This window comes from Xenopus laevis, chromosome 1S (assembly GCF_017654675.1).
Source record: "Xenopus laevis strain J_2021 chromosome 1S, Xenopus_laevis_v10.1, whole genome shotgun sequence".
Classification (NCBI taxonomy): Eukaryota; Metazoa; Chordata; class Amphibia; order Anura; family Pipidae; genus Xenopus; species Xenopus laevis.
In genome coordinates, this window is record NC_054372.1 from 127,950,203 (window position 1) to 128,094,381 (window position 144,179).

Sequence of the window (144,179 nt, forward strand, 5' to 3'; positions counted from 1 at the left end):
ATTGGTCAAGAGCGGAACTTGCCGTAACCAATCGTCTGTAAGCGCAGCACAATTCAAAGCGGCGGTTAGAGGGCAGCAACCGATTCAGTAAATAGTCATTTTTACCCGCCTGTAGTGGGGATAGCAGAGAGAACTGAATCGCGGCGTAGCCGCTACGAACGGGAACATGTCATACAAGAACATTTACTACTCGGACAAGTACACGGATGAACACTTCGAGTACAGGTAAAACTTTTGTGGGGGGACGGGAAGTTGCCTCACGCGGTCTGCTCTAGGTCGTCGTTGGCAAGCCAGCTCAGCTGTTTCCGGACTCCTAAATCCCTGCGCCATTTCTGCCGGGAATAGTTGCACCACAGTCGGAGGAGTTTGGCTGTTTTTCCTTTGCGGACAACTGGAGTGTCTCACTGGGATTCAGATTTTGTCGCTGCGCCATATTTGTGAATATTTGAAGATCGCCAAACGTGGTTCATGACAAGTTTTGGGGTAAATGGAAAACCTTTCAAATTAGAGCAGCTTTTATAACTTTACACTGTTCAACAATGTTGTGGGATTATATGGACGGTAGCAAATGCATGTTTATCCCCCCCCCCCCCCCAACATGTGACTAAATAGAATTCATTTTTCAAACAGGCATGTTATGTTACCCAAAGAGTTGGCCAAGCAAGTACCCAAAACTCATCTTATGTCAGAAGAAGAATGGCGAAGGCTTGGTGTGCAGCAAAGTCTGGGATGGGTCCATTATATGATTCATGAACCAGGTAAGTGCTTTTAGTCATTCCTGTTCCACTCTTAAAGGAGAAGTCAACCCCCTTATTTGCACCCCCCCTACCCTAAATAGTCCCCCTGGGAAAATGTCCCTAACTTTCTACCTACCCCTCCTTGCAGGTCCTGTCCAGCGGAGTTCACAGCAGCCATCTTGTCTCCTTCCTGTAGTGATCATCATTTTCGTGCACATGCGCAGTTGGAGGAATCTTCTGTTGCGAAGCTACTGCGCATGTGAAAGTCGCAAAATGTTTAATAAAAAATCACAAATATCGTGACTTTCGGCGCAGTAGCTCTGCAATGGAAGATTCCTCCAACTGCGCATGTGCCCAAAAATGCCGATCACTACAGGAAGGCTTGGTGTGGGAGACAAGATGGCTGCTGTGCACTCCGCTGGACAGGACCTGCAAGGAGCGGTAATTAGAAAGTTAGGGGCATTTGCCCAGGGTGCCAACTTAGGGGGTTGAATTCTCCTTTAAAGGAAAACTAAACCCCCTTGCTAATAAAAACCCCTACCCTCCATAATCCCCCCCCACACACACACACACAGGTGTTAACACCGGTAAATGCCTCATAACCGCTAATTGCCCCTTGTTGCAGAGTCAGCGCAGTGGAGCCCACGGGGCCATCTTCAGAGATTCTGTAACCTTCAGTAAGTATACGGCGCATCCGTAGTTGGAGCAGTTTCCCAGTTTGTTATAAAATTATAGGACCGCCGTAAGATGGCACCCATGAACTCCGCTGCGCTGACTGCGGCAAGGGGTAATTACCAGCTTAGAGGCATTTACTTATGTTTATTCCTGTGTGGGGGGGGGGTCGTGTATTTTATCAGCGAGAGGGGTTTATTTCTCCTTTTTTTTTCTCCTTGTTCAGCTAGGGGTGCAATTTATCAATAATTATTTCTCCTTACATAATTTTGACTCAGACTTCTTAGAAATCAGGAACTGGTTGATACATTCTATTAAGAGAAGCTATCCCTTTAAAATTATTTACTTCAGGAGGTGGGGCTGACAGACCCCCCCCCCCCAGAAGAAGCTTCTTGAGGAAGTGAAAGTCACAAACGCTACAAGCCATGATCCCCCTGCCTGCAGCATCCATGTGTATCTATGCCATGATTTTTACTTTATATTTCAATAAATTTGGATTACTTAGTCATCACACTCGTCCTACGTATCCAGCTAAAATGACAGGCTGAACGTGTGCATTGGATAACTTTTTAGTTTAACCATGTGACCAGTGTGGGTCGCCCTTTACGGAATAGAATGGGATTATCTACTCCCTGTCTCCATGATTTATGTTCCCCTTTGATGTTACTCTCTCAGACCCCCACACTTTGGATGGGGGGCAGTTTGACTTTTTTAGGAAAATGCCATGGTGAGGGACATGTCACCTGCACGGACAGGCGGTGTGGGTGCATATTTTGGGCCATGTGCATAATGATCATTGCTGTGTTGAAATCTCTGAAGCCATATTTTAATTCCAATGATGCATGTAAAATCTGAAGTTCTATGGCAAAGATTTCAGCATATCAAGTGCATTTGCTTTTTAAAAATAATAGTATTTGGGATCAGAGGTATTGGTTGGTTCAAGCTGGAAACTCTGCTTGATCTTTATGCATTATTCTTTTGTAGGGATTTGAGTTTGCCCAAATTCGTGGTGTTTTGGTCGTTTTACTGGTTAAGAATGTGGAAAGTGACTGCAAAGCAGCAGGTGCCCATGGGTCTGGTATCCGTAGTCGGGTGTAATGGATCCTCTATGGAAGCATTAAAAGAATAAGATGTAAAAAGTGATCATAGCTGTTGAGAATTTACTGTATAAAGCAGGCTCATTTAAAGCTTGGTTTGCAGTGGATTTTATGGCCAGTCTGAATAAGGACTCCTGCACCTATTGTGTTTTTTTTTTTTTTTTTTTTTTTTTTTTTTTTTTTGTTCTTTAAGTTGTTAAAACTACTCTCAAAATTCTGTGCAAGTTCTCAAATACTTCAGGGATACACTTGTGCTTGGTGTTTTTTAAAATGTTCACATTTAATCTATTTAAGCTAAAAGCATCAAATCCGCATAATTCATATAAGGAGCTTGCAGCATTTCATGTCCTTTGAACTGCAGCTATGACATGACTGCTATGGCTATGCTTATATTATATAGTTTTAGCACAAAGGGATACTTTACCAATGTTGTACCATAATAGAGACTGAAAACCTCTGAGGACTGTGCTTTGCTGCAAGAGAAACTATACTACCTGCATTAGATGCAAATACTGTGTTTGAGGCAATAAGCGTCTACATGCAGTACTTCCAACTTCTGTATATTTTGCTCTTTCTTTGTAGAGAAGAAACAAAAGAACTCGTTTGTTGTACCATTAAGACCTTCTGTTAATAAGTTTTTCTAAGTTAATTGTTTTTTTTTTTTTTTTTTCTTTACAGAGCCGCACATTCTGCTTTTTAGAAGACCCCTTCCAAAAGATCAACAGAAATGAACTGCTTTGTGTTTATTCTTTTGGGACAATATGTACATACTGTAGTATTCAGTGAATACAAAGACTCTCAGCCATACAAACACAACTGTGCACGAGCTGTATAAACGGCAAAGCGCTCAGTTAGTGAACCTTTAAATGGAGCTGCTATTTTACGTTCTTTATGTGTATTTCCCCTCTTCTGTCATGGCTGTTGTGAATCACCACTTTTCCCCGTCTGTTTAATAAAGTTTACATGTTGCATGTCTGATCTTAAATGCTGTGTTCTTGTATTTTATCTGGCCATATAAATGTTTAACCGGTGTAGCCATAGTCTTCTTTTTACCTGTAGACAAAGTCAGCAACTTTTTTTTTTTTTTTTTTGTTCGTAAGTTGGTCTTACTTTTGCCTTTTGGTTTGTCTGTTACAGGATTAAAGAGTTGTAGTGCAACACAGCCCCACAAGTTTGTCCATAATTGTTAATCTAAACCAAAATTTTTGTGTTGTCCTCAAAACAGACACCATGCCAATGGTTCATTTTACGTATAAAAAATTTGTCATACCAAGACAAATGTGCAAAAAAACTTCATGAGTAAAAGAACCAATATTGCTGTACTTATGAAGCTGCTAAAAAACACCCCAAGCTTGGTACAAAGCTCAAGGACTATTATAGCTGAATATTGTAAGGCTGTCTGTAAGTACTTGCTGTCAATCTGAACACCCCTTACCTGTGTCTGGTCTGTTAAAAGGATTATTCAAGTGCAAGTGCAATACACACAACCTTTGCAAAGGGCAGGATATATATATATAAATATATATATATATATTCTCATATATAGTACTGGTGAAAAGAGTGATATTGTAAAAATCCCATGCTTTCAGACGGACAAAGAAATAGTTCAGACTATTACGGGTAATTCCTTGACACATGCAGAAGCTTCCTTTTGATTGCTTTTGGCAAAGTGGGCAGGTCCTTAATTATTTCATACTGCTCAGAAGCTAAACCATACATCAAGCATGCTCTGACCTCTTTTCCCATAAAAATAAATACACACTGTACATATGTTTTGCTAGATTGTAGAGAATTATCCTAGCTGCCTTATTACAGTACAGTTGTTGGCATTTCAAGGTGAAGATAGGGGGTCACACAGGTAGGATTGAGCAACATGTCAAGCAGAAAAAAGTTTGTAAGGCCACACCCAACTTTTCACCAATCCCCATTTAAACCACGCCCACGCAAGGTCATGGCCACATTTTTTGTGTATTTTCAGAGAAGTTGAATTGTTCTCAACTTCTTTTCCAGTCTTTGTCCATTATATTAACTAATGGTATCTTGTAGTTCGCTTCCTGCAGAACACATTACATAGGAACTTTTTATGATAAAATTCATTGGGGGGGGGGGTAAGTTTCCCTGAGGGTTTTCCTCGGAGACTAAGGTCCTGAACAATAACTTGGATTTGGTGGAATCCCAAACCCAGTCCGAGATTTGGTACATCCCTGAAAAAGCAGGTAAGAAACATGGCGGAATGGGCCAGAAATTGCATTTTCCACACAGAGTTTTGCTTGTAAGTAAGCCCTTTTGTGTTTTTATTACATTTAACATTACCTCAGAACATGCTTCTGCATTAGTCAGTCGCGCTGTTTATATTTCATTTAAACACATTTCATTTAAACACTAGCTGGTAATCTTCAAGTTACTCTGCTTTCCACAGTGAATTTCCTTCTGCTTCCTGTTTTGTTTCCGGATAGGGCACGCTGGCGTGGAGCAATTGTATCATACATCAGCCTTAAATTAAGCTCCCTTTTGCATAAGGTTTATTTTAAAAATGGCTGCGTCCTCTAATATTGCTAAACCTTGCATTTTTTTTCATGTAGGGTCGACGAGCCTGCCTGCCAAGTGGCGCTAGGCCTAAAGCATTCCTTTTCCCCTCCTACTTACTAATGAATGTGCACCTTTAGCTCTAAGGTTTCAGCCTATCGGCTCAGTATTGACCAGTCGCCTTCCACCACAACAATTACGTCCCCGCCGTGGCCAAAGTGTTTCTTGAGCAAAGGGCTCTGCTCCCTCAATATAAAATATATTAAATAGTAAGATAAAACTTTAAATTTAGGAATGCTACGTTACGTGAAGCAAGTTAGAAGAAATAAGGCAAGCGCTGCACAACAGGAGTGTAAAGCTGGAATTCCACTTTTTGCAATGAATCATATACGCCATAGCTTCCGGAACATGCTTAAGTGTGTTTGGTGGAAAGATATTGCATATTTAACCTTCTAGTGGCTGCCATTTATTAGCCCGCCCTCTGGATAAAGATTATAGGCTGTTATGCTTTGGTTATGTTTTAAATACCCACCCCTATCAGTGAATTTTGGCGCCCATATGACATCATGTGTCCATATACAGGTTGTTGTTTCAAAAAAAGTCTTTTCCTTCTGTGCTCATATGTGTCATTCCATCTTTAAACCACAAGGTTTCAGTGTTGTATCTCTGTGAAAGTCCTTATCAAGATACTTGTGTCCATTGTTAAAAACAATAACATAGTTATCACTATGAAACATTGAAACATATTACTTACAGATTGCAGGAAATATTCACGTCAATCACAGTATTGATATTTTGCATTTGTTCTGTGAATTGAAAAGATACAATTATAGTACTGTTTGTTGTATTCATAGAGCACAAATCCTCAAGCCAGAAAACAGTTTAATTGCAACTGCCCAAAAATTCACTGGTGGGGGTGGGTATTTAAACCATTACATGAATGTACACACCATCCTTGATAAAGGTCCCCAGGTGGGACTGAAATGTCAGATCTTATGTTATGCATTGAATAAAGAAACACTTCATTCACTATTTTGATGAGAGTGCAACAAATCTAGCAACAAACAAACTTGGTTGGGATTGAGCTTTGTTCTGCTGCTGAGGGCGTTATCATGTTGCAGTCGATTTCTTACAGTCTCAATTGCCTCTGTAGTAGGTATACATGTGAACAATGAAGTGACATCATATGACACCGTTGTTTCTTCTGCCTGTAGTGTAACACCGTGAATCTTGGTTACAAACTCTTTGGCATTCTGGATATGATGCACTGTATTGCCTACCAACGGGGCTAAGATGTTAGCCAAGAATTTTGCAATGCTGTATGTCACTGAATTTATGCTGCTGACAATCATTCATCATTCATCCATTCATGCAACTCTCACAAGTAACACCTGTATCTAGGAGTTGCATGACACATCGGATAATCCTATTACAGTAACTACACAGAATCAACAACTCTGTGAATTTCTTCAGATGACACCTCTTCGAAGAGTTACAATGAGCCATTGTAAATGGATTAATGGAAGAGTTTATATGACGTAAACTTCCCACACCAGTCAGTTGAACTGAAGAAGCTGCTCGGATGAGTAGTGAAACGTCTTCATTGATTACTCAGCAAGTCCAGGTGTTTGTAGCTTGACCTATGCTAGATATACCATGACCTGGATGAATGAAAATCTTCATAGTCTTTAAGAGAAGGGGCGTGACATGAAGAATGCAAAGACCAGAGGGATATGTTTCCAGCAGAGAAGGATTGGGGGGGGGGGGTCGGCGCACCAAGGGAAACAGGCGCATCTGGTTCAGCTGTGCAGAGAAAACACGCGCACACTCAGGCCCTTCAACAAATACCGCTAGTGCCCAAAGCCTAAGGGAGACGGCACTCCCAATGGACCAATGTAAAGAAACAAGAGGCTGCACACGGAGCGAATTAAACCGGAGTCCTACCCCTGGTGTGTTTATTGCGTCAAACAACGTTTTGGAGGACGTTCCCCCTTCGTCAGGGGGAACGCCCTCCGAAACATTTGACACAATAAACACACCAGGGGTAGGACCCCGGTTTAATTTGCTCCGTGTGCAGCCTCTTGTTTCTTTACATCTGGTTCAGCACCACCAGGGACCCAGGAAAGCTGCCCGTAGAGGAAGGAAAAAGCACTGCAACATGCACAAGATCACAGAAGCAGGACAAGCGTCAGTACAAGAAGAAATGATCTTCAATCTGTCATCATATCGGCTTACCCCATCAGAGAGCTCCTTGCTACGCAAAGGATTGAGCTTTGTCCCCACGGTGAATAATCACCCATTTGAGCATGTATAAATAATTATAAGTTTATCAGACAATTAAAACTGAGAGACAGATTTTGTGGGGAGGGGGGTTGAAAGGGTCTGATGAGGCCATGGGAGCAAGCACTCAGGCAAATGAAGACCACGAAGACCGGTGCGAACGGGTCTTCAAACCCAAAAGCACATATGACCCCCCAAGCACCAATTAAACTTTTCCATTGGCTTTTAAATAATAACTGTTTGTCCGTAAGCAAAAACATGCGCAAATGGAGGGGTAATTTAACCCCCACAGAAAAGGATGCAATTAAAAGCCTCAAAGGGAACAATGACATTATCATTAAGAATGCGGATAGGAGGGGCTTTGGTGATAATGGATTATTCCTATTAAAAAATGGAAATTATGTCACAGCTTTCTAATACTGGCAATTATGGCAAGTCTCAAATGACGAGGGTAATTAGAATAGACAGTGATCCTGAGCAACGCATAGAGGATCTAAAAAAGATGGGAAACAGATTCCTGGAGAGCGGGTACCCCAGCCAATTGATTAAGGACACAATGGATGTAGTTAAGTCACTCAAACGTGAACAATTGTTACAAAATAAATCACAAGAGCCAAAGGAGTGTAATAATAATATTTATTATGTAAGTAAATACAGCCCCCAGAGTAACGCTACCAAGGAAACCATACTGAAATATTGGGAAATTGTGGCCAAGGATGACAGTTTGAACTCTAAAATCCCCAAAAGGCTGAGGTTCAGTTACTCTAGGAACACAAATCTTGAAGAGCATCTAAGTAGGGATTGGCGAATTTTTTTGCCTTGTTTCGCCGCAAAAATTACGCCCATAGACTTGTATAGCTTGTGCGTCAAAAAAAAAGACAAAAAATTACAACAAACAGTACTATAATTGTATCTTTTCAATTCACAGGAGAACAAATGCAAAATATCAATACTGTGATTGATGTGAATATTTCCTGCAATCTGTAAGTAATGTGTTTTAATGTTTCCTAGTGACTATGTTATTGTTTTTAACAATGGACACAAGTATCTTGATAAGGACTTTCACAGAGATACAACACTGACACCTTGTGGTTTAAAGATGGAATGACACATATGAGCACAGAAGGAAAAGACTTTTTTTGAAACAGCACCCTGTATATGGACACATGATGTCATATGGGCTCCAAAATTCACTGATGGGGGTGGGTATTTAAACCATTACATGTATGTACACACCATCCTTGAGAAAGGTCCCCAGGCGGAACCGAAACGTCGGATCTTATGTTGTGTATTGAATAAAGGGACACTTCATTCACTATATTGATAAAAGAGTGCTTATCCTTCATGCTTTTTTATATATATATATATATATATATATATATATATATATATATATATATATATATATATATATATATATATATATATACACATGTATAAATATATAAATTTACATACCAAACACAGTAGAAGACATCCACACAGGTACTGATCTGCTCACTGCTCCCCAGCAGCACAATTGCACGCTTAATTTGCATTAAATAATTGGACGGGTTTTAAAAGTGCAAACCCACAGCAACTTTATAAACTAGCCCAAAACCGTACATTGGCGGGTTTGGGCTTTTAAAACCCGCCACTAATTGTTAAAACTAGCCCAATTTGGCTAAAAACCCGCCAACCTGGCAACCCTGCCTAAGTGGGGCACCATAGTCATGGCAGTGTTTCCGGTTTTAGGAATGGCAGGTGATGTGTTTAGTGTTTGTAGAAAACTTTGAGTTTAGACTGCCAGCTGGGCTGCGGTTATTGAGGCGAAAGTCAGGCGATGGGTATTCCCTTAATGATGGACAATGATAGGGAATAATAGGCCTATGATTAAGGGAATGCTTTCCGAAATGCGTAAGGCAATGCTGTTACCTCAAATGTTGCAATAAAACCTCCTCAAACCTTTCTGCCGCCTGATTTGCTCATTTGGACTTGTATTACAGCTGCGACGCTGGTGGCTGAGCACATGGCATTACGAGCCCTTAGAACAGTGATCCCAAACTAGTGGCTCGCGAGTAACATGTTGCTGTCAAACATCTTGGATGTTGCTCCCAGTGAAAGTCCAAAAAATGTCTCTATAGTCATGCTGTATTAAAAATATATTTATTAAATGCATTTCATGCTTACCCAGCACAGTCATAGGCCATCTCAAAGCCACCTCTGAGATGGCTATGACTAAGTGCTGGGTAAGCATGAAACGCATTAGGCTCCATGTGGGGTAATGTTATATTTTAGATGCTTCAATAAATATATTTTTTTATACAGCATAACTATAGAGAAATTTTGGACTTTAACTATATTACCTATGTTTGGTCACTAGAGGTCATGCTTTTTGCAATGAAGACTTTCGTTCAGACCCTATAGCCAATATACCTTCTTTTGACTGTTGCTCCCAGTGGCCTCAAAATAGGTGCTTATTTTTGAAATCCAGGCTTGGGGGCAAGTTTTAATTGCATAAAAACCAGGTGTATTACCAAGTAGAGCTTTTTGTAGCTGCCAGTCCACACTGGGGCTACTAAAGAACCAATCATGGCCCTTATTTGGAACCTCACTGACTTTTTTTAATGCTTCTGTTCCTCACCAACTCTTTTTACATTTGAATGTGGCTCAGAGGTAAAAAAGTTTATGGACCCTTGTCTTCGAAGACGGAGAAATGGATAAATATTTTGGTCTCATCTAAGTGTTGCTATTATCTGCCAGAGCTTGTTCCAGTGAAGGCTGAGCATGTGATGTTCCTAGCAGTAACACTTTAGAGCAGGGATCCCCAACCAGTAGCTCGCGAGCAACATGTTGCTCACCAACCCCTTGGATGTTGCTCCAAGTAGCCTCAAAGCAGGTGCTTATTTTTGAATTTCAGGCTTAGAGGCAAGTTTTGGTTTCATCAAAACCAGGTGTTCTGCCAAATAGAGCCTCCTGTAGGCTACTAGTCCTCATAGGGGCTACCAAACAGCCAATCACAGCACTTATTTGACATTCCCATGGACTTTCTCATGCTTGTGTTGCTCTCCAACTCTTTTTACACTTAAATGTGGCTCATGAGTAAAAAAGGTTGGGGACCCTGCTTTAGATACTCAACCCCAAAACCTTTTTGTTTTCCCAATCCTTTAGTTTATTAAGGTTTCTGATATTTTATATGATACAGACAATAGAAATAGGGTAGAGTAAAGGAAAGGTAAAGAAAAAATACAAAAAATAAGTCAAAAGCCAATAAGTTAAATAAAACTAATTCATACATTTGAGTAAACCCTGGAACAATTTGTACAAACATTTTCCGTCCACATACTGTAAACCTGCTCTTATATATAACATCCCCTCGTTCATATATGTGTGGCACTAGCAACAAAACCTAGAGGGTCGTCCTCGCTGAATGTTCAGTGTCAGTGACAATGACCACACGATGCTTGAACATTTGTTTCATCTCATCCTTATTAATACATAGGGCCAATTAAAGGTCTTAAATGTTGTAAAGCATTTTATTTTGGAGTGGGCAACTTGGAATTCCTTGGTCTCCGCTCCAGTGTGATTATAACGGCTGAACAACATTCCCAGCAGCCTCTAGAGATGAAAGCAATGGCTGCTCCATCCTTTGAGCTAACAGCGAGCAGTGTTAGAGACACATTAATATAAATGTTGCTGCTTAATTTCCCGTCGGATGGAGGTTCATCGTTTGTAAGACTAACAAGTCTGGTTTCATGTTGTCCCATTCACAGCTTTTTGTTGCAGCTCTCCTAAATAAAACAGTTCAAAACAATTAAAATGAATGAAATAAATATCATTTGACTACCTGGGTAAGGACACAGTGGGCAACAAAATGTCCTCCCAAGGGAATCACCTGCACTAGCAATCATGGCTCATGCAATTATTGCTCAAAAATGCATTCACTGGCTTTGCTAGTAATAAAGTGAATTATATAAGAGATAATAAGCCTCCTGCCCTCTACACAATCACTTCCCTTGCTTTAATGCATTCCGAGCCTGGAGTAGAAGTGGGTCACTGGCAAAAAGATTTGTTTTCCTTTATCAAAACAACCTTTCTCAGTTCCTTCAATTGTAAAATGATCGTAGGGGGGTGGGGGTGTTAGACAATGGGCTTTTTCTATGTCTATGCATCCACTGGCTTAGTTAATGTTAGTTAGTTCTTGTTAGTTTCTATTTTATTTTATATATTACTTCATTGTATTAATCTTCTTATTCTGCATACTAATTGTTATCATATTGAGAAAAGCAAATAAAATATTTCAAACATAAAAACAACCCTTTCTCTATCATTTAGCTACCATATAGGTGGAGGTTCCCCATGAGTGTAAAGAGTGAACAAGCAGAGAATCCCCATACCCATGTTTTCTTCCAGCCCTCCATTATACTGCTGTGTTCACTAACCGCAGCCTTCCATTGTGTAAGCTCAGGGCTCCATCCTTGGCCTGATCCACCTATGAAATTGGATGTTAGAATTGCGTATAGATGCACATGTAGATGAAGCAGGGTTTTACATATTTGCTGTTTTATGCAATATAGGGTATAGTTTCCCTTTTAGATTTGAACTACTTTCCGCAAACGAAACATATCATGTTAATATACATGATACACATGGCTAAATTTTAAATTATGTAGTGAATAAAGTAACCTCTCTTGTAAAATATAAGGATATTATAAGTTACAGAGGAGTTTCATGACCATATAAAAGTACGAGGCAGAAGGCCGAGTGTTTTTATACAGGTCATGGAACTCCGAGGTAACTTCTAATATCCTTTTATTTTGCAACTGGGGGTACTTTATTTATTATAATACACGAATGTCAGTGAGTCATGTGACAGAAATGACATCAGAACTCACCGTTTGTAACTGATGACATCAGAGCTCACCGTTTATAAGGATATAATTTACAAGATATTCATAGCTTTTGTGTATTATATATAGTTGCATGGATATGTTTTTTTGTTTGTTTTTAGAGTAAATGACATACAGTATAGGCAGAATCTGCTTGTATATATGCTTATCTGCATTAAATAACATTTTATTAACAAGGGAAAGTTTTTTATTTACAGCAAACCGTCCTCAAGGTATGTGCTCTTTATTTTCCTGTCTTACCTGCCACTTTAATAAAACCCTTTGATGCTTTGGACCCCTGCTTTGATTTGGCAGTACAAAGATACTCTGCATCGTGGGCAGCAATGTCTCGCACCCAGCTGAGGATATGCACAGTACCATCTGCCAGTCCATGCTGCTCCTCCTTCCAACAACCTTCCATTAGAACTCCATCCTTTTCCCAGGTAAAGTGCATGTCCTCTGGACCTGAAGGCAATATAAGTTGAAAAGCCTATAAGGCTGTGACAAATAATATAATAACCCACCACTTACACACAAACACATTGCCTTACAAAAGTATTTTCCACTTGTTCTCAAATTTTAAAGGGGTGGTTCACCTTCGCATTAAAGGGATACTGTCATGGGAAAAAATGTTTTTTTTTCAAAATGAACCAGTTAATAGTGCTGCTCCAGCAGAATTCTGCACTGAAATCCATTTCTCAAAAGAGCAAACAGATTTTTTTATATTCAATTTTGAAATCTGACATGGGGCTAGACATATTGTCAATTTCCCAGCTGCCCCAAGTCATGTGACTTGTGCTCTGATAAACTTCAATCACTCTTTACTGCAAGTTGGAGTGATATCACCCCCTCCCTTTTTCCCCCCAGCAGCCAAACAAAAGAACAATGGGAAGGTAACCAGCTCTCGAACACAAGATAACAACTGCCTGGTAGATCTAAGAACAGCACTCAATAGTAAAAACCCATGTCCCACTGAGACACATTCAGTTACATTGAGAAGGAAAAACAGCAGCCTGCCAGAAAGCATTTCTCTCCTAAAGTGCAGGCACAAGTCACATGACCAGGGGCAGCTGGGAAATTGACAATATGTCTAGCCCCATGTCAGATTTCAAAATTGAATATAAAAAAAATCTGTTTGCTCTTTTGAGAAATGAATTTCAGTGCAGAATTCTGCTGGAGCAGCACTATGAACTGATTCATTTTGAAAAAAAATTTTTTTCCCATGACAGTATCCCTTTAACTTTTAGTATATTCTAAAATGTCCAATTATTAGCAACTTTTTAACTATCAACTTTTTTAATTCTGCATAGTTTTTGAATTCTTCTGACTCTTTCCAGCTTTTAAAAGGGGGTCACTGACCCCAGCAGCCAGAAAGGACTGCTCCATGAAGCTGCAATTGCGTTGTTATAGCTACTTTAGATTCCTTGTTTCTATTTTGTCCCTCGCCTATTCATATTCCAGTCTCTTATTCAAACCACTGCCTGGTTGCTGGAGTAATGTGGACACTACCGACCAGACAGCTAAAAGTCCTACTAAAAGTTAATTGTACAACACTTTAATGAAATAAAATGTTTGCACTGAAATTGTATTTTATTGATTGAGACTCAGATTCAGTTTGTTAATGTGGTACAGATTTATTTTAGAAAATATATAAGCAGAAATATGTGGTTTGCTAAACAATTCAGCCACCCCATTTTAAGATTTGTAAAGCCAGCTTTGCAACAATTACTGCTGTAAGTATTTAGGGGGCAAGTACATACCAACCCCTACGTTACTGCAGTTAGTATGCTTTTAAAGGTGTGGACAGATTTGATCCACGCGTATTGCTCTAAATTTTGGCCATAAAGTTCCAAGTTTCCACATTGCATATAAGTCACTCTCAAGGTTTTTGACAAGCTCAGATAGACTGTCACGTTTTTTGAGTTACAGCTTTTTTATGCAGTTGTACCACAGACCAGTGTTATACGGAGCTTTTGACTAGTATGGTTGGTGGCAGAGTCCTGCAGCGAGTCAGTTTCTTGCAGAATATCCACAAAGCACTCAGAACTGGGACAGAATATATTTTATGTCCCAACTGTGTGCGTAGCCTGTGGGTGTCTGCTGGCTGCAATGTGGGGCTACAGTCAACTGATTAAGGGGTGAAACAAAGTAAAAATCTACTTTTTACAATATAAAAGCATACAGTGTGTGACATGACCAGTTTGCATGACTTCTTCACGGCAGGTCCGGACTGAGAATTAAAATAGGCCCTGGCATTTCAGGTACACAGAGGCCCAATCAGCCCACGCAGAGGCCCAAACAGCCCCCACCAGCCCACTAAATACTGACTATCTATGGCAGCTTATAGCAGCCCCTCTGGCATTTGCCAGAACCCACAGATTGCCAGCCCAGGCCTGCTTCACGTCCAGTTAGGGCAGCACTTACTTTGGGAGTGGGTTGGGTACAGGTACATGTCCATAAGAAAGTGGTGAGTGGGTACGAGTCAGGCTTAGGGCAAGCAGGTACAGTTTAGGCATGGGTCTTTAAACAGGTTGGTGTAGGTCTCTAGTTAGTGATAACATGATGCTTTTCATTAGCAAAAACTGGGCATCTTGTTAACATAAAAGGAAACATGGATTTTGCAAAATAGAGGCCAAAGAACCTGTTCCAGTCTAACAAACTACGGGAAAGTTCATCTTCCAGCAGGACCAAGGCTAAAGTAACACCAGAATGGCTGACATACAAATGAGGTAAAAGTGCAACAATGGGCCAATCATAGCCCCAACCTCAATCCAGAATATCAGTGGGACTGTTTGAAAATTGATGTTTAGAAGCATCATCCATCTAACCTGATAACATGGAGACAATCTTCCAGGAAACAGGAGCCAAAATGACTAGCAAAGCTGCTACGTATCCCCCCCCTTAATACCCTTGTAAGGAGCAGGTTTAAGCACTGGTGCCTTTATTAATTGCAATTTACACTTGTATCCATAAATGAGCCCTCCTGTTACATACTGCAATCAGTTGCTTTTCTGAAAGGGAAAATAGTTGAAACCTGCCCTTACTACATATTGTGGTGGTGTTGGGTGATTTAACTGTATGGGCTGTTTGCCACATACTCATCTTTTTTTAAATAGGGTAGGTGGGTCTGTTGGAGTGCTCTTAGTGCTCATTTAACAGGACTTGATCCCCTGGAGTTGTTGCTCTCTACACGGAGCACCAGAATAAAAATCCAGTACTGCAGAGAGCAACATCAGGAGATACAGCCCAGTCCTTACTGCCTGCTTTTGGACAGGGCCACGATAGTGGCAGCACCTCCTTCCGCTCCCTAACTTACATGCACAAATGATGTGCAAGTTAGGGGCAGGACCCCTACATGACCCCCCCCCCCCATCTACCCAATTTGATTGTAGCTTGGCCTAATGCACTTGGTTCTAGGCACAGTTTATAGGTTTCTGCACTCTGAGAACACAGTCCTGTAGCTATTTGCACCATGTCCCATGCAGTGGGCAAAGTGCAAATAAAATGGCCAATTGCAGCTCTTTTCTTTTTGCACACTGTGTGGGGCATTGTAAATGACCTCTATGGTCTTGCCCTGTGTGAGAGTATCCTCATGGACAATCATCAAATATATACAAGGAACGGGGTGTCAATTTTACATAGTTTGAAAGCCCCATCATCTTCACTCACATTATGGAATAAGGAGCACTCCATATTACAGTCACACTTTCCCTTGTTTTCAGTCATGTGCTACTTACCTGGGACAGTACACTATCGAAAGCTTGGATTATAAAAAAAAAAAAAGCAAATTCATTATCAGTAAGGAATATGTTAATCAAACATCATATCTATCTAACAGACTGGAGCCACAAGCTAACTGATATACAAGTAATGCAGGATCCTTTTAAAAGGGCAACATGTACCACAACCCAGTTACTTGGCCAAGTCTAAACCTAGGCAAAAGATGACCCCCCCCCCCCATTGGTTTGATAGCTTGAGGAGGAAGATGCCAAGTCTAAGAACTGCTTCTGCTACTGGACAGACTACAGTTACCCTCATTTTTTGGAGACTGCCTCCTGCTGAAACAGCATCACTAAAAATCTGGTAATTTGGCATCTCTGCACTGTTGATTCTAGTGACACAAATCATGTGGTTACCAATTATTCAATGGCTACATATGGGCTGTTCAATCTGCATAATTCACACCAAACATTTGGATAATGCATCATTTGGCCAGAAATGGAAAGCCGTAACACAGTTGCAGGGTGTGATGTCACTTTGGGGTTGGTTGATGCCATTAGAATACATCAACAGACCAGATTGTGTGTCCAATAAATACTTAATGTGGCCATACTCAGCTGGTCCTCAGAATCAACCCACAGACTGAACAGAGATTAATTATGTAAAATACTTTTGGAAGAAGTCTCATGATAAGCAAAACATTTTTTTTAAAATTACATACTGTTTAGCTGAATAACCACTGCATATAATTCAGCATATATTTTGCCAGAAACGCGAATGATCATCTGCAAAAGATGGGGCAGTGCTGACAATTCTTTTTCCTTTGAAAAGTGTGTATTAAATCATAGGCATTAGATGCAGAGAGCATATATTACTACACTTGGGGGCAGATTCCCTTGAGGGTGAAGTGGCTAGCGCTAGCATTACCATCCGCAAGGACATCGCCAATTTACTGATGGGTGCAGGCGTCACATCTCTAGCGAAAGAGATAGACGCTAGCGGTTATTTGGGCTCTATCGCCAGGCGACAATTCGCTCTGGCGAATGGATGTTACTCCGCAACATCCAACTCAATGAAATGAATATACTGAACATTACCTTTTTCACCAGAGCTGACTTCGCCACATCAGACCAAATAAAGTGCATTGGAGTGCATAGATCTTCCTCACTCTTCTGTTACTTACATCATATTTTTTAGTGGAAAAAGTCCAAAAAACCCTGGCACCTTTTCCTTTTTCATAGTGATAGCCTGCAAAAGTCCTTACATTTTTTGGGTAACCAGGTTCCCCCATACATTTTCTAACACATGTAACATTAACTATAAAGTGGGCTCATGTGTAGGGCATTATAACATCTCTGTTTTCTTTATTAAGGTTTCCCTGTAATGTATTGGCTGCAACATATACCTCCATTCAACTTTTAATTTCCCACCGTATGCAAATTAACCTGAGCACAAGACCTCTAGTGAATTTGTGCTAGGCAGAAATGAACACATTCCAGTGAATTAGTGTTGTGTGAGCGAATTTTCGCCTGGCGAAGTGTAGCGATGGCTATGAGAATGTACAGGAGCCTCCCTCTCATCTATGAAGGCACAATTTAGATGTCTCCCCTATTCCACTTTCATCTGGTTTTCTCCAGTGCCTCCCCCCTCCTGATATTTTCTCTTTCTCTATCCTTGATGCTCTCCATTCTGCCCAGTTTCTCTTCGTTTCCCATTTGATTGTTAAGCAATACAGAGGATTTGCTTTCTCTTCCAGATGACCTGGATTGAACTTCTAACACCCGAGCAGTAACATTGTGATACATGAGAGACAGAAGGAAACCAAGTAACAACTTTCTATCAGCAGACTAATGTCAGGAAGCCTTTTAAAGGGGTGGTTCACCTTTCAGTTTTGGTATGTTAAAGAATGGCCAGTTGGTCTTCATTATTTATTTTTTATAGTTTATGAATTATTTTTTTTTTTGTTCAGACTCTTTCCCACTTTCAAAAACAAATGCTCTGTAACACTACAAATGTATTGTTAATGCTACTTTTTATTACTTGTCTTTCTATCCAGGCCTCTCCTATTCATATTGCAGTTTTATTCAAATCAATGCATGGTTGCAAGGATAATTATGACCCTAGCAACCAGATTGCTGAAATAGGAAACTAGAGAGCTGCTGAATAAAAAGCTAAATAACTCAAAAGCCACAAGTGATATACATACCTTATAACAATTCTTACTCTGCAGAGAATCCAATAACAATAATTTTGTGTGATGTAAGTGCCAATACAATTCGTTCATTGTCACTTACAAGTCCATTTAAAATACAGATTTCCAGGATTCCCAATCATTTATTTGTTGTCTATTCCCAGCACAGTATTCTATGAGCAACATTAAAAAAGAAGAAAGCAGCAGCTCTGACAGCTTATTGCTCCATCAGTTGTGTGCATTGAGCAAATAGAAAATAGTTTAACAGCCAGAGAGGTCAGAGCATCCCTGAGGACATTTAGGCAAATAACAGCGTTCACAAAAATCTGGCCTTGAGGTTATCCATGATGACACATAGTGATACAGATGGGCACAAGAATTCAGCAGACACCCAGACCTTGTCACCACCTGTTATTATATTTTCTGCCAGTCACTTGCCCTTTAATTCCTTAAAGGAATAGTAACATCAAAAAACAAAGTGTTTTAAAGTAATAAAACTATACTGCAGCGTTGCCCTGCACTGGTAAAACTGCTGTGTTTGCTTCAGAAACACTACTATTGTTTATAATAAATAATTTTTGGGTGTTACCAGACTCCTATACCCTACACTACTAAAGCCTGTATGTGTAGAAGTAGCACCACTAACTGCGTGAATGAAGGGAAATCAGTCCCCTTATATATATAAGGAAGCCTTGGTTTCAGAAACTCTGCTCTAGACATCAGCAGAATGGCTTAAAGGGCAACTGTACCCTTAGATTTTACAGCACAACTGTGATTGGAACACAGGAGGATACCTATGCTGGTGTGGATTTATATTTCTCTCATTTAAGTTTAGGAGAAATCATAGAAAGTTGCCCTTGTTCTAGATAGTGACGTCTGCAATCCTGTGCCCCCATCATACACCATGTCATGCCCCTTGGGCTGCTAGATCATGATCTTGTAATGAGAATATGAACACAATAGGAACCCAATTTAAGAACGACAAAGTGCCTTCATTTTAGCAGCATCTTTGCAGCATATAAAGTGGGATATTTTATTAGGGTTAAACACAAAAGAGAAAAGGAATGCCTTTAAAATGCTATTGAACAAATATAAATCTCATGAAAAATTCCTTTGGATGACAAATAAAGGCTGTAATTGGTTATTTGGTAGCTCCTATGTGGACTTGCAGCCTACAAGAGGCTCTACTATACTTAGTTTTTCTGCAATTAAAACTTGCTTGCAAGCCTAGAATTCAAAAATAAGCTCCTGCTTTGAGGACACGGAGAGCAAAATTCAAGGGGTTGGAGAGCAACATGTTGCTCATGAGCTATTGGTTGAGGATCACTGATCTAGACACTGCTAACTATTGGATGAGTGTTGTGTAAATAAAAGAACACATGCATGCAGTAAAATAAACATGTATGGAACCTGTAAGGTAAAAAAAAATGGATACATGAAACACAGAGTTATTGATCAGCCTTGGCCATTAGAAGGAATCCAGAGAAACAGAATATGCAGTGGAAAACCAATACTCACCAAGAGCATGGCAGAAGAGGTGGAAGGTTCCCTGTGCACTGACAATATGACCCTGGTCACTTAGGGAAGGAGGCAGTAGTCTGACTACATCGCTTTGTGCACTAGATAAAACTTCAGGCTGCATGCTGGGTAGTGAAGGATGGAAATCAGGTCTCACAGAGGATAAAGAGGAGGTAGCAGAAGGAGGAAAAGGTATGGGAGATGAGGCTGTATGACAGAAACAGACAGAAAGAAAAAGAGAAAGAACTAAGGAAAATAAAAGTCACAAGGGCAAAATCATACTTAAAAAGACACAGCAATGTGAGAAATGTGCCAGTACTGTATACACTCTTCTATAAAGCCTGCATCATTTCTAGGAAGCAATAATGATATCTCTATTTAAAAATACTCATAAATACAGGTATGGCATCTGTTATCCAGAAGCCAGTTATCCAGAAAGTTTTGAATTATGGAAAGACCGTGTTTCATAGACTCCACTATAATAAAAAAAAATCTAATTGTTACAAATTATTATCCGTTATAATAAAACAGTACCTTGTACTTGATCCGATCTAAGGTATAATTAATCCTTGTTGGAAGTAATACCAGTATGATTATTTGGTTTATTTGATGTTTACATGATTTTCTAGAAGACTTAAGGTATGAAGATCAAAATTACAGAAAGATCAGTTATCTGGAAAACCCCAGGTCCATAGCATTCTGCATAACAGGTCCCATTCCTGTACTCCCAACCATTGCAGACTATCAGTAGTCGTGTGATACTGGAGCTTTTCTCAATCGTCAAACTTTGAGCAGCAGTTGCTGCCATCGAAAAATGCTCCGACAAACCAGGGGTCCTGTATCCTTCAACTTGTTTCATAAACCAACAAAATAATACTTTTATTAAGACATTTGATTTTTACATCTATACAGAATTGACAATAGAAAAATAAAAATTCGATTTTTTTCAGCATCCGCAGTTAACATTACATTGTTGGGTTTTTTTTTTTTCTTCTTCCTCTTCTTAAAAACAAATAAGGTGATCACTTGCATAAATATATGATGGGCTAAGGAGTCTGTAATACAGTGAAGTGCGCCTTTAAACTAGACTTTCACAGGCTGTTTGCACTCTGCGGCTCCTGTCCCTGCAGGTTTCTTCCAGTGGTAAGACAAGTAGAAATGAAGTCCGTACTAGATCAAGTCTATTTTCACAGGGATAGTATTGTTGCCTTGGCTCAGGTGATCATTCCCGTAACATGTTTCATGTGGCTCTATGTACATAAATCAGTGGTTGGATAGAGAGAAATGCAGGGAATGTGTTCAGCATATTATCGTATCCCGTTGTGCAAATATTCCATAGTGACAGTTTGGATATATCCATGCTTTCCCCATAAAGCCTATTCTCAATAAACATTGAACATTTCTGTGCAACATAGAACGTACCGTAAAAGGTTTTAATAAGCCACTGTCCTTTCAACTCCAGTCTTTTTCAAGAAAAAGGTTCAGTGGCATAGAACGGCCTCTTTTTAATTAATACATTTAAAAGTTGCCGAAGAAATTGCCTTTCCCTGAGAAATGAACAGAAAGTAGCCAGACCTGCTCCCAAGCACAAGTAAAAGAATCAGTCACAGTCTGTACTGTATAATCAGGCCAATCTCGATGCTCCGGTCTCGATGATGTTAATTTGTACGAATAAAAGGGAGGGAAACGAGGAGATGAACGTCCGCAGGCCTAGGGGCGCCCGCTTTGTAAATCCGGCCCTGTGTATAATACCTTATAGGCCCTTTTATCTACCAGACAGTGCAGTGTTGCCCGCTGGATAAAAGCGCACAGTGAAGCACTAAAAGTAAAAGATCAGACCCTATTAGGGTTTGGTCTACAAGCTCATTACCAATCTGATAAACTAAGAATTTGTTTCCAATTTGGAATTCATTTTAAAATAATTCGCAGCAAGTGGCGGAATAGCGTTAACGCTGGATCAGCCCTTTGCATTATTTATCAGCAGCATAAAAACAAAAACAGACTAAAACACGGATATTAAAAAAAAAAAAACTAAACCGGAGTAACTTGTCTGCCTGCAACCTATGCTACATTTTTAAACCGATGGAAAATGCTGATCAATATCGGATACTTAAAATGAAAAAGATAATTTCTTTCACAGACTGGATTGAAGCTTGACTGCATGGCCCCATTTTATAGGCAGTTCAGCAGGTCTACAGCATATAAATGGTCTTCCTTATAATGACCAAAAAAAAATAAATAAAACGATCAGTCCCCGTCAGAATCGGCATATTTGAGATCACATTTTACATCAAATGGTTGAACGCTTTCGTTCTCATCCGTTTTCACTGCATGTGGGATGGTGCCATTTCCATAGTCCATTTCGGTCTCATAACCTGTGTCCTGTGGAATCTTTTGAGTATCCTCATACTGACTGGGGCTACACTTTGGCTCCACCAAGTTTTCCTTTACCCCTTGCTCACAGTCTGGATAATCGGGTGGGTTTTTTTGCTTTCCAGAGAACAGGACAGTGCGCATGCGTAAGCACCAATTAGGCAGGAATCCCTTGTAACAATTGTAAGCCAACAGAATCATAAACAATAAGCCAAACAAAAGGACCAGGACGATGAGAAGGGAACAGTCGCTGGGCTTTGTTAAGTACATCGCTTTCTCCATCTGAACCTCTGGAACTTTACTGTCCGTTAATGAGTTTGTGCTGTCTATTATCCTAGTGCTCCCACTTGTACCTACAACAGGAGTTGTTAGAATCCGAGCAGTTGTTTTCTTACGTGTAGATAATTCAAGACCCTTATTGAGCACGGTGGTTGTTTGAGATTTAGCTGCAGACTGTGTGTATGGATGGCTGGTACTCTCCAAAATAGTGGGCACCTTTTCTACTTCTACCACATGTTTTACCAGCACTTGGGAAACCTTTGTATTCCCCACCTCCTCTTGGGATAGACACTCGTAAATACCAGCGTCGTTCTGTGTTACGGTGAAGATGATTATGGCGTGTTCTAGGGGATGATGTTTGTGCAATTCAGTCTTCAGGGGTTCTTTGTTAAATTGCCACACCAGAGAGGCTAGCTTTGATTTCTGAGTGCACTCCAGTTCCACCGTGCTTCCCGACTTCACAGTGTGCTTCATACTTTTCTGGATTTCAGCAGAATCTACAAAAGCGGGGTTAAACATCAGCACCCTTGTTTGTCATTAATTTAGAAATGAGTGACTTAAAAGGTACAGTATAAACAGCTCTTGCGTGCCCTTAGGGACATTTGGTTCACTAGGGAATATAGACACAAAGAGAGCAGTGACACAAGGGTTTAAACTGCAGTGTGTTATTAGGAAGCAGATTTTATTAAAGGGATTTTTATGATGTTTTTATTTCTAAATTGTGATTACAAGTAAATCACTCTACCATGTAAAATTTCATTCCTGAACCAAGTGTATTTTTTTAGTTGTAATATTGGTGTGTAGGCAGCCATCTCAGGTCATTTTGCCTGGTCATGTGCTTTCAAAAAGAGCCAGCACTTTAGGATGGAACTGCTTTCTGGCAGGCTGTTGTTTCTCCTACTCAATGTAACTGAATGTGTCTCAGTGGGACCTGGATTTAGTGCTGTTCTTAGATCTACCGGCAGCTGTTATCTTATGTTAGGGAGCTGCTATCTGGTTACCTTCACATTGTTCTGTTGTTTGGCTGCTGGGGGGGGGGAAAAGGGAGGGGGTGATATCACTCCAACTTGCAGTTCAGCAGTAAAGAGTGACTGAAGTTTATCAGAGCATAAGTTACATGGCTGCAAGCAACTGGGAAACTGACAATATGTCTAGCCCCATGTCAGATTTCAAAATGAAATATAAACACGGATTTCAGTGCAGAATTCTGCTGGAGCAGCACTATTAACTGATGCGTTTAAAAAAAAACAAAAAAAAAAACAGTATCCCTTTAAGGCAGGGATCCCCAACCTTTTTCACCCGTGAGCAACATGCAGATGTAAAAAGAGTTGGGGAGCAACACAAGCATGAAAAATGTTCCTGGATTGAGCCAAATAAGGGCTGTGATTGGCTATTGGTAGCCCCTATGTGGACTGGCAGCCTACAGGAGACTCTGTTTGGCAGTACATCTGGTTTTTATCCAACCAAAACTTGCCTCCAAACCAGGAACTAAAAAATTAGCACCTACTTTAAGGCCACGGAGAGCAACATCCAAGGGTTTGGGGAGCAACATGTTGCTCACGAGCTACTGGTTGGGGATCACTGCTTTAAAGTGTACTTAGTGCTCTGTTCTACATCCCAAATAGGAAAAGCTATTCAGCCTTTTGTAACTAACTGTGACTAATAAGAAACTCATCTAACAGAAAGTGCAAGTGAATCAATCCTTGCAGAGTAGCAACTGTATTGATTTCTTGGATCTCATAGAAACAATTATTCACTGCAATGAATTCGGAACAAGGAAGTGTGCAAGCTAGGGAGCTAGGGGGTGAGAAAGTGACAGCAGATATAATGAAGGTACAATATCATGTACCAGGGGCTGTGAGACAGAGGAGGCAGGCCTGTGTCTCCTTGATGAAGGTCAAAAAGGAAAAAATGAGGCCGACCAAAATATTTTGCTATGTGTGTGCCAAGTGCAGTGAGCAACGTGTCATGTGCATGTACATTACAGTGAAACAATGGTGGGAGATATTATGAGGGTTGTACCTGGACACTGAGTGGCATCTCCATTTAACTTTTGCATCAAGCTCCTAAAAATTAAACACAACAGAATTTTAGAATCCAGCAAGAAAAAAAAAAACCAACAAAAATGCCATTAAAGCTTTTGGGTGTGTTCGCGACACTAAATAATGATGTTTTATATAAACAAGAGTTATATTTTGCTTTCCGGGTAGTTATATAATGCCATTCTTTTTGTCACAGAACAATCCAATGATGTTCTGTGTGTGTGGCACTGACCAAAGATCTGGCTAGAAATATCGACTCTACAGCATTTGGCACATTATTCCTTTTATACTGGCACAGTAGATTCTACAATCCATGGTACTAATAGGGTGAAGCTGAAATAATCCAGGTGTCTTACAATGGGTTCATATGAAAAACCACATGATCGATCCCATAAGGAGCAATAAAACTGAAATCTATGTCGTAAATGGAACACTACCCAACACACATTTTTCAATACACACCTTTTTAAGGGCCTTGTGTAGAAGTTGTCTACTGCCCATAAATACATGGGTGGCTAAAGGACTTACCCATCAGCATTACTCTCGTGAAGAATGTCAACACAAGAACGCTTCACTGGGTGCCAAGCACAATATGGATCCCTGGTCAGAATGCAGTCTTTACAGGATGTGAACTTTTCACAGAAAGCAAGAGGAGACTGGACCACTCCAGTATTGGAGCCTGCGTAGATAAACCTTTTTCCCTAAAAGCAAAACACACACAGACTCGTCAGTAAACCACCAGGGGGCGGTAAATGACAATGCAAATTCTATGGAAACATTTGAAATAATAATAAAAAAAAAGAAAACATTGACCTACAAGATGTCCACATAATAAAATTGTGGGTGACCAATAATTTGCAATCTGTTTTGTGTAGTACATTTAGCAGTAGTGATGGGCGAATTTGTTCAGTTTTGTTGAAAAGTTTGTGAATTTCCAGCGAAAAATTCCCAAAACGCAAATTTTGACCCCCATGTCACTGCGTCAATTTTGACGCCGACGTTAAATTCAATGAGTTCTGAATAATGTTGACGTGCATTAATGTTTTGACGCAAGCAACTTTTCAGACGTACCTCCAAAATTATTTTTAAACCAGCTAATTTTCAATGGCACGTATTTGCACCTGACGAATTTATTCGCCCATTACTATTTAGCAGTATTAACATCTGCATTGATTAGCATTGGAAAAGTTCAAGCAAGTTTTAGTACACATGGAATGGCCAATGCATTTTCATCTCCTTTAGTACCATCTAATTAAGGGCAGAGATGTATGCTCAGATCCGGGGAGATTAGTCGCCCAGCGTCAAATCTCCTCTTCTTCGGGGCATCTAATCTCCCCAAACTGCCTCCCCTGCCTTCCCGCTGGCTAGAATGTAAATTGCCGGTGGGATGGCACTGGGAGAGCTTTGTTTTCCAAAGTCACCCAAAGTTTCCTCCTGAGGCAACTTTGGAAAACGAAGCGATCCTAGTGCCACCCCGCCGACAATTTACATTCTAGCCGGCAGAAAGGCAGGGGAAGGCAGTTTGGGGAGATAAATTGCCCGAAGAAGAGAAGATTTGTCACTGGGCGACTAATCTCCCCAAATTTGAGCGTGTGTCTCTGCCCTAAAGGTGGTGAATGGCTGTAGATAGTACTGGTATGGGACCTGTTACCCAGAATTCTTGGGGCCTGGGGCTTTCCAGATAACAAATCTTTCAATAATTTGGAAAAATCATTTTCACTAGAAAATCATGTAAAAATTAATCAACCCAATAGGCTGGTTTTGCTTCCAATAAAGATTAATTATATCTTAGTTTGCATCAAGTACAGGGTACTGTTTAATTATTACAGAGAAAAAAAAATTGGATTATATGGATAAAATGAAGTCTATGGGAGAGGGCCTTTCCATAATCTGCAGCTTTCTTGATAACGGGTTTTCGAATAATGGATCCCACACCTATCTTTAGCAAACAGGGGTTTTACAATAATTTAATAAACAAAAGTCACAGAGTAAAAATAAGACCAGAGGTCCCTACTCACAAGAGCTAACAATCTAACTGGACATAGTCTAGTCCCGAATGGGTGCTTTAAGGATTTACAAAACTCTGTGATCATTGTGTCCAAGAGCTAAACGTCAATGACTTGGGACTTGAAAAGACAAATAAATCATATTCACCTCCTTGTTAGAAAGCAGCAATGTCTGCACTGGTTGTTGATGAGGGAACAGCACAATTTCCTCAATAATTCGCATTTCTGTGTCTTGACTGACAGCCTTGTGCAGCATGCCTTTATCTGGGTTAAACAAAAGGCATTCAGATTAAATTCCATATTACACAACAGAAGGCTATCGCTTTGCTGAAGTTTCCGGTTAAATTCAATACAATTGGATGGCCAGTGAATCTCTCTAAATTCAGCATAATTATAAATGACTTGGTAGTACTGAACTACAACCCTCTTAGCCTGACCCAGCAGTTATACCCAGCAACATCTAGTATAGGAGATTTTGTTGTACCTGTACTGAGAAACATGATGTCGTAGCTAATGCCGTCAAGCGCTTTTACCCTGTCCACCACGATCTGGGTATAAATGACATTTTGAAGCACAAGCTTTGGTTTATTGCCGACCGGGGTCACAAAGTCGTCCATCAGGGGGTGATCCTTGATAAACTGAAGAGTCATGTCCGGCAGATTAAGGGAGCTTGTGTAATTCATTGCTCTGGCTTCATTGTTAATGCACTAAAAAGAACAAAGAGAGAGGCCTGTAACCTGTATTTAAGCAGGGATACGCTCACAATGTTCCTTTCATAACACACAGAGTACACATTGTCCTGCCATCAAAACAAACCCAAACTCACCATTAAGGTCACAATATACTAGCACGGAATAGCGACATTCATACAGTAGGTTTATTATACAGCTGCATTATGTTTCAGAACTGCTTAATAAATGCATTATATAAATATATAGGCAGTTGGTAAAACTAATTAAAGCTATCATTACGTTATTTTTTTTGGAACAAAAATGTTTTCGTATACGTTCAGAGTGAAAGGAACAGTAACACCAAAAAATGAAAATGTTTTAAAGTAATGACAATATAATGTACTGTTGCCCTGCCCAGTTTGCTGCTATAGTACATATAAATAAGGTGCTGTGCAGCAATGTTGAAAATTAAAAAAAGGCTATATGGCACAGGTTCAATAGTGGATAATAGATAACACCATTATGTTCTACAGAGATTACTTTAAAACCTTAATTTTATTCATGTTACTGTTCCTTTAACCGACAGTTCATTTCTATTCTAATAAGTGACCTCTAAAAAAAAAAACCTTATTAAATTGGGATACACATATAAGTAAATAATGTGACTCTATTGGGACTAGCAATTCTAATTGCTAGTGTGAACAGCACATATAGAGACGGGCCAGGCCAGACGGGCGCCCTAGGCGACCCGGCCAGCCAGCCAGCGCGCCCCGACTTTCCCCGTCGCAGTGACATGAAGCACTTACGTGGCACGGTGAAGCGAGTGCGAGCTGACGCATGCGTGACGCGGATGGTCACGTATGCGCAAGTTAAGTCTGGTGAGCGGTAGAGTCTGGTCTAGGGGTAGGCAGAAAAGGTAGCTGCCAAGCGCCCCCCAATTGTTGAGCCCTAGGCAGCTACCTCTTCTGCCTACCCCTAGTTCTGGCCCTGAGAACATAGAATAATATGACAATATAATATAATAGGCTGGTGCACATTTAGAAAAGAGGATCCCTGGCCTGACTCATTATCATATTATTCTATCTTTCCAGTAATGCCCATATACTCATTTTTAACTATTAGGGCAATTGACCTATGGCATTTCTCTTTTCTGTGCGAATTTGCTCAGATAGCTTTTCACAAGGGCAGAGACACACGCTGCGATTCGGAGATATTAGTCGCCTGGTGACAAAGCTCCTCTTCTTTGGGGCGACTAATCTCCCAGAACTGCCTCCCCTCCGAATAGAATGTAAATTTCCAGCGGGATGGCACTTGGAAGGCTTTGTTTTCCGATGTCGTCCAAAGTTTCCTCGTGAGGCAATTTCGGAAAACAAATCTTGCCGAGTGCCATCCCTTCGGCGATTTACATTCTAGGTGGCGCAAAGGCAGGGGAGGCAGTTCGGGGAGATTAGTTGCCGCGAAGAAGAGGAGATTTGTCGTCGGGCAACTAATCTCCCCGATTAGTGTGTGCCTCTGCCCTATGAAACCCACCATTATCCTCTTACTGATATCTCTTTGTTTACGCGTTAGTGGTAGGCAACTTACAGCTCCGGGTCGAGGCTTAGGGACCTCTCCATTATAGCGCACCCACTTAGTGTTAGACTGCTCCACAGTGGCGCTGTGCATATATTTCCCTTTGGCAAACACCTCTTCCACAGCAGACACACTGTAAGCGCACACAGCAGATAAACCAACATTGTTTCTGTGGAAAAACAACACAAAAGGAAAATGTCTGTTAACAGCAGCTAAACAGTGAGACCGGACATGTTACTTGTAGTTATTTCAACAGCAAACTAGGTCTTGTGACCTTGCCATTTTATCCACTGATCCTGCAATGACAATAACTATTCAATGCCCTAAAGTCCTAGAAATGGACAGCCCTGGTGTTAGAGCTGTATTTTTGCTTCCGATAATATTGAAGGGGGCGGTTCACCTTGACGTTAACTTTTACTATGTCATAGATTGGCCAATTCTAAGCAACTTTTCAATTTGTCTTCATTATTTATTTATTATTTATTTTGTATAGTTTATTCATTATTTCCCTGAGTCTTTCTAACTTTCTAAAAACAAATGCTCTGTATGGCTACAAATGTATTATTATTGCTACTTTTTATTACTCATATTTTATTCAGACCCTCTCTTATTTATATTCTAGTCTCTTATTCATATCAATGCATGGTTGCTAGGGTAATTTGTCTGTAATATAAACTGATGCTACAGGGCTGATTATTAAATTATGAAGCTAGTTGCACTGTTTTCTGTGCTGCCATGTAGTAATTATCTGTATTAACTACTAATCAGCCTTATATTGTGACACTTATATTCTATGTGTACTATATACTGTGAGTGGGTCCCTAAGCTCAGTAAGTGACAGCAGCACAGAGCATGTGCAGTGAATCAGCAGAAAACAAGATGGGGAGCTACCGGTGCATATTCATAGACACAGATATTTACTGCTAAAGGGTTGTGGTTGCCTCGGGCTGCTGCAGAAACCCAAAACATAATGAACAACATTTCTACCCTACTTCTTTAGTTAGGATTTAGTTCTCCTTTAAGCTATGTTTAGTTTAACCAGCACCATGAATATAATAACTGCAGCAAAACAATGCCCATGTCACTCTATCACTTGCACACAAACACTATAATTTGAGCTGAACATGCTTGTTTCATTTCTGGCAGTAAATATACCAGTATGTGTTAGAAATGTCTGGCAAATAACTTCTCAGTCATGTCATTTACTGCACGCAAAGAAAGTGCGAGATTGTTTAGGGATCTTTCGAAAAATAACTTACAAGTGAGAGGTGAAGACACCATAGATCGTTGGTTCTGTTGAGTCTGGATGTTTCCGGATAAATACATCATTGACAACATTAAAAATCAAATTATTTTCTGCTGAATGACATAGGAGCTTGGCTTTAAGGAATGAAGTCCATTTCTTTTGCAAAGTCCTTTGCCCCCCTTGGTCCCCCTGGATAAAAAAAATACACATCATTAAAGATCACATGCAGAACACATTATTATGTTATGCTTTATACATTTTACAGAGATAACCCATAGAGAATTGTTATTGGTGCTCAAAGCTAAAATCAATCCCTTTACTAATTCAAATAATTACAGAACTGGCACAGAGTGACTTATTTCCAGTCTGCAGGCAGTCGATGTTCAATGAGTGCATATATGCATTTATCACGATCACTAATGCTTTTGAACTGACAAAAGGGTAGCATATTACACGATAATAAATGTATACGGTTCTGTTCTGTGGTGGGTCAATAAGTTTATAGGCTGTTTCAGCTGCGAAAATAACTTTTGCTATATACCCAGCACAAGATTCCAAATTCCGAATATCTCCTAGTGCTTCTTCTGTACATAAAAGGTGATTACAGCTTAATCAGTGGGCAGATAAAAAAGCACCATTCTGTGTCAGTTGCAAGCATTAGCTTTCTTTTCAGGTATGAATTTGGCAGTGTTACCCTGTCTACAAAAAACCCAAGGTCCCAATTATTGCAGATAAGAAATCCTTTAAAAATTAAGGAAAAAATGCCTGGCAGATTTAGTTTCTTTGTAATACCCAGCATACATGCGTGGATAAAAGCTCATTAGAAGCCTTTGGATAGCTGATCTAGTATATAAAATAGCTACAGATATGGGATCCGTTATACTTTCTAGTAGACTCAAGTTATGAAGAACCAGACTATGGAAAGATCCATTATCCGGAAAATCCCAGGTCCCCGAGCATTCTAGATAACAGGTCCCAATACCTGTACTGCTTTCAGATAAATTAATTTGCTTGTTTTTAAATTGTTCAGATAAACTAAAATTTAGGTTGGCTACTGACAAACTTACAAACAGTTTAAACTCCTTCTAAACCAAAAAGGATAATAAAAAAAAACCCTTTATCTGAACGCACAGACATTTTATCTCACATGTGGGAAGGTTAGAAAACACTCATAAATTTCCCTCCACAGGCCAAACTTGTATTCACTCTCACCCTGTTACAATCATTTTAAATAGTGTAGCAAATAACAATTGGTATTATTATTATTAAAGGAGGTAATTGTATGATGATGGCATTCCTTTAGTTAAGCATTTTCCTCTTCATTTTCTGACTCTCAAGGCTGTAGGAAGTCACCCATTGAAGCAAAACATTGCATCACACAGGGCACCAGTCAGCGAGTTTACAGAATAAAGGCTGCATGCATTGCAGACAGCTTCCCACAAATCTACAGCTTAAAACATTCGCTTTGGAAATGCTAAAGAAGTTAGAATGTGCAACATAAGAATCCACTGTGTGAACTACATCACCAGACATGTCTCCGGTGGAATTCAGCCATACGTCAGTTCCATGAAAACTTATGCAGGGAAAACCAAAGTTCCTTATCAGAGCAGATCTACTACAAACGCACAAGGCTAAAGGTGGCCATAGACGTGCAGATTTACCTTCATATCGCACGAACAATCGTTCAGTGCCATCTCCCGACCTGCCATTAACCTTTCAGATCAAATAAAGTAGTTAAAGAACAGATCAGCTGATGTTCTGCCACTGACAGCAATCGTACGAAAGTTATGTCTGACAAAAGCTGGCGACAGTCTCCCACTGATATCGTCAGATCGGCAATACATGCAGAGATATTATCGGTAGCGACAGAAATTTTCTAACCTGTCTGATTGTCTGAACAACCAATCAACATGGCACGAAAAATGTCTGGACACTCCACAAACCGTACGTATGAAGCGAAGATTCGTATGATCAAATCTTTGTGTCTATGGCCAACTTTATTCAGTACTGCATACCTCCCACCAGTACCTATTATGAATGTTCCAATTCATATAATTTTAATACCTTAAGGCTGGAGCTATGCCATGGCGTTGCAGTACCTCTGTGATGCTACAATAATCACGATTTATAAAACATAACATTTTTACCTTAACCTTTTTCAGACTACTTGCCCCACACTAAGGGGCCGATTCACTAAATTCGAGTGAAGGATTCGAAGTAAAAAAACTTTGAATTTCGAAGTGTTTTTTGGGCTACTTCGACCATCGAATGGGCTAGTTCGACCATCGACTACGACTTCGAATTGAAGGATTCGAAGTAAAAATCGTTCAACTATTCGACCATTCGATAGTCGAAGTACTGTCTCTTTAAAAAAAACTTCGACCCCCTAGTTCGGCAGATAAAAGCTACCGAAGTCAATGTTAGCCTATGGGGAAGGTCCCCATAGGCTTGCCTAAGTTTTTTTGATCGAAGGATATTCCTTCGATCGTTGGATTAAAATCCTTTGAATCGTTCGATTCGAAGGATTTAATCGTTCGATCGAAGGAATAATCCTTCGATCGTACGATCGCAAAATTTGCGCTAAATCCTTCGACTTCGATATTCGAAGTCGAAGGATTTCAATTCCTAGTCGAATATCGAGGGTTAATTAACCCTCGATATTCGACCCTTGATGAATCGGCCCCTAAGTGTATTCCAGTTTCATATTACAAAGAAAAGTTAAAGAAGGTATATGTGTCCATTAAGTTTCCATTTATTTACCTTCAACTCCATCTAAAAAGTATAGAACAAATAAGCCAGAAACTGTACAATTATAGCTCACGGTGCATTACCAAACCCAATTCAACATACAGGCCACCATAGCCTATAGGACATTGAGTTGTGAAGTATTGTAGATAGCCCATTGTGGTAAAGTAATTCATAAGTTCACCTCAAATGTACATTATACAGCCCCAAAAAGGCTAATACTGTCGTCTACCAAAAATCAAGAGTTAACGTAATAGCTTGCAAGAATTAATACTGCACAGAGAATACATCTGGCCTATTTGCATTTATCCATATAAATGGGAGCTGCAAGGCGTATACTTCTGCAGAACACAATAATACAATAGTGGTAACAAGGATGTCTATTCTGCTGCAGTGTTTGGAGAATATAACAAGAATTTAGTTATAGCAAATATTCTTTTTTTCCTTTCCCCATTTTTTCTTTTGAGTTAAAAGACGTTGAATTTATGTTCAGAAAACATACTGTACTTTAAGCATGGGAAGTGATGGTGACCTATTGCTATATTGTGGCAACAATGAAGGAAGCAAAACTACTTGAGTCAGCCCAGTTTTAGTAACAGACATCCTGTTTTATAAAGCTTAAAATGAAAGCTTAACATGGGTCAGTCAAATGCTACACTATAAATGGAAGTGTTGGTGGGGGGGGGGTTTACTATGCAACGATCATGGGCACATAAATCCACCCCTTAAAGGCTTGGTAAGATCAGATCTCATGTAAGATGTAAACATTCATTTTGATGTAAGACAACATATTTCATATGTAAGGCACCATATTTCAGAGGCTTCAAAAGGTATCTTACTTCTAAACGGAAGAAGACCCCACAACTGAGGGGGGCATGGAGTGGGGGCCACAGGAGACCCATAATTTGCTATTGTAGCGGTGACCTGCAATTTGTGGGGCTGGAGTCACTGGGGCTCATTTATCAACACTGGGCAAATTTGCCCATGGGCTGTTACCTATAGCAACCAATCAGTGATTAGCTTTATAAAGCCAGATGAAAGAAGAACAATGAATGCATCAATCTGATTGGTTGCAATAGGTAACAGCCCATGGGCAAATTTGCCCAGTGTTGATAAATGAGCCCCACTCTGGGTTACACTACTGCTTTTAAATCACTAGATCTAAGACATTTTGCCTACCAATGTGCCATGAGACATCTGAAACCCATGAGCACTATCTAACCTCACTAAGGGGAAGTGGCACTTTAAGTCCCAGACACTGGGATGGTACATACTGCTATTTCCTATTTCTTATCTATAATGAACATAGTTCCAAATAGCAGTCATTAAAGGGGACCTAAACTGTTGCTCAATCACTGGACCAAAAGTCCCAGTACGGTTTCATATATCAGGCTGGAAACTACAGTCCTTCAACATCAGGCTTGCTTCGGTCAATAAAAATACATTTCCCTGGCTCTCCAGAGCCAGTTATAAAATGCATTATAATCCTCTAATGAGAATCCTATCTGATCTCTTTATATTTGGCTCCATGTTGTTTGTTCCTGCAACTAGAGTTGGAAACCTTTAAGTTTTCCCAAGCACTAAATAATTATGTTCTCCCTCATCGGTTATTATAAAGTGATATCATGAAGACAAAAGTATATAATTTAACAGCACTCCCATCAATGATATTGCTTGTATTTATAATTACGTTTTTGGCAAACCTCTTGAACTAGAGGGTTCAGTGGGATTGAGTTGGTTTAGATTCCCTTAAACCATTGGTGAATGAATGTTGAATGTGGCTCTGGGTTTATGCCCCTTGTCTCTCCTTCCCCTGCTACCCCACTCCTATTCCACCCAAACCTGCCCCAACTCAGCCAAACACCACCCTTTTCCAAACTGGGCCCTCTTTGGAACTATGTCTTTTAGGAGCCTGCCACTGCCATAAAAACATCCCATAGTTGACAGTTTGAAGTTCTGAAACTTATAAATAGGCTGATGATTAAAGGAGAAGGAAAGGTTAAAACTAAGTAAGTCTTATCAGAAAGGTCCACCTAAATATACCAGTAAACCCTCAAAGTAGTGCTGCTCTGAGTCCTCTGTCAAAAGAAACACTGCATTTATTTCCTTCTATTGTGTACTCATGGGCTTCTGTATCAGACTTCCTGCCTTCCGCTTAAACCTCCTTGCCCCGGGCGTCAGCATGCTCAGTTTGCTCCTCTTCCCCCCCCCTTCTCTGCTGAAATCTGAGCCCAGAGCATTAAGTGAAGAGGGAGAGACTCAGGCAGGAAGTGATGTCACACCAAGCTAAAACTGCAGCTGCTATCCTAAACAGAGAGTTTACAGAGATTTTTACCCAGTTATGACAACACATTCTACATTCTAACTTGCACTATAGCAGCTAATCTATTTGCAATAAAATGCCTCCGTAGCTTTCCTTCTCCTTTGATGGAAGCTTTCATCTTTGACTACCTCAAATAGGTATAGTAAGAAGGATACTTCAGATATATCTCTGTTTTACTGAAACAATTATTTGTCAGTAAAACAAAGACCTGAAAATACCAAGCATCTTGTTTCTACGGATGCTGGCCATGGTTCTGTGGGCCAGGTGCTTTTACCCTAAACTGTCAATTCTGGCTTACTTGAATAACAAACGCTTCACAATACTGGCCATATCAATTAGAACATACTCTGGCTGATAGGCCCCAGTACTGGCCAGTCAGCTGTCTCATATTCAAGTTTATAGGATGCGGTAAAGGCATTTTTAATTTGCCTTAAAATACAATTAATATTAGAATAAAAGTTCTCAATTTCAATGAAACACACTTTTTCTTTCCCCCTCCAAGAATCACTGCAGAAATGAGAAAAATGGGGCCACAGCTTTACATTAACAAAGAGTGACAGAAGGAGGCAGCTGAGCTAATTTTTTTCTGCTAAGTGATGACAGCCGACTATGAATTTCCACCTGTCAACACCAGTTAAGACAAAAAGCAGACTGTCAAAAGAATCCCATAACACTTACAATAAATATGTGGCTGAGAAGCATGAGAGGCTGTTTCCTAATGTTACAGAATATGAATGTTATTTCACAGGTACAGTCAGACTGATATGGTAAGTAATTTGTCATTAATCAAAAATAATTTTCAATAACTGAACATGCAAATATTTCTCGATATATGAACTGCTCTTTAGTTTCTTTTATACTGTGGTCACGATCTCTTTCTGTTGTACTTTCACAGACCATATCATCGCTCCCATTCTGGCAGTAATAAGTGATTATTAAATGACTATATTTGCTCAGGTGCTACAAATATTTTTGGGAGGAAGATCCAAAGACTAACCCCGAAATTCCTAACAAACACTTCATAAAAACTCACCCCCATCCTACCACCATACTCATTTTCAGTAATTAACAATGAATCGCATCCAACTGCAATTATGGGACATGACCAGTAAGATCAAAGCTTAAACCAATTTAGCCATATTTTTAAATGAGGTATTTTGGGAGAAACTGCATTCTCAATCAATCTTTTGCTATGCCAAATGTTGCAATTTCAAAACAACAATAATTAAACATAGATTTTTTTCCCCCTTGACACACAGATTTTCCTTTAAAAAAAAAAAAAGTCCAAGTTATTGCTTTGTAAAACCTGGCGTTTTTTTGTGTTTAATAAACCAGTAGTGTTTCGTGTTTCATTCTAACCCTCTGATGAAATGTTTACAGAAAGCAACATATCAGCAAATTTACATATCTGCAAATAAATGAAACTCTTTTGATCAGTAAAGATCCATTGTTAAATAGTGGATACATTTTTTTCAAAACATTTTATTGTTTTGCAGGATTACAATAGTCTTTCAGCGTTTGCAAACATCTAAGGCTCAAAAACAAAAGCTCGCTGCATGACAAAATGTATACCTGTCCAGTACTTCCAGTTCCAATACACAGCAAGTAAAATATCTCCAGAGACCTGCAAGCTAATTGCTATCAATTTTTTTCGAAGGAACACGAATGACGGAAAAATAAATAAATAAATAAATAAATAAATAAATAAAGCACGCACTTGAGAAAAAATTCATGGAACTAGAAAAATTTGTATTTCCCTTTTACTGGAGATCCAGGAAAGCAAAAATTGCCAGGTCATAAGGGGATATCTAAATATTTTTTTTTATAAAGGGGAACTATCACAAAAATGAAAATTTAATATAAGCTTCAGCATACTGAAATAAAAAGTTATCTAAATATAATCAATTAAAAATTCTGTACGGTTTCTGAAATAATCAAGATTATCTTCACTCTCCCTCTCTGAGCATCTGTTTCTCTTCATTCTCTCTTCATGCAGGAGTTGGGTGTCAGCTAATCAATGACCGTTAGATTCAATATATCTTATTGGGGGGGGGCTCCTTTTGCCTAGAAGATATATTATAGAGCTCACTCTATTCAAATCCCAAGACATCATGTCTCTCTACATGCAGAATTTGTGCAAAAGACAGTTATTTTGTTTCTACTGAAATCAGATATTTTAATGAGCACTAATACAGCTGCTAGGAAAGGGAGCCCCCCCCCCTATAAGATATATTAGATCTGTCAATGAATATCTGACACCCAACTGCTGCATGAAGAGAGAAACAGATGCTGAGAGAGGATTAGTGAAAATAAACTTGATTATTTCAGAAATGATGCAAAGTTTTACATTTATTGTATTTAGAAAGTTTCTTATTCAGTACGATGAAGCTTATATTAAATTTTCATTTTCGTGAAAGTTCCCTTTTAAAGAGGATTAAGGAAAAACCCCAAATGTATACATGAATTTAAAAGAGCTATATTATCTGCAAACTGTCCTTGGAGTGGATATCTGTCTTAATCCTCTCTAAACACTTTGCTTTGCCTTTGCCAAGGGGTATAAATAACTGCAACACCCAGGAATGCCTGCCTGACGACAAGTGAACTTGTCAGGGCTCCTTAGAAACCACATCTTACAAAGTCAGAGAAAAATGCAGAGTGTCCACATGAATGTACAGCAGTTGGATCTCATTCATTAGCCCTGACACTCAAAACTAGCAAAATGTATGCATTCACCAGACAATTAAATATCTGCTATAACACTGTGGACAACACTGTGAATTGCATATACTGACTCAAAGTAAAAAGGAAGTTATTGTATATATAAATGCCCCACCACACCTTAGTAACAGCATAACATAAGCATTGTCACAAACAGTCTCTTACCTTGCACACTCGGGCCACTCTGGGAATTAGAAGTTTACTAAAAAATTCATATTCAACGGACACTTCAGTGAAGAAAAAATACACCTTATCATCATCTCCTTCTGGATTGCTTGCAGGAGCTCTGATGACATCAGCATACACAAAGCTTGGCTCTGCATGAAGCAAAATAGAGATGCCATGAGAAATACTACTTAGTACACCCTCCCCTTAGTGCATCACATTGGTATATAAATACAAGCACAAAGAGCAATAAACCTCAATCTAAGTCTGACAATTGACCTACGGTAGGATCCCATTGAAGGCAAATGTACAAATAAAGGAATATTTCTGTAAGGACTATTAGTGTTGTCTCGCCAGTTTATAGTGTGTTGTTTTATAAAAATGTATTTTTCTGCACCTACCATTTCACAGTTGGTTGTTCACCTTCCAAACACTTTATTCGGTTTATTTAGTTGCTACATTTCTCAGCGGTATCTCTGGAATATTAGCAACTATTTATATAACAGCTGCCTTTAATGAAACGCAGGGATTTTGCTCAGCAGGGACAAAGATAACAAATGTATCAACATAATGTATGAATTTAGAACAGTTAAGGGTCAGGGCACACAGGCAGATTCAGGGAGATTAGTTGCCCAGCGACAAATTTCCTGTTCTTCAGGGTTAATCTCCGCAAACTGCCTCCTCTGCCTTCCTGTCGGCTAAAATGTAAATCGCGGGCAGGGTGGCACTCGAGCGAAGTCGTCTGAAGTTTCCTCGTCAGGCAACTTTGGAAAACGAATCACGTCGAGTGCCATCCTGCAGGCGATGTACATTTTAGCCGGCGGAAAGGCAGTTTGGGGAGATTAGTCGCCCCGAAGAAAAGATTTGTCACCGGGCGACTAATCTCCCTGAATCTGCCTGTGTGCCCTGACCCTAAAGAGTCGGTGAACTCTGAGGGGCAGAGCTTCTACAGTCTACTAGAAAATCGTGTAAACATTGAATAGGCTGGTTTTGCTTCCAGCAAGGATTAATTATATCTTAGTTTAGAACAAGTACAAGGTACTGTTTTATTACTACAGAGAAAAAGGAAATCATTTTAAAAAATTTGGATTATTTGATTATAATGGAGTCTATGGGAAGAAGCCTTTCCGAAATTCGGAGCTTACTGGATATCAGGTTTCCGGAAAACACATTCCATACCTGTACTTGGTTTTTCCCGTGGCATGGATCTGGCTTCTTTCCATACATGTTACACCCAAGCTATACAAATAGTTAAGATCCAAGATCTTCTCTACTGTATTTAATGTTATGAAGGATAGCCTGATGGCTCACATACAAGCTTATTCAATGGCTGCTTCTCCCCACAAATTCCCAGCAGCAGAGCTGTAACTTAGTGTCCCTGTCCCGTGACACTAGTCTAAGGTAGTGCACATGCATTCTATAATTTTAATTAGATCACTCTGAAATGGAATCATCCAGTTGCATTCATTTTTTCTAACTTACCATTAAGCCAAGGCACAGCATATTCTGTTCTTAATTGACTTTGAGGGGAGTGTCGAAATATAATAGGCTCGCTTCCCAGGAAATTAAAGGAGGTCCCAGAATAAAGTTCTCCATCTTAAAAAAAGAGATATGCAGGTTTTATTTTGGAACAGAAATAAATAGCTATCACCTGAACAATCCAGATAGTATCAACAGTCATAACAGTATATAATGCACCCGACTACAGTTATGAACTACAAATAAAAAACAAGGTAAACATTATTCAAAAGAAAGTGAAGTTTCAGACAGAAATTTCTGCTGCAAAGTTTCCATACCCTGTCCTTGAACCCTTAATATGGCACAGAGTTTATATTTGGAAAGTCAACACTTTGCAAATCGATCACTGTCAGAAAGGCTTTTATCTGTATCCATCTGATGGGGTTATCCTGGAAACATTCGCTGGTACAGGTTTTACTTACCAACCATGACTGAAGTGTAGCTTTGTGCAGGATCAAAGGGGCATCTGCCTTTACCATCTTCACTTTTACCCAACAATCGAAAGTCGGTTAAGTCCTAAAAATAAATGAAGCAAAACACAAGAGGGTAATTAATAATAATTTATTATAAACCTGTCTGTGACAGACTAAAACAATGTAGTTACACTGGTCCATGAACTCACAGCTCAACCCGCTGACCACATTATAACAAGGAGATTTCTAGTCCACTATAAATCACCACCCATTCAAAGTGAATAGTAATTATTGGAGGAATGCAACCATTTCTTTCATGTGACCTTACTCTCAAGCCTATGGCCATTTTGATCAGTTAACTTCTGGTTAAGAGCAAATGTAAATCTGCATGAGACCTTAAAAAGTTTTGGAAGGAATTATAAAACCAAGCATGCCTGGGAGCTTGTAATTTATATGGTTAGATGTGGTGCGAAGGAGGAGTGATATTTTCCCATTGTAATATTCAATTACAGGTATAGGATCTGTTATTCGGAAACCCATTATCGAGAAAGCTACGAATTATGGAAAGGCCGTCTCCCATAGATTCCACTTTCTCCAAATTTTTAAAAAATTTCCTTTTTCTCCGTAATAAAAAAACAGTACCTTATACTTGATTCAAACTAAGATATAATGCATTCTTATTGGAGGAAGAACCAGTCTATTGTAATATTCAATTACAGGTATAGGATCTGAAGAACCAGTCTATTGGGTTTATTTAATGTTTACATGATTTTCTAGTAGACATGAAGATCCAAATTACTGAATGGTTTGTTATCCGTAAAACCCCAGGTCCCAAGCATTCTGGATAATAGGTCCCATACCTGTACTTTACACACTTTACAAATATTCTAGTGGGTGCCCAGCAAATGGATCCCACTTTGCTGTGTACAGAGACCCACATTCACATGGATGTCTAATATTAGCCTTTCCCCTAAGGGTGGCATTGTATTACAAATGGATGTAGCACAAGCAGCACTCACATTCTCTGATGTCAGAATGGTAACAGCCAATGTTTTCTGCTGTCCGAATCAATCCTAGTGGACTTTTTATATGGTATATATGTTCTGTTCATGAAGCATGCAATATTAAAGTGTAGGGCTACAAATCTCTTGAGAACACTGGAAGCTGTAAGGAAATCCCCAGCAAACAATACAGAACTGACTGCATTTGTGAAACAACTTGTGTGTGTCACTGGGAAGTTACAAGCAGCTCATTTCTTCAGGAGGAACTCGCTCGCTTGACTCGCTTGTGTGCCTTGATATTTGGGACAAACTTAATAATGAATACATAGAAAGGTGAATATGTGACTGGTTTGCATAATTGGCATCATATGAATCTACGTATTAAAGATTTCATTCTAACCAATGCATTTCCTTTCAAGCAATCACAATCTAACCAAAGGAGCACATAACATTTTGGTAGCATAATGACCCCAAGTTCAGAAATTATATATATATTTTTTTTAGCCTGAGGTTCTTATTTTCATTAGCATGAAATTGAATTTTAAATAATCTAAAGTCATAGATTTGTGCTTTGTTTACCCCCACTGCCAATCTGGTAATGAAGCACTTCAATGTTAGGGAAGGCCTTTGCTGAAGGAAAGGAAGCTGAAAGGGGCCCATTGTATACCCACAGAGAAGATAAATGGCCTCTGGAGGGATGTACACAATTAACACAGCTATCATGACAGCAAAGATATTTGTGGATCCCTTTGCTCTTCCTACTGCCTTATGCTACCCATGAGAATCCCAAGTATGTGACTTCCACTCTCCCACTGAGAGCAACTGTTTAATTAGCCCATAAAGAACGAGAAGTTGTGCAGGGTAAACATTTGTGCCACCAACCAGATAGTCGCAGGTAGGCTGGAAGGCATTGGTTCCACAGACATACAGAGTCTTGTCATTCAGAGGCTGGATCACTCTAATGTAGTTGAGGCACTCTGTCTGCAACACAACATAAAACATATTTCAGCAATGCACTGCCCAAAACCTTAACATGGTATATTTCTAATTAATTGTACAAACCTGTGCTTTATTCTATTAATAGGCTAAGCTAATACGGACATAACCATAAGAAATAAAAATAATAAAGAGATAGAAGTGGCTAAGAATCCGTGGGAACAAATTTTGGAATGTATTGCATGAGAAACAGTATCAAAAGCAACCCCATGTACATAAAATTTTTATTAAAAAAAAAAAAAAAAAAGTGGGGGGAAATAACGTTTCCATATTTTCAAATACAAATGGAGCAGCACTCTTTATAAACAAGGTGGTAGCTGGTTGTAAATGCACCCAAAACCACCTCCCACTGATCACACTGTCAACTTTATTCAGTCTGGGGACTGCCAGTGGCCAATGGGAAGTATCGGGGAGAGTTCCAGGACTACTTTGCCAAATACACCAGCACCATCTCTTAGAGCCCTACGGGCTCACAAACACATCAATGGACTAAAAAGTGTCTGTACAGCAGGAGACAATAGTCTCTTATTCCTGTGTAGACTGAAATCAAGAGGGTTGTTTGGGATACCAGGATTAGGTAACAATTTTGGTAAAAGCCCTGGTTACAGATACTCCCTTAGTTAACAACAGAACACTACAGGTACTAAAACAGTTTTTTCATCACTAGTCTGCATTCTTCAGATGAATGCAAACAATGTCAAGTATACATTATGAGATATACTTTATCATCTAAAAAACCTTGTATTCACAAAAACTCAACATGTGGCAATTCCATTCAACATATGATTATTTAAAGGGATTCTGTCATGAATTTTATGATGCCATTTTTATTTCTAAATTACACATTTCAAATAATTCACTGTTCTTATATGTACCAGGGAGCTGTTATCTTGTGTTAGGGAGCTGTTATCTGGTTACCTTCCCATTGTTCTGCTGATGAGCTGCTGGGGGAGGGGGGGGGTTTGGGGAAGGGAGGGAGGTGATATCACTCCAACTTGCAGTACAGCAGTAAAGAGTGACTGAAGTTTATCAGAGTACAAGTCACATGACTGGGGGCAGCTGAGAAACTGACAATATGTCTAGCCCCACGTCAGACTTCAAAATTAAATATATGCTCTTTTGAGAAACAGATTTCAGTTCAGAAGTTTGCTGGAGCAGTACTATTAATTAGGCATTTTGAAAAAAAAAATTTTTTTTTTCCATGACAGTATCCCTTTAAACAAACAATTCTTTATTTATGAGAGTACCTTTTACTTAACTAAATTGGCATAAATCTATGCTGAAATTAAAACAATCCTATTTGGTTGCTTTAATGTTTTTAGTAGAATTAAAAGGCATCTATACCCCCAATGAGTCTTTTGCAATAATTATCTGATCCCGATTTCAACTTGAGTTTTGGGATAAAGGACCCATTTAAGGCAAATTGTTTCCACTTTACTCAAAAGATCCCATACCCTAAAACTAAGTCCCCTTAGTAGTTGTGATAATAGATCTCATATTTATCTTTTTACCAAACCAGCTCCCAAAACAAACTGTATTACATTTGGACAGAAAGAACAAAAACGTGTTACCATAGCAATTTCCAGATCAAAGTACCTGCTTTGACTTGCCTTTCCAGGCACACTCGTAATTTTTTTCGTCACTGACTTTCCAGTAAGCCTGGGGGGATAGAGGAAGTTACACAGAGACACTAATGCAATGATTCTGTAAATGGAAACAGAAAGGGCAGGGTACTAATGCATAGGTGCCAGCACCCTGGTAAAAAGGCTTAGTAATCACACGATTGCTTACACTGTATAGATAACAACAAAGGTAAAATATATTACATAAAAAATCAAAGTAAACCCAATAAAAAAAAAACTTGCAATATGCTTTATTTGGCAATCAAGCTATACTTGGCTCAAGTTACGGCTCCCTTAGGGTAGGGACACACTGGGCGATTTGGGGAGATTTAGTCGCCTGGCGACTAATCGCTGCGACTTTCCACGACCAATCTTCCCCGAATGCCTCCCCTCGCTCTGCGCCTGGCTAAAATGAAAAATCGCCTGCGCTAATCACACACGGCGATTCGTTTTCCGAAGTCGCCCGAAGTTTCCTCGTGAGGCAACTTCAGGCGACTTCGGAAAACGAATTGCCGTGTGTGATTAGCGCAGGCGATTTTTCATTTTAGCCAGGCGCAGAGCGAGGGGAGGCATTCGGGGAGAAAAGTCGCGGCGATTAGTCGCCAGGCGACTAAATCTCCCCAAATCGCCCAGTGTGTACCAGCCCTAAGAAGTGTATAGCTTATGTACGACTGGCTGCATTTTTCCATGTAATTATCACAGCACACATTTACCTACAGCAGGGGTGCCCAAAAGGTAGATCGGGATCTACCAGTAGACCTTTAGCTGGGGATTAGTAAATCTCAAGATACTGTCAACAAAAAGCTTGTCTAAATCACCCTGCTATTTCATTCACATATCTATTATGTTAAGGTTACATAAAAATACTTCTTTGTTAAACATAGCAATATAAATTCTCCCATAAAGCAATATAATATTTAAGTAATATTTTCCATGGAACAGAATGCTACCAATCCTATTATGGATATAGATCATAATGGGTTAACATCACTAAAAATAGACCATGCATTAGTAAAGTATGGGCACTCCTGACCTACAGGGATCAAAAAAAACAGATAATAAAGATTGCATATCCATATACAGCACAATTGTACATGCTATTTGCTCACTTTACAACAGAAATGTATAACCATTGTTCCATGAGAATTTAATTAGAGTGTTTTGGGGTATAAGCTAGCTTTATAATTAGAACTGTGTACAAGCCCACTTCCGAATACTACATATGAATTAGAAACATGCACAGCTTCTCACCTAAAATATTTATTTGTGCATTTTATTCACAGCAAAAATTCATGTTAATGCATTCAAAAACACAACAGGAGGAAACTTCGGAAAACGAAGCACTCCAAGAGCCATCCCACCGGCGATTAGATTCTAAATCTCCCCGAATCTGAGAGTGTCTCTGCCTTAACACCACAATATAAACATCTTCATGTTATCTTCTAGACAAAGTAGGAGCTATAGTTGCACCATGCATGCCACCTTTCACTGCTGATAATAAACTAGTTATGTAAATGGCATCTACCTTCCTGAGACAGACTTTTTACTTTTTTTAATTGCTCGGTAACAATTCATTATATTTGAAATCCCTTTCTGTTTTGGTGTCATTGACTCCCCACCACCCACAACTGACCTCGTGGAGCTTCTCTGCAACATTCACTGAACTGACAGCAAAGATAGCTTCTCGGGCACCAACATAAAGAACATCTTTTTCTTCACTGAGCAATAAAGTGGAATAATTGGAAATGCCCGACACATGGAAATGCATCAAATTGATTTCTGGGGGGGGAAAAAAAACATAGATTTGTTAAAATTATTCAATAATGCCATTTCAATAGGTGTGTTAAAGTAGTACAATTAACCAAAAATACAGCAAAAAAGATATAGCCCATCTTTTTGCTTTGATGCTTGATACTGCTTATATAGCGTAATATACAGTATATTAGTGGTACAGAAGGAACAGAAGTGGAGGTACACTAGGCACTAAAGGTTAACTTTAATTTCCGTTTGTGTCTCATTATATGCTAGTATCAGCCAGAGTATTATCGATATTCTACAGAATGCAGAGGGGGAAACTCATCATAATAAGCAAAAATGGGTGTAAAGCAACTGGAAAACAGAGAAACAAATTTATAGGTGTACCAACTATAAAAAGGTTTACTTACAACAAACCTGCAAGCTAAGTTATATTGCAAGGATGTGCTTGAGTATACAAACACACATTATGGGATGGCAGTGGTTGTGACTTTGATAAAGCATTTGACATAAGAGCCACACAGAAGGTTACTGGTTAAATTAAATCTCACTCCAACTTGCAGTGCAGCAGTAAAGAGTGGCTAAAGGAAGTTTATCAGAGCACAAGTCACATGACGGGGGCACTTGGGAAACTGACAATATGTTTAGCCCCATGTCAGATTTCAAAATTAAATGTAAAAAAATCTGTTTGCTCTTTTGAAAAACGGATTTCAGTGCAAAAGTCTGCTGGAGCAGCACTAATAACTGATGCGTTTTGGAAGAAAAAACTTTTTCCATGACAGTATCGCTTTAAGGAATGTTGGCCTGGAACATAGAATTTGCACCTTGATAAAAGAACTGGAACTGGCTAAAAGATAGATTACAGAGAGTGGTGGTAAATGGAACATTTTCTCATTGGACCAGTGTTGTTAGTGGAGTACCGCAGGGCTCTGTACTTGGTCCTTTGCTTTTCAACTTGTTTATTAATGACCTGGAGGTGGGCATTGAAAGTACTGTTTCTATTTTTGCAGATGATACTAAATTGTGCAGAACTATAGGTTCCATGCAGGATGCTGCCACTTTGCAGAGTGATTTGTCTAAATTGGAAAACTGGGCAGCAAACTGGAAAATGAGGTTCAATGTTGATAAATGCAGGTTATGCACTTTGGCAAAAATAATATAAATGCAAGTTATACACTAAATGGCAGTGTGCTGGGAGTTTCCTTAACTGAGAAGGATCTAGAGGTTTTTGTAGATAACAAGTTGTCTAATTCCGGGCAGTGTCTTTATAGGTCCCTGGTAAGGCCTCATCTGGAGTATACAGTGCAGTTTTGGACTCCAGTCCTTAAGAGGGATATAAATGAGCTGGAGAGAGTGCAGAGACGTGTAACTAAACTGTTTATAGGGATGGAAGACTTAAATTATGAGGGTAGACTGTCAAGGTTGGGGTTTTTTCTCTGGAAAACAGACGCTTGCAAAGGGACATGATTCCACTTTACAAGTACATTAGAGGACATTATAGACAAATAGCAGGGGACCTTTTTACCCATAAAGAGGATCACCGAACCAAAGGCCACCCATTCAGACTAGCAGAAAAGAAAAAGCTTTCATTTGAAGCAGTGTAGGTTGTTATTCACGGTGAGGGCAGTGAAGTTGTGGAATGCATGGCCGGATATTGATACTTTTAATGCCTTTAAGAGTGGCTTGAATGATTTCTTTGACAAGCATAATATCCAAGGCTATTGTGAAACTAAAATCTACAGTTAGTATATATATATATGGGTATATATAGTTTATGGGAGTGTATGGAGGGGTAAGTGTGAGTGTGTGTATGTATGGATGCTGGGTTTTTGCTGGACTTTTGGATTATTTCAACCAGATTTAACTATGAAACTATTTAATTATGTAACTTTCAGTAGTAGACATGTATTATTTATTTCCTTGCATGTGATTTTAACACATCCTAATTAAAGGAATATTTAAGGAAAAGACTTTCCTTTTGTTAAATAAATAACAATGCACACTAGATTAATGGTAATCAGGTCCAAGGCCAATGGGCAGGCTGCTGGCAGTAAAGACCCAAGGACATGCCAGGAGACTCACAGATATGGATGAAGGGCTCATTGTCCTATTTGCGATACCTTTAGTCAATAACTAATTGTTGCTAGCAAGCTGCCCAGCAGCAAAACAAAGAAATGTTGCTTGCCTTAAGATAACACAACACGAAAAACTCAAAACACTGTCATGTAATTATTATGCACTAACACAACACTAAAAGTCAACTCAAAGCACTGGCTGTCGTATAATTATTGCACAAAGGTGCTACTTACTCAGCAACACTTACGTTTGTTAGTCTTTAATTAGCACAGATGTGGGTGTCCCTAAATAGTATAAGCTAAGGGTGCAGCTGTAAAATTACTATAGAGAAAAAACCACGCTCATGAGGAAAATTCACAAATTGCCTAAAAACAGATAGAGTCAACTGAAAAGCAAAGGGAAAATAAACCCTTGGCATGATGTTTAACAATAATGCAGACACAGATGTGCATCTGCTTTACTAATTATATGTATTATTTCCAGTGTGAGGGGATATATTCCTGATCAGTTACGAGTTTTGCAAGCAATTATATTTTTTATAGTTTTTCTTGCCAAACATAAGTAGGCATGATATATCATGATATATCTGAGAGGTACTGCCAGAAAGAGTGATGATTAAATAAAGGAAGAATTCTGTCATTTGTACCACAATTACAGTTTGCAGGAGCAAAGTGAAACTCCGAGTGAACTTAAACAGGTGGTTCACCTTTAGGGTTTGGCCAAGTGAGCAGATTCGGGGTGACAATCTCCGCATACTGCCTTCCCCCTGCCGGTTAATATGAAAATCGCCTGGGCAAGGCACACGCTGTGCTTCAATTTCCGAATTTGCCTCACGAGGTAACTTCAGGCGACTTTGGAAAACGGTGTGCCGCGTGTGCCTTCCCCAGGCTCGTGTGGCCAGACCCTTAAGGTAACTTTTATTATGTTATAGAACAGCCAATTCTAAGCAACTTTTCAATTGGTTTTCATTATTTATTTTTTATATTATATTATTTTACATTATTTATATATCACTGACTCCCTTCTAAAAAACAAAGTCTCTGTAAGGCTACATGTATTGTTATTGTTACTTTTTATTACTGATCATTCTATTCAGGCCCTCTCCTACTCATATTCCAGTCTCTTATTCAAATCAACGCATGGTTACTAGGGTAATTTGGACCCTAGTTACCAGATTGGCTAAGATGCAAATTAAAGAGCTGCTGAATAAAAAAAAACAACTCAAAAAACACAAATAATAAAAAATGAAAACAAATAGCAAATTGTCTCAGAATATCACTCTCTACATCATACTAAAAGTTATCTCAAAGGTGAACAACCCCTTTCATAGTGTGGCAACATTTTATCAAGAAGGCTTACAGGAGAATGTCACACATCTTTGTGTAAAATTGAAGGTCGATAGGGCTGATTTTGTACAGGTACAGGATCCATTATCCAGAATCCTTCAGAGAGAAAATGGATATTTACCCAGAAGAGGGAAGGGTTTAGGGTAGATTAAGGACACTGGGTGGTATACATGCAACTGGAAACATAAGGAGGGACACATACAAGTCTTCCAATACATACATTAAATATTAAATACAATAACATGTTATACAATGGCATATTCTTAGCAACTTTTCAATTGGTCTTTTTTTTTAAATATTTTTTGAATAATTTGCCTTCCTCATTACTAATAGCCTTTGAGCCAATTGTCCAATTGCTTTTGAGCCCCTGAAATTAAGTGATTGTGTTTAAAAAAGGCTAGTTCCTCACATTTTTATGCAATCTTTCTGTTCAACCCACTGAATTAAAGTGGAAAGTCTGCAGTTCAGCTGCATCTAAGTTGTTTCATTTAAAATTCATTGTGGTAATGTACAGAACCAAAATTAGAAAAAAGTTGGCTCTGTCCAAAGATTTATGGACCTAACTGTATATCCCACAACTTAACTAATCATACGAAACAGCATATATAGCAGTATTCATGTTTTCCACCATGTGATGCAATGGAAACAGTGAGCACATGGCTTCTTTACCTCATGCTGCTCAGAGCATTTACTTGTACACTGCTCTGTGCTTGTGGGGCAGAAGGTACAAATGCAAAATGCAACAGCTTCTCTTTGTATATTTTATGGGTTCAATGAGTTTTGTTAAATGACAAAAAACCCTCGGATTTGTAAGGCCAATGGTTACATTCAGCTCTAGTGCTGTCTGTACCTATGAGCATTTAGTGCATCGCCATGGGAATTTTAAATATCAACAACAGAATTTTGAACACAACTGCCATATGTATAGATCTAAAAATGATGGGAGACTACAATAATGCAGGCAGTGCTCTACTGACCCACTAGTACATCTTAAATTATGAAACAACCTGCAGTACAATTGAACAAAATCTAGTTTGACAAAATAATAAAAATCTGAATTCCCATAATACATTTGGCATTTCTATGCCATTCATTGGTGAGCCATTTCTGGATTATGTCAAATGAATTTAAAAAAACCTGAGAAATACAAATGAAAGGTTTTGTATGAAAGAAAATGGGTGGGTGCACAGTTTAAAATATATATAATAATGTGCCAGCTATCAATAAGTAAAATTTAAAAAAAAAAGGTTGTTACCTTTAAGGTGCCATGTGATCCTCGGTGCTGGTCCAAATTCTGCAGCCCCAAGTACAATACACAAGACCAAACAGAAAGCATTAAAAGCCATGCCAAAAAGCATTGTTCTCTGAAAGGAAACTTGCAACTCCGCTTCTCATCTGGTGAATGAAGAGACAGCTCCCCCGGCAGATGTGCGACAGTTGAGAGATTAGACTTTGTTAGCATGTGAGTGCCATTAGCTCCGGGAAGTCAAAATTATCGGGCAAATGTGAAGAAACTCTGGTGGGCAATGTGCTCAAGGCTTCAGCATCTGAAAGGGGAAAAAGAATAAGGAAGAGGATGTGGTTTACAGAATCTTTACATAGCAAAAAACTTTTATTTTAACAGAGACAATGTAAAATCATTCATGTACTTAGAATTTTGTCACACACAACATTTCCATGACATTATGACAACATTATTCCACAGAGAGAAATTGCAACTATTAAGTCAGAGTATAATCTTTTGCCTTAAGGTGACCAAACACGTAGGGGCTGATTAATTAAGGGTCGAATATTGAGGGTTAATTAACCCTCGATATTCGACTAGGAATTGAAATCCTTCGACTTCGAATATCGAAGGATTTAGCGCAAATTCTGCGATCGTACGATCGAAGGATTATTCCTTCAATCGAACGGTTAAATCCTTCGAATCGAACGATAGTAGCCCAAAAAATACTTCGAAATTCGAAGTTTTTTTACTTCGAATCCTTCACTCGAATTTAATGAATCGGCCCCTAAAGGTGGCCATACACGGGCAGATTAAAGCTGCCGATATCGGTCCTTTAGACGGGTCCTCCCAATCGATATCAGGCCAAAAATCAACTAGATATAGATCAGGGAGGTCCCCATACCCTGGCAGATAAGCTGCCTAATTAGTCCAAAGGACCCAAATTTGCATCTTAAATCTGTCCATGTTTGGCCAAGTTTAGCTTTAGCGACAGCCATATTCCAAGCATATTGTCTTTCACAGAGATATCCAACAAATATCTAGCAATCAAGTAAAGGGGGCCATATTCTATAAGAAACTCTCATTTGGCGAGAATTAGCGCATCGTTCCCCGGGAATGGCCTGATAAGGTGGGCAATATCAGGCTTAATCCAATTATTGACCATAGTGCCAAACGATAAAGGTGCAACAACTTGAGCAATGACAAAATCATTTAGCCAATGTGGTCCTGGATCTTATGGGAAAATCGAAAGCATTTTTGGCCAGATATTGGTCGGGTGGGAAGGCCCCATAGACGGCCAGATAAGATGCTAAATCTGTCTGAAGAACCCAAATCAGCTATTGCTGCATTAAATTAATACGAGCAATAATTAGAAGAATAAAGAAACCTCCAACTTTCCAAGCCCAAGGCTTTCCGCAATTTCTGCCTTATATTCAACCCTTGATATTTTGAACTGTTCCTGAACAGAAGCACATTTTTTTTTACCACTTCTGTATGGAATCTGAAAACAAGCATAGTTTAATGAAACTCAGACAAACATTCAATCACACGGAAAAATAGACACACAAACACACAGAATAAAACTTCCAAGCAGAATGTGGAAAGAGTAAACCTATCTGTGAAATAAATATTTTAAACCATACTGCTCATTCCACATGTATTAGGAATATATAATTAGCCATTCCTAATTCTCAATGGTTACTGTATAGATTGTAAAATCATTCAGTTTGTTCAACCTGGAAAGGCTAAGCACAATGCCATATGTTACATGTCAAGGAAATGCATTAACTTCAGGATCTATATTGGATCCTTTTGCATAGATAGAGACTGAAAGAAAATAAAATTGTCTAATCACAAAAAGACCATTTCTACAAAGAAAAATCTGAATAAAAGAGGTAATATAGGTTATTATAGCAAGGGAATATATTTACCATTGTATATGTATGAAGCTGACCATATATTATGATAACTAAAATGTGTTTTGTTGCCAGCACCAAGGGTGTTGCACTTACAGTACTCAAGCCTCACAGAACAACATTGTCTGGATATGACAAATGTACGTTTACTCTGTAACCCTTTCTACTTACTTTATTTTAAGACCCCCATTTGTAAAATTATAGTAAACAGCTGTGCATCTTGCTGCTGCCATATAAATAAAGGATGAGGTGGCTACACAAACAAGTTGACACAGTTTTGCTTTTACACCAGAGATATAAATAAAAAACTGTAACTAGGTTAATGGGGAGGGAGAATAGGTATTCCTATCAAAGGGTTTGTTAAAAATATTCAGAACAGCTGCATATTGGAATGATAAACAAGCCATAAAGGGGCAATGAGCAAATGCTAAAATAATGTAACAAATAAAATCTGATGTCTAAATGTTCATCTCACAGACCATTTTAAGAAGGAAAAATCTGCCACGGATAAGGCTAGTGTTCTCTAAGGAATAAACATCGCCAACCACAAGTGGACATTTATTCAATTTCATATAATTTCAAAATAAATGTAATTAAAATAAAAAGTTAAATGCATTGCAAATTCAATTAAAGGATAATACAGTATGCAGTCTTTATTTTAGGTCTCTGCAGTCTCAATTACAAGTCACAAGAACAGAAATCTAATCAGCTAATAGACTGAATGTCATGAGAGCAATGTTAACCATAAATGTAAAAATGAAGTAAATGGCAAAAATGATTGACAAAAAATGCTGGCAAGTAAGGTTGGTGAGCCAAATGCAAATGTTCGATACAAAATACATAACATTCATGTCCTAGATCTGTAAAAATGATGTATGGAATTTCCTCTACTGTATGTGCTATATGTTTCTTCAGAAATAGCCATACCTGACAAACAGGCTGCAAACAGGCCAATGTGGAGCTTCAGGGTGTTTCTCAGTAACCAAGCATCTGAAACCGATCAGGTTCTCAAGTAGTGTATTGTCTAGTATTCTTTGCACAAGTGGCAGGGGCAGAAAAGTGTTATTTCTGTGCACACAAGATATCTATATACAGTATGATATACAGAATAGGCTACTACAATAGTTATATATATCCCAATTCTGAAGCTTTTATAGGAGCTTTGTTTTACTGTGGTCAATAATGTCCACATGAGACATATGCATGTGGTGTTAACACTTATTAGAAGGGAGGCCAATTCACACAAGATTTAAGGCCCCCATACACGGGCTGATAAAAGCTGCCGACAGACAGAGTCAACAGCTTATTGGCTCTTATGTGGGACCCTCAGACGGGCTTCCCTGATCGATATCTGTTCAAAAGGCGACCAGATGTCGGGTTGGGCAGGGTAAAAAATCCCATTGGATTGAGTTGGAGAATAAATAGCCTGCCTGAAAACAGTTCCATTCTGTGCTGACTCTGAAAGCACATAACCAAGCAAAATGATGTGAGATGGCTGCCTACAAAACAATATTACAACTAAAAAAATACACTTGTTGGGTTAGGAATTCAATTTTACATGCTAGAAGGAAGTATTTGCAGTGTAAAGTGTGTATTTTACAAATAAAAACTACACTTTAAAAATCATGACAGAATCCCTTTAAAACAGAATCTGCACTGGTTGATAAACTTCACAGACTGGAATATGAATAGGAAGGGGCCTGGACATGAAGATGAGTATTAAAAGTAACAGTAGCAATAGGTGTGTGCCCTTACATAGCATTTGTTTTTTAAAGGGGTCAGTGACCCCCCATTTTAAAGCTGGAAAGAATCAGAAGAAGGCAAATAATTCAAAACCAATTGATCTGCCCGAGGTAAGGTTCTTACTTCGCCTCCTGGCAGAATTGCCTCTGGATATGAAAAAAGGCAGAAAGCATTTCTCTCTTTCTTATGAATCAACACAAGTAAAAGCGATGAGAGATTTTTCTGACCTGTTGATATGTGACAAGCAGAAAAACAAGGCAGAGATAGAAAATGAATCCACATATGGCCCGCATTAAAGTGGAAATTCAGTAAATAACATAAGTGTAAAAGGATACAAGACATTTAGCAGGCACTAGCGCTTTTGGGTTTGCAGCAGACCTGATGTCACCCCCCCCCCCCCCCATTTGCAACTGCACTTTCTACACTAGAAGGGTATAAATTCCAGATAAAAAGAAACTAAGCTCTTCAAGCTAGGAGAAGCAGCGTCTTGCTGCCCCCAGTAAAGTGCAGGCAGCCTTTCGTGTAAGTTAGGATCACAAAACACTTGTTTCTTCGAGACAAATTTAATTTCTAGTTTCACTTCTTTATTGTGGCAATTGGAACAGTGTGTTTTTTACTTGCTGGCTCGCAGAACTACATTTCAAACATGTTCAGGCTCATGCATAACATCTTTTTTTTTTTATCACAAATTCCTGTCTGTCTGTCAGCAGAGTTGCTGAACCAGGATTCGTCTCTTTGCAAAATATCCCCTCAAATGTGCTGAGCTCTCAACTCATTATAACAGAATGGTTACCGGCTCTATCCTACATAATTACACTTTTTAGCCAGCTCTTAAATTGAGAGAGAAGATACAGCAGGAACATCTAAAGTATTTCAAGTATGTGGCAGAATCAAATATATTTGATGCATATTAAATGCTAACTGGGAGAACCCATCTTTGTTCTGTGGTAGTGAGTAGGTCAGTTTCTCACATTTCCCCAGCATCCATTTGGCAGCACATTGATCATTCTATTTAGTGAACAATTGCACTCGGATACCAACAAGCACTAGCACACAAAGGCCGCCTAAATCTGCCTGCCATCTCTCATGGCGCTGGTTGCTAGGAAACCTTTCAGCTCCTAAGTAGCTTTTTGGTGCTCATCACTTATTCACATCCAAGCAGGGAAAGAAAATGTAAACATAAATGTTTTGTCGCAACTTCATCTATTAATATAAAAATAGATGCATCAGATACACTATAGTCTTTTAAAACGACTCTTATTAAAACAAAAGCTCTCTCCATCAGACATCTCACTCCTAAATGTCCCACTTATTCTCCTAAATCATGCTTTTAAATCCTATCACTGCAACCAAATGAACACAATAAAGGCTGGCACTAACTCTTTCACAGATCAATTTCAGGTCTACCACAAACAGGGCATATTGGTTCACTAAAGGCGGAATGTAATTAAAGTCGCAAAGAGAAAAACAATTCGCACCAATAAGACTAAAAATCCACATCTCGCAATGTAATATTGTTCCATTAACTGTTATTGCATTGTGAATTTTAATTACGCATTGCAAATTTTAATTGCGCACTCTTAAGAAGTGCTTGAAGGTGTCGTAATCTTTTAGAGCAAACATAAGGATTTTTTCAGTAAGAAGTTTTATTACATTTACTGCGCATTGGCACAAACTATAAAATTCACAAACGGTCTTCCACTGTCGGAAGTGGTCGCTAAACAGTTTACGGGTTCTTAAAAGCTATATTAAATTCGTGCAAAGCCAAATTTGTTGGCGCAAAGGCATAACTTTTTACATTGCCAATAGTTTTTCCGTTACCGACTTTTATTACATTCCCCCATAATGTCTTACGGGGGTAAGTTTTCCCAAGTGATAACATTGCAGCATCAGACTCGGGGGGGGGGGAACCCCACCTAAGGCCACCCACCCCCACCTAAAGCCACCTACCCCAGGCGCAAAGCTCCCTCTGGTCCCCCTCCCTGAGCCGCATCCCCCACGCGCACCTACCTTCAGCTGCACAGTGGGCCAGGGAGGAAAGTCGGAACCCACTTCCACGAAAGGTTTGGGCCATCAGGGCTGGGGCAACGGTTTTTTTCCCGGTGTCCCGCGTCCCAGTCCAACACTGGAACACTTCCCAAGGTTGATTGCTTGTGAATTCTTTAGATTGCTTAAACTATCCACAGTGATCGTCCAACACCTTAGAGTAAGACCTTAGGAGTCTTAAAGAATGTGTTCTGTTTGACATCACATGCATTTTTAGTTTAGGAAAAGCCAAAACTTACCCAGACACAAGCAAATGAAAGTAAATGCTACACCTTTAGCAGCTATAATTTTTTCATATGGCAGTTCAGAGTACTTTGCAAGCTTAACTATTGAGGTGCTTAAAAACTAAATATAAATATAATCTAAAATGAACATCCTATTTTTCAGAATTCAACAGCCTTAAGCCTCACAAAAAACAGAAAGGCAGACCCACAGGTTGGGTTACAGTCAGTCTGTGGTATGGCATAGAAACGTCCCGTGGATGCACCCACCAAACAGAACCCACGAAACAGGAACAAGACCCACATAATGTTAAAATAAAAAATCCCAAAGCAGGCATTGCATTCATTAGAAATCTGCAGAAATACTAGAAAGGCTGAATGCTGCATATAGTAAGAGAAAAACACACAATAACAAAATGTGCTACCTCCTGCATCTCACTGAGACTCTTATTTACACATTTTCCAGTACTGGAACATCTCGGTTTTAAAGGGGTTGTTTGCCTTTATGTTAACTTTTAGTATGATGTAGAGGGTGATATTCTGAGACAATTTGCAATTGTTTTTAATTTTTTATTATTAGTTTTTTTCCGTTATTTAGCTTTTTATTCACCAGCAATTTCAGCAATCTGGTTGCTAGGGTGCAAATGACCCTAGCAGTCATGCATTGTTTTGAATAAGAGATTGGAATATGAATAGGAGAGGCCTGAATAGAAAGATTAGTAATAAAATGTAGCATAACAATACATTTGTAGCTTTGCAGAGCATTTGTTTTTTAGATGGGGTCAGTGACCCCCATTTGAAAGCTGGAAAGAGTCAGAAGAAGGCAAATAATTAAAAAACTACATAAAATAAAAAATGAAAACCAATTGAAAAGTTGCTTCGTTTTGGCCTTTCTATAACATATTAAAAGTTAATGTAAAGGTGAACTACTCCTTTAACACAGGCCTAATTAAAGGAAAACTATACCCCCAAACAATGTAGGTCTCTATAAAAATATATTGCATAAAACAGCTCATATGTAAAACCCTGTTTCATGTAAATAAACCATTTAAAACATACTTTATTAGTAGTGGTAGTAGTTTAATCATGAATAGAAAATTGTCATTTTAAAAAATAATGGCCACCCCCCCCCCCCCCGGGATCGTAGGATTCATGGCGCACACAAACAAACCATGAGGTCCATGTAGGGTGGTGAAAAGATGATGTGTCCTACTGTTATCTGTTCGGGGATGAGCTACATAGCCATCAGGCAGATTTTAGAAGGGCTGTATCAGGCCACGGTGGTGCATATAAACAGTGGCCATTCAAAGAATGAGTAACTGAATGCCTAGATCAGGCACTCGCATTGCCAGACGTAAGCATAGGGAGTGCATTTCCCAGTACTTTGAATATAAAGTGGGTTCTGGTTTCATATTACCGTAGTCATTTATTCCTGCTTTAATTTATTAATCAGAATGTGTCACACAAAGTGAAGTCACACAATGCTAGTCATCCACATGTTGTGCTGTGTTGATGAAAGACCAAGCACATTGCTAATAGCTACACTAAAATGCATGCTTGTGCCATGCAGACCAGTACTTGGGATATCAATACAAATGAACTTGCAGGCTAAGGGTGGTGGCAGATGGGGAGATTAGTTGCCCAGCGACAAATCTTCTCTCCTGGGATCGACTAATCTCCCTGAAATGCCTTCCAGCCAGCAAGAATACGAATACCCGGTGGGATGGCATACGAATTGCTTCGGATTTCCCAAATCGCCCGAAGTTTCGATTTGTATGCCATCCCACCGGTGGTTCCAATTCTTGCCGGCGGGAAGGCATTTCATTTTTTGAGCTGGGTTTTATACATACATTTTATATCTCAGGCTTCTGTCCCTTCTAAAAACATTGTGGTTTGCGGACTATTACTACATGCTGAAGAAGTGCAGGGGACAGCAGCCAGAACATAAAAGTATATAAAATGAAAAGGAAGTGCAGCAAAAAAAAAAAAAACCCTTAAAGCCCACAAAGGATTCTAAAGGTATTTACTGATCTCTACTAAATGCAACATTTAAACTGAATTGTAACACAACCCATCATTTACAGACTTAAACTATGAATAGAAATGGAAACACTATTAAGGTTTGAGATTATATGAACCTGCTATCTATAAAGCTGCAACGTATGGCAATGTCTTCTCCTATAGAGCCCTTTTTAATACAAACAAACTTTTGCTCTATAACAGAAAGACAGTACTGTTATTGAGCACAAGTTGTACAGTACTGTGATGAGACCCTTAGGGGCCATGGCAATAAAGTAAATTACAGATGGGAAAGCATTTCTGATAAATTGGTCACCCGCAGTAGCACAGATTTAAAGACAGGTGACAAATCTCACCATATTCCATTAGCCTGAAGAAGCATTTGTCCTCAGCTTTGTGCAGCTTTTTTTTTTACCAGGGGCTGCAAAAAACAATTCTGGTAATTTCATGAGCCAAAACTGTGTGTGTCACAGGAAAGATCTATGGTTTCAATACGAACGATTTGTCAGATATACAGGTAGAAACATCTGAATTCTACCTGTACCGGAAGATTCAGCACTAACAGTGGCCAATGTTCGAGTGCCTTCGAAGGCGGCTGTTCATAAAGTTCTTTAATAACAAGTTAGAAAAACAAAACATATAAGGAATAAACAGAACATAAATAAATGTACAGATAATCACAGATATTTCAGAATGTAAATTCAATTATAATGTATGAATACTGTTCTGATAATCTGTATGACACTTGTACAGGAAATATTAAAAAAAAAAAAAAAAAAAAAAGACTGCTGATCAAAATTTTCAGGCCCACTCGATCGACCAAAATCCAAGTCTTCTGCCAATATCGGTTGGCTCGTATCCAACCGTAGATGCACTGAATATCATACGAAACTAAGTAAAATATTATTTGTGCGTCTGAACACCTTAAGTGTTTAAAACATCGCTGGAACCACATGCTAAGGTAGTATAAAGCCATGTTAATATCTTTTTTATGGTATGTTTACGTTTATAAACTTTTATACGTGTGCCTCCTTATGCTTTTCTTTATAGATTAGGATGCTGCACACTAATACTAGATAACTGTTGCTGACATTTACGAAGTGTCAAGCAGCAAATCTTTGTCAGTCCTTACAGTCCTGCTATTTTCAGGACTAGAAGTCTGGTTAGTGTCACTTATTAGAAACAAATATAAGAGTCCTCTGCACTCAAACCATTATTAATATATTTAAGACAGAAACATTTTGTGGATACTGCTGCAGAAAAATGCCTTACCCTTTAAACAAAACAGGGATTTGTTTGTCCATATATTGCAATATATTTAAGCTGGCCAATTACATCAAAGTCATCCCATATCTAGCCAGTCCCATGCTAATTCTTATTAGAAACACCCAGTGGCTCACAAGGGTAACTACCAATAGCAGCTCATCATGAATGCCTCCAGGCTTCTTACACTCTAATTGAAAAACAGGGGGCGGGGCCTGTTTTTGTAATGATTCCTATTTAAAGCAGTTGATTTAAATGACAGGCACAACATTGTATCTACTATTCTAAAAAGATGGCTGCAGCTGCACACAGAATTTATTCAAGGTATATCTGTGCTGAAAATGTTAATGTTATTTAAATTGTAAGCTCTAGGGAGCATGGTCTTATTTACCTACTCTATAAGGGCAAGGCCAGACGTGGCGTTTTTAAAAAAAGAACAGCCAGGCATAAATATGCATAAACTACACTACCACTGAAACTAATGGAAAACGCACTATGGCAATTCACACAGGGCGCTTGCAAGCTGAAATCCGCCACAGGACGCCAGCATTGGCATTTTTTAGCAGAAACGCCAATACGTCAAGAAACTACCAAATCAATTGACTCTATGGGATCTGCACTTTGAAACCACACTTTGCGTAAATACGCAGCGTATTTTAAATATGGCGTCCAAATTCTCAATGAGAACAATGAGAAGTGCATGTTGGGAAAAGAATCCTACGTGCTGAAAAACGCATGTTGTTTCAGTGGTGTATTTACGCCTGGCTGTTCTTTTTTAAAAACGCAACGTAAAAATGCCGCAAAAACGCCACGTCTGGCCTTGCCCTAAGACTGTATATTCAGTTTATGTAATTTGTATATTTGATATGTACACCTTGAATTGTGCAGTGCTGTTTAAAACTTTGGTGCTTCCCTCACGAAACTGAACAACTGAAAACTGTTGCAGATAATGAGAGTTAAACCACAAACTGAGTATAGCAGGCCTATTCCTTAAAGATAACATATGTAGAGAACAGCTCTGTGAGCTGCATGTATCAAATAACAGGAGGACCAATCCATGCTACTATTTTGACAGTTTTTAAGAATACAATAACAGTGGTAACCAACCTGCTCATTTACTTGTTCAATTTTGTCTTCTTGAGTCAGGATTGTACCTCATTTCTGTGCCCCAGTAAACTCTGAAAATAAAGGGAAACAAAACGTTAGTAAGTGCAATGTCATCTAAACACTAGAGTACAGTCCAGCATACTTGTATGTTTGGTGCCATATTTGCTAATGGTCAGATAAAATTGACAGTACCCTGCTACATGCCCTGGGGTGAAGCCAAAAAAAAATAACCAGCAGGCTGAAAGTTCAATTTGTAACAGCAGCATGACATTCCTAAAAGTCCTAAATATTTGTCCTAAACGACTTGTTTTCTTTGATCTAATCCTTTTCTGGACTGAGAGCCTGTCAATGCATCTAGGATACAGAACTCACTCAGAGCCTGCTGATGCTAAAAAACAAGGTATCTATATGGAATAAAGAGCAACCTGTTTTTATTGATGTTCTTCTTTATTTGTGGCTGTTTACGTGCCAGCCTGTAGAATGATTTGTAAAGATATTTATGTGTTTTGTCTCTAAATGGCTTTGCCAAAGTGAAACAAGTAGCCCAGGTTGACAAATTGACTAGTTGCCAAAGAAAAAAAATTCCTGTTCAGATCATTTGTTGGACATATATATATACTTATATGATACCTTTTATTAGGTGTTTGACTAACTTCTGTGTTATACACACTTCACTAGGAAATGTAAGCATCTGTAATATAATACACCCATGTCATTTTGTATTCATTTTACATTTTGTATAACTGTGCTCACATGATCACAATGCTGTGCATATGCAAATAAGCCAGTAAAGACTGCAAGAAGTATTAGAATACTTTCTGTATCTGCCACATTTCCTACATCTTGTCTTAATGGAACAGTTCAGTATAAAAATAAAAACTAGGTAAATAGATAGGCTGTGCAAAATACAAAAATGTTGCTAATATAGTCAGTTATACAAAAATGTAATGTATAAAGGCTGGAGTGACTGGATGTGTAACATAATAGCCAGAACACTACTTCCTGCTTTTCAGCTCTCTAACTCTTGAGTTAGTCAGCGACTTTAAGGGGGGCACATGGGACATAACTGTTCAGTGAGTTTGCAATTAATCCTTAGCATTCAGTTCAGGCGAACTATATTAGGGCGAACTATATTAGAAACATTTTTATTTTGCACAGCCTATTTACTCTGTTTTTTTTTTTATACTTAACAGTTCCTTTTAGCTAGCCATGAATGTACAGGTCCTTTGTATGATTTCCTCCCGGGACAATCCCAACAGATATCTTTGTTCAATGGGTTTCAGTCAATTTGTTGGTCAGATATGCTGGAACACTTTATCTGCCTATGCAACATATCTGCCAGCGTATGGTGCAGCAACAGAAAAGTATGTGTGAAAAGCAGCTGAAGCCCTTTCTCACTTGCTGCCATTATGATTGTTCAGGCTTCTGGCCCAAATGAACAGAACAATAGAAATGAGTCCATACCATGTATTTCAGGTCATACTGTAAGCAGTCTAAATCAGTAATCAGTTGGGATACTTTTGTGTATTGGACAGTACAATGCAGCTTCTAGATTAAAAAAATAAAGAATGAATATTGCTCCTAGATGCGATGCTAAGCATTGCTGCCTGGGGTATTCGGTTTGGTCTTAGCCAGTGTTTGTAAGGTGTTTATATGTTCTCCCTGTGCTAGTGTGGGTTTCATCCAGTTACTCTGGATTCCTCCCACCAGAGCAGAGAGGTTAAATACTGTAGCTCCTGATAAAATTACCCTACTATGTGAATATGACTTAGATTGTAATCACCACTAGGGCAGGGACTGAAGTATAATTTTATAAAAGTACTACAGAATATATTTCCTTAAAGAGGATAATAAGATAGATAAATATGAAACTATGAAGTTAGTTTCTGTAAGTACTTTACTTTAAAAATAGCTTGATTGATTAAAATACAGGCTAGATCTTGCATTCTAAGTACTTAACAATTGTTTACACAGTTACTACTTCATGTGAGGTTATTTGCAGAATAATATACTGCAGTATTGTGCATGATCAGCAGATACTGTTAGGTGAATCAAGCCCTTTTCCACATATGAATCACAAGTACAGTTGGGGATTTACTGAAGGTTTAAGACAGATCTGCAAACAGCAGTGTACTTAAGGTCTGCATTAAAGCACCACATAGGAAAGTGTGTCCCCACAGAGCATGATCCTGCTTGTTCATCTGTATATAATGTGCAAAATATGCTCAAACATGTCGACTTTCATTACTGAATTGTTATCTAGTCACTATATGACATAGCCTTTCAAACCCATTACCCATTTACCATATCAGAAAACCTTGATATTTGTGTGTTTATGGGAATGTAACATTTACACAAGGATTTTAACAAGCAAAGGGTTGAGCAGCCAGATTGAACAGAACATGACTAGCAGATGTTTCTGGATTAACTCAAATATAATCGTTTTTAGCCCCTGCTGGATGAGCAGATTGAGACAAACAGGGCAGTTCTGTTTATTTTTATGAATAAAACAAGGACTCTGTATTTGTATTTCAATATGGGGTAAAATATCATGCAATTAATAAGCAATGAACATTTCAGGGACACTGGTATTCCTGTGACTATTTCTATCCTGTCTTACATTAGAGCTATGAAGAACATGTCACCAAGGGCAGATCTGAGGGGGGCCTGGGGCGGAACAATATGGATTACAAATTTACCGGCTAATACATTTTCTTACATTATTTTACCGGTAAAATACCGGCCAGGTGGCAACCCTAGTCACTGCTCATAATGTTTCTGAATAAAAACCTCCATTTGACTCACATAAGGCAGCGACATGGGGATCTTTGTGCAAAAATATTCAAGCATTTCCCTGGGGAACAGATTCATTTACTTATTCTGTGGGGGTAGTTATGCGTTAGTTAAAGTGGTACTCCACCAAAAAAAAAAAAATAGTTTATTTTTTTGCATGGTGAAAATTCTTTTTACTCTAATCAACTTTCCAAAATATATTACACATTTTTAATGATTCTACAATTATCTGTAATTGTAGCAGAAAGCAGTATCCCTTTCTGATTTTGACTCTCAAGACAATGTAACAGGTCTCTTTTAAATCAGAGTGAATCTGTTGGCTGGCAATAAAGTTTCAGGAGCCTGGTGTACAGAAAATCTCATGCTTTCCGTGGCAAATACATTTACAAATTACAAAGCTATTGAAGTTTTTCATTATCTTATGTTGTATATTGTAATTGCATAGAATTATATTTTCTTTCTCTATAATAAAAAAAAAAAATGTTTTTGGGTTGAGGGCACCTTGAAGCGCAAATAGAAATCTGTTCTTCAAGGGGAAGTATACCCCTTGTTTAACATAAATTAACTGAACAGGACTTGTTTCTATTTTCAAAAATGTATGTTTTATCTTGTGAGCACACAAGAGTAACTGAAACTAGTTTTACTATCCAAAGTCCCAGAAGTCTGACAATTCATAACATCCTAGCAGATTTTTAGTCTGTAAATGGAGGGTATTTAGCCAGACTATTTGCTGGGTGTGTGAGGTGTTTTCATGGTTACCAAGGATGCAGAGAAAAAGAAATTGCTCCTGAAATGTCTTTTTAACAAAGCCTAACAACCATGAAATTTGAATTGTCCAAAAAAAAATTTAAAAAAATAAATAAATAAAAAGTCTTCAGTTTCCTCCAGGAACAACCAGAATCCAGAAAAATAAACTTGTGTAAAGTAGCATTGCATGGTGGAACCAAACCTATATTGTAGTAAATCAATAAAAAAAATATTTGAAATTGAAAATTTCATCTTCCTGTGATATCCCATCATTTAGGCAGATCAAAGAATGAAAGGATAGTGCAGTATCTGTTTGTTCCCACATTATCTGTCCTTTTATAGGTATTCTACAGCCTTGTGCAAAATGATTTGTGCTTCAGAAAGAGAGGGAATTTCTGGAGGGCAGCTGCTCCACAGTGCTTAATTGCCCAAAGTCAATATTCTTGCCTTGGGCCAGTTTGTATTCGTCATATGAATATCAAAGGGACAAACAGAAAGCTAGCCCTGCTATTCTGGATAGGGTTAAATGCACTCATATCCACAATGTAAACCACACTGCCGCAGCTTTCCCCAGGGGCAGTATATGCCCTTCTTTAACATCAATTGAAATATATATATACATTTTAAACTCGTGGCACATTAGGCTGTTCCTCTGTCGCAGTGTTAGGAGGATTAAATTTAACTCAATAGAAGGTGGCATAGGAGACTCTGAGCTTTCTCTCACTAGTGGAAATATACTGGATATAAAATGCTGTGTGACATTTCCATTGGCCCTTTATACATATTTAATATTTTCTCAGTTTTGCTTCTTGGAACTGTGAATGATTAGTGGTTTCCCTTTGGTTTACATAGTGTGCTACAACAATAAATTATAGTTGATGCAGTTAGAAAGATTCCTCCCAATACAGCAAGCAAAGCAATATTGATCTGTTTTGCACTTGCCAAACTGCAGGATAAGATGTACAGATTAAGAAAATATATGTATGATTGTGTTGCATTGAGTAAAAGCAATATGTTTCAATATAGAATATCCCCAGTAAGTGTAATTGTGAAGCCTGTTGAGATAAACCCTCAATTCTTAAAGATGTAACATTCCCTCCTTACACAAGCTACATGTGACAGAATGTAATTTGGCAACTGCTGTACAATAAGGAACTTCCACTGCAATCATGCCAATACTGCTTATTGGCATGTGATAAAGCCGCCTCAATTTCTTGGAATCCTGCACAACTCATGAAACTTATGGAGCATTATATCTATGTTTTCCCCCTGTAATGCAGTGTTAGAAACCATGTTCATGTTGTATAAACGTAATTATTTAAATTTTGTGCCCCCATACCAATACACAAGACGGCTAGAACTAAGCAACCACTGTAGATGCACCACAAATACACAAGAGCAACAATAACAATCTTTTGAAATTACGATTTCACTCTTGTGGTGCAGAAAGCGCCATAGTGCTCTCTGCACTAGCGGATGCAGCTCCCCTTGACTCAACTGGATGCCAGAGAGGATAGGCGTCAAGCAGGTTAGAGGAGACAGCAGAGACGCTGCTGCTTGTTGCCAACTTTGCCAAACAAGTAGATCTAGCCTAACATCCATATGAGGCAAATTTTCTTTTTTAATGAGCACAATCACCCTGTTTTTCCCCATAAGGCAGTGTTTTTTCTTTAAAATTCCAGCATCCTTGTGCCTGATGCAAATGAAAAGCTTCTGATGTAACTGCAGGTGATACAGCAAAATTAACACATTAACAAAACTGCGCTTAAGTCCACTTGGCATCATCTCCAGTATTCCGTGTGCACATTAGTGTCATAATTGCCCTATACCTATGCAATCATGCAACTGCATTGCATCTAATGACACAGGGTGCGAAGTGGAACTTCTGGACCAGGCTGTAGCCCCATGGTTCCCAGGGCCGGATTTACATAGTGGGCGCCCCTAGGCCCACTGCCATTCATCGCCCGTGTGCCCTCCCCTTTATTCGTGCAAATTTTTATCATCTGGACCGAAGCAATGGGGATTAGTGTACAGGAAATTTCAAAAATAATTGTATCACCAGCGCATCCCCCGTGTTTTTGAAACAATGTGGGTGTGGTTGGGCAGCATGCCACCCCCCTAAAATCCTGCCGCCCTAGGCCCGGGCCTAGGTGGCCTTTCCACAACCCGGGGCTGATGGTTCCACTGCATTAATAGGCTTAACAGTGTTGGATTTGCAACTACCGTATATACTCGCGTATAAGCCGAGTTTTTCAGCACCCAAAATGTGCTGAAAAACTCAAACTCGGCTTATACGCGGGTCATACCTCTGCTCTTCCCTCTGTCCTTCCCTCTGTCACCTCTGCCCCAGCCGGACTGCCTGTGACTGCCTGTGTCGCCGCCCGGAGCAGGTCCAGGAGCTCCGGGCGGCGCGTCCTTCCCTGCCGGCGTTCGCTTTCAAAATGGCGGCGCCCATGGCCGCCACGTGGGTAGCGGCGCCGGCCGCTACCCACGTGGCGGCCATGGGCGCCGCCATTTTGAAAGCGAACGCCGGCAGGGAAGGACGCGCCGCCCGGAGCTCCTGGACCTGCTCCGGGCGGCGACACAGGCAGTCACAGGCAGTCCGGCTGGGGCAGAGGTGACAGAGGGAAGGACAGAGGGAAGAGCAGAGGTGACAGAGGGAAGGACAGAGGGAAGAGCAGAGGTGACAGAGGGAAGGACAGAGGGAAGAGCAGCCAGGGTGGGGAGAGCGACAGATGGGGGGGGAAGTGGCAGAGGGAAGCAAACATGAAATAGGGGTGGCAGAGGGAAGCAAACATGAAATCCGGTCGGCGACACAGTCAGTCACAGACAGTAACAGGTACCTGCCCAGTGTCCCCCAATTGTTGCGGCTGGGTCACATTCACATTTTGAAATCTGACATGGGGCCCCTAGGCTTATACACGAGTCAATACATTTTTCCAGTTTTCTTAGGTAAATTAGGTACCTCGGCTTATACACGGGTCGGCTTATACACGAGTATATACGGTATATTGAAGTGCAAGTGTGCATTTCGACACAATTACCTTTTATGAATGGGTCTTAACTTGCAACTGTATGCAGGAAGAATCGTGGAAGCAAAACTGGTCAGTTCTACTACTTTAGCACCAAAGAAAATTTGACAAATCAAATTTTGTGAAAACACTAAGCTAATGAATATCATAACCAATGGTATGGTAAATGCACCATTTGCTAACAAAAAGGCCTGTCAAGCGGTCATGTGGCCTTCACTGTAATGCATGTGATGGCTCAACAACTATTCACAAAGGTTAATAGCAGCCAAGTCAGTGTAGAAGTAGGAGACACTCACCCAGTGAAGGTTAATAGCAGTCACAGACATATCTAGGGGCAAGGTGAATAACTGCAACTGCCCCGCAACACTGGGATATGAAGTACAGTATAGAAAAACATCACTCAGTCAGTTGATGTCCTTGGTGTAAATTCATTAACTAGTAAATAATGTTAATGAACTTGTGTAAAATCTACCTCCTGTATATGTGCAGTGCTAAAGGTTGTTTACAGTGGCTGGCCATCTTTCTGGGAGGAAAATAATATACCTTATATGATCTCATATACATACATTAAAAGTCCCACATTTATGAACCATATAGTCCCTATTTTAGTACCGCTACATTCTTCATTTTACCCACATTTATTTTCACCCACACAAAATCTCATGTGAAGGTAACAGCTAATGAAAGATTCATAAGGGAATTTAAATGATTAAAAAAAGGAAAGTGGGGGTTCCCCCCCCCCTATCATTGTGAGACCTAACCTACAGGATTTTCCACAGAAAATTTCTGTGAGAGGCAAAATACTGCAGATTCATGACACGGCTGGCAAAAAGTTTCAGTTCAGGGTAGTTGCATGAGTATCATAACAGATAATTGGATAAACATGACATACATATGATTGCCTGTTATTTTATTCAGAACATCACATGCCTGTCACTGTTTTCCATTCCAGATCAAATAAAAAACATTATTTATTTTGAGAGATTACAGTTTCACTACAGTGTGAGCACAATCGGGGCTTATTTCTGTCCAGTGCGATACTGGACTTCTGACCATCATCCCACCTTTGGTAACCAGTACATACATGGTAGTAGAGATTGCTAACTGCGCCAATCACAAAAGAAGTGCCATCTCTCCCATTTACTGTAGTTGAAGTGTGCTTCAAAAGCGGATTAGGCTCCTTGCAGCCCCAGGTGCAAGCCGTACCCCCTGCAAGGGCAAAATATGCATATATCAAATAAAGCAGCAGCACTCCAGTTATAGCTGAAAAAGTGAAAAACTTTACTCAAATGCCATACTCAACGTTTCGGGCTATGCAGGCCCTTTGTCAAGCCTTGACAAAGGGCCTGCGTAGCCCGAAACGTTGCCTATGGCATTTGAGTAAAGTTTTTCACTTTTTCAACGATACCAGAGTGCTGCTGCTTTATCTCTCCCTCTTAGCTCCACTGTGTGATTTAGCCACAAATACAGCTCAACCCGCAGATCCGGGTTTGTTACTGAAATGCCCCGACTTTCTCTTTGATCTCCTGCACTGAACAGCCAGAAAAAGATACAAAGTTTCTAACTTACTTGGCTTTTGGTAGAGAGCCCAGAACACTCCCCAGGTGCACATAGATACTTTTCTAAAAATGTAAGATAAGCAAAGAAGCAATTGTAACAATTTAAGATAAGCAAGTCTCTTGGGGAAACTGTGACTTGCAGCTTAAAGGGTAATTCACCTTCATTTGCAAAACTGTAATAACACATAAAAACCACAGAAATGAGTTCAAACTTTCATAGCCTGCTAAATTTTGGAAAAATTAACATGGGGATGTGGCCACAAAAATGGGGTGGTCAAAAAAATCTCACACGCTATGTGCACCAAATCTTTTTGTTCCTCTTTCTATTTCCAAAATGTTGGGAGATATGTATATATATATATACCTTATATATGGGTTGAGTGCAGAGGACTCTTGCGGGGGTGCAATGAGGGTGTGACCACAAAATACATATAGTCAAATATTGTCAAAAATTGTGGTCACACCCTCATTGCACCCCCGCCTAATGGTTTTAAAAAATAGTGGTGAGCACAACTTTCCCTTGTTTGTTATAGTTTATACAGGAGCAGTGACCAGCTCCATGTTGTAGCTCCCACCCTTCCCAGCTATAGTCAGGTGATCCCACTGGTGTCTAATAAAAGGGCAGCCAAGTATGGAGGTTTACTTTGAAAGCAGCAAGTTAAGTTGCAGGTAAAACCAAGTCCCTTTGTAAAATGTATAATGAAGCAACAGAATTCTTAATGAATCAGATAAAATTGAGCATAGGACTGGCCAGATATGGGATGACTTTGACGTAGTTGGCCAGCTTAAATATATTGCAATATATGGACAAACAATCCCTGTTTTGTTTAAAGGGTAAGGCATTTTTTAGTAGCAGTATGCACAAAATGTCGCTGTCTTAAATATATTGATAATGGGTTGAGTGCAGAGGACTCTTGTATTTGACTATATATATATATATATATATATACATATACACACACACATATATATATATATATATATATATACATATACACACACACATATATATATATATATATATATATATATATATATATATATATATATATACATATACACACACACACACACACACACACAGGTATGGGACCTGTTATCCAGAATGCTCGGGATCTGGGGGTTTCCGGATAACAGATTTGGGTAATTTGGGTCTTCATGTCTTATGTCTACTAGAAATTCATTTAAACATTAAATAAACCCAAATAGGCTGGTTTTGCTTCCAATAAGGATTAATTATATCTTAGTTGGGATCAAGTATAAGCTACGGTTTTATTATTACAGAGAAAAAGGAAATAATTTTTAAAAATTTGGATTATTTGGATAACATGCGCAGAGTCTATGGGAGACGTAATTTGGAGCTTTCTGGATATCGGGTTTCCGGATAAGGGATCCTACACCTGTATGTATATATACACACACACACACACACACACACACACACACACACACACACACACAAAAGCATCTGTGGGCTGCCCCCCTAAAGTTGCCCCCCCCCAGTCCCCACTAAACCCAATGACAAGGAATAGCTAGGCATCTAAGAAACAGGTAGCGATATGGTGCCTAGGGCACATATGTATTACACAAAAGTTACACCCCTGCTTCTTTGTTTTTTAGAACAGTCATTTTACAACATAACTATAGTTTACCCCACCACACATGCCAAACACAAGTACTCATTTCTACGAGAACTCCTGGATAGCTAATAAGGAAAATATATATGATTATTATATATTTTATATCATGCAATGAATCAATCCACAATAAATCTTTATGCATGTAGCATGATTTCTTTAACAAACAATAAACAATAGCAATATGTAAGGCCTGTCACAGCAATGCACTGAGTCAGTTGCTGCCCCCTGGCACAGTGCTTCCCATTCAGCTTTACTGCAGCTAACAGCACTGTCATCTTAAAGGAATATACAGAATAATACGAGAATAAATATGAGAAAAGAGATGTGCCATCAACAGTTCAGTGGGGGCTTATATTTAACCTCAGTACATTTGCAGATATCTGAATAATCAAGTCAATCTACCAATTGTAAACCCACATCCCTATAGAAAATTAGAGAAGAGTGCAAGCATATTGTCTCATACTGGATCCACTTCGAAACATGTACAGGTATGGGACCTGTTATCCAGAATGCGGGACCTGGGGTTTTCCGGATAACGGGTGTTTCCTTAATTTGGATCTTTATACCATAAGTCTACTAGAAAATCATGTAAACACAAAATAAACCAATAGGCTGGTTAATAAGGATTAATTATTTCTTAGTTTGGGCCAAGTAAAAGGTACTGTTTTAATATTACAAAGAAAAAGGAAATCATTTTTAAAAATTTGAATTTGAATTATTTGGATAAAATGGAGTCTATGGGAGACGGCCTTTCCGTAATGTGGAGCTTTCTGGATAATGGGTTTCCAGATAACGTATCCCATACCTGTATTTGATTTGAAAAAAATATATGCATGTATATCATGACTTGGAACCTTTGCAAATACACTGCTCTATGCATAAATAAAGCAAAACTAGAACTATAGCAGTGCTAACGGCACCCCTCCTTGGATCAACATAATGTATCATGTGATACAGGCTTGGCACTGCATGACTAATTATTAACCAACTTCAGGTTAGCCAGCAGAAAACATACACTCCAAGTCCCAACCAGCTAAGACTTGAGCTAATGCTGAGGTGAACCGGAGACCATTCAGTGTCATGTGGTAATGACTAAGCTTTTTGCTTAGACATGTCATATTTATAAAGCAGCAGTTAGCAGAATACATTAACATGATGCCAGTGAAAGGGGTCATATCATGTCAGGAATAATGATTGCTTTTGTACTATTTTAAAGGGAAAATACAGCATTTTAAAAAATGTCTCCCATCATGTATCTAGTCGTAACATACCTACAAACTGCCTTTTAGTTGGTATTCCACCAGATAATGCAGGGTCAAATATTACAAATTTACTGGCAACTATACTCCCACTTATCAATCTTGAATAAAAAGGGATAGTCAAAATTTAGCCATAAATTAGGCCTTTATTGGAGCTTTCCATAAATTCTGTCTGGTCCATGTTTGAGTGGGTGTCCTTTGCCAATAGCACAGTAGGATAAAAGTACCCATTCACTGCTGTACCTTCACCCAGGAGAAGATAAATGGCATTTTATTGCAAACTGTTCTGGTGTGTGTTCTCTTCGCACATGTATTATAGTTGTTATGATTGACATAAAGCCTTCATGTAGATATTACCGAGAAAGTGACAAAAAAAGGTCAGAAATGGCACACAATTGTTAATTAATTATATTTATAAAGTTTCCATGAGATGAAACTTGTATTACATGTCTTTGTTCATGGTGCAGGTAGGAGACCGGTTATCTATTTTGCTTACAACCTGAAGCTGTCTGCATAAGGGATCTTTCTGTAATTTGAATCTCCATACCTTAATTGGGTGGTTCACCTTTCAGTTTGTTATAGAATGGCTAACTCTAAGCAACTTTTTAATTGGTCTTCATTTTCCCTTTTTTTATAACTTTTAGGGCTATTCCACACGGGGAGATAGCCACGCGTTTGCGGTCGCGGCGACAAAGCGCCGCGCCAGTCGCCGCGACCGGCGCAGGCGACAGTTTTGTATGGGCGCCTATGTAAAAACGCCTGTGCTAACCACACGAGGCGATGCGCTTTTCAACAGTCGCCTGAAAAAGCCTGGCGAGGCATTTTCAGGCGACTGTTGAAAAGCGCATCGCCTCGTGTGGTTAGCACAGGCGTTTTTACATAGGCGCCCATACAAAACTGTCGCCTGCGCCGGTCGCGGCGACTGGCGCGGCGCTTTGTCGCCGCGACCGCAAACGCGTGGCTATCTCCCCGTGTGGACTAGCCCTTAAAATCATTTGACTTCTTCTGACTCTTTCCAGTTATCAAATGGGGGTCACTGACCACTTCAAAAAACAATTGCTCTGTATGGCTACATATTTGCTACTTTTTTATTAAGGTGGCCATACACAGAGAGATTGGCTCGTTTGGCGTGGGTGGAATATGGGCGGTCGGATCATTGGGCCGCTTCAACGAACAGATGCAGTCCGCCTGGGTCGGCGGGGCACCGGGAAAAAATCCCGGTATGCCCCACGCTTTTTGGGTCAGGTATTAAACGGGGAAGCCCGTGGGAGGGCATCTTACTTGGGCCAATAAGCTGCTGACTCGATCTGTCGGCCCGTTTATGGCCACCATTACTCATTATTTTATACAGGCCCTCTCCTATTCATATGCCAATCTCATATACAAATCAATGCATGATTGCTAGGGTAATTTGGAAAAAAAAGCTAAATAATTAAAAAATAAATTCAGTAAATAATTCTCAGCCTGCCAAGATTTAAGCAACTCAGTGGGATTAGAGTTGCCACCTTTTCTGGGGCCGGAAAACAGGCAGGGTGGCGGGCAGATGGTGTTGGAGGCGGGGCACATGACGATCAGCTGATCGCCAGTCATTATTTTCAATGTCCTGTCCAGATTTCCTAATTTGAAAATGGAAAAAAAATGGACAGGAAGGTTTCATTCATACAGTCCTTCCAAATACTGGGCTGTCCGTGTGAAATCTGGACAGGTGGCAACCCCAAGTAGGATTTTCAAACCTGCTGGATATCTGGCTGATTTTTAAATATTGGGAAGGCCCCCACATAGACCAACAAGGTGTCAAGGATAGGCGATGTGTCCACTTTGAAGTGATGACAGGATTTATGGATTTCTCACTCACCTTTCAAACCAGCAACTGGAACATAAGAGCACACCTTTCTGGGAATCTATTAGCAACTGCCCATTGTTATATTGAAGCTATCTCCACAGGCAGGCAGGTGAACAATAACAAATATTTCACTTTACCATGGCCACATGCTCCTTTAAAACAAATCTCACTGTTGCATGTAAAACTTTTACAACTCATGCTGCTCCTAATTGAGCACCATTCATGCCCAGACTGCTCCCAGAAAGCTGTGGAATTCAACTATAGCATTTCAAATATGACCAACAGGAGATGCACTGTTATAGTATGAAGGTGTTGTCAGAGAGCAGAGGCTCCTTCATATTCACATAAACAGAATATAGTCACTAAGTAATGCTGGCACACGGGGATTGTGAAGCAAACCAGTAAACTAGTAAACTGTCCCACGTGTCAGTCAATTGGTTCACATGACATCTTGCAGGAAACATGGATAACCAGATTAGACAGCCACAATTTGCCTTTGGGTTGAGCAACTGCCAAAAGAGAAATACAGGCCCTTCATACTCCAGGTTAAAGGAGAACAAACCCCTAAATATGAATAAGGCTAAAAATGGCATATATTATATACTGAACCAGCCGAAAAGTTCAGCATCTCTATAGTGTTAATGATCCAGACCTTCAGTCGTCACAGGCATTTTCCATCTTGGATTGTGTTAGAAGTGTCTGTGACACGCACATGCTCAGTGTGCTTTGAGCAGCTGGTAAGAAGCAAAGCAGAAAATGAGGTTAGTCTGTCATAGAAGCAGATGCCTCAGGACTGATTATTACATTCTGATGATAACTGGTTGGTTTCTGAGCTGACATGTACCATTAATCTGATTTACTAATCAGCGTTATATTGTGACATTATATATATATATATATATATATATATATATATATATATATATATATATCATATTGTGAGTCGGTCCCTGAGCATGTACAGAGAATCAGCAAAAAGAAAAAAAAGATAGGGAGCTTTTGGGGCATCTTTGAAGGCACATATCTTTACCACAGCCCTGCTCTAAGGCTGTGGTTGCCTTTGGCTGGTATAGAAGCCCAAAATATAACATACAACATTTCTGCCCTACTTTGGTTAAAGAGGTTGTTCACCTTTGAGTTAACTTTTAGTATGATGTAGAGATATAGCATATTATTATGATGTAGAGATATATCATATTTTAAAAAACTATAAAAAATAAATAATAAAGACCGAGTGAAAAGTTGCTTAGAACTGGCCATTCTATAACATACTAAAAGTTAACTTAAAAGTGAACCACCCCTTTAAGCATTAGTTCTCCTTTAAGCAATGACAAGCATCTATAAGGGATCAACCAGCCATATTTTCACTTACAAGCAACCAATTTAAATCACAGTTCACTGTATTTTGATGAAGCCTCACTCACAGACTAGTTAGTCACCATTGTAGCACACCCAATCACTCTGTATGTGGTTAGATTGCCTGTAGCCATAGAAGACTATGCATGGCACCTGGTTCTTGTGTATAAGAGCAGATTTATACAGGAATATATAAAGTTACCGTAAGTTGTGACTATTGTATCATGTGTGAGTCAGTGCAGTCAACAGACTGATGAGTAAAATACATGTACGCAGGAACATTTTCTACAGTCAGGGCGTTATGTCTTAGCATGTATTTTCTGATAAATATTAACACTATCTATGACAGTAATGATAGGGTAAACACTTGCATACTATAACCAGGAAGCTGCAACAGGAAAACCAAATCTACTCCACGTTTGGTCGGTTATGTTTTATAAGTTATATATAGACCAATCTTCTCTCTATGGATTTCTTACAATCACCACTCCCTTAGAGGTATTCTGAAAGACCTTTAAATGTTTATAGCACTTCAGTATCCTCCTTTCTCCAAGCTTTCTTCTTCGTCTCTTTTCAGGGTCTCATTTCTCTGTGATCTATTCAGTTACCCATTGCTAGAAGAAATGTCAAAAAGAGGACCAAGAAGAGAGTCGGGAGGGGATATCAAATGGCAATATTCCAAGAATAAAAGAGACTAAAGAAAACAGAGTAGTTAAGAAAGTAAGGGGAAGGAAGGCGGGAACACTCAAATAATGGGAACATAATTATTTATCCCCATATGTCTATACAAGTGGTCCCCAACCAGTGGCTCACAAAACTGCAAAAATTTTGCCAAATGCATTGGAGTCTATGGGCGACAACATTTTTTCTGACGCGCAGAAAATATTTTACCCATTGGAGACTATGGGCATCTTTTTCATGGCAGAATTTTTTCGCTCATTACTATTTTTTTAACAAAAGCAGATGAAATTCAGTTAGTATTTCAGTTGTGCTTTCAGTTCCCTTTTGAACTGTCCCCTTTTCATGACTCCTTAACCTTGTGTATTCCCTTGATGTATAATTCAAACAAATAGAAGCAGTAAGGGGGACGAAGGGGTACGCCCCCGAAACGTTGTTTCCTGTTTGGCATTGACAATAAACACGGGTTATGAACCCTTAAGCATCCGTGTGCTGGAGTTTCATCTTATTGTTCCCTTGATGTATCTCAGCCCCCAATCTTTTCTTATACTATACTTTGTAATATAAGATCCAAGGTTCAGAAAACCACAAAGCAGTTTAAAAAGCTCTTCTATAGAACTGAACAAAAGATGTGCTTGACATGTCTGGATTAAAGTCATGAAATATGAACACACGCATTTAAAACTGTTTTTACGACCAAACAAAAGGGAAGAGGTTTTATGTGAAGAACATACATACATACATATACATATATATATATATATATATATATATATATATATATATATATATATATATATATATATATATATATATATTTACACACACACACACACACATACAGAAAGCCAACTTTAAGATGCATTCCATCCTAATCATCATCTTTCATTACTGGATAAGTAGGGTTTTACCAGTAGCGACATAAACTGCTGGCCAGCAAGTCTATAAAGCTTTACGTATTTTTCAAAGACAAAAGTCTGATTAACATCAAGGATAGAAGCAAAGATTAAAGATAAACTGTAAAAGGCATTTACGGTACCACGAATAGAATTGCGTACACAAGCACAATGGCAGTTACTGTAGATTTATATAGTTCAGTAAATAAAAGAGCAAGAGGCAAGAGAGCAGGATAATTTAATTCATTCTTGTATTGCAGCAAAGTCTTTTTCTACTTCACACCGGAAGATGTTTACTTGTTTCATGTTTGCATCTAACCTCTGCCCATGGTTCTACTTATTTTCCCCACTGCCTGACAACAACCCCAAATTATGCGATTTCATTTCTGGCAGTACATTTGCTAAAGGGCATACAGCTGGTGGACAAATAAAGGCAAAAGGTACATAGTTTTGTCTAATACTTTCCAACTTCCTCTGCTGGCATACTGCCTACCATGGTGCTCACACTATCCACAAAGTTAAGGTGGCCATACACTATAAGATCCGCTCGTTTGGCAAGGTTGCCAAACGAGCGGATCTTAACCCGATATGCCCACTAACGGCTGGGCAATTTCTGAATGAATCCGAACGTTCGGATTACAATAATTCGAATGGGCTCCGACGGGTCTCAGGTCGCTTAAACTAGCAGATGCGGTCCTGGATCGTACGAAAAATCAAACTTGACCGATCGATATCTCCCGTCGGGAGTCCCCACACATGGGTATATAAGCTGCCGAATCGGTCTAAAGGACCTTTAGTCAAAATACTAAAACAGGATTCTGTATTACTTTTATATATACAGTTGTGTTCTGAATGATAACAGTCCAACATCACTAACCTGATCAAAAAGGAGGCATGGTTGTTTGCCATTACCACAGGTTTGCAGATTGCATCTAATTGAAATGATAAAATTGAAATGATAATGATACACAATACAAGTCTATGCATTCTTACTCAAGATACTTGTGATCACTTAGAAGAAGGGGCAGGGACCTCCTTCCTATGGTCTCCCTTACCGCCTGGCACTTAAGCTCTGTGTACTTATACATATTTATTGTACTTATTATGTGACATGTAATGGAACACCAAGAAAAGAAAAAGTCTTTGGCAGTCTTAGGCAAGATAGAACCCCAATGAGGACATCTTCAGTTGGGGTTGCCAAGCAATCTTGCGTTTATAAATATGCTAGGTATCCAAAATATAAATTTGCAAGATTACAGCATTTTCCAGCATAAACATTTCAACTGTAAAAACCTGTACCATTCACTTGCACAGACCAGTGGAAACTTCAACTAACATCTCAAGTTTCCAGTAATGTGTTTAAAATATCTACTTAACCAAACTGGAAAGTTGAGATCCTAAGATTGTTTTAGCCATTCGTGCCCTCCTCTTCCAAATGAACAGCATACATCTCTTTTCCACAAATACACCAATAAAACATGAAAGCTGTTTTTTCCTCCAGTGCTACCTGTATATTCAATGAAAAACTGGGCCACAAGCACAGCAAATCTGACAGCTATTGGACTGTCAGTCCCATTTAGAGGCTCTTAAAAGTGTCAAAGTCTTTTATGCAGGATATTGGACCCATATCTGTAAAACCATACCTCCTAGCTGTCCCATTTTTTGCAAGACAGTCCGGATTTTGACAACTCAACCCGCAGTCCTGGATTGTTACTGAAATATCCCAACTTTCTCTTTGATCTCCTGCACTGAACAGGCAGAAAAAGATACAAAGTTTCTGAAAATTAATTGGCTTTAGGAAGAGAGTTCAGAATACGCAGGTGCACTTCGATACGTTTGTAACAATTTAAGATAAGCAAAGAAACAATTGTAACTATTTAAGATAAGCAAGTCTCTTGGGGAAACTGTGACTTACAGCTTAAACGGCAATTCACCCTCATTAGCAAAACTGTAATAACATTAAAAAACACAGAAATGTGTTCAAACTTTCATAACCTGCCACATTTTGTAAAATTAACATGGTAATTAGGGGGTGTGGCCACAAAAATGGGCATTGTCAAAAATGTTCACAGCACTCTAAAACTAAAACTATGAGTTGACAACAAAATAATATTTTTTTAAATTATTCATGACATTGATATAATAATATATAAAAGTGAATCCTGATTAAAGCAGATTTATAAATAAAAGAGAAGACTGTATATAAGCCAGGGTGCAACTATTAAAAGGGGAACTATCGCAAAAATGAAAATGTAATATATGCTTCATCTCACTAAAATAAGACAACATTTTTAAAATATAATTAATTAGAAATGTTGACCCTTTTCTACTCTCAGCATTTGTTTCTCTTCATGCAGGAGTTGGGAGTCTGATTTTGAATGACAGTAAAGTCTAATACAGCCTTTGGGGGGGGGGGGCTTGTTTTCCCTAGATGTATTAGAGCTCACTCTTTTTTTTAAAAAAAAAAAACAGGAATCTCGTGAAAGGGAGCCCCCTAAAAGGTATATTGTATCGAACTGTCAGCGAAAATCTGATACCCAACTCCTGTATGAAGTATGATGAAGCTTGTCATAAATTTCCATGTTTGTTATAGTTCCCCTTTAAAAGCACTCATTGCTGCATAGAGATCTAGAATCATTAAGCACAACATGATCCTATTTCCAATTCCATTTTCCAAGTTGCAATTATTAAACTCAGAGAGTTTGGAAAATCTCAATGTGCTAAACAGGAATATAATTACATATTTAATCATGTTTGCACTGGCACAAAGTCATCCTTCCACAGCTGCTTCCTTCTGCAGCCATTATCTAATAAAACCCTCCCTCTAGCAAGTTCCATTGATTGTTCCCTTTACTGTTTTACCAGGCATAACTGTTCTGGTTTGGAAAAAAAAAAGGTTGCAACCATTTGATCCTGAGAAACAGTGACAATGCAGCTTACTTTTTGTGGAAGAGATGTATGAATATCACAAATTAAAAAAGGTTAGTTTGAATAAAATTTACAAATCTCCAACGCTGCATAGCAATATATAGTAAATAAAGTACCCCCTATTGTAAAATATAAGGATATTATAAGTCACACAGGAGTTCCATGACCATACTTTTATACAGGTCATGGAACTGCAAAACTACTTCTCATATTTTCCAACAAGGGGTACTTTATTTATTATAAAACACAATTTTATGTGAGTCATTTGACAAAAAATGATATAACTAAGCTCTGTTCCTAACTGATAACATCACTAAGAACCATTTATAAGGATATCATTAACAGGATATTCATGGCTTTTGTGTAATATTATATATATATATATATATATATATATATATATATATATATATATATATATATATATATATATATATATATATATATATATATATACACATACATATATACACATTCAGTCAAAAAAGACCGCACACCAAGGACTTTCTGAGTGAAAAAAATTATGATTTATTTCAACGTTTTGACGCTACTACTTAGGCCGTCATCTTAGGCCGCTACTACTTAGGCCGTCATCAGGAACTGATGCCTTTGACATTTAGATGCAAGCACTCATGTCAAGTCTGCAGTATGCATGGGTGCAGTATTAGTAAAACATAGTTGTAGGAACAAACGAGAGATTGCACACACAGGACTTATGGGACGTTTTTACGTTTTGGCTGGACACCCAGCCTTTTTCAAATTTTGGAAACGGGATAAACAACCCTGGGTATGTACGGGGCAAAGTCATTAGTTGTCTGAAGACTTAAGGACCTGTGCTTCTGACAGATAATCTAACGGGCAATATGATCAATGCATTTAGCTATCTATGTATATGGGTATTATGGATATGCGATAGGTCAGATTTCCAGGAAGTGGACCCATGCGATATAGAAAGCAAAAAAAAAGGATTAAATACACATTTATTGCAATATAAGCATATTGCACTTCATATATGGTATGAAGGCAAACTTTGTTTTAATTTCAACTCTGCTAAGACTTACTCATTATAAATGTAATATGTATTAGCCAGCATTCTAATGTAAATTGTTGTCTAGACTGAGCTTAATAGGACTCTCAGGGGAAGCCAAATTATTCTCCTAAGAGAAAGGTTAGAGACACTGGAAATGAGGTCATTACTATTTTATCATCTCAAAATGCAAGCCTTAACTTGATCACGCAAGGATATAAGTCAGAGCTCTGGGGCTCTGCTTCTGACACTCCTGACACTACTAGGGCAGCAGGGAAAACAGAATCTAATGGGCTATTGCACCAGCCCCCAAAAAATGTTGAAATAACAAAGTGTATTAAATTGTATTAAAAATCCAATCAATTTCCTGCCTAACTTCTACAGTTTAGTCTGCGAGTGTACTTATTTGTTGTATGTATGATTGATGTTTGTGTTTAAAATAAGGAATAAAACTTACCTTTAAAAAAAAAAAAAATCCAATCAATAGAAGCAGACTTCTTAATTGGGAAAAGAACATTTGCACCATAAGACATTAATAGGACATTTAGGGGGTTATTTACTAAACTCTGAATTTATATATTTATATATACCGGTATTTAATATTTTATTTAAAAAAAAAAACACACACACAACCAAACTCCTATGCTGATTTGACCTTATTTATCAATAAAAAAAAACATTAATTAATTGGTTGGGGGAAAAAACCCGATAAACTTGAGGGAAAACCCAGATTTTTTCTGATATTCAGGGTAAACTCATAGCAAACCACAATATCTTCAAATTGAGATTGGTGCCTCTCCCATTGACTTATACAGGACCTTGACAGGTCTGATCTGGCGGATTTTCGGATTCTGGCTTTAAGCAGCATCTCGTAGTCCTGTGCTGGTCCATTTTTTGGAACCCGTACCCGACCCGTACCCGCATTCTTACCTGCTTGGACCCGCTACCCAACCCGACCCGTAAGGACCTTATCCGCAACCCAGACTCGCTGACCATCAAGAATCAGGAAGTGCTGTCATTGTAAACCGGAAGGGACAGCATCAGAAGTAGACGTGATCAGAAAAAAAGAAGTATAATCGCTACTGAGAATACCCACGGCCCGACCCTCAGAACCGCCGACCCGCGTTTATACACGCACCCGAAACTTCTACCAGAAACCCGCAGGGTACCGCAGGTTTTTGCAGATAACCCGTGGGTACCCGACCTGCTGCAGGACTCTGGCAACTGGGTAGATTAAATCTCGTTTTTTTTGCACAAAAAATTCCAGATAAATTCAAGGTTCAGTAAATAACCCCCTAATTGTTGTGAATTAAGTTAAATTTGAACAGAATTTGATTGCTTTAAATATGCTTATAAATACAGGTGATTGCTGTTTTTAATGTCTCCAATTTACGATATTGTACTCAAAAACAGGAGGGTACTCAGAGCAGGTAATGAAAAAAAGATAATCATGGCACACCAAACATCTTATTGAAACTTCTATGCGATGCATCACTACTTCAGCCATTTCTAAGAAAGTATGAGACACTAACAATGTCATTAGCAATAGAACAGGACCAATACATGACCCTATTTACTGAAAGCCTTTGCATTGCTGTGTAAAGGTATACACACATTAGTGCCTGAAATAACTGAACAGCTGTCCTGAGAAGAATAAACTTGATAATAAGCCTAAAAAAATTAAAGACAGCAAAACATGCATGTAAATGTTGACACAATTCCAGTTACAGAAAGATATCCGTGTAAATGGCCTTTTCTTCTGCACACCAATAAATAAAAAGCAATCGAAAAGGCTTAAGTACCAGCTTGGGGGGAGGTTGTGCATGACACTTGAAACGAGTAACTAGATTTCCTTGCCACATGCAAGATATTCGAGCCTGCAAACCAGTGCAAATGAGTTTTGTCTTGACATTTTCAGGATCAGCTACAGATGACAGCTACAGACGACAGTACAGAACCAGTAATAATTTACTGGTTCTTAATATTGTATTTAAATTTGGTATCTGTTTATTCAGCATCTACAAATAAACTAACTCTTGACAATGAATGTCCAATACATAACTCCCAACATTTTGGAAATAAAAAGCTGGACAAAAAAGTTGGCGCACTATGCGTGGCAAAACCGTTTGGACCACACCCCTATTTACCATGTTCATTTTACAAAATTTGCCAGGTTATGAAAGTTTGTCTGTTTTTTTTTTCTTCAGTTATTACAGTTTTGCTAATGAAGGGGAATTGCCATTTAAGCTGTGCGTCTAACTTTTCCCAAGGGACCTGTTATCTTATAGTGTTATAATTACTTATTTGCTTATCTTGAAATTGTTACAAAAGTATCTTATCTTCTGCTGTGGCTGTTCTGGGCTCTCTGTCAAAAGCCAATTAAGTTAGAAACTTTGTTTCTTTTTCGGTCTGTTCAGTGCAGAGAAAAACGGGACTTTCTAGTACAAATGAGGGACTGTGGGTTAAAGGAAAACTATACCCCCAAAATGAATACTTAAGCAACAGATAGTTTATATCAAATTGAATGACATATTAAAGAATCTTAACAAACTGGAATATATATTTACATAAATATTGCCCTTTTACATCTCTTGCCTTGAACCACCATTTCGTGACTCTATCTGTGCTGCCTCAGAGATCACCTGACAAGAAATACTACAACACAAACTGTAACAGGAAGAAGTGTTGAAGCAAAAGGCAGAACTCTGTCTGTTAATTGGCTCATGTGACCTTACATGTGGTTTGTATGTGTGCACAGTGAATCTTACGATCTCAGGGGGCGGCCCTTATTTTTTAAAATGGCAATTTTCTATTTATGCTTACCAATGGCACATACTACTAAAAAAGTATATTATTATGATAATGGTTCATTTACATGAAGCAGGGTTTTACACATGAGTTGTTTTGCTCAGTATCTTTTAATAGAGACCTACATTGTTTGGGGGGTATAGTTTTCCTTTAAGCTGTCGAAAGAAGGACTGTCCCTCTAAAAACGGGACAGTTGGGAGGTATGCCAGTATTATGAGGTTATCATTCAAAGCCATGTTAAGAGCCAAGAACTGACTTTTTTTTATCTTCATGTATAAGACTAATAAATGTGAACTCAGTGAACTCTGTATAAGCCAGGTCCTGCCTTCCGATAAACAAAGGGCACATAGCATGATTACCAAGGCAGGCAACGTCCAGTTTGGTGGGTAGGTCACATTATCTAAAGAATCTGTAGAATACAAAGTTTTTTTGTAAAAACAATAAAAAAACTGGCTATCATTCATGCGGCCTTATTTTTCGCTATTGTGGGTTTCCTGTAATAAAAGTAACAGCTATTTATGGACGATATACAGTCGTTTCATTCTCGATTTTAATGTAAGAACAGACGCTGCTAAAGCCAGCAGCTTTTTCCTTAAAGAAACACTATACAGTAGAACCCAGACTTTAATTGCTAGGAGAGACATTTTAATTTCTGGAAATTAAAAAAAAACAAATTGTCTTTGTAGTATTACAAAAAAATTGGTGTTAATTCCATGATAACAAATGAGATTTAAGCGGCTGCAACACATTAACATGCTCTCTCTGAGATATGCAGATAAACTGCATGGGAAGCTGGAGGGTGATGCCTCCCATCCCTTCAAAGCCAACTTGCTAGTGGGAGGCATCTGATGGATCAAAACTGCAACTGTAACTTCTCTATCTGAGCCTGTAGCAGTGACTTTATTCACCAATAAGAACAAAAAATGTGCTTTGCGGTCATGACCCAGAATCTCAGTTTTTACCCATAATTCATTAGGATTATCTAAACAAACAGGTGTTGCCCCCACAGATTCATTTATATGCCCAGGTTTTTCTACACACCAATGCTTCAGATCATCATTTTGTTGGGACCACCCAACTAATACCAAAAACTTTATTTCTAAGTAATCTGAGAAAATACCAGTGGAAAATCCATCTGACACAGGACCCACATTATTAGTCATAGTGAAATCAAGGCATTTTCCTCTCGCTACCATTGTACCCGGGTGAGTGAAAGTAAAACAAAATCTTTTGTCTCATCACGAATGTTCAAGCCTTTTGATGTTAAATGCAGAAAAATTCCGTTAAACACATTCAAGTTGATTCTCATTTTAACTAACTATTTTGTTTAAAATAAACTTCAAATATATAGCTATATTATTTGTAATTTCACAGGACAATTTCAAGTTAATGCATCGAAATGCCCTATTTAGACTAGAAAAATAAACTAAACTTGGTAAATCCATTTTTGTGATGAGATTTGTGTGCTTCCAGCACTCGTTGTTCTCTCCCCCTTCCGTCAACTCAAAGCACGCACATGTGCAATTGGTAAAAACCTCCTCATTGTCTCTGAGACTTTAATTTAATTCTAGGGAATATGAGAAATGTACAGACTTGTACCAGGAGAAAAAAAAAATGCACATTCCGCTCCATGGCAGCCACCTGTCACTTCTCACATGGGCAGGTTTCAGACAGAAAACACACACAAGAATATTATAACCATAATCTATCCCATGACTCTCATGGTTAATAAAGAGATACCATTCATGTCCATTACTATTCACATGAGGTGGAGAAAAAGACAGAATTCAAAATATGCTACAAACCTTTACTGTACAAAGCATTTTCATAGCAATGCCCAGCAAACAAAGACAAATATTATTCTTTTTTTGCTATAACTTTATAAATAGGCCCTATAGCCATATTGCATCAATATCACTGGTAGAAGCTGAACTTTTACCGGAATTATGGAATGCTTAGGGCAATGTCAGACATATCCGTTTTTCACCTACATGAGTTCATCTCTCTCACGGGTAATAAAGCGTCCAAAAATACCCTGTAAAGAAACAGGAACATGAAAAAAGGTAACTTAAATATAATGTATTGTTGTGTTGCACTGGTAAAACTGGTGTGTTCAGTGTCGGACTGGCCCGGCGGGACACCGGGAAAATACCCGGTGGGCCCCGACCTTCAAGGGGCCCCGTCGGGCCAGACCCCCAATCGTAATATTTAAAAAAAAAAACGTAGCCGCGCGATGCGCTGTCTGCGCATTCTCGTCGGCACGGGTGCCATCTGCGCATGCGCGCCGGCATGGGACAACGGCAAAGGGGAGCGCGGCGCTGGTGCCGCAGCAAGGGGAGGCAGGGGCCCTGCAGCAAGGGGAGGCGGGGGCTGGGGGACTGGGGGGCCCTGGACAGCAGTCCCGGTGGGCCCCAGGCCCCCCAGTCCGACCCTGGGTGTGTTTGCTTCAGAAACTCCACAACAGTTTATGTAAAATCTGCTGTATAAGCATCTGGGGTAGCCATTCAAAGCTGAAAAAGGAGAAAAGGCACACAGCAGTTAACAGATGAGCACCGTAGTATACAATGGGATTCTTCAGAACTTATGTTATCCGTTGTGTATCCTGTGTTTAATGGCTGCCTCCATGGCTATATAGTTGTTTATATAAACTATAGTTGTGTTTCTGAAGCAGTTTTACCACTGCAGGACAACAGATCATTATATTGTCATTCATTTAAAACACTTTAATCTTTTGGAGCTATTCCTTTAACTAAAAAGAATGGGGATTACCGCATGCAATAAAATTTCTGACTTAATAGCGGGAAAATGCCATCACAATCTCTTGAGGGCAATAAAATGCCCAAATAACCAAAGACAATGTCTTAGTGTGCTTTCAATTTCAGTTAATACTGTTTTCTGCTGAAATATATACATCTTTCTAACCTGATTCTGCACAGTAATTATTCAGTGTCTGTGTAGACTCTAAAAATAAACACAATTTTGCTAGCATAGTAGAATACGTTATTAGGAAGAGATCAAGTCATTAAGTTAAAAGCTGTTTATTTGGCTCGCGATTGTGTGATGCTGACGGGGGCTCTTTGTGAAAGAGGTTTAAATCCTTTTAAATATGTTGATTTTGAAACAATAATACTGATTTGCAGTCCACAAGAAGCAGTCATTTAGTGCAGCAGCACAAGTGTTATAAGAGGGAGAATATTTTATATTTAGGAAAATTGCAACGTTAATAAAAAGCTTTTACTTTTACTTTCATTGTGTTTCGATAACCGTTCATTAACAGACTGACTCTTCAGCTTATGGTACGACTGTTTTTAATATACTAATGTGTTTTCCATGTTGATTGAAATAATAAAACACACAAAGCATTTCATCATTGCCAAAGCTGAGCAATTGTAAAGCAATATGAAGATTGTGCTTTTGGGAACAAAGAAAATAACTACTGGCTAGGAAGCTGATGCACTATCCTATTGGCCATCCAACCTGTTACTGCCAATATGGATGAGGACACTGTTCAAGTTTGAGTCTAAATCTATAATTAAGACTGTCATTGTGGCTTTTTATTTTATTAATTAAAAAAACTACAAACATTCCTCGATCCTAATGTTTAGACAAAGAACAAAACAGTAAAAGAATAAGATTAAAATAGCTCAGCTGGACTTCACACTAGTGAAACTACGCACTCGCCTTTATTCTTACAAGAGAGTACTTTATTATGATTATATACAACTCCAAAACACTGCTTCCAACAAAAGGGGGTCAGACCAAAGGTAGGTATAGTAAAAAGGTCCACTTTATTACTACCAACATCGCCTTAGCCAATAAACAGACCAAAAGAATACATGATAAAAACATTATACAAATAACATTTAAAACCACTTCAGATCACTTCCTGTTGGTAACAATAGGAAATGATGCACAGTGATTCCAGCCTTCACCAATCACTTTGACAGAGAAATGCTCAAAGAGCATTTGATCAGTTTGAACAATGAAAAACAACTACTTGAAGCTCCTTGCTAGTAGAAAACTTAGCTCAATGTTGCACAAAACCAGCAAACTTTCTTCATGTTTGAGCATGACCCTTTGGGTTGGTTTTACGGTAAAACTGCTTGTAAAAATGCTGGATAGTAAAAAAAAAAATCTTTGTATGAAGATGCTGAAATAAGTAAATATATGAAAGTTCGAATTACCCTTGCAAAATTGTTTATTGGTAAGCTTGCTTAACCGGAAACAAAAACTTTAAACAAAAGTGGTTAAAAAGCTATATTCGGAGAAATTCAACAGCTGCATTATTTTTAGCCTTTCCCTTGCAAACACGATTTTCTAAGCAATGTTACACACACAGTAGCCAATTACTACTGGCAGGTACACCTCACAGAACAAACACACCCCTGACCATGTATAGTTAAGTTAATAGAAAGAGCACATAGGGAGCGTTTCATTTAATCCCTTGAGTGACAATGTTTCCAATTTAAATATCCACCTCGATTCTTTTTTTAACAGCAATATAAATCCCTGTTACCACCTCTCCGTGGGCCGGTACATGATCAATAATCATATGTCTGAATTGTGGTAACGTAGATTTCAACTTGAGCCAATGTTTAGGAACCGGTCGGTCGGTCGGCCTTTACTGTTGCCAGAGCAATCCTTATTGCACTCCTGTGATTGTTCATACGTTCCCTGTAAGTGGTAGAAGCTTTACCCACATAATATAATCCACATTTGTATCAGCCTGATAAAGGCCCTAAGATGGGCTGAAAGGTTGGATACATTAAATGCAATAAAAATCGTTTGAACCACAGGACATTGGAGTGCAGGTCTATGTGATGGTTTATATGAATATTTGACCCTGTACCCATTCAATGCAGTTAGCCAAGTTTATGTTTTAGTACAGGCATCCTCTTGCTGCTGGACAAAGAAATACAATGCCGGACTGAAAGAAATGCTTGTGTGGGAGAGCCTTTAGTGACCTGCTGCACAGATCAAAATACTGTAATCAGCTGATATGAAATCATATGATCATATGTCAGAAGTCTGCTTTAGATGGCAGCTATTTTACATCACTGTCATGGATTTCAGATTTAAATGAAAATTACGGTTTCAAATATTCCCATACAAGTTTTCCGTATTTGAATAGTAAATGTGTTCAATTATTCAGATCATCGCAAAAGTGCGTATAATTGGTTGCTGATCTCCAGTAATCAATCATGTATTATGGTGATATCATCACAAAGGGGTGGTTCACCTTTAAGTATGTTATATAATAGCTAATTCTAAGCAACTTTTTAATTGGCCTTCATTATTTATTTTTTATAGTTTTTAAATTATTTGTCTTTTTCTGCTAACACTTTCAAATGGGGGGTCACTTACCCCATCTAAAAACAAATACTCTGTAAGCCTACAAATGTATTGTTATTGCCACTTTTTATTATTTGTCTTTCTAGTCAGACCCTCGCCTGTTCATATTCCAGTAACTTATTTGAATCAATGCATGGTTGCTAGGGTACTTTGGACCCTAGCAACCAGATTGCTGAAACTGCAAACTGGAGAGCTGCTAAATAACTCAAAAACAACAAATATTAAAAGATGAAATTACTTTCTCAGAATATCACTCTCTACATCATACTAAAAGTTAACTTAAAGGTGAACAACCCCTTTAATTATGGGTTACTGTTTTTAGGTAATCTAGCACAGCGATAGTAAATGTAGCACAATAAAACAATTTTATCACCCACTTAGTGACATCTTCATGTCCCACCATTCACACTTCACCGCATAACAGTTATCTATTTCTATCTTAATAAAGCAACTAGTAAAGGATTTATAAATCCTGGAAGGAGGAAAAGCATTTGCATTTGACACTTCTGCTACTGGTTACTATCCTTCATTTACATACCACTAGCATTTTCCACAGTGCTTTACAGAAATAATCATTTACATCTGTGCCTGCCTCAGTGGAGCTTACAATATAAGGGCAGATTTACAAACACACAGACAAATTAAAGGGGTAGTTCTCGTTTGAATTCAATTTTGGTATGATGTAGACGGTGAGTGATTGATTTTAAATGCACTACATACTTAGAATGCTAGTGTACAACTCCAGTACAATAAGGGGCCTTGACGTGGCATGTGAGCTACATATTTTGGCCAAAGTGTGGTACTAACAATAAAACTGTAGACTCACAGAAAAGCAGCTTTTTGGCTGTCAGGCTCATTATGAAAATGTGGAAAGACATATCATTCAAAAACCAAATTAAAAATCCAAGACAAATTAAAAAATTAAGAATAGGTAAAAAGAACATACTAAAAGCTCACTTAAAGGTGAACCACACCTTTAACCTGCCTGTACATTTCTGGAGTGTGGAAGTACCTGTAGGAAACCCACACAAGCATGGGGAGCCTTTACAAACTCCTTGTAGATAATGCCCTGGATAGAATCACCTAAGGGTGAAGATACACAGAGCTACTAGCAGCTACTCTGGTAGAGTCCTGCATCAGGTTGGGTACCCGCAGGTTACCTTCAAAAAAAGTGGGTACCCTGCGGGATCAGGCGTGGGTATAGCTGCGAGTAGCGGGTCGGGTTGTGGGTCTCATCTAAATTTCTTATGTTATATTGTCTATATTTTACACCTTTTAAAATTTTACAAAACTTTTTTATGTCCCCGCCCACTTTTGACGAAGACACTTCCGGTTTGCAGCAACAGCCCTTCCTGTTTAATGGTGGTTGGAGGATAAGGCAGTTGTGGGTTGGGGTCGGAAGCAGGTCAAAGTGGGTAAATATCCAGGTTGCGGTTCAGGGTTTAATAAATTGGTTCAGCGCAGGACCCTAACTTGTAGCTACAAAATACCTAGTAGCTCTGGGTGTCTATTAGGAAGGAATAACCATTCCTGTCGGATCAAAGAACAAGCATTCTCAAACAGTTCTGAAATGTTTACAATGGCTAGTCACCAGGACGTAAAATGCATTTGGATAAGTGATGTGCCCAACCCGCCCGATAGCCGCCCACGACTTCCTTTTATAGACCTGCGCCGCCCCGCCAATGACATCACTAAAGGGGTGGGACGAGCAGGCACGCAGCTATAAAACCTGAACCTGGAAGTCGGAAGCTGGCAGTGTAAGTTGGTCACCCACAAATGGGGGTGCAAAGCCGTCCCGCACATCACTGAAATGGATAGGAAAACAGGTGCAGCTTTAGTTTTTTGGGTTTTTTTTTTTTTTTAAAGAGATCATTCTGGATAAATACATTAAATATTAATAGAAACACCCAGCCTAGTAATGTACATTTTATTTTATTCATCTGCATTCAGTTTCTCTGTACAGTGATGCACATTTTACATGACAAGTGACAGCCATGTGCAAGTTTTTGTGCTATAGCACTTCAAAGCTGACAAGTCAGGAAATGAAAAATAGCCCACAGGGAATAAGCCAGACAAAATATTTCGTTTTAGAGTGTAAATTACACAAGGATCATTATTATTAATTAAGATATATTTATAATGCACCAACATATTCCACAGTGGTGCACAACAGAATCAAAAATACAAATCACATACAAAAACAATCAATATAGGAATTAACAAGGGCTAGCTAAATCAAGTTTACAATCTATGAGAAGAACATTTTTTCAGTTGTTGGCCTATTTTGATTTTGCAAACTGATATACACAATGCATAACCCTGGGTGCAGTCTAAGGGCTAGTCCACACGGGGAGATAGCGACGCGTTTGCGGTCGCGGCGACAAAGCGCCGCGACAGTCGCCGCGACCGGCGCAGGCGACAGTTTTGTATGGGCGCCTATGTAAAAACGCCTGTGCTAACCACACGAGGCGATGCGCTTTTCAACAGTCGCCTGAAAATGCCTCGCCAGGCTTTTTCAGGCGACTGTTGAAAAGCGCATCGCCTCGTGTGGTTAGCACAGGCGTTTTTACATAGGCGCCCATACAAAACTGTCGCCTGCGCCGGTCGCGGCGACTGTCGCGGCGCTTTGTCGCCGCGACCGCAAACGCGTCGCTATCTCCCCGTGTGGAATAGCCCTAAAAGAGGTTGGCAAGAGTGTAAATCCTGAAGATGTTATCCTGTTAATTAATAAATAACTTCTGAGACAATAGCTGGCAGGATAGTTTGTGTACATCGTTATTTTGCTAACAAGTATTTGCCTTAAGATTACAGATCAACCTTTTGGTGATCTAACACAAACATCTGCAGTAAAATGACATCCATTTGTATTTGCAGTGATGTTTTCAAAACATTAAAATGGCATACAAAATAATTTACAGGTAAGTGCATTTTATTTTTCTTTCTGCCATTCCTCCTTTCTAATTATCTACCCACATATGCTGTACAGGAACCTACTTTCTCATTTATATAATCCTTTAAACTGCTTTAAAACTTAAATTCTGCATTCACATGTAGCGCTACATTGAAATATAGATTACATTGAAATATAGATACATTTATGTCCTGTCCTTAATTTAAATAGCTCAGCAGGTTAAAATATAGAAGAAAGAACATAGCTAGATTTATTATTAATAATAAGGGGTGCGCCAAATTTCTCGATTTTGACAAATACCATAACCACCAGAAATGATCTGGCTGAATATCAACCAAATACGGCACCCTGCAAATAAAAATTGTGTGCTAAAGTTAAGTGACCCTAAAGTGAAGTACCCTAAAGTAAAATGATGAAAGGGTAAGGTCACACTGGGAGATTCGGGGAGATTTAGTCGCCCGGCGACTAGTCGCCTCTTCTTTGGGGCGACTAATCTCCCCGAACTGCTTTCCCCTGCCTTCCGCCTGCTAGAATGAAAAATCGCCAGCGGCATGGCACTCGCAGTGCTTCGTTTTCGAAGTTGGCCAAATTTGCCTCATGAGGAAACACATGCTAAATGTGGAGGAAGTGCTTTGGGACCTCAAACTTCAAATATCCCACTGATATAGGCCCCCAAAAAGTACATTGTATTTCTTTCTTCTGCAATTTAGGAAATGCAGGATATGTCCAGTCACTTGCCCTGAAATTAGCAGCAGCATAACTTCCAGTAGCAGCAGTCACCCAGAGAACCACCTCTGCAGGAGTCTGCAGGAGCCACACCCTTACACTTTAGCCTGAAGTGGGTGCCAGTTTAATTGTGGAACAATCAGGTCAATGGGTCAAACCATTGTGGATCAAGCAGCCTAGTTTGAACCTGAGTGGAGGTGTTTGGGGTTTTGTTTGCATTCAGCCACACAGGAACAAACACTCTCCTGTCCTATAGCCTGCATGTTGCCTCTCCCCTGTGTTCAGTGGATCATAAAGTGCACGGAGTGAATGCATGAAAAAAGCCACCGCACAGCAGAAATGCATGAAGAAACCCACATGCACAGTGTCAACCAAATCCTAAAAAAAGGGTTAGGATCTGGTGTATCCCTACTTATAATCACATCATGTGATCCCAGTGCCTAAACTTTCATGTACAGCCCCATGCTGCGGATACTAAGGAAGGAATAGGTAAACCAACACAAAACTCTGGAAACAAGGACAGCTGGAAAGAAACACTTTTGCTTAAGGAGTGCACTGGCACTGCCACAATTGGTTTTATATATTAAGTTGCTTTTAAAGCAGAAGTATATCATATTTTTTGCTGCCGGCACTGTATCATTGCATTCTGTACAGACAGCTGCTGAATACATTGAGAGAGGCACACGATTATGCTGTTCCGTGTACACCAGCCAAAGACAATATATGTATTACATACAATGTACAGAAAAACAGCATAGGTGGAAACCTGAATAGGGTATATTTTGTCTTTCACAAAAACACTATAAAAGCCACAATGGTGCAATCACAAATGCAAATAACCAGCAGAAGTATAGGGTCTATTAGTGGGCAGCGTAAAGTAACTGGACTTGCTGAGTAATCTTAGAAATGTTTTACCCCTCTTGCGGTCGAAACCCCTTGTATGAGTGGTAAAATGGTCATTTTGCAAGTCCAGTTGCTTTAAACGTATCACTTATAGATATTGTATCAGCTCTGTGCAATATGGTGGTGCTCTAAAAATACATGTTAATAATATATTCCCCTTCAAAGCATGCACAGCAACTATATATCACAGAAAAGTTGACACAAACACCTCAATGGCTGCTCCTGGATAGAAAGTGCCAGGGAGAGCAGTAAATAGTGATGCACTGGCTGCTCCTGGATACAAAGTGCCAGGGAGAGCAGTAAATAGTGATGCACTGGCTGCTCCTGGATACAAAGTGCCAGGGAGAGCAGTAAATAGTGATGCACTGGCTGCTCCTGGATACAAAGTGCCAGGGAGAGCAGTAAATAGTGATGCACTGGCTGCTCCTGGATATAAAGTGCCAGGGAGAGCAGTAAATAGTGATTCACTGGCTGCTCCTGGATATAAAGTGCCAGGGAGAGCAGTAAATAGTGATGCACTGGCTGCTCCTGGATATAAAGTGCCAGGGAGAGCAGTAAATAGTGATGCACTGGCTGCTCCTGGATATAAAGTGCCAGGGAGAGCAGTAAATAGTGATGCACTGGCTGCTCCTGGATATAAAGTGCCAGGGAGAGCAGTAAATAGTGATGCACTGGCTGCTCCTAGTTATAAAGTGCCAGGGAGAGCAGTAAATAGTGATGCACTGGCTGCTCCTGGATAATGGATATAAAGTGCCAGGGAGAGCAGTAAATAGTGATGCACTGGCTGCTCCTGGATATAAAGTGCCAGGGAGAGCAGTAAATAGTGATGCACTGGCTGCTCCTAGTTATAAAGTGCCAGGGAGAGCAGTAAATAGTGATGCACTGGCTGCTCCTGGATAATGGATATAAAGTGCCAGGGAGAGCAGTAAATAGTGATGCACTGGCTGCTCCTGGATATAAAGTGCCAGGGAGAGCAGTAAATAGTGATGCACTGGCTGCTCCTGGATATAAAGTGCCAGGGAGAGCAGTAAATAGTGATGCACTGGCTGCTCCTGGATATAAAGTGCCAGGGAGAGCAGTAAATAGTGATGCACTGGCTGCTCCTAGTTATAAAGTGCCAGGGAGAGCAGTAAATAGTGATGCACTGGCTGCTCCTGGATAATGGATATAAAGTGCCAGGGAGAGCAGTAAATAGTGATGCACTGGCTGCTCCTGGATATAAAGTGCCAGGGAGAGCAGTAAATAGTGATGCACTGGCTGCTCCTAGTTATAAAGTGCCAGGGAGAGCAGTAAATAGTGATGCACTGGCTGCTCCTGGATAATGGATATAAAGTGCCAGGGAGAGCAGTAAATAGTGATGCACTGGCTGCTCCTGGATATAAAGTGCCAGGGAGAGCAGTAAATAGTGATGCACTGGCTGCTCCTGGATATAAAGTGCCAGGGAGAGCTGTAAATAGTGATGCACTTTCTGGGGGGGGGGGGAGACAGCAGTGTGGGACACAATACAAAGCTTTTAGGGGGGGGAATGGGCAGGTGGGGGCAGTAAGTGGCGGAACAGCGAGGTCCCACTGGTTCATTTAAACAAGGGGGAGTGGGCAGTGAAAGTAACCAGACAAGTGCACTATCACATAGCAGCGATTGCGAATCACATACATAACTAACATGTCAGCGCCTCATAACTGCGCTAAGGAACGGACAGATGGAACTATAGCACATTTTCCGGCAGTGTAACGTTAGAGTATGCAGAAAGTTGTAGTATGATAAGAAACCAGAGTACAGGCTCTCCACCCCACCATGGATTCATTTTCCGCATTGCGTCCCTACACAGGGAATGGCTACAGAAGGGACAAAACCGGTACGTTCCTTACCTGTCCGGCAGTCTCCCGGGCTCACACATGCGACAGAATCGTGCGGCTGCTGCAGCTCTCCCGGTGCTCTCTCGCTTGCAGCTTTCCTAATGATCACAGAGCCGCATTGGCTGCCAGTGAGGGGGGGGGGCAGAGTGCAAAACTGGGGGAGGGGATGTAACTGGAGCTGGAGAGAAGGAGGAGGAAAATAGGAAAAACTGGATCGCCTGTTAGAAAGTGTTATATCGCCTACCTGCCCTCACTGGCAATGCAGCGTTGTCTCTCCACTCCCATTCTTCTTGCCTGTCATCTTTTACACATTGCATTAGTGGGGCCAATTTTTTTTTTTTTCATTTTATCGGAATGCTTAAAAAAGTGGGGGAAATTAAGGCAATTGTACTTGAAGAAATGTCCACGGGCATCTGCAGAAATGTTTCCAGTTAAGTCATCAGCCATCAAGCTAGTTGTTTGTCCCTAGACGTAAGTTGGCCATAGATGCAAAGATCCAATAGTGCGAATCTTCGAACGATCGGACTTCCCCATCTCCCGACCTGCCACTGACCATTCCGATCAAATAAAGTACAAAAGAACAGATCAGCCGATGTTCTGTCCCTGACAGCAATCATACGAAAGTTAAGGTGGCCATACTTTCTGCCAGATCTCGATCGGGGAAGCCCGTCGTAGGGCCCCTTAAGCTTCCCATAAACGCTACGATTCTTCTTGACGAACGACCGATTTTAGGGAAGTCCGACCAATCCTCCGAAATTATTGTGCGGTTAGTGGGATTCGAACGATCGTGCATCTTACGATTTTTTTGGCCGACATCTGTCAGGAAATTGATCGGCCAGGTCAAAAAATCTTTGTTGGTCCCAGTGCAATCTATCTATGTTTGCAGGGCCAAGCAGGGCAGCTCCCCTTTGTTTTCCTGGCAAATTGGTCTTTTTAGTTGATGGTCAATTCGTACGATCATTCTTAGAAAATTGAGGTCTCACGATGAAGATCGGATCTTTTAAAAATCTCAACATCTATGGCCAGCTATACACGAGCCAATAAGCTGCCGACTCGGTCTGTTGGCAGCTTTTATTGGCCCATGTATGGCCACAAAAGCTGGTGACAGTCTCCCACTGAAAATCTTACGATCGGCAATACATGCAGAGATATTATCGGCAGCCGACAGAAATCTTTTAACCTGCCCGATCAACTGAACGACCAATCTACGTGGGGCAAAAAATGTCGGGACACTCCACACACGGCCCGAAAATCGCACAAATTGAGGATTCGTATGATCGGAGCTTTGCGTCTATGGCCAGCTTAATAGTGGCCATACATGCTACAATTAAGATTTTTCCCACGACCATTGGCCATACAAAAGATCTTTTGTCCACTCTACTAACATTAAAGGTCATAGACGCCCATAGACGCAAAGATTTCTCTTGCCGAACGACCGATTATAGGGAAGTCCGACCAATCCTTTGAAAATTATCATGCAGTTAGTGGGATTCGAACAATCGAACATCTTACGATTTTTCAGCCGACATCTGTCAGGAAATTGATTGGCCAGGTTAAAAAATCTTTATCAGTCCCAGTGCAATCTATCTATGTTTGCAGGGCCAAGCAGGCAGCTCCCCTTTGTTTTCCTGGCAAATTGGTCTTTTTAGTTGATGGACAATTTGTACGATCGTACGATGGTTCAGAGATAATCGTGGTCTCACGATGACAATTGGATCTTTTAAAAATCTCAACATCTATGGCCAGGTTAGGAGCTGAATTGTCAGATATTCAGGTAAAAACATAAAGAATTCTTTAGCTCTATCAGATGATTCAGCATTAACGTTACAATGTTCGGGAACCTTCAAAGGTACAAAGAGACAAAAAAAGTTGCTGCGCGGAGCACGGGGACATTTCTTTTGATCATGCCCATTTTGTGGCCACACCCCCTAATTACATGTTCATTTTACAAAATTTGGCAGATTATGAAAGTTGGAACATATTTCTGTGTTTTTTTTTCAGTTATTACAGTTTTGCTAATGAAGGTGAATTGCCCTTTAAGCTGTGAGTCTAACGTCTCACAAGGGACCTGTTATCTTATGTTGTTACAATTACTTATTTGCTTATCTCAAAATTGTTACAAAAGTATCTTATCTGCAGCTGTGGCTGTTCTAGGCTCTCTGCCAAAAGACAATTAAGTTGGAAACTTTGTTTCTTTTTCTGGCTGTTCAGTGCAGAGAAAATCGGGACTTTCCAGTACAAACGAGGGACTGTGTGTTGAGATGTCAAAAGAGGGGCTTTCGGAGAACGGGACATTTGGGAGGTATGAAGATCAACATTCTCAGTCCTGCCCAATCCAAGGAGACAACCGATATCCAAGGCTGTATACAGTTGCTAATGCCAGGTTTGTTGCTAATTCATTCAGAGGCAAAGAGCAGAAAGTCACTGACCGCTTCTATTATTAATTATATAGGGGGGGGGCAAAGCTGGGACTGGTATTAGTTATAATAGACAGGACCTTAAGAGCCCAATCCACCCCTTTACATTTTTATCTTAAATCTGCTCCATAACCCGCCCTCTGCTCAATGACATGCCATTTCTCTGCCACTATATTTCCCCGTTTTGTGGTTGTTAGTGCAGTCTCCACAGGGGCAGGGTGCAAAAAATAGGTACATACTACCATGTTTTTTCATGTTTGCTCCTTGCCCTGCACTTTGCACCATTGGTGTAGATCTGTGTACTCCATACCTGTAATTCCCCTTTGGTAGTGGTGTATTCATGAGAAGCCAACCCGCCAGAGTGTTTTTGAACTTGTTTTTTGCAAGTGTTTAGCTCTTGCAGCCAGCACCTTTGTGAATGACCCATTTGGTATCCTTCTTGTCTGGATGAAGAAAATGTAAAGGGTAAAACTAAATGAAAGTATGCTTAAATATTTTTATTTGTGTATTTCCGCCTCACTGCAGTGTCCTTTCAGCACAATTATAATGCAGGCAGTGGGGAAAGTGTGGGTTAAGGGTGAAGACAAACTAACATGTCAAAGTTTGTGAGAATATATTAAATCATAAATAAAACCAGAAAGGCAGTATAGCCTAGCCTAGTGATGAATAAATTAAACATCTAGGAACAGAGGAAGATAGAATAGTCTGGGTTTAGAAATATTGAGATGACTGCAAAAGTATTAATTATATGCATAAATGCCAAAGATCCAATGATATTCACACAAGAAAGCAAATGACTGAATTGAAACCTGCCAAGTCTCCTGACATTGGAATATCTTATCTTAAAAATGAATATGAATGGTATACCAAAAAGAAATACAAATTTATTGCTAAAAAAACAACAGCAAGTATGTGCCATTTGCAATACTTTATATACCAGCAGCTCACGGCATTCCAAAAAATGTGCCTTTTTATCAGAATCAAATGAAGCAACCACGTATTTGTGTTTTAGCACTTATCATAGTGCTACATGTAAACAAAGCAGCCTTGGCCAGTAAAGCAAGATATTCCAATAACGGACACCTTTTCTGTCTAAAATGCATTCAGACAAAGAGGTGCAATGTCCCAACTCACTCACTTAAGGTCCCATAGACGCAAAGATTTTTCTTTGGTGAAAGACCGATTTTAGTGCAATCCAACCAATCCGTCAAATTATCGTGAGGTTAGTGGGAATCGAACAATCGTGCGTCTAACGACTTATTGTCCGACATCTGTCAGAAAATTGATCGGCCAGGTTAAAAAATTTTCATCGGTCACAGTGAAATCTATCTATGTTTGCAAGGCCGAGCAGGCAGCTACCCTCAGTCTTCCTGGCTTCAACTAGACAACATTGCTTGAAATGGTCTTTTTAGTTGATAGACAAATTGTACATTTAAATGATCGTTTCAAGATAAGCTTGGTCTAACAATAATGAAAACTTTTAGAAATCTTTACATCTATGGCCAGCTTAACTCAACACATCTCTCCATTTTTTGGTGAGCCTGACTATTACCAGAGATAATGGTTATGCTTTATACACATTCCTCAGCGCATTACAGAGTTTATTCATTATTCACATCAGTCCCTGCCCATTATGGTCAAAGTTACTAGGGCCAGTCAATGTTTCTGTATGCTTTTCTATAATGGAAGAAAAGAGGAGTTCCCTGAGGAAAATCCACACATGCATGAGGATTACAAACAAACTTCTTGGAGAGAGTGACTAGGCTGAAATTGAGCCTAGGAATCTAGTGCTGCAAGGCAGCAATGCTAACCATTCCATCTATGATTATATACACGATTATTAAATAGTAACATATTTTCACTGCATTGTTTTATAGTTATCTCTTGGACAGACCTCTTGGGTCTGTCTCCTTACTGCTTATCTCTACATTGGCAATAAACATCCTTTTTCAACATGAGTTTGGTAAATAGGGTTTGCCAATTGTTTTAATAAATATATTTCTACGGTGTTTTTTATGCTGAACAATGTAATAGTGAGACTCCAAGTACTTTTAATTTTTACCTTTCTTGTTCTTAAAAGCAAGAGTGGAAAGAGAAGGCAGTTGATTAACTACCTCTAAGGTTAACTGTCTGTGTAGTAAACTCATCTTTATCCATAAATCTGAGACACAGCTGCAGATGGTTATACATAGCTCACTATATCTATTTAAAAACAAAAAAAAATTCTTCTGCATTCATTCATATCAATAAATAAAATGACATTAAGGCATGTTGTGCAAAAAAAAACTGCAAAATAAATGCACTCCCCTTTAATATATTTAAGGTGACCAAAAATGACAGTTTCATCTCTGGTCTGGCCCAGAGGCTGACCAATCCACCAGGGGTAGGTCCGGACTGAGATTTAAAATAGGCCCTGGCATTTTTAGGTATACAGAGGCCCAATCAGCCCACATAGAGGCCCAAACAGCCCCCACCAGCCCACTCAATACTGACTTTCTATGGGACCTTATAGCAGCCCCTCTGGCATTTGCCAGAACCCACAGATTGTCAGTCTGGGCCTGACCAGGGGCCCTAGCCACCTTTCTCCCACTCCTGTGCTGGCATGCAAGTGGGGAAGCAGTTGCAAGAGAGACTGGACTAGGGGTAGGCAAAAGACACTTCAAAGGGTACCTGGACCTCTTTGCCCCCTAGATAGGTGCCTCTTCTAGGCTCCTAGTTCCGGCTTTGGTCTGGCCTGGCCTACAATCACTCAAGTTAAGAATGGCAAGTCCTAAAACAAGGAGTTGGTCACTGCTCCTGTTTGCAATAACAGAAAAATCAGAATAGACGGCACTTCTGTACAGTTTAATTGCAGGAAAAACCTACACTCACTTTCACCTGATTTATTATTCATTAAGAATACTATTTCATTTTTTATTATAAACCATAGAGATCATTCCTAAGTTAAGAATGGCAAGTCCTAAAATAAGGAGTTGGACAATGCTCCTGTATGAACTAATGGCAAAAGGGAATACATTAAACATTCAATTTATTGCAAGGGAAGTCTGTATTTTGCTTTGTACTTCAGCAGACATTCTTTTTCTTTGTCTGATTGCCAGAAGGAAGACCCTGTAATACAACATGTAATATGTAAGCTTTACATAATAATTACAAGGCAAGTGAGTAGGAGTTAGAAGACCAGCAATTTAATACAGAGAGGGCACTGGAAATGGGATTTCAATAGTGCTTTATGGAAGTGGCCAGTCAACAATTTAACAGAGGTTGCAGACTACAGAACCAGACATGAATAATGACTAATGATTAAGCTGGAAGCAATTTATGCTTTAACACAAAAGAAGGAAGTAGAAGGAAGAAAATAATATAGTTTTTGTTCTAAGTTAAATTGGGGGATGTTTGAAAATATGTTTTTATCTGCAACATCTGAAACATGTAGGGGCATATTTAGCAAGGGTTGAATTTCAAATTGAAAAAACTTCGAAATTCAAATTCAAAAAGACCAACCGAAATTAAGTTGAAGGGTTTTTTTTCGGTCGAATAGGACCGTTTCAATCGAATAGGTCCGTATTCGGCCGAATTCTAGTCATACAAATCAAAGAAATAGCGCATTAGATCGAATTTGATTCAAAGTTTTCCCAAAAAAACCTTAGATTTTTCAAAGTCACCCAATTGACTCCAAATAGGTTCTAGGAGGTCCCCAATAGGCTAAAACAGCAATTTGGCAGGTTTTAGATGGCGAATGGTCAAGTCAAATTTTTAAAGAGACAGTACATAATAAATGTCGATATTTGAATTTTCTATTTTTTTTTTCAAATTTGAATCGAATTTGGCCTATTCCCTAGTCGAAGTACACAAAAATAGTTCGAAATTCAATTTTTTTTCATTCGAAAATTCACCTCCACCTTTGATAAATCTGCCCCGTAATTTTCAAAGAGCTCTATGAAAAGAACATTACGGAGCAGATTTATCAAGGGTCGAGTTCATGGGAGTTATTTAAAAATCTCTGAAAAACTTGAAAGTCAGGAAGGCTGTAAATAATTCCAAATTAATCCCAGGGTGTCTTCCATAGGCTAAAACATCCATTCAACAGGTTTAAGGTGGCCAATAGTCGAATTTGAGTTTTTAAAGGGCCAGTGTATGATCTATTTCGAAAATCAAATTCAAATTTTTAAAAAACTCGAATTGAATTTTAATAATTTCCTAGTCGAATTTGACCATTTTGGTCATTAAAAAAACTAAAAAATTTGAATTTGAAATTTGAATTCAAAAATTAGAATTTTCACTTCGAACCTTGATAAATCTGCCCCAACATGTTCTTATTTCAGAATGTCTTTCTCACAGAGCTCTTTGTTCAAGCAAAATGATAATACCGTATATACTCGTGTATAAGCCGACCCGAGTATAAGCCGAGGTACCTAATTTTACCTACAAAAACTTGTAAAACGTATTGACTCGAGTATAAGCCGAGGTAGACTTTTTCAGCACATTTTGGCTTACACTCAATTAAACCTCTCCCTAGTTGCTAAGGTAATTTGGACCCTAGCAACAAGATAGCTGCTGAAATTCCAAACTGGAGAGCTGCTAAAACATAAATTTTAAAACTACCAATAATAAAACATGAAAACCAATTGCAAACGGTCTCAGAACATCACTCTCTACATCATACAAAAAGTTAACTCAAAGTTGAGCAACCCCTTTCACTAAAAAGATATCTACATTGATATTTTGTCCCCAAGTGAGAATCATTCATGCTAAGCTGCACAGAGACCCAGTCAGTCCCAGTAACACTGGCTTACTGCTGTGGCTGTTAAAGAGTTATGGCAGGCCATTTATCCAGACTCTCATTACTCTGAAAATATCCCCAGCAACCCATGAGAGAGTATATGTACAGAAGGGAGGCTGTTAATGGGTTATTTCCCATGAGATGGGGCATTCCTATAGCCATGGCTGCCAAATGAACTCCACAGCTGAAAGGCTACAGAAAGAATGTACTGATGCAGTCCGCTACATGAAAGGAAGATTTCCTACAAATACTCTCACCTGTGTCCGCTGCTGTGGCCAGACCGAGCACCAAGCACACCAACAAATGCACGCAATGCTCCAGCTCCATGTTAGAACTCACGGTAATGCTCTGCTGCCTGTAGCTCGTAGAAATTATGTTTTTTTGCTTTGTGCACCAGCCTGCGCAGTTACTTGGCCACAGCGCATCTCTAGAGTTCCCGCAGGCGCCGCAGGACGGCGGAGGTGGGGTCCTGCAGTAGGAGGAACTACGCCTGTCGCCTCTGATGACATCACTGTGAGTGAGCGGGAGGTGCCGGGGAGATGCGGGCGGGTAGGAAGTGAATGGTGTGCGCACGCAGGAGCGTATGTTCTTCTGAAGCGCAGCCATTCGTCATTGACTCGAGTATAAGCCGAGGTAGACTTTTTCAGCACATTTTGTGTGCTGAAAAACTCGGCTTATACGCGAGTATATACGGTAGTATATTTTCAGGCCTTGAACAGAAATGCATAATCATAATACATACAGGAATTCACCATTGTCCCTATATTCATGTAAAAGTCGTAGGTTTTGAAGATTAGTGCCGGTTATTAAGCTTTTCCTCCTAGTTTCTTAAATAGCCTCGTATTACACTTAGGTGCTACTATAAGGTATGACTATTACCATAGCCTCTTTCAAATATGGTACATGCATACAATTCATGACCTCAGTGCATACTAATGTTGGGGCAGTAATGGATTGGTTTTTTTTCTCCACTGGTATGAATATAATATAATATATATAATATATGAGTATGGTATGAAACAAATGAGATATTAGCTTTCTGTACCATCAGCCTTAGAAGTTATTTTTGCCTTTAAAATGATAGTTATTACATACATTTACAAAATGCTGACTATTCTGCAGCTCTGCGCAGAATTACTAGTTGTCCTTGTTTTGATTGATTGGACTTTGCAGTTACTTTAAAATCCACAGATGTCCTTGCTTTACTTGAAACATTTTTATATTGCTTTTTGCCTGTCTTGTATTAGAGAGAATGGCAAATTCATTTTTTATGGACTAAAGAAACCTTTGACAGCAATTAACAAAGTCTGTGCATTGCATTACATATATTTGGAACGGAATATTAACGTGCTTGGTTACAGGCTCGTGGCCCAGATTTCTCTGGAAACCTAGCAACACCCTTTGGTGTCAAATACGAAAAGCTGAAGGAAAAAGAATGCAACACTCCCCCTTCTTTTTCCTTGTATATACATAAACAGCTGAAAAGCTGTGTCTCATTTACATAAGCAACATCAGGGTGTGGAAACTGTTTCTGCTTTCCCTTGTTTTACAAATTTTTGCTTGAAGCTGCCAATCAGTTCCCAAAGTGTTGGCACATAGAAGCATAGTATGTGGTTGTTTTTAAACTGTGTCTGTTATTGGCTATGAATTAAAAGGCACCCATCATATTCGGTTAATCCAAATGTTTGGCCCTAGGGCTGAACAATTGGATTACAATGAAGAGAATGGGCGACGACTGAACGAGGACCACATCAACTAGCCAATGAGGTCCTTAATCGCCAAAAAAAAGTCAAAACTTCCCAATAAATATTTGGGTCAAATATCGATGGGGGAGACCCGCCGGAAGCCCACAAACACTGGCAAATAAACTGCCGAATTGGTCTAAAGGACCAATATCGGCAGCTTTAATCTGCAAGTGTATGGCCACCTTTCGTCTGCAGCTCCAGAAGGGGAAATAATTTTCTTATAATAGGTGCCCTTTAAGAAGTCATAATACATTTGAGAACCATACTTTGAAGTACGGGTATGGGATCCATTATCCAAACACCCGTTATCTAGAAAACTCCAAATCGTGGGAAGGCCATTTCCAAAGACTCCCATTTTAATCAAATAATTAATTTTTTTTAAATGATTTCCTTTTTCTTTGTAATAATAAAACAGTACCTTGTACTTGATCTAAACTAAGATATAATCAATCCCTTCTGGAGGCAAAACAATCCTCTTGGGTTTAAATCTATGTTTTAGTAGAGCTAAGTTATGGAGAGCCAAAGTACATATGTATCCCTTATCCAGAAAACCCCAGGTCACAAACATTCTGGATAACAGATCCCACACCTGTATTGATGCTGAAAGCAAGTGCAGTGTGCAAAGTGCAATTTTGGCGGCAAATTGCCATGTTTATTATCCATAAAGCAGCAGTGAGTTTACGACCGCACTCCAACTTGCGTCTACTAAAAATACGATCAGTGTGTCAAATCACACGCAATCGAACTAGTGGGGGTTGTGTCACTTCCAGCCATTAGAATCTGATTCCCTGGACAAAAGTCTGGTGCTCTTATTGACACTACTGCCAGGTCCACGTGTCAGTAGCTCCAGGGTTCCCCACTGTCAATAGACTTAGTTGGCAACCATGTGGTAGTGCAGGTGTGTCTGAATTGGGACCCCTAAAGTGGTTCCTAAAATACAGGTATGGGACCGGTTATCCAGAATGCTCAGGATCTGGGGTTTTCTGAATAACTGATCTTTCTGTCATTTGGATCTTCATCACATAAACCTACTAGAAAAGGTTTTGCTTCCAATAATGATTAATGATAGCTTAGTTGGGATCAAGTAGAAAGTACTTTTTTATTATAACATAATTTTAGAAATGATTATAATGGAGTCTATGGGGCAAATTCACTAAGATTCGTAGTTGCGCCAGGCGCAACTTTGCCGCACTTCGCCACACTTCGCCAGGCGTAGTTTCGCCAGCACTCCGCAAATTCACTAAAATCCGAAGTTGCGCACAGGGGTAGCGTAAGGTTGCGAAGTTGCGCTAGTGTTGATTCGCTAAGCGAAGCGAAGTTACGCTAGCGATGGTTAATTTGCATACGGCGCCAAATTCAAATTTCAGTGGAGGAATACGGAGAATCACTACAAATGCCTGGGAAACCTTCAAAACATCAAATAAAATATTTTTTTTGCCCTACACATGTGCCCACTGTATAGTTAAGTTGCCATGAGCCATTTTCGATCTTTTTCAGCCTATCACACATGATATAGAAAAAACGCCAGCGTTTTTTGGGACTTCGAAAAAATTTGAACTTTTTTTGAAGCAATCCCTATCTACTCTATTGCGCTTCGCTTGGTCTGAGGTGGCGAAGGAAGTCTAGCGTAAAAGGTAGCTTTCAGTACACTACGGGCGTTAGTGAATTTGCGTAGTTACATCCGTAGCGAAAATTCGCCTGGCGTAAGGGTGCGAAGTAACACTAGCGAATTTATGCCAGCGTTCGTTAGTGAATTTGCTAAGTAACGAAAATGCCCAACGCTAGCGAATTGACGCTAGCATTCGGCGCTTCAGCGCTTAGTGAATTTGCCCCTATGGGAGGCAGCCTTTCTGTAATTTGGAGCTTTCTGGATAACGGGTTTCCAGATAACGGATCCCATACCTGTAATAGCAATTAAAGGAAACATCATTAATTCTCAAATACTTTTTTAACCTAATGAACCTAATATAACCAGATTTGCTCTATCAAATGTCTTTTGTGCTATAAATTTGATGGACTATTGTATGTCAGTAATAGAGATGGGTTCACTATTATAGTACTTTTTGGTGCACAGTTTTCACAGAATTATATTCCAAAACAACAAAAGAAATGCGACAGATTCTTGGGGAAGATACTGAATTATTGGTGCCATTGCACTGCCATAAAATATGCAATGACTGAACCAGTCGGTACTTGCTTATACTGACAAATATGGAAAAAATGCAGTGGGTATCATAATGCTTGTTCTTTTACAGAACCGAAACTTGGAAGAAATGAAACCCTTTTTGAAAGGCTTGTTTTCTTATGTTGTCATTTCTGTTTTAGGAACAAAGTCCCCATCCTGAATTTGCTGAGCATTTGTTAGTTTTCCTGCAGTTCAAAGATTCATATGCCTTTTCACATTAAGAAATTACAGACATTTCCAAAAGCAGCACATACTGTAGGTCATTCATACTTAGGAGCTGATTGAGCATTTGTCTGTACTTTTTCAAAGAGATTATGAGGGTAACCACTCCTACCTTTTCTTTTTTTCCAGGCATAATAAATCAGTGGAGTGTTAGAATTTAGGTTTGCCACTGATTTACCACCCCATAGCATAAAACTGTTCAAAGCAGTCAAATTGAAGTAAATGTTCTGATAAATGTGTAATGAATTAAAAATCACATAAATGCTGCCACATATGATTTTTTTGTGGTATTGTGTCAGGGAAAAGTGACCTTTACAAATCACCACTAAATGCCACTATGTATAAGTAGATCCAGTTTGAGTTGCTTTGGATTCAAAGGAAAGAGTGGCACTCTGTGTGCAGCCCCTATCACCATGGTACTGCCTTACTCGCAGAGTTAGTGGCAGACTGCAAGGTATTCACCGCAATATTGAAGATCCTCCTGCAAATATACTGTACATTGGTGTATGTGTGGAGATATGTCTCTATGAGACTCAGTAGCTATGACAATGTGAAATCCAACCACAAAACATGTCAGATGCTCCTGTGTGTGCTTTATCGGTTTCTGAGTAAGTGGAAGATCGGCCACAAAGCTATATGAAAAATTGAGAAGAAAACCATTCTCAGTTTAGCTTCCTGAACCAGAGTTTTCAATATTTAATAATCTAAACATTTTCAAAAATATAAATGAGCAAATTCAGCAACTAACATGTGGCAAGTTTCCATAATAAATTAATATGAGATGTATTTACATTCCAGCTATTTTATTTTGTTATTTATACCAATGTATAAGAAACAATTTGGATTTTGTTGAGATCAAGTTCCCTCAAATTATTGTGATGGCATTTTTCAGAAAAACTGATAAATGGGCCAACTAATACTTCTAGAATAGGGGTCCTTAACTTTTTTTTTTTTTTTTTTACCCACAAATGTAGAAAGAATTGGGGAGCAACACAAGCATGCAAAAAGTCCCTGGGGGTGCCAAATAAGGGCTGTACTTGGCTATTTGGTATCTACTATGTAGGCTGGCAGTTTACAAGAGGCTCTGTTTGGCAGTACACCTGGTTTTTATACAACCAAAAAAGTCAAAAGTAAGCACCACCTTTGAGGCCACTGAGAGCAACATCCAGAGAGTCGGCATGCAATATGTTGCTTGTGAGCCACTGGGTGGGGACCACTGTTCTAGATAAACCCTCACGGGAACCATCTTCTGTATCTTCCAATACGTTCGCTAAAGGACCGCCGTTTTCATGCATGCACAGTTGGAGCTGTTTGCTTTACGATTCTACTGCGCATGTGCTGCAATGCTCGGTAGACAGTCAAAGGGCGAAGAAGATCTAAGCAACTTTTTAACTGGCCTACATTTTTATTTAATCATTTTTGATTTATTTGCCATCTTCTTCTGACTCTTTCCAGTTTTCAAATGGGGGTCTATCTAAAAAAAACAATGCTCTGTACAGCTACAAATGTATTGTTATTGCTACTTTTTATTACTCATCTTTCTATTCAGGCCCTTTCTTATTTATATTGTCTTATAATACACAAAAGCCATGAATATCTTGTAAATTATATCCTTATAAACGGTGAGTTCTGATGTCATCAGTTATAAACGGTGAGTAGTGATGTCATTTCTGTCACATGACTCACTAAAACTTGTGTATTATAATAAATAAAGTACCCCCTGTTGCAAAATATGAGGATATTAGAAGTAACCTCGGAGTTTCATGCCCTGTATAAAAACACTCGGCCTTCGGCCTCGTGTTTTTATATGGTCATGAAACTCCTCGGTAACTTATAATATCCTTATATTTTACAAAAGGGGGTACTTTATTCCCTATATTATATTCAGTCTCTTAGTCAAATCAATGCATAGTTGCTCTGGTAATTTGGACCCTAGCAACCAGATTGCTGAAATTGCAAACTGGAGAGCTGCTGAATAAAAAGCTAAATAACTCAAAAAACAGAAATAATAAAAAATGAAAGCCAATTGCAAATTGCCTCAGATTATCACTCTCTACAGTATACTAAAAGGTAATGTAAAGATGAACAATCCCATTAAAATTTACAGACATATTGGGCTCAAATTTCATCAGACTTGTCCATTAATTTTAGCCTATAAATAATTATGAAGGAGGCTACACAATAATTTGTGCTTCACAGTAATATTGTTACTGAAAGTTAGGTGCTACAGTAAAGTGAACAAGGAAGTGAAAAGATGACACGTGTTTAATATATATTTATTATCAAAAAAGATTTTTTATTGAGTCTTTAAGCCCCTGTTAAAGGATTAGTTCAATGTTAAGTTAACTGTTTGTATGATATAGATAGGGATATTCTGACACAATGTGCAATTGCATCTTACCAGTTTAGAGTTTTTGGAGCTGTCTAGTTGTTAGTTGTAATTTATTGGGCACACTTGAAATACAAGCACTGCAATCCAGGCGTTGTAAAATACAAAAATACAACGCCTGGGTTGGAGTGATCTTTAAGAGTAAGTGCTATTTACTTAAGTGGTTTATCCACCTTCCTATGTTGTATTCTTTGGGCAGTGTTTCTGAGCCATCCATTTAACTTGTGACAAACTATATCCTGGAATGTTATGCGAATTGGCAGGTTCAATTTAGCCTACCAACCAGTGGCTAGAATCAAAGATTGGAAGATGAATGGGAGAGGGTTGCAATAGGAAAATAACTATTAAAAAGTAACAATAACATTGTAGCCTCACAGAGAAATAATTTTTTGGCTGCTTTGGTCAGTGACCCCCCATATCAAAGCAGGAAAAAAATGCATAAGAGGTAACCAAATATTTACAAAACTTTAGATAATAAAACATTGAGAGAAATTTAAAAATGTTTTTTGTATCACTTACTATCCGCCATGTGTAATAAAAGGCACTAGGTTTGGCCAGGAGCAGTACCACATAGCAACCAATAAGATATTTACTTTTACAGTAAATTCAGCCTGCTGATTGGTTGCTAGGAATTACTACACCTGGGCCCATGTGTGTTAACTAGGGATGTTGCGGACTGTTCGCCCGCGAACTAATTTGCGCGAACATCGACCGTTCGCGTTCGCCGAATGTTCGCGAACGTCGCGCGACGTTCGCCAATTTGAGTTCGCCTTAGCTGGCGCTTATTTTTGCCCTCTCACCCCAGACCAGCAGATACATGGCAGCCAATCAGGAAGCTCTCCCTCCTGGACCACCCCCACACCCCCTGGACCACTCCCCTTCCATATATAAACTGAAGCCCTGCAGCGTTTTTTCATTCTGCCTGTGTGTGCTTGGAAGAGCTAGTGTAGGGAGAGAGCTGTTTAGTGATTTGAGGGACAGTTGATAGTAACTTTGCTGGCTAGTAATCTACTTGATACTGCTCTGTATTGTAGGGACAGAACTCTGCAGGGATTTGAGGGACAGTGAGTTTAGGTTAGTTAGCTTTGCTGACTAGTAATCTACCTTCTACTGCAGTGCTCTGTATGTAGCTGCTGTGGGCACTGCTTCTGATCTCATCTGCTGACTGCTGTAATAACCCAATAGTCCTTGTAAGGACTGCTTTTATTTTCTTTTTTGTTTTTTTACTTTGCTACTATAAGAGCCCAGTGCTATTAGTCTAGCTGTGTTGGGGAGTGGGACTGGTGTGCTGCTCCTCCTAGTAGTTCACCACTACCAGCACCAACCAGAGTCAAAATTGTTACAAAGTATCTTATTTGCACCTCCTTAGCTGTTCTGAGCTCTCTGCCAAAAGCTAATTAAGTTAGAAACTGTTTTTTTTCTGGCTGTTCAGTGCAGAGAAAAGAGGGACTTTCCAGTGCAAAAGAGGGACAGGGGGTTGAGTGGTCAAAAGAGGGACAGTTGGGAGGTATGCAAGTGCCACCTAGCTGTGTGAGCTTTTTCACATTCTGTCTAAATAACAATAATAATTCCGTGTCCGTAAATATCACCTGAGTCACTCACTGAGTGATGTTTTTACAGCAGCAATAATATATTCCGTACCCACTACTGTATACGTTGCCCTTGCAGGCATTGTTTGCCCAGTCTTTAACCAAGTGCCACCTAGCTGTGTGAGCTTTTTCACATTCTGTGTCCAGAAACATCACCTGAGTGACGTAGTGTGATTTCTGCCCTTTACAGCACAAAACGCAGCGCTGTGTCAACAATGTATTTTTCAGAAACATTTTTGCCCTTGATCCCCCTCTGGCATGCCACTGTCCAGGTCGTTGCACCCTTTAAACAACTTTAAAATCATTTTTCTGGCCAGAAATGTCTTTTCTAGCTTTTAAAATTCGCCTTCCCATTGAAGTCTATGGGGTTCGCGACGTTCGCGAACCGTTCGCATTTTTGCCCGGAAGTTCGCGAACATGTTCGCGAACTTTTTTTCCGACGTTCGCTACATCCCTAGTGTTAACATAAAGATAAACCACCTCTTTAGCACTCATTGTGTTAATGTAAATGTTGTCCTCGTTAATTTGTTGGGAGTAATGATATTATTGTGCTTTTCACTATGAAACAAATAATTGAGTATATAGCTCTGCTTGTGCCTGCACCACTACTAAAGCTCCCAGCATCAAGACTGTGTAAAAGATCAAATGAATGTCTCCTCCAAATAATTTTTTTTCCTCCAAATGCAGATGTGTGTCCATCTCAGGCTAGTGCCACATGTGACTGTTGCTTGGCCTTAATCCACTTGCTCGTGTCTCTGCACTGACAGTCAGACTGGGCAAAGAAATGCATGTTTTTACTCCAAAATCTACTCTGTGTGTATACACATAGGCCGACACTGACTGTCAACAAAGAGGCAAAAGTGAATGAATTCCAGCAGATGAGCTATTTCTCACTAGTCTGAGACTATAAGTGCAAGTGTGTGAGTTGATGCAAATGTGTAAGACAAACTAAGGTTACTGACCTTTGCATGTAATGCACTGACACCTGCTAATATGCGTGTGTCCAATGCATTGATTTACTTATATTATTGGTTATGAGTCTGTGTAATCATATAATCTCCCATCAGGCTAATTAACCCAATTACCATTTTAGCTGTCCAATAGTTCTCTATTTCAAGTGTATGCCTCCACCCTGACACACATTTCATTACCACGTCCCCGCAATATCACAGACACACACCCCGTTATCTCCCGTCCCTCGTCCGGAAAGGGGGACAGGAAAAGGTGGCAACCCAAATTGTGGGTAAAAGCAAGTTGATTTTGTATTCATATTTGCAACTTGCATTTTTGTTTGTTGTAAATGAGCACTACTGTATGCTCTATTTCAAAACACATGGTGCCAGCTAAGGGGTTTTACTATCTCAGGGAAAGAGTCTAGCTACCAAAATGAAAATTTACTCATATGATCAATATGCATTCAGTGGCCCCATATTTTTATACTAGTAATCCATTCTTTGTAAGTTCATATGTTTTAAAAAAACTGTCTTTTTTTTAGTTAGAAGTTCATAATCATAAAATTGCTAAGCCACCCAACTCACATCAAGATGAATCCCATGATATTTTCACCCTGTCTCACGCTTTGTAAATGATGTTTACTGATATTGTAGTGAGCTATGCTGCCAAGTTACACCTACTTTACTCCTAAAAATAACATCCTCTACATTTCCTAGTAACTGTAGCCACTGGGATTCTCCCCCTTAAGCACTGGCTTTTACAATATAAAAAATAATTCTTATATATATATATATAGATATATACAGTATATATATATATATATATATATATATATAGCTAGAGTCCCAAAGGCCTATATCCCAGACCAGGGATGACTTTGACGTAGTTTACTAGGGAAGCCTTTTTAGGGAAAAGATCAAATACATCCATTAATACATAGAAAACATCACCTACCTCAGTAAATCCTTCCCACATCAAAATTAATGGAATTAATGACACTTTAAGGCAGGGATCCCCAACCTTTATTAGCTGTGAGCAACATTCAGATGTAAAAAGTGTTGGGGATGGGGAGCAACACAAGCATGAAAAATGTTCTTGGGTGGTGCCAAATAAGGGCTGTGATTGGCTATTGGTAGCCCCTATTTGGACTGGCAGCCTCTGTTTGGCAGTACAATTGGTTTTTATGCAACCAAAACCTGGAATTCAAAAATAAGCCCCTGCTTTGAGGACACTGAGAGCAACATCCAAGGGGAAGGGGATGGGGAGCAACATGTTGCTCATGAGCTACTGGCTGGGGATCACTGCTTTAAGGTATCACAGTGTATTTAAAAACAACTATATTGCTCTTCATTGAAAACTAAATGCTTGTGTGGCCATTTTAACATATTCAGCGACAGGTTCAATTTTGTACAATTTATATACAAATTAGGTACGTAGTTTCAGTTCAGCATTCAGGCAAATCTCTTAAAACAGGATACCTGAACTAATCTAGATATTTGGGATTTGATCCATTTCTATAACCTAATGTGAAATATAAATTAAAAGATAATTGTGCATGAATTGTGGGCTCAAGACTGTCCTGATGACTTGCAAATAGATCTATTAAAAATGATTTAAACATTAATTAAACCCAATAGGTTTGTTTTGCCTCCAATAAGGATTAATTATATATTTGCTGGATTCAAGTACATGTTAGTGTTTTATTATTACAGAGAGAAAATAAACAATTTTTAAATTTTTTGGAGCTTTCTGTATAACAGGTTTCCAGATAATACTGTAGATCCCATACATGTAACACACTGACAATGTTACTGCCTAGTAATTTACCCTCTCAGTTGCAACAATCAGAATCAGATATGTAAAACCTTGGCTCTTACTATCCCTCCTAATCCTCGTATTTCTTTCCATAGCTGATCTAAATGTGTAAATGATTTTATCAAAAATGCATATGTTCCCACCTGCTTCTCTGCTCTGGCGCAGCTGCTTGCGAAAAAGAGAAGTAGGTCATAGCAGCTTTCCGTTATGTTATCACTGCATAAATTAACCCTGTATATTAACAATATATTTTACAGCAGATTCAATCACACACACCCTGCATTTCACTACTTAGATTCCCTAAGTAGTGTGGAAATTGTTTTTAAAGTTATTGTCATTCAAATTTGCATTTGGTTAAAGGGGAACTGTAACCATTTTAATAACTCATAATAAAACTGAATGAAGTTATTTTGCATTGTAGAATTTTTATCTTTAAATTGAATTTTTAAAAAATATTTAAAGAATTATATTTATTCATCAGTTATAATTACCTTCTGCATAATTTTTGTTTTGTTTTGTTCCTTCCAGACTTCATGTAGGGAATCCGACGTACCCTGGTGGTCCAGTGGTGCGGCGGGGACGCCCGCCACGGCGCTCCGTGTCCGGCACCATCTTGGATCCTCGTTATTTAAAGGCGTGATGATGCCAGCACGCAATGGCGCCAAATTTGAAAGTATATAAGGCTTATTAAAGCTACAGGACCTTTCAGGTGATAGGATCTTGTTCCTGGTGCTTTGTGAGCTTTATTCTGATTCTGATACCCGTTTTGACTCCTGCCTGGCTTTGACGATTCTACACTCTGTAACCTGACCCTTGCCTGTTTACCGACTCCGATTCTGCTTACCCTCTGATTGACTTCTTGGTTTGACCCTTGCCTGCCTGATTACGCTTATTCTCTGCCTGCCTCGACCCAGCCTGACCTGACTACTCTATTGCCTAATGCCTTGTACTACGACCTTCCGCCCAAAGACTCTCGCTAAACAGTCGTGCCCCTCTGCCTATCGAGAACCTCTTGCCTTGCACCTCTCGTTCATCCAAGTAGCTGAGGGCTCCTCCCGAGGCCAAAGGCAGTCACACTACAGGTGAAGCATGAGCCGAGACCAGGGTGCTTGGCATTTGTTCTGGTGTTGGGTGCCGACTGTTACACTACAGTAGTGTAAACAATCTCCAGCATTCCCTAAATATCAGTGAACCTAACCCGCCACATGTAGAATTCAAGCAACGCAATAAAACTGTCACTGTTCATGGGTAGAAATTCTGGTTACATATAGGCTGTCTTCCTAGAAACAAAGTCCACTATCACAAACATAAGTATGGCAGAAAGCTCAGAGAATTCAGACATATGGCTCCTTTAGAAATGCTGTGTTTCTTCTTTCTTTCTTTCTTTCTTTCTTTCTTTCTTTCTTTCTTTCTTTCATTTTTTTAAAGAAGGAATATGAAAAGGAATGAAGAATATGAAAAGTTACACAATATGCCATTTACCACTTTACTTAGAAGTAGTGTTCCCAAGAGGGAATTGCCATCTTCCAGCAAGTCCATCTGTATATTGGGCTGTAATATAATTTGGCCACAGAATATGTGCTATAGTGGATTATTGGCAATCTACACAGGGAAAGTTGAAAAGCACATTATACTGAGTACAGTCCCAAGAGTGAATGGTTTATTGCCTACTGGAGTTAAATGTAGTGGATCCATCGTATTGTTATATTTAGAAGTAATTAGCATGTAGCATGTTTACATTCTAATGCATTTTCATGTGTAAACGGTTGAAACATTGACCTGAAACATTGTATAGAACCTTGAGGTTGTACTCTAGTCCAGCATTTTGAAAATGAGTGAAGTGTACAAAGTAGATCATAGAATATATGTCTCATCAAGGTGGCCAACAAGGTATGCTGGATAGCATACAAGGAGCCATACATTGTGTGATTATCTGTCTATTGTCCTGATTATTTGGGCAGACAATCCACACATTTGGAATTGCAGGAAGTGCAGCATAGGCAAGAGGCTTTGTATGTTGTTGAACTTCTAACAGAGCCATCCATTAATGCCAGCCCTGCATGCATAACTCCACTCTCACCAAAACTCTGATAAAGCAGATGCTAGGGGGGCAATTAAGGAAATACTGCTTATTCTATATAAATATAATACTGATAAAAATGAAACCATACCTCTTGAACATTGTGGGACTATATTAAAATACAGTACATTGTAAAAATATTGGCCAGATATTGATCAGGCAGGTTTGATTTTCTTGTCTTGAGGCAGTCCTCATTCAGAGGACCTGCATAGTGGCAATTATGATTCGATCAAGGCCAAGGGAGCAGCCTGGTATTGCCCACCTCAAGATGGGCATATTGGTAAAAATCTGCACAATTGGTGACCTCTCCAAATGAGCTGATCTTTTAATATATGGCCAGTTTTACTGCCCAGTTGCTCATTTGGTAAGTGTTATCAATTAGCCCTGTTCATAATCCAGTACAGCAATAACAAACATTTTTCTTTTTTCTATATTTAGTTTAAACCTTTTCGGAGTAAGCCACCACAGAGCTTTCTAAGGTTACTGACCTAGATTGTAAATGTCAGTGCATAGATCATTCATATCAAGGGATCATTTCTTTCTCTTTCTGTACAAGGGTTCTGTGCCTCCAGCTATGAAGGGCAGTACATTATCAGTGTTTTGAAGGAGAAGCCATCACTGATTTATTTCCAATACTGATTGTGTGCTATTTGCTTTGCACTTAAACAGAAACGCAGGAGGCTGATACCTTCAGACCCTGCTCTGAATCTATGGCTAAGCGTTTAAACACCTGTGTATTAGCTTTACTTTTTCCCAGTAGTACACAATAGTGTATTAACTTAAACAGCTTAATGAAATTTATAACCAATGATCACTACAGCATTTAATTCAAAACACCTAATAAGAAGTGCATTGTTCTCATATCCATTGCCTGTATAATTTTATTTGTTGGCATTGGTTTTTTTCTCAGCCTTCTAGCTCATTCTTTGCTAATTCTATGGCAGTTTTGTTCAGCAAAATATTCCCATACATTCTTTAGAAACATTTTCCTTAACACGTCAGACTTTGTTATTTTTCCCAACAGAAATATAAAGCAATCTTAAGTGAGCCTGTTGTTAGCAATTCAAATAAGAGACATTTGATCCCAAGTATCCAGCCAAGCATTCATTCAGCAGGCTGATTGATTTACTGCACAGAGAGGGGAGAAATATTGTGTATAGTTAGAAACCACATCCTAGTCAATACAGTCTGTTAAAAATAATGTGTAATGGACATTGCCTTGGCTGACCAGTACAAATTAATGGGGTGGGCATAAAGGAAGTTCAGTCACCAAAAAAATTAAGCTGCAATGTTAGCAGTAAAGGAGATGGAAGACAGAACTCCTCTCTGCATTGATTCAGTCAGAGACAAAGCAAAGTTATATATAAGATGAAGCACCAATGGATCATAAATGTTGTACAGCAATATAAACTTCCACTGAGGTTGCAAGAGAAAGTATCAATAAATAATAGTTGCTCTACAGTAAAATATACTTTCAATAAATGTAAAGGGGACTGTCTCTATAGTACTGTATAAACTAGTTTAATAACCTTCTTAAAATGTATCAGCACTAAGCTGCTAAAGTCTTTATGATGTGTAGGGGACTGAAGGGAGCCTAACATATGTTCAGCCTCTTTAGATCCCCCACCTGTTGAAGAAGCTAGTGTGTGCATAGTTTTGCTATTGCTCACTCTAGGAGTGAGCGTCATGATCAGGGTAGCTAGTAAGCAGTCTGAGCTCCACCAAGGAGAAAAGCAGAAGAATTAGCAGTCCTGGGTGTATCACCTGCAGAGTATGGCTTCAGTTGTACAGAATTAGGGGCAAAAGTAGCCTGCCTAGGTTCCACTTGAGTCTTTACTTGGAATTGGACACTTCTGAGTTTACTCAATCCACACCTTGATTATTATGACTTGATGGGTAAATTATTCTGAAAGATTTGTACATGAGTAAATGCTGACTAATTGTACTGTGTCATATGTGACTATCCTTGAAGATTTAGGTTCTACAGCAGCAACCCCAATAAACCTATTCCAGAAGTGCCGTCTGCCTGTTCTGAGTCTTGAAGATCAGTTGTGACTGTCCTCCTAGAGGTTGTTCTACACTCTTGTAAATAAAGAGTTATAATTTGTTTTAAGAACCAATGGCACCCAATTGCTTTAATCAACCTGATAGATATAGATAGATATATATGGATGTGTAATTTGGATCACCATACCTTAGGTAAGATAAAAAAAAATGTAAAGATTAAATAAACCCAATAGGTTTTTCCACAAACAAGGCACTATTTCATTTCTATGTAAAAAAAGAAAACCGTTTTTAAAAATTACTTGTTTAAAATGGACTCTGTGGGAGATAGCCATCCTGTAATTCTGAGCTGTCTGAATAATGGTTTCTGCATAAGTGATCCCATACATGTATAATAATACTAACAATTTGCAACTCAGTGGAGTTTGGTAAAGGTAGCCAAGTAATTTCTTAGTTCTTACAATGGTAACAATACACAATTAAGATGTTAATGAGTGGTATTCATGTCAGTAGTTTACACAATAACTGCAATACATGGAAATATCTTCAACTGTTATACTCATTTGCCTGTCCAAATAAAAGCTAAGGGGCTGAATGTATGTTTAGAAGGAATTTATAGCCCCCAGCCTATCCAAGGTCCCCATATGTTTCTTTATATGATGTCATCATTTAAATACAAACTGTTATATTAAAAAGTGATATTAAGGGTGATAAGTTCATTATATGGGCATAAATGGCCACAGTGACATGTGCAGGTACAGTTAGATCCGATATATATCTTATAGGGGGCTCCTTTTGCCTAGCAGATGTATTAGAGCTCACTCAAATAACTGATTCCGGTACAAACACAATCTAACAAAATAACTGCCTTTTGCACAAATCCTGCATGTAGAGAGACATGATGTCTGGTGATTTTAATAGAGTGAGCTCTAATACATCTTCTAGGCAAAAGGAGCTCCCCTATAAGATAAATTGGATCTAACTGTCAATGATTATCTGACACCCAACTCCTGCAAAAATACAGAATGAAGAGAAACAGATGCTGAAAGAGGAATGGTGAAGATAAACTTGATTATTTCAGAAACAGTATAGACTTTTCAATTAATTATATTTAGAAAGTTTCTTATTTCAGAATGATGAAGCTTATATTAAATTTTCATTTTCGCTATAGTTCCCCTTTAAAGGATCAGTAGCAACAAAAAATTAAAGTGTTTTAAAGTAATGAAAATATAATTTCATGTTGCCCTGCATTGATACAACTTGTGGTTTTGTTTCAGAAACTCTACTATCGTTTATATAATTTGAATCTGAAAAATACTCCAGCTAAAACTTGTCAAAGTCATTTAAAAGTCAATGGCAGATGGTCCCTTCAAAGTTATCGAAAGTTTTGGGCTTTTAAAGCTAGCGTTCGAATGATAATCAGAATAATTTGATATTTTCTGGCACCAATGTATGATTTAAGTGTCAAATCGGAAAAGATTCATGATTCGAATTAATGCACGATTTTGTTGTAGCCTTTTTTTGCACCAACTTTTTCGAGATTAATTATGGGGGATTCAGCTTTGGGAATTTCTTCAAATTTTTTTTATTAGAGTGAGAAAAAGTTGAGTTTTAGTAAATACCCCCCCAAGTGTGCAGGATGTTCATGCTTATAATGCATTTTTCCAGTTTGACCATATGCACCCTGCTAAACAGTCCCTTTGATTTATTCCTGTTTCTAGGTACAGGTATCAATGATGTGCCATACTTACCAGCATTTGTTTCAGAACATGCTTTTGCGGGCACACCCGCAACAGCTGCGGCTTCCTTTATTTTGGCGCTGACGTGACGTCATCATGCGAGCGTGAATTTCAAATACTTAAAGGGCCCTTTACCTATAATTTATTGCCAAATGTCAGGTCTTGCTATTTCTGGTTGTTTTGTCCTCATCTTGCCTGTCCCTGACCATTCCTAGTTTTCTACCTGTCCTGACCCTTGCCTGTTTGTGTACTGTGATTTTTGGTGTGATTGACCTGGCCTGTGACCTCGACTACTCTCTCGTCTCTTGAATTGTACTGCCTCTCCTGATTGGTATCAAACCGGCCTGTCCCTTGACCACACTTCTTGTTTTCCGCTTCAGTTGCAATGTTTGGTTTCCTTGCCTTCCCAGAACTCTCTCCCTGGTCTGCTCACGTTAAGACCTGGCGTCACCCGAGTAGCGGAGGGCTCCTCCCGAAGCGAAAGTCGGTTGTTATAGGTGGAAGAGTGAGCCGGGACCTTGGAGTTTGTTCTGGGTTTTACTATCTGAAGCCAGACATGGGAAGCAAACAGTCCACTTGGGTCTTGCCAGATCTGAAAGCCTACCTCACACTTTGATGATTATGTGGATACATGATACACTCCAGTAATTGCATGTTTATTGTAATCATAAGTTTTGTGTTTGATCCTCCAATCAAAAGATCTGAGCACTCATTTACAACCTGCAGCCACAGCTCCGTACATGTTATAATTCCCGGAGTCCTTGCACAAGTTGACACCATTCATTAGTGGCCAAAGCTGCTCAGTGATTTCAACTAAACATAGCGCTACCAGGTGGTAACAATTCCTCCATTATATAAAAGCCACAGCTAGTAACACTAGTACAAATATGTTTATGAAAATGCTGTTGGCCCAAAAATAATACATTCTGATCCTTTCTAACAGCAAAGATATGATCTCTAGAAGAGCAGCATTGTACGTCCAGCATGTGCCAATCAGCTGCAGTTGAAGCTTAAAGCGGCTAAATGTTAAATCCATGAAATCCAATGCCAATTTCATGCTTAATGTTCTGCTCATACATTGAATCTGCGTATTCATCCAAATTGGATTTTCATCTTGCTTTATCAGCACTTCCTGCACTGCATTAGCAGCCCTTACTGAGGTGGAGTAATCTCATCTTCTATGGAGGTTGATTGAATTTCATGTAATATCTTCTATGCTATTTAGTTAAACAGATATTAAAGGGCTGGTACGCCTTAAGAATGACACACATGTGTGACACACACACGTCTGTATATATTTGTGTGTGTATGTATAGTATGTATATATATATATATATATATATATATATATATATATATATATATATATATATATATTTCATACATCTGCATTTTTAAAAAATCTGCATCATTTTTTGTGGCCTAACAGATGCTTATAAGTTATCTAAAGCACTGTTAAAAATAGCTTAGATGAGACTGAATTGGTAGTTGTTCATTTTACAGCAGATAAACATGTCTGCTGTGAAGGAGTAGATATTGGGATTTCGCCTCATAAGTCCAGTGCCAGAGCATTTGCCAGAGGGAATTGTGCCTGTTGTCAAAATAATGTCTGTGACCAATACTTTCTATGCAAGTCTGCTGCTTCAGAGGAGGTGATAGCTCCAGGGTATCCCTGCGTAAGTAGAGGCACTTGCTCCCAGGGCCGCCCACCCTACATCACAGTTAAAAGACCACACAGACATCAGTGCTAAAAACGGTAACCCCCCACCCACAAATTGATGGTGAGGGCCCCTTATAAGTTAAAAAAAACTGTAGCACCAGGGTCCCCCATAAAGGTTTTTAAAAAAACATTGGTGACCTGGGCCTCCCTATAAGTTAAAAAAAATATTGGCGCTAGGCCCCCCCCCATAAAAGTTTTTTTAACAAAACATTGGTGCCAGGACCACCCTTACAAGTTAAAAAGAAACACTGGGGCCCCAGAGAGTATTTTTTATTAAAACAATACATTGGTAGCCAGGGTTTTAATAAAATAAAAAAAACTCATTGGTGTTCAGCAGAACTGAACTCGTGGCTTCAGGACTTCAACTTCAGCTCCTGTCATAGCTTTGTGTCTTTTCGCGGCTTCAGGACTTCAACTTCTGTGAATTTGACCCGTTTTGCCAAAAATTCACCGCCAGCAAAATGTCGGCGACCCCATTTAAGTCTATTAAGTCTATCAAAATTTATTTGACGTGTGTCATTTTTTTTGACTCGCGATGCCATACATATCTATGGGCATAATTCTCAATGCGAAACAAGGTGAAAAATTCGCCCATCCCTATTTGGCACCTTTCATGGCTTCGGGTCTTTTTGCTGCTTCATGACTACAGCTCTTTGGGACTTTGGCTCTTCTGGACTTTGACTATTCAGGACTTCGACTCTTTGGGGCTTTGGCTCTTCGGGACTTCAGCAGGTGAGGCATGGCTTTGGCGCTGTCAAGGGGGGTCCCCTTTAGGCCTGGTAAAGAGTACCCCCTGTGCCCCCCATGCCAGGTATCCTAGATAACCCAGTCAGCAACCTCGCTCCACCCCCACCAGAGCGTGCCTGCACATTATGATGACGGGGGTGGGTGGCGGAGAGATCAGGGCGGGGAGAAGAGCAGGCAGGACCGGGGGACTCGAGAGCCAGGGCAAGGGGTATGCATGTAAGAGGTATGTGCCCAGCTCCCCAGCTTTGCACCTTAGGCATATCTTGCTCCCCCTAGTTCCAGCCCTGAACTATCCAGAAGTGCAAGGAGTGCCTTTTAACAAATGTCTTTAATGACAGAGAGCGTAATTGCGCTTTTCTGCTCCTGAGGGGGTGAATTGCTTTCTTTTGCACTAATTTCTGGTTTAAAACATGGATTTGGCTCTTAAAGGTACTAGGAGCTGCTTTTTTGCCACCCCTGGTGCTCTGCTCGGCCCTGCCACCCGAGGCAAGCTTTCTAACTCGCCTTATAGGCACAGCTTCCCTGTATACAGAGTCACAAGTGAATAAATTAGCACACAGTACAAGTGTTCTAGTAAGAAGAGCTGTAATTGGTGGACATGAGGACCATGCACAGATCACCTCCAGCCAGCGGGTGGTAGATTTGGGCATTCTGGAAACAGCAAGGCTGAGGCCATGTGACTGTGTAAGGAGATGGGAAAGAGGAAGCCAAGGAGAGAGCATGCATAGATCTGCTAGCATGGGCAGAACTAGGGATAGGCAGAAAAGGCACCTGTCTAGGGCGCAACGGAAAGGGGGCGCTGGGCAGGTACCTGTCTTCTGCCTACATCTAGTCCATGTTCGCCTAGGGTGTCTGGGCAGCTTGAAAAGTTGGTAAAGTGAAGGAAAGGCTGCATCAATTGCAGGTTCTCCTTCGTGTGTTATAAGTGTTAGGCAAGAACTCCACTCTCCTTGCAATTTAGGCAATTTAGGATCCTGTTCCAATAGGCCTTCATGTTAACTATTGCAGATCCAGGGCCCAGTTAGGAACTTAGGGAATCGCTTTGTAAATCTGTCTCAGAGAAGAGTTGAGCCTCAGGTTCCAGTGCCTGTTAGAGTCAATCACTCCTTCTTAGCTAGCTCCCACCCTTCCCAGCTATAGTCAGGTGATCCCACTGGTGTCTAATAAAAGGGCAGCCAGTATGGAGGTGTAAGGAAATCTGTTTTACCTGGGATTGGGGGTGCTGTAAATCGGCCGCGGGGACGCCCGCCACGCTGGCCGCGGGGACGCCCGCCTCGTGGTTCCACCATCTTGCCTCCTTAGGACGCGCGCGCCCGCGTCTCGTTTCCTTTATTGACGCGGACGCGCGCGCGTCGATCCTGACGCGTGTGTGCGCCGATTTTGGCGCGAAAACCTTGGCGTCCAAACAGGGTATAAATAGGCCACTTCCACTCCCAGCAAACTGCCCGTGATAGAACTTGTTTCTGGTGCTCTGTTCTGAAGCCTTGTGCTATTTTGTCTGTTTTGAATCTGATTATCCGTGTTTGACCCAGCCTGTACCTTGACCATCTCGAATTCTGTATCCTGACCAGTGCCTGATATCCGACTACTCTTCTGCTTGTACCCTTCCTGCTTGAAACCCGGTTTTGACCTTTGCCTGCCTGACGACCCTTGCTTTCTGCCTGCCACGACCCAGCCTGTCTGACGATCCTTCTGCCTTATCCTTGTCTGTTACCGTGATCCTCGGTCCCAAAGACTCTAGCTACCAGCCGTGCCCCATTGCCTGCCAGAACACTTGCTTGAACCTCTCGTAAGACCAGGTGGCACCCGATTAGGCTGAGGGCTCCTCCCGAAGCTCAAAGGTGGTCACACCACTGGTGAAGCTTAGCTCAGACCCAGGATTCGAGCACTTGTTCTGGTGTTGGGTGCTGGCCGTGACATTATCACGGGCCATGGAGGACGACGATCACACCGAAGCTGCTGCCGCTGCTCCACTTCCATCTTCTTCCGAGCTGTTGCTAACTACTCTGCTGCAACGCATGGAGGAGCAGGAGCAAAAGCAGAACTATTTGCTCCAGGGGTTTCATAACCTAACACGCCAGCTGGAACCCTCGCAGCAGCCAGCCAGTTCTGTTCCTACTCCTTCTGTGGGTTCCCTGTCCGATAGGGGTGCTGTATTCAGACCTCAGGAACCCAAGATTGCATTTCCTGCCAAGTTTGGTGGGGACAGAACCCAGTTTTTTGTTTTTCAAGAGGCCTGTAAGCTGTACCTCAGCTTTTCCCCCACTCATTTCCCTCTGACGAGGAAAAGGTCAGGTTCGTAATGACCCTATTAGTGGGTGACCCCCAAGTCTGGGCACTTAGATTGCCAGCCACTGACCCTGCCCGTTTCTCTTTAGATATTTTCTTCCGCTCTATGGCCATTATTTACGATGACCCGGATCGCGCCTCTTCGGCCGATTCCGCTATTCGCAAACTACGCCAGGGTAAACGGGAGGTGGAGATTTACTGCACAGAGTTTCGTAGGTGGGCGGTGGAGACTGGCTGGAACGATGCAGCTCTAAGGAGCCAGTTCCGCATCGGTCTAGCCAAATCTGTCAAAGACAGCCTGGTCAATTACCCCCTATCTACCAGTCTGGATGACCTAATGTCTCTGGTTATCCAGGTAGATAGGAGACAGAGGGAAAATCGGGAGGAACAGGGTACTTCTTCTTTGTATAAGCATAATTTTAGTGCTAAGTTGTCAAACCCCTCTGTGTCTCAACCTCAGGAGGAGCCTATGCAGCTGGGCATTTTTCACCTTACTCCTGAGGAAAAGGCACGGAGGCGGTCTCTTGGGTTGTGTTTGTATTGTGGGGAGAAGGGTCACTTCCTCAATCAGTGTTCCAAGAGGCCGGGAAACGCCCTAGCCTAAATGGAGAAGGGGAGCTCCATTTGGGTGCAGGCGTTTCCTCTCCCCAATCTGCCTCCAAGGTCCTATTATCTGTTAAATTAACCTGGCCTACGGGCACTGTTAAATTGTCAGCCTTCATTGATTCTGGGGCGGAGGGTAATTTCTTGGACGCAGCATTCGCTGCTAAAAATAAAATTCCTTTGGTTGCCCTCAATCCTCCTTTGAGAATTTTGGCTGTCGATAAAAGACCCTTGGGATCAGGGGTGGTTTCCCAAAAGACCACAAATCTTTCTATGTGTGCTAATAATCTACACTGTGAGGAGATAGCTCTATACCTCATTGAGGGAGCTTCCTCTCCTCTTATTCTTGGTTTACCATGGCTCCAGAGGCATAACCCTCTGATAGACTGGGTTTCTAAGGGGGTGACTCAATGGGGTACAGGATGTAGTGGGGTTTGTTTTCCCTCTGTAGTAGCCACTACTTCTCTTGAGGGGTTACCCACAGGATATTCTGTTTTTTCTGATGTTTTCTCTAAAAAAGCAGCTGAGACCTTACCTCCGCATCGGCAGTATGACTGCCCTATTGATTTAGTTCCTGGGTCAATTCCTCCACGTGGTAGAACCTACCCTCTTTCATTGCCCGAAGCCCAGGCAATGAAAGAGTATATACAAGAAAATCTTGACAGGGGCTTCATTAGGCCCTCTTGTTCCCCTGCGGGGGCAGGGTTCTTTTTTGTGGGTAAGAAAGACGGAGGTTTACGCCCCTGTATTGATTATAGGGGGCTTAATAAAATCACTGTAAAAAATCGCTACCCCTTACCATTAATCTCCGAACTATTTGACCAGGTCAAGGATGCTAAGATCTACTCCAAGCTTGATTTGAGGGGTGCCTATAACCTCATTCGGATCAGGGAGGGGGATGAGTGGAAAACGGCTTTTAATACTAGGGATGGCCACTACGAGTACCTTGTTATGCCGTTTGGTCTATGTAACGCCCCAGCAGTGTTTCAGGAGTTTGTCAATGACATCTTTCGGGACCTGCTGGGGATATACGTAGTGGTCTACCTAGATGACATCCTCATCTTCTCTGCCAATCTGTCTGATCATCGTCTTCATGTTTGTGAGGTATTGCGTAGAGCTAATAACCTGTATGCCAAATTGGAGAAGTGTACTTTTGAGGTTGCTTCCGTACAGTTCTTGGGATTTAATATTTCTTCCAAGGGTCTCGAAATGGATCCAGACAAGGTAAGGGCTGTCCTGGAGTGGACCCAACCTTATTCTTTACGTGCAACCCAAAGGTTCCTAGGTTTTGCCAACTATTATAGGCAATTCATTAAAGATTTTTCACTTATTGTGGCTCCTATCACAAATCTTACTAAGAAAGGTGCTGACCCCAGTATGTGGCCTCCGGAAGCTATCCAAGCTTTCGAGTTCCTCAAAAGGGAGTTTAGTTCTGCCCCAATCCTCCGCCATCCTGATACAACACTACCTTTTATAGTCGAGGTAGATGCTTCTGAGGTGGGAGCAGGGGCAATTCTCTCTCAAAGGCACCCGATAACTAATAAGTTACACCCCTGTGCATTTTTCTCTAGAAAATTTCTTCCTGCAGAGGCAAATTATGACATAGGGAATAGAGAACTGTTAGCTGTCAAGTGGGCCTTTGAAGAATGGCGGCATCTACTAGAAGGGGCTAAACACCAGGTTACGGTCTACACTGACCATAAAAATCTGTTGTATATTGAGTCAGCAAAGCGTCTAAATCCCAGACAGGCAAGGTGGGCTTTATTCTTTTCTAGATTTAACTTTACCTTGACGTTTAGGCCTGGTACAAAGAACGTCAAGGCAGATGCTCTTTCCAGAAGCTTTGACTCAATATATTCTGAAACTGATGACTGTTGTACAATTATTCCGGGTGAAGTCATTGTGGCTACTTTGGAATCTGACCTCTCTTCTTTGTTATCCCCTGTTCAGACAGACGCTCCCTCTAACACTCCTGTTGGGAGATTTTTTGTTCCTGAAGACCTTAGAGAACAGGTTCTAAGAGAGGTTCATGATTCCAAGATGGCAGGACATCCTGGTGTAAGTAAAACTATTTCATTACTTACTCGAAGTGCTTGGTGGCCGACCTGTAAACAAGATGTTAAATCTTTTGTGGATTCTTGTCCTGTCTGCCAAAGCTCCAAGACTTCTAGAAATTTGTCCCAAGGGTTACTGATTCCCCTCCCTATTCCTGAAAGACCATGGACACATCTTTCTATGGATTTTATTGTGGAGTTGCCTGTGTCCCAGGGGAAGACAGTAATTTGGGTGGTGGTGGATAGATTCAGTAAGATGGGTCATTTTATTGCTCTTCCTCACCTCCCATCTGCCAAAACTTTGTCCGAACTTTTTATTCAACATATATTTAAGTTGCATGGTTTTCCCAGTAATATTGTTTCAGACAGAGGTGTTCAATTTATCTCTAAGTTCTGGCGCGCATTTTGCTCGTTAGTGGGGATCGATCTTTCTTTTTCAACCGCCTATCACCCACAAACCAATGGGCAAACCGAAAGAGTGAACCAGTCTTTAGAGCAATTTTTAAGATGTTTTGTGTCCGAAAATCAATCTTCCTGGGCAGAACTATTACCCTGGGCAGAATTTGCCTACAATAACGCTACCCACTCCTCCACTGGGGAGTCTCCGTTTTTTATTGTTAATGGGTTACACCCAAAAGCCTTTTCCTTCTCTAATTCTGGTTCTTCTGTCCCTTCCGCTAATTCCTCTGTCGAACAATTTTCCATGATTTGGTCCCAGGTACATGATTCTTTGTCTACTGCTACTTCTGCTCAGAAAAGGGCTGCTGATAAAAGTCGTAGAGAAGCACCCCAGTATAAAGTGGGAGACTTGGTGTGGCTCTCTACCAAAAACATCAAGTTAAAGGTTCCTTCCCTTAAACTGGGTCCCCGTTTCATTGGTCCTTACCCCATCACTACTGTTATCAACCCTTCGTCTGTTCGCCTTAAGTTGCCTGTTAATTTCAAGATTTCTGATTCTTTTCATGTTTCTTTGCTTAAACCTGCCGCTAATACTCGCCTTACTTCTGTTCCCCCTCCAGTGCAAGTTGACGGTCAGCCTGAATTTGAGATCCAGGAGTTCCTTGATTCCCGAATGGTACGTAACAAACTCCAGTACCTCACTAGGTGGAAGGGATTCGGTCCTGAGGAGAACTCCTGGGTCTCAGTTGATGACATCAAGGCTGATCGTCTTAGGAAGCAGTTCCATTTAAAGTTTCCTGGGAAGCCTGGGGGTCCGGTGTCCCCCCCTAGAGAGGGGGGTAATGTAAGGAAATCTGTTTTACCTGGGATTGGGGGTGCTGTAAATCGGCCGCGGGGACGCCCGCCACGCTGGCCGCGGGGACGCCCGCCTCGTGGTTCCACCATCTTGCCTCCTTAGGACGCGCGCGCGCGCCCGCGTCTCGTTTCCTTTATTGACGCGGACGCGCGCGCGTCGATCCTGACGCGTGTGTGCGCCGATTTTGGCGCGAAAACCTTGGCGTCCAAACAGGGTATAAATAGGCCACTTCCACTCCCAGCAAACTGCCCGTGATAGAACTTGTTTCTGGTGCTCTGTTCTGAAGCCTTGTGCTATTTTGTCTGTTTTGAATCTGATTATCCGTGTTTGACCCAGCCTGTACCTTGACCATCTCGAATTCTGTATCCTGACCAGTGCCTGATATCCGACTACTCTTCTGCTTGTACCCTTCCTGCTTGAAACCCGGTTTTGACCTTTGCCTGCCTGACGACCCTTGCTTTCTGCCTGCCACGACCCAGCCTGTCTGACGATCCTTCTGCCTTATCCTTGTCTGTTACCGTGATCCTCGGTCCCAAAGACTCTAGCTACCAGCCGTGCCCCATTGCCTGCCAGAACACTTGCTTGAACCTCTCGTAAGACCAGGTGGCACCCGATTAGGCTGAGGGCTCCTCCCGAAGCTCAAAGGTGGTCACACCACTGGTGAAGCTTAGCTCAGACCCAGGATTCGAGCACTTGTTCTGGTGTTGGGTGCCGGCCGTGACAGGAGGTTTACTTTGAAAGCAGCAAGTTAAGTTGCAGGTAAAACCAAGTCCCTTTGTAAAATGTATAATGAAGCAACAGAATTCTTAATGAATCAGATAAAATTGAGCATAGGACTGGCCAGATATGGGATGACTTTGACGTAGTTGGCCAGCTTAAATATATTGCAATATATGGACAAACAATCCCTGTTTTGTTTAAAGGGTAAGGCATTTTTTAGTAGCAGTATGCACAAAATGTCGCTGTCTTAAATATATTGATAATGGGTTGAGTGCAGAGGACTCTTGTATTTGACTGTTAAGTTGGTCCCAAGGCCCTTTCTTTATTCAGCACGGTGATGCCGCTGATCACATTGCAAGGTCTATACAGAGTTGGCAGGATTAATCTTGCAGGCTATTCTCTCTAATATAAGGACAAGTGGGTCGTGAATTTTTTTGTAAGTGCTGCCACTAAGCAACTGAAGGTACGGAGCGCAGAGTTCATCCCTAATTAAACAGATTGTTCTGTACAGAGTTGGTTTTCTGGGACAGGAAAGTAATTAGTTGACAAGCCTAAATGAAGTTCTCCCAACAACTAATGGGATGAATGGGAACACTATCTGTGAGGCACGACTGATCATCATCAGTACTACTACTCATCCTTACCAAAGCTCCTGTGACAGAATTGAAGCAAAATCTGGCCGCCAAAGTTCCAACAATATCTAGTTGAAAGCCTTCCCAGAAGAGTAGAGGATAATATAGCAGTATAAGGCAGGCCACCTTTGTTTAAATATTTGTGGTTTCAGAATGAATTTCACCCTAAGTTTGACCAGGGTCAGAAAGGAGAAAATTAGTCTTTCTGTTTTTACTTCAATGACTAATTTCCTTTGGCTGAATGTTGAAATGGTCTTTTTCAGTTTCATGGTATTAGGATGTTTCCTCTTACAGCAAGAAACAGAAACATATCAACAGCAACTCTCTGGCCCCTGACATATTATTTCTATCATCAGAAGCCAGTGGCGGAGATTTAGTGCTACAGTGTTACCAGCAGCTGAGCGATGTCACAGTCCAATCATATAACAACAAAAATGTTGCTGCATTCTAATACTGGTTACTGACATCTCTCAAAGCTGCACGGGTGCACCCTGAGGACGAATGTCAAATTCCAATGTACCACTTAATGAGCCTCATTTATTAACAGAGGGGCAAAGTGCAAACTTTTTTTTTTTGCATGCTATGCATAGTTTTTCCCCAAAAGGTAAATGTTGTGTGAACTGCTAAACTTTGCTTTCACTTCTAAATGCAAGCAGTAACCCATACTGATGTATAATATGCACTTCGTACATTTTTGTATATTTGGGCAAAGCTTAGAAAATTAGACATGGGAAAAGAGAGCATTGACTATATTATTGTATTACTTATTGTAAGTAATTTTTACAAATATAAATTTATACCTACAGTATTTTATTAATGAGGCCTAGGAGAAGAATGCATAGGGGCATATTTATTGTGCTGGATCAATGTAACAAAACTTGGCGGCAAATCTGCTGTTCGCATGGAGTAAAATTACACACACCATGCGATATTTTGCATTGTAAACTGGCAGCCTACAGGGGCTTTTTTACACAGGTGGTCATAGACATTAAAGGGATCCTGTCATCAGAAAACATGTTTTTTTCAAAACGCATCAGTTCATAGTGCTACTCCAGCAGACTTGTGCACTGAAATCCATTTCTCAAAAGAGCAAACAGATTTTTTTATATTCAATTTTGAAATCGGACATGGGGCTAGACATTTTGTCAATTTCCCAGCTGCCCCTGGTCATGTGACTTGTGCCTGCACTTTAGGAGAGAAATGCTTTCTTGCAGGCTGCTGTTTTTCCTTCTCAATGTAACTGAATGTGTCTCAGTGGGACATGGGTTTTTACTATTGAATGCTGTTCTTAGATCTACCAGGCAGCTGTTATCTTGTGTTAGGGAGCTGCTATCTGGTTACCTTCCCATTGTTCTTTTGTTTGGTTGCTGGGGGGGAAAAGGGAGGGGTGATATCACTCCCACTTGCAGTACAGCAGTAAAGAGTGATTGAAGTCTATCAGAGCACAAGTCACATGACTTGGGGCAGCTGGGAAATTGACAATATGTCTAGCCCCATGTCAGATTTCAAAATTGAATGTATAAAAAAATCTGTTTGCGCTTTTGAGAAATGGATTTCAGTGCAGAATTCTGCTGGAGCAGCACTATTAACTGATTTATTTTGAAAAAATTTTTTTTTCCCATGACAGTATCCCTTTAAGATTTTTCTCTCCCTAATGACCAATTTTAGCACTATCCAACAAATCCATCAGATTATAATGAGGTTATTTGTCACTGAATGGTTGTACATCTAACAACTTTTCATCCAATATCGGTCTGAAAATCGATCAGTCAGGTTAGAAGATTCTCCAATTGAATGAATTCAAATTAAATGCATCCATTGTCCAATTGTTTACAGGACCAAGCAGGCAGCTCCCCACAGTTTTCCTGGCTTCAACCAAACAATATTGATTGTAATAGTCGTTATAGTTGTTGGACAAATTGTACATTTAAATAATGGTTTCAGGATAAACTTGGTCTTACGATAACAAAAAGATTTTTTTATAGTTTTTATAATGTCTATGGCCTCCTTTAGTCTGAATTGCCGCCAATATTCCTGTTTCCAGCCCTTACCCAATAGCTACAATAGACACAATACCATTTGCCTTATACTGAACCCATTTTGTGGACCATGCTCTTTTCTTTGGACCATGAATTGAGACTTTTCAACAGTTGGGAGGTATCTCAAGAACTTATGATGTCTCCTGACAATTTGAACTGAACCTGTAGGTCACTGTGGGGGTTATTTACTAACATTCTAAAATATTTCACTATTTTCTTAAAACCACTTTGACCAAACTCCCGTGCGCACTTTTACTGTATTTATCAATACATTTACTTGAATAAATCTGGTGCGGGAGAAGACTAGATACAATTGTAAAAAAAAATCTGAATTGTACTTTTTTTTCGGATTTGATGCCTGAAAACCTTTATCAACCGAAACCCACTAATTCTTCAATCATTGTACGAAACCCAGCACAGATCATGATATCTTCCAATTGTAAATCTGCCATTGACTTCTACATGACCTTGACAGTTTTGAGATGGGGTACTCTTTTATTCAGACTTTAAGCAAACCTCAGGGTTCAACAAATCTCAAAAATTTTTTTAGTTTTTTTCTACTAAAAAATCGTTTTTCCCCTTTAAAACTCCGACCAGAAAAAATTGGACTTTATTAAACAACCCCCTCTATATCTCGTATTCAATTTTTATAATAACATAACATTCAAATTACTATTGATAACTATATACTGTAAGTGCAGTCCGTGGATTTTTTTATCCGTTATTCACGAGTTTTGAGGTCGGATTATTATAATATAACAATGTCACACAAAGAACTGTGGAGACCTTGGACATATTGGGGTCATAAAAAACTTCTGGAAGGCCCCATCTAGTCCATGGGTCTCCCCCTTTACAGCCCTGCTGTATCTTTAAACTTTATTTCAATGTAATAAATCTGTTAACCATGTCTGTCAGTAATTGGTAATCTGTGGAACAGGGCTTCCCAGTTCCTTCTTAATTCCACCCTTGTACATAGAGAATCATTTTACAGTTATTATAAACTGTGATATTAAGATTATATTACAAGAAAGCTGTAGAATCATTTAATGAGCCGTATAACATCTACATAATATTTTTCTTCTGACATTTCATGACATCCTGAATTCAACTACTTTCTAGGTGGCAAAAAATGCTTTCCCCACAACCCTGATTCCCTTTAGTGAAAATTAAACATTACATTTTAATTAAAGTGAAGGTTACTTACAGGTCAGCAACATGAATTGGTGCAGCTGCATGAGGAATTTAATCTGGGGACCAATTATAACTTGTAAAGTTGCACAAGCACTAGTTTGCCACTTAATATATAAAATGAAGGTGTAATGGAAGTAGCTATGGAGAACAATAGCTCTAGTTACTCTCTGAATGTTTTGTAATATAAGATCCAGACAGGGCAATTCCTTAAAGGGGAACTATTGCAAAAATGAAAATTTAATATAAGCTTTATCATAGTGAAATAAGAAACTTTCTAAATACAATCAAAAAAAATATTCTGTACTGTTTCTGAAATAATCAAGTTCATCTTCACTATTCCTCTCTCAGCATCTGTTTCTCTTCATTCTGTCTTCATGCAGGAGTTGGGTGTCAGATAATCATTGACAGTAAAGGTGGCCATACACGGGCAGATAAAGCTGCCAATATCGGTCGTTTAGACCAATTTGACAGCTTATCTGCCCGTGTGTGGGGGCTTCCGACGGGTCTTCCCGATTGATATCTGGCCACGATATCGATCGGGAAGGTTTGATTTTTACCTGACCGACCTGCCTGAGCCCCTTGGCATATCGCAATCTGATCATTTGACCATACGGCCGAACATTCGGATTACCCCGATATAGCCATGCCGTTAGTGGCGTATCGGGGAAAGATCCGCTCGTTTGGCGATGTCACCAAACGAGCGGATCTTTGAGTCTATGGCCAGCTTTATATCCAATATATCTTATAGGGGGACATTTTGCTTAGAAGATGTATTAGAGCTCACACTATTCAAATTACCAGACATCTTCTATACTTCCCACTCCAAAATCAGTTTTTTGGTTAGAGAAATACCTTTAACACAGATTAAAAAGGCATTTTGATTATTATATCTCTCTGGAACTAGGTTTGTGGAGTAAATATGGGTGACATGGTTGTGATAAAATGCATTACTGTAGGAACAGCACTGCAACTGACAACCTCTGCTTCCAGGGATGCAAGCCTGTATTTGTTTATAATTCGTATTGGATATTATTGGTCATTATTAAAATGTCCCTAGACTCAGACCTTTGATCATAAATGTGTCCTCTTTCCGCCTTCACATTCATTTGTCTGCATTCTTAGCTGTGTCCACTCTGTAAATTCAGCTACTGCCAAACTCATGATGTTTTCATGATCAGTCTTTTTATTTAGGGAATTAGTGGAGAAGTGGGTGTGTTTTTGTGCCTTCTGTAGGACCTTTGCGGCCATGTGATCTTTAACGAAGGAGCCCAGATATAATGTAGACTGTAATGTGTGATCCTCAGCATCTTAAGATAAAGCCTATATATAATTTATTTAGACTACAAGTTTTGTGATTGTCCCCTCAATAAACCAGAACAAAGTGCAGAGTGCAGCATTGGAGGGCCAGTGCTGTCCATCTTACCTGCCATAGGGCAAGCCATTGCTGCAGCCTGTGTCCAAAAGCACTCATTAACTTGCATGTCTAAATGAAGCAGATGAAGGTCTATGTATAAAACCAAAACATTGAATATTTGAGTCCTAAGATTTATTTCCTCACCACTGTCTATTTCATTTGAACTTTTGCAGGAACAGGAACAAACTAGTAAAAAATGTGGTAGAGGAATGAAAATGTGAATTTGTAAATGAAAAGGATTATATATCAAGTGCTTCGTATCTTTGTATGCAAGACCCGTCTGTCCTGAAAGTTTGCAATATAATCATGTTTAGATATTTTATTTTTAAAGGAGACATATGCCAAATATATTTACCTCTTCAGACTTTTTCCCTGTATTGAAAGCAGGGCATGGGCAAGCGCCCGAGACAACCCAGGCAGACACATCACCCCCCCACCATGTGCATAAGCATGTACACAAACAAACGCGTACATTAGTACAGGACTAGGGATAGGCAGCAGGGAAGGCATGTACCTGGTGCCCCCTAAGCTTTGCGCCCTAGGCACATGCCTCTTCTGCCTACCCCTAGTTCCAGCCCTGATTGAAGGGACAACATTAATTTTATTTTTTTTACTGATTATTTTTCTTAAAGAATTTAGGGTTACTTTTATTCATATTCACAAATATTTTTAATGCAACTCATAACTTAATTTTGCTGAGATTACGGACATTGCTGCAAATGTGGTAAAAACAATGAAATAAGAGCGCAGCTTTTGTATCTTATCTCTCTAATTGACACCAATATAATAGTTCACCTATGCCTATTTCAAAAGGTTGCCACTTTCCCCAACTATTCTTGACAGGGCCGCCATCAGGGGGGCACAGGGGGTACAAGTCTACCGGGCCTGACAGCGACAAAGCAGTGGCGCCTCCTTCCGAAGTCCCAAAAAGTGCAGAAAAAGCCGAACAGCGGAAGTCCTGAAGCGATGAAAAGATCCGAAGCCACGAAAATAGCCGAAGTCCCGAAGCGGCTAAAAGACCCGAAGTCACAAAAACAGCCAAAATTGGAGTCCTGAAGCGCCGAAAAGACCCGGAGTCACGAAAACAGCCGAAATTGAAATCCTGAAACGACGAAAAGGCCCGAAGTCACAAAAACAGCCGAAATCAAATTCCTGAAGTGGCGAAAAGACCCAAAGTCACGAAAGGAGGCGAAGTTGAAGTTCTTAAGCCACGAGTTCAATTCCTCTGAACACCAATGTGTGTTGTTTTATTTTTTTTTAATCCCCTGGCCACCAATGTATTATTTTAATATTCTATAGGCCCCTGGCACTAATGTTTTTTTAAAAAATATTCTTTGGGCCCTCAATTTTTTTTAACTTGTAAGGGGGGCCCTGGCTCCAATGCTTTAAAAAATATAGGGCCCTGGCACCAATATATTTTTTTTCTGGTCTCCAATAGCTTTTTATAACTTGTATGTGTGTGTGTGGAGGGTTATCTTTTTTTAGCGCTGATGTCTGTGTGGTCTTTTAACTGTGATGTGGCGTGGGCAGGATCTGGGGCGGGGCTTGGGGGTCGGGATGGGCGGGGCTTGGGGGTCGGGATGGGCGGGGCCCAGAAAATTCTGTTGTATGGGGCCCCATGATTTCTAACGGCACCCCTGAATCTTGGGGCTAAACAAGCCTGAAAATCCTACCCAAACTCAGTTATTAAGAAGTGAGGCTGCTGTGCTTTGCCATAGAGCAGGGGTGTCCAACCCACGTGCGGCCCAGGATGGATATAAATGAGGGCCAGCTTGAAATGCTCGGTTCCCAGGGAAACATGTCCCAAAGCATATGGCCCCCCCCGGACCTAATGGGCCTGCCCGCTGCCACTACTTGTTACCTGGCATTGGCAATTCAGCTTGTTGTTCCTGCTGCGTGCCAGTTGTGGGCATGACTAACTGGCGCTCTTCAAGTGTGGGGGAATCAGAGAGAGGTGCGTTGGTGGAGGAATCGACTGTGGAGCAAAATCATTGTGGTTTCTGGCTGCTTGTGCTGAGCGCTTCACAGAGTTGGGGCACTGTATTCCCCCTAAGCTGCTGCACATTCTCATCTCTGCAACACTGAACATTAGAACTGCCTGGCTCCTCTACTACTTCTGTGAGCAAACAAACAAGGGGGGGGGGGCAATGGTGGTGAGCAGGACTGTGGGACTTAATTCCTTTTGGTAGACTTTCATCCAAGCTGAGGGGGGGGGTGCCAGTGAATGTGGGCCTTAATTACTTAATTACCCCCATAATCCACACAGATCTGAGTGCCCACCACCAACATTTATTTAAAAAAGAAAGAAATCAAAAAATAAAGGTATGGAAATAGGTGAAAACAAGAGAGTGAAATAACACTTTGTGCTCTCTAAGTCCCGACACATTAACCACTTCAGTCTGTTGTACAGTATTGTTAGGAACAGGCTTACTATGCCAGGTTGTAACAATGTGGTGACCTATGGAGAGGACCGCCATCAGAAATCACAGGGCCCCATATGACAAAATTTCCTGGGCCCCCTGGGCTGCGCCCACCGCAAGCCCCACTGACAGGTCCACCCTCCCCACCCCACAGGTCCGCACCCCACTACACAGTTAAAAAACAAATAACATATTGGTAGCTAGGGTTCCCACATGTTAATAAAAAATAAAAAGATATTGGTGGTCAGGGCCCCCCATTAAAAAACATCTGTGGCCAGGGCCCCCCCATTAAAAAATATTGGTGGCTAGGACCCCACATGAGAAAAAAAATTGGTGGCCAAGCGCCCCCCCCACATTATAAGAAAATTGGTGGCCAGGGCCCCTTAAACGTCCATGCCTTCCCAAAGTCAGCAGCTCTCAGAAAGATGTGCGGCCTGGCTAATCAAGTAAGTGTGGCATGGCCGGCCCCCCTTACCCAGGCCCCCTACAACTCTCCCCCATGTCCCCCCCGATGGCTGCCCTGCCTATGGAGTAGGGAGGATGGGGGACTCTGTCCATTGCCCAGTTAGTAATAATAATATAATAATAAGTCTGTTTAATATCCAGGTGTTCCATATTCCAATGTATAGCTCCATCTGGTTATCCAACTGCTATTATAGTTCTTTTCTGTGTATTTTCTTTACTTTTACAAATCAAAAGTGTTTGTGTATTTCATGTGTGGCCCAAGACAATTTTTCTTTTTCCAATGTGGCCCAGGGAAGCAAAAAGTTTGGACACCCCTGCATAGAGGAATGCAAGTAGTGACTGGAATTCTGATACCCCATAGTGCCATGAGCCTAGAAGTTGTAACTGTAGCCCTGAAATAGTGCATTTGGGGGGAGGTGCCTTTGCCAGTTTAAGAAGTCTTTATGGTAGCAGAACACAATTTAAAAACAGTGTTAGTATCTCTTTAAGGAGCAATGCAGACTCTCTCTTAAGGTGGCCATACACTATAGGTTGACGAACGAGCGGATCTTGACCCAATATGCCACTAACGGCTGGGCGATATCGGATGAATCCGAATGTTCGGCCCTGGGGCCAAACGATCGGATTACGATAATACGAATGGGCTCAAACTTAAAATCAGGGGATGTAAAATTGAGTTTTCACTGTATTTGTAACCCATCTATTACATAGATAGAATGTTGAACAGCAACTTTACTGCCGTTATTGATCCCATACACTATGTCATGGTATAGCATCGCCATCTAGTGGTGATAATTATATTATTATGGAATGTTCAAAGTAAGTGTCCTAGCACACCACTAATATATACATATGTAGACAGGTAGAAATGCAGCGAATGTTCTGTGCACAAAATAACCTTAGAGTCTAGAAGGGTAAATTAGGTAAGGCAACCCTAATGTTAATGAGGTTTAATTCATTTTTGCAGGCAAGAATACAGTTTTTTTTATTTTAAAAGAACATTACTTATTCAACCAATTACAGTTGATGCTACTACCATGCTAACAGGACCCTTTTGTGCCTGTGGTGATAATCCATTCTGTGGGTCACACACACACTCTCTAAAGAGGAACTGGTGCCCTCAACTGTGTTGCTCCATTTATGTTTGAACCCAACCAGACCACCATGTATCTGCACACAGACTAAGGGTCGGGGAAAAACCTGGTACTTCATGAAAAGTACTTGGCAGAAGGAAAGCATTCTAATGACATTTATCTGATATTTGTGAAGGGTTATTTATTAAAGTCAGAATACTAAAAACTTTAAAAATTCAAGTTTTTTTTTTTTACTATAAAATCCAAATTATCGGTGGAATTTTTTTACTTCGAGATTTATTTTACCCAGAGGATGAAAAAAGTCAGAATCTGAAAATACTACATCTTCAATCTTTCGAGGTTCTGTATAAGACAATGGTAGAGTTCCTATTTGCAATATGAAGATATTATTGTCTGTGCTGGGTTTCGTCTGATAAACCAAACATTTTGGGCTTATCTGCCCATTTCATGAAAAATTCTGATTTTTCGGACGGCCATTTTTCGTGTGACAATCCGAAAAAGTCCCGCTTATTCCCGATTTTTTTATTGATTTTTTATTGATAAATAAGGGCAAATTGTGGATTCTAGTGGGTCTGCTTTAAATAACATTAATTTGCCATATGTTTGATATGTCAAAAACAAGAATAGATAGTTGGCTCTACCCATGACAGCTTACACATTCCATTCTTATGGTGACCAAGTTAAATTAAGGGGTTCATCACCCCTTTGGCATAATTAAAAAATATATATTTTAACGAAGTCACCAATATACACTGATTAAACATTAAATGCAATGACAGGGAGTTATTTCTAAAAAAAAAAAAAAGTGAAACATTCTGGATCTACTGTATATTTTGGAAACACTGGAACCCCTGGGTATTAATCATGAAACATACATGTTTAATTTGTATAAAAACCTTAATATGGGGTGATTTGGGGAGGTCTATGTCGTGTATAATATTATGAATCTACTCCTGGTGATGGATCAGGCCACCATCTTGACTATTTGGGTGACTGATTCTCTTTGGATACTGTTTATAATTTTCTGGAATACTTTTTCTGTGAAAGTTGACGGTGAATTATTACTTGTGGAACCAACTGCAGAATGAAGTATATTTCCTTTTGGGAGATTGAGATCTCTTGAACCTTCAGGGACCATAAATCATTTTGAGGGCCAGTCATTCCTTTATTTTAGCCCAACTATTGCACCTTGAGTATTGTTAATATAAAGTTATTGTATTTGATCTCTGGTGTTGTTTTATTGCTGATTTTGTGAAGTGCATTATGGATGATATGATGTGACAGCACCGTGTCTTAGGAGCTGTTGTGAGAGTTTTCAAATAATCACATTAATTATGGTTACATTGAAGGCAGTGTAGTGATTCTTTAGGCATATTATATAAATGTCTACAATAAAAGGGGTTCCTTGGTTACCATGTTTGTCCTGTGTGTGTGTGGTTTAATGTTGCAGCCATCACCACAACAGTGATATTTAGACAATCAGAATTCACCATCTTTATTCTATAATGCCTAGATTTTCTATCACATAATGCAGTGTCATTGCAGTCACCATCTTTATTCTATAATGAATTTTTAAGCCATAATGCAGCTTCATTGCAGTGACAAGGGGAAGTTGCACCTTGCATTTCACGGTACATTGTATGTAATTGTACTGAAAGTTGTCCAAGTCCGATTGACATCGATTACAGTGTTTGGCACAAGACTGACAGCTTGTCCAATACTGCACGCTAGAGACATGCGGGCCGGCCCAATACCACAGGTGGCTCGGGTTTAGGCTGACCTCGCACCCCCATATGTGGGTGACAGGCGGATCTGGGTCAAGCTCTTCTGTCCTGCTCCCACCTTACACTGCCGGCTTCCGACTTCTGGTTTTATAGCCACACGCCAGCTTGCCCCGCCCCTTTTGTGACATCATCAGTGGGCTGGTCTATAAAAGGAACCTGGGAGTCTGGCATGGGCTGGCGTGGCTGGAGGGAGGGCGGGTTCGGGTCGGTGCGAGTCAAGTAAAACCCGACCTTCACATCACTACTGCACACGCACAAACCTCTGTTTCCCCTCTGTCAATAGGTGTAAGTGTGCTCAATTTGGAACTGGGGGCAGTAAAACAGTATTTGCTGACAGATCAGATATTTAATCAGTATATTCAAACTAAACAAGTCTACACAATTATACACATATTTTTTTGTTAAAGGAGAAGGAAAGGCTAAAATGAAGTAAGATTTATCAGAATGGTCTATATAAATACACTAGTAAACACTCAAAGTAATGCTGCTCTGAGTCCTCTGTCAAAAGAAAACACCACATTTCTTTCCTTCTATTGTGTATACATGGGCTTCTGTATCAGACTTCCTGTTTTCAGCATAAACCTCCAGGGCTAGGGCTTGAGCATGCTCAGTTTGCTCCTCTCTCCCTCTCACTCCCCCCTCCTCCTCCCCTCCGTGCTGTAATCTGAGCCCAGAGTTATGAGGGCTATTAGTGATGTCACACCAAACTAATATGGCAGCTGCTATCCTAAACAAACAGAGAGCTTCTAGAGCTGTTTATTCGGGTATGGTAAAGCATTCTGCAGAATAAATATACTGTTATAGCTATTGTGGCTAATCTATTGGCAATAAACTGCTTCCGTAGCTTTTGTTCTCCTTTAGAAAGCAAAAATATTTTTAATTCCAAAGACACAATGTGCCACAGGATGATTCCCAAACCCCATGTACTCCTCATGGAGCTTAGGATGTTCTTGTTGACTATATTATCAATTTGCTTCCTAGAGCAGTTCACTCATCAATTTACTAATAGGCCTTTTTTGCTGGAAAGCTTTTTTATATGATCACACCCTCAGATGAGTTGCAGCATCTTGGTATCAATAATGTCTCGGTAAAGTCAAGTATAACACATCACTTAGAGAGGATTAACAGGACCAAATGAATCCCATGAATGGTTAGGCATGTTCTGATTAGAATGAGTTTCTAAGAAACGGTGTGGGACAAATAAATGGAATGTAAAGTGGTAGATTCATTTCTACCTCCTACAAAGCTGTATCACTGCGTAAAATACAATCACACTTCCTAAGAAGGAAAAGAACTGTGATATAATTGTACATAGAACTCTGTGTATCTCTAAGAATGCCAGGACAAGGCATCTGTGGTGATGGAGAAGTCGCTAAATTCAGCTTTTTTAGCTGTTATTATTCATCCACCCTCTCAAAGCTATTTTTAACAGCGACAAATAAAAATACATGTGGACAGAAGTAATGTGGGTAAGAACAGTGAGCACGATAGCAGAACAGGAATATAGGAGCATCTGCATCATGTTTTCAAATTCAGTTGAAGGGGATGCGATCAGTTTGACGTATTTGTTATCAGGTTCAATAATTCTGTTTTCGTACTAGTGCTACGCCGTACAACGGGTTATCATGTTTCATTTTTGGTATAATGTCAGGATTTGATCCTGTATATATTTTAATGAATGTTTCCCATGATATTGGCCTTATGAGTTCTAGGAAGGCTTGTTCCCTTTTCTGGCCGATAGAGGTGTTATCACTGCAATACTTGTATGTTTTTGATCATTTTATAATGTATGCCTCTATATAAAGGGGATTCCTCTTGACTGGGATTTAGAATAGGCCACTAGCGTTGGATTGATTTAATTAGCTGTAATATTTTTTCCTATCATTAGCTTTTCTGTTACATCACTCAGCCTACAAAAAAAAGGATCTAAAATTTGCATATTTACTTGCAATTGGAAAGTTTTATTTTCATATTTATTATAGATTGTTTCATTTATAACTCTATATTTAATCAGTCTTCCTTTTGTTTCCTGTGCTTTCTCATAAACCATGTAAATAGACAATGCCCTTGTTGGCAGATAACAGATTACTTTGCAGCACCCTCCTTCCTTGAGCACTGAATGGAAACTGTACATATAAATATGAGTAGATTTGGCCCTGTAAGATCCAGTCAATGTCTTGTGCAGTTATTTCTTTCTAGTGGGGAAAATACATAATATTTATAAGTTGTAGATCATATATCAGATATATTAATAACTGTATCTTTAATCAGTGCTGCTAGGTCTTCGGCCAATATCAATGGCTGTTGCAGCCAAACTGAATCGGGGTAATTCAGTTGAAGTACAGGTATGGGATCCATTATCTGGAAACCCATTATCCAAAAAGCTCTGCATTATGGAAAGGCCACCTCCCATAGACTCTTTTTGATCCAAATAATCCAAATTTTTAAAAACTCAGTAGTAATAAAACAGTACCTTGTACTTGATCCTACCTAAGGTATAATTAATCCTTATTGGAAGCAAAACCAGCTTAATTTTTCCATGATTTTCTAGTAGGCCTAAAGTATGAAGATCCAAATATCTGATTCTAGTCCTCATATTATATTAGTTGATACAATTATGGTATCAGGTCATAAACAAAGGCTTTGTACTGTAGAAAGAAATCAGTCAGTGAGCAAAGCATCTTATTAAATGGAATAAATTCCACATGGGCCAAATTGCTAAGAAGTGTACCGCAGGGATCAGTCATGGGCCCAGTTTTATTTGCTAAAAAGTGTACATGATAATAAAAGTATGATCAGAATTTGACAGTTGCTCATTAAGACCAGTTAAATATAAAGCTATGTACCTAGGCCACAAAATAGAATACTTGCAAGGCCTCAGGCCCCAAAATAGAAATGGAAATCTTAATTCACTGGGATAGATGCCAATAGGCAGGGCCAATATATCAGGCACTCTCAGGGGAAAGGGTTTTCCCTGGGTCAGTGCTTTTAGGAACAAATGCACCTGCCCAAGGAAAAAAGTAAAATCATTTATTTTGCTTCCTGTTGATGTGGACGTTCCACATACAGTCCCTGGCTCCTGCTTTGCTACAACCCCTGCAGTGTCAGACTGGGGGCCACTGTTGGATGCCGCCTACCCCCAGTCCCCCCCGTGCATAATGTTTACTGCTTATCAATGCATACCTCCTAACATTTTGGAAGTAAAAAGAGGGACAAAATTTTTTTTTCAGCATGTAGCGCAGCAATTTTTCGACCACACCCCTTTCTGTTGCCACACCCCCTAATTACCATGTTTGTTTTACAAAATTTGGCAGGTTATGAAAGTTTGAAAATATTTCTCCTTATCTAAACTGTGTTTTTGTGTCTCAAAATTGTTACAAAGTATCTTATTTGCACCTGTTAGCTGTTCTGGGCTCTCTGCTAAAAGCCAATTAAGTGAGAAACTTTGTTTCTTTTTCTGGCTGTTCAGTGCAGAGAAAAGAGGGACTTTCCAGTACAAATGAGGGACTGCGGGTTGAGCTGTCAAAAGAGGGACTGTCCCTCCGAAAAAGGGACAGTTGGGAGGTATGTCAATGTGACCAGGGTCAGGGTGGGAGGTAAGGAAAGGGAGTGCAGGGAGAGCGTCTGGGCCTGCTGGGCCCAAAACAGCCTGGATCCATAAGGTTTTTTCCTGGTGTCCCGCTTGCCCAGTCCGACCCTGAACCCCTGCAATACTTCAGAATATAATAAAATACTGTGTATATATATATATATATATATATATATATATATATATATATATTTTTTTTTTTACAATATATATATATAAAGTAAGTAAAAAAAGAATACTGCCCTCTGGTGGTAGAGCTGCAATTTTGTACATTTTGTTTCTCATGAAAACATTAATATACAAAAACCACTTATCTAAAGTCTAAGACAAAATATCAAAATCTATCCTCAAAGAATGTACCTTATTCATAATCCCTACTGAGCCCTATAGGGAAAAGGATTTCTAATTTCCTCCTTGCCGCCTCTTTTGGAAGCAGTTGGATATCATTTTCTCCTGTGAATATAAGGTTATTAAAAGGCACCAATGATTTCCATGACTATATAAAGGCACATAACTGTTGTCCAATTACTTTTTTTTACATTTTCGACGGATTGGTGCGCGGCGACGAAACGCAGGGGGCAAGTCGGATGTAGTTGCAGGCGTCAAAATATAATGGGACTCAATGAAAAGTGCAGATAAAAACAACATTACATCCGACACAACCTGCAACTTTTCATTCAATTCAATTATATTTTGATGCCTGCAAATGCATCCGTCCCTGGAGTTCAGCCCTTAGAAATACAAAAAGTACTTCAAGTCATTTATACAAAAGGTCTGTTGTATCTGTAGATAGTTTAGGCCTTTTGTAATCAGTTTTATTGTGTAAGCTACAAAATATATTTCTAAATTTGTTTGTATTGATAATGATATCTTGAATATATAATTCAATTGAAAACTTAAGTAAAGTGGCCTGAGAAAATTACAGATTTGTAACTTGTCCACTAGATGGCAGAACAACACCTTCTCAAACATGGCCTTTAAGCTCTCTTAAGTGGCAAATCTGTTCTTTCTGTCCTTAATTAGATTTTTCCACCCAATTAGCAAATGCCTGTCATAGCTGTTATGCACATGCACCAAGTCACTGTAGGTAGTATTACAGCCACTGCTCTTTATTTGCAAAAGCTTACTGGCTCCTGTAGAACCTAAATTCACCTAAATTAACCATGACTGAATAACCATGGACTGCAAATATGAAATTAATATTAGTGTAACTCCCACCTAGGCTAGGCTAGACCTTGCTAGGAAACAGGCAGAGCACTGGTTACATTTGACCCTCTCTCTTCAGGATGGGCCTTTGCTATGTGAAAAGGTGAAGGGGAGGTGCAGTTGTAATACGACTCACTTTTGCTTTGTGACAACAGAAGTTTCTGAACAAAACAAATATCTTTATTCTCTTAAAGTGCAATCAGGTACATCATATTCACAATCCATGAGGTATTTCTATATACTGTTCTGGGTAACTGACTGTGGGATTACCTGGGTTTATTTGCACCTCATATACCTTAGAAAAGGACTTTTTTCCCTTGTTAATATTGGGAGTGCCCTCCACCTACTTATATTTCTACCCCTTGCTATCCCTCCTAGTTGGAGCCAGGCTGCTCTTGCTAAACTATTTCTATATGCCTCACTTTCCTAGAAAGTGCTGTTACAGAGAACTACCCTTTCCTGACTACACCTCATTCACGGGGTCCCTGTATCCCTAACTTCACCATGGGCTCCACCACTCTTGGGGCCTTTCCTTTACTGGGGCCTAAACCCCCACAACCTCCTGGAGCAGAAGGCAAAAGATGAAGCCCACCCTCTGCCCAACACTATACTGAAGTGTGACAGCTTCTAGGCCAATGATATACTTTACATTATGTAAGTAAAAGTAGATACATGGGCTTTTGTCCAGCAACTAGAGAATAAGGAAGT

General features: G+C 39.7%; 2 protein-coding genes across 3 annotated transcripts in view; one reads left to right on the forward strand and one right to left on the reverse strand.

The window, feature by feature from the left end:
* The window catches only part of cks2.S (CDC28 protein kinase regulatory subunit 2 S homeolog), a 3,508-nt gene extending 17 nt beyond the window's left edge, over positions 1-3,491 (forward strand). Inside the window, exons 1-4 of one of the 2 annotated variants that reach the window (XM_018234209.2) lie at positions 1-225; positions 631-758; positions 1,363-1,414; positions 3,185-3,491. The exon at positions 1-225 is cut by the window's left edge and continues 17 nt beyond it. In XM_018234209.2, coding sequence (XP_018089698.1) covers positions 167-225; positions 631-758; positions 1,363-1,414; positions 3,185-3,206 — 261 coding nt within the window. In that variant the 5' untranslated portion in view covers positions 1-166 and the 3' untranslated portion in view covers positions 3,207-3,491. 2 annotated transcript variants of the gene reach the window in all.
* A 16,968-nt stretch (positions 3,492-20,459) lies between these two features.
* sema4d.S (semaphorin 4D S homeolog) lies at positions 20,460-94,477 on the reverse strand. The gene is made up of 16 exons (XM_018243885.2): positions 94,343-94,477; positions 60,017-60,087; positions 49,732-50,023; positions 44,933-45,078; positions 43,274-43,336; positions 41,564-41,662; positions 39,690-39,783; positions 39,232-39,345; positions 37,750-37,901; positions 29,812-29,987; positions 28,565-28,721; positions 26,794-27,016; positions 26,458-26,573; positions 24,832-25,004; positions 24,284-24,327; positions 20,460-22,758 (listed from the first exon to the last, which is right to left on the reverse strand). The coding sequence occupies exons 3-16, from the start codon at positions 49,832-49,834 to the stop codon at positions 21,857-21,859; spliced, it is 2,562 nt and encodes an 853-aa protein (XP_018099374.1). The 5' UTR covers positions 49,835-50,023; positions 60,017-60,087; positions 94,343-94,477; the 3' UTR covers positions 20,460-21,856.
* Between the last annotated feature and the right edge of the window lie 49,702 nt (positions 94,478-144,179).

Bases quoted from the DNA above. Each gene is read 5' to 3' on its own strand.
- sema4d.S (XM_018243885.2), bottom strand. From the start codon at position 49,834: ATGCTTTTTGGCATGGCTTTTAATGCTTTCTGTTTGGTCTTGTGTATT. The intron at 24,328-24,831 runs GTAAGTCCTTTA...TTTAATTTTTAG, and splicing joins CACGAGAGTAATGCTGATGG to GAGCTTGATGCAAAAGTTAA. The intron at 22,759-24,283 runs GTACAACCCTCA...CCGCTTTTGTAG, and splicing joins AGATGCCACTCAGTGTCCAG to ATTCTGCTGAAATCCAGAAA.